At 43.8% G+C, this 144,179-nt stretch overlaps 2 protein-coding genes and 1 long non-coding RNA gene across 3 annotated transcripts; 2 read left to right on the top strand and 1 right to left on the bottom strand.

Moving 5' to 3' along the window:
- Positions 1 to 28,046: 28,046 nt before the first annotated feature.
- Positions 28,047 to 28,807, bottom strand: LOC105418906 (uncharacterized). Its single transcript, XR_965904.2, has 2 exons — positions 28,489 to 28,807; positions 28,047 to 28,395 (listed from the first exon to the last, which is right to left on the bottom strand). It is a non-coding gene; the product is annotated as an uncharacterized lncRNA (long non-coding RNA).
- Positions 28,808 to 35,247: 6,440 nt separating this feature from the next.
- Positions 35,248 to 62,907, top strand: LOC101068799 (dynein heavy chain 10, axonemal-like). The gene is given in 72 exon segments (XM_029849234.1): positions 35,248 to 35,565; positions 35,669 to 35,859; positions 35,946 to 36,141; positions 36,229 to 36,423; positions 36,545 to 36,715; positions 37,164 to 37,340; positions 37,437 to 37,595; positions 37,722 to 37,858; positions 37,935 to 38,086; positions 38,202 to 38,369; positions 38,473 to 38,680; positions 38,789 to 38,945; positions 39,018 to 39,497; positions 39,591 to 39,749; positions 39,842 to 39,958; positions 40,030 to 40,132; positions 40,224 to 40,402; positions 40,472 to 40,683; positions 40,835 to 40,991; positions 41,076 to 41,309; positions 41,391 to 41,513; positions 41,613 to 41,846; positions 41,940 to 42,163; positions 42,360 to 42,629; positions 42,706 to 42,889; positions 42,989 to 43,123; positions 43,279 to 43,431; positions 43,594 to 43,782; positions 44,343 to 44,489; positions 44,648 to 44,839; positions 44,912 to 45,030; positions 45,120 to 45,278; positions 45,359 to 45,494; positions 45,571 to 45,699; positions 45,774 to 45,902; positions 46,000 to 46,216; positions 46,495 to 46,614; positions 46,740 to 46,885; positions 47,589 to 47,741; positions 47,818 to 48,078; positions 48,152 to 48,324; positions 48,401 to 48,494; positions 48,652 to 48,819; positions 49,197 to 49,385; positions 49,522 to 49,693; positions 49,767 to 49,970; positions 50,048 to 50,128; positions 50,221 to 50,418; positions 50,521 to 50,682; positions 50,786 to 50,960; positions 51,188 to 51,369; positions 52,147 to 52,283; positions 52,370 to 52,587; positions 52,672 to 52,893; positions 52,977 to 53,124; positions 55,929 to 56,208; positions 56,306 to 56,535; positions 56,621 to 56,894; positions 56,978 to 57,082; positions 57,185 to 57,339; positions 57,420 to 57,574; positions 57,694 to 57,874; positions 57,972 to 58,172; positions 58,545 to 58,754; positions 58,855 to 58,947; positions 60,129 to 60,300; positions 60,380 to 60,511; positions 60,617 to 60,828; positions 60,912 to 61,079; positions 61,172 to 61,352; positions 61,417 to 61,562; positions 62,207 to 62,907. Coding segments are annotated over 72 exon segments (12,621 nt in total). The 5' UTR covers positions 35,248 to 35,481; the 3' UTR covers positions 62,354 to 62,907.
- A 13,659-nt stretch (positions 62,908 to 76,566) lies between these two features.
- Positions 76,567 to 95,942, top strand: LOC101069024 (interferon regulatory factor 2). The gene is made up of 9 exons (XM_011620054.2): positions 76,567 to 76,783; positions 77,461 to 77,553; positions 77,782 to 77,881; positions 82,446 to 82,622; positions 84,435 to 84,481; positions 86,029 to 86,128; positions 93,508 to 93,660; positions 94,087 to 94,124; positions 94,820 to 95,942. Exons 2-9 carry the CDS (start codon positions 77,467 to 77,469, stop codon positions 95,069 to 95,071), a joined length of 954 nt encoding a protein of 317 aa, XP_011618356.1. The 5' UTR covers positions 76,567 to 76,783; positions 77,461 to 77,466; the 3' UTR covers positions 95,072 to 95,942.
- Positions 95,943 to 144,179: the final 48,237 nt, after the last annotated feature.

Genomic DNA, 144,179 nt, shown 5'->3' on the forward strand with positions numbered 1-144,179 from the left:
GAGAGAACAGTCAGGCATCAATCGAACACTGCAGATTGTCCGAGGGAGGTTTCGTGGTGCTGATGGTGAAGATCTCCGAAGTGCTTTGTTCGGTAGACCCTTATATATGGTCAAGTAAACACATTCCTTTCTTGTGACCTCTGCACTCCTTCACAACACCAAATCACGAGTACAGGAAAAACATAGGTGACAGGACACAGATGGACACACACACAGATATTGATATGGTGCCAGGATGGCTGAAGAAGATAAGATCTCTAAAACTAAGATCCTCAGCAAAAATCAGTACAATACACATTCTTCAGACACTACACCATCTAGAATGATAATGTAATCTAATCTATCCCTGAGAGGTTCAGGACCAAACACCATGACCTCAGTTTTTCCTGAGTTAAGGAGGAGGAAATTTGAAGACATCCAAGACTTCTTTAAGAAAAGGTCTGAAGCTTCACGAACTGCTCTGTCTCCTCTGGTTTCATGGATAAATATAGCTGAGTGTCATCAGCATAACAATGCTGATCAGAGATCGAGACTCCCAGGCCTCTGGTTGAGGACCCGAGTCTAAAGGATGGCACATTTGGCACACAAAGCAGAATTATAATAAAGTATTAATAAAGAAAGGTGTGTAAATAAGGTTAGAAATGTATGTATATATTTATGAATATATGTAAAGCTGCAAGGAGAAACTTTAATATTTCTAGACTTTTCTTTGTTCACCACCACTCCAGCATGCATTCACGTGTGTGTATGTATATGCTTAAGAACCATATGAACCTGCTGGATCACACCTAGTTCTCTTTGTCTCAACACAGACTTGTATGATGTTTTTCACAACCAGGACCACCCTTAGGGCCCCTTTAAGCTTCAGGTAAATTCTCAAACATTCTATTTGAGGTGCAAAAGAGATTTTCTTCTTTTTCTTTTTTATTTTCACAACAAATTCTGGGAAGTTCCTCCAAAGATCAATCTCACAAGGATAGAGAGACTTTGACTTTTAAAATGTATTTTATTTACAGTGCTCTCTTCACATAAAACAGTGCTCTCTTCACATAAAACCAGTTAAAACCCTCATCTGTCCCTCAGAGCAGCCATGCTGCAGCCTCCATCTCCCCCTGCTCTGTTACCTTCACTAAAACCTCGTCATGTCCCCACTGCTGTTTAAAGGCTTCCAGGTTCTCAGTGGCTTTGTAGAAGCAGAACTCCAGATTCAGGCGCACCCTCACGTTCTGCTTCCACAAAGCCATCGCGTCACATGCCACTCCATTTTTAATTTTCTCCCTCCTGGACAAATGAATGGCAACTTTAGCCTCACTTATTAAAAAAATTAAAACCTGGCATTTCAAAAACAGCAGTGGAGAACACGACATTAAAAAGCCTAAAAACATCAGTTAAAGCCTTAAAAAGACCTACCAGCCTACTGCACCCAGTAAAAACATGGAAGAAATTCTCATTAAAATCACAGAAAGGACAGTTGTTTAAAGTGTTCAGATTTAAAATTGACACGAAGGCACTGGTGGCAATGGCTCCATGTAAAATCCTCCATTGGAGGTCACCAGTCCTCTTCTTGATGGGGGGCTTGTAGAGAGTCCTCCACTGAGGACTCTTTCCCCCCAGCCTGTCCTTCCATACTGTCACCTCTCTGTTTTTCAGTTTGTCTTTATTGAGTGCCTTCATGATGTTGCCATATAAAATCCTCCTGTCCATGCTGTAAAGGGCTCCTGAGCCACAGCCATCCAGGAGAGGTCCAGGAGGTCCGGGTGCAGGTGGACTTCAGGGAAAGCATCCGTGGGGTCGGTCTCAGCCTCTCCTCTCCCGTGAAGGAGGAGGAGACCCTTCTCTTTTGTAGACAGTCTGTTTCCAGAGGCCCAGGCTCCTCTGGATCAGTCGGACCAACCGGACCCCCAACGCCGAGCTCACAGCCTGGGCATCGGTGAGCTCTGGTCCCGCTGCCGCCACCAGCTGCTCCAATGTCACCATCCTCCTTCCGATCAGGGCCTCCTTCAGCCCAGGGGTGGCGCTGCTGCATAACCCTAACCCTAAAAGCCAGTGCATAGAGTCAGTCTGAACGAAGCTCCATTTAAAAAGAACACAGAATTTAAAAACACCCTGATAAAATAGAGGTAGCCCCTGTAATGATAAAAACTTTAACTTAGTTATAAACAGAGCAGCATCCAATCCGAGGTTGTTCACACTTCTGAGTAGATAGCTGGCCACACCCCTCCACACTAAATCAGGAGGCCCTCCGAGGAACCTCTGGACAAACTGGAGTCTAAAAGTGGCCACTCTGCTGGCCAGGTGAATGAAGCCCTGGTCCCCCTCCTCCCGAGGTAAAAACAATACTGACTGTGGCACCCAGTGTAGACGGTCCCAGAAGAAGTCCATTATCTTTGACTGGACCTGGGCCAGCAGGCCCGATGGTGGATCCAGGCAGGTCAGTCGGTGCCCCAGCATCGAAGCTACGAGTTTATTTAAAACCAAAACCCTCCCTCTAAAAGACATGTGGGGCTTGATCCAGCTCCATTTTTGCAATTTGCTGTCCACTTTCTCAACGATGTCGTCCCAGTTCTTTGCTTCCATCTACCGGCATTCCTCTTCCAGGTTGAGCCTCCTAGGAGAACTGGGAGACCTCCACCCCAGTTGCCGACAGCAAAGGCTTCACTCTTTCCCCAGTTTACCCTCGCTGCCGACACCATGGAACACCTGTCTGTAATACGATTTAAAATGTCCTGCTGAGCTTTGATAAAAACCAATGACATCATCAGCATAAGCGGATAAAGCAAAGTTTCCAGTAAAACCCAATAAAAAGAAACCCTTAACATTTTCACGTATTTTGATCAGGAGGGGTTCCAGGGAGAGCGCATAGAGCATCCCCAACATGGCGCAGCCCTGACGGACACCTCTATGCACCCTAAAAGGAGCACACAAGTCACCGTTGAACTTCAGGACACTCTCAATGTCACGGTACAAGACCTTGGTCATGGCTATCAGACCAGCGCTGAACCCAAACCTCTCCATGGTTCTCCACAGGAAGCTATGTTCAACACGGTCAAAGGTGTTTTCTTGGTCTAAAGAAAGAAGACCAACCTGTGTTCCCGATGAACCGGAGACTTCCAAAACGTCCAAATGAGGTGGATGTTATCCACCATCGACCTGCCAGGCACAGAGTACGTCTGGTCCCGGTGGACGACGTGTTCCATGGCCTCCCTCAGCCGGATGGCCAAGGCCTTGGACAGGATTTTGTAGTCCGAGCAGAGCAGGGAAACGGGGTGCCAGTTCCTGATATCCTGCAGGTTCCCCTTCTTTGGTAGAAGGGCAATTACTGCCCTCCTGCAGGAGAGCGGCAGGGAGCCAGAGCAAAGACTCTCATTAAGGACTTCCAGGAGGTCTTGCCCCACGATGCTCCAGAAGGCCTTGTAGAAGTCCACCCCCAGTCCGTCGATGCCCGGAAGCTTCAGGCTCTGCATGCTCTGAAGAGCAGCATACAGCTCTGGGACTGACAGGGGGTGCTCCAGCTGGCCGTTGGCCTCTTATGGCACCTGGGGCAGTCCAAAGCAGTACTCCTCAAAAAGTTCATTGTCCTCCTTGTACCCACTCCTGAACAGCGAGGAGTAGAAGTCCACCGCCCTCCTTCAGATCCGCTCCAGCTCTGTTAGTTCCAGTGGAATGACCCTGCTCTGCCCACGCTTCCTCTCCAGGCCAAAGAAGAATGTCGAGGGAGTGTCCATCTCGGCGATGTCCTGGATCATGCTGCTATAGGCCAAGGCTGCCGGGGTCCAGAAACATGATCACCTGACAGGCCTCCGTCACCACACTGGGTCATGGTTTCCTCTCCTCTCCTCTCCTCTCCTCTCCTCTCCTCTCCTCTCCTCTCCTCTCCTCTCCTCTCCTCTCCTCTCCTCTCCTCTCCTCATCAAGTAGACTCGTGATGCTATTTCTTGTGTAGTGAGCTGTGTGTGCCATGTGAGCTATGTGTGTCCTGTGAGCTGTGTGTGTCCTGTGAGCTATGTGTGTGAGGTTCTGCTTTGGACAGTTTCTTTACTTTATCATTTTTGACTTTTGTATCCGTACTTGTTACAATGCGTGGTTGTACCGGACCCGAACGCAGGCAAGACGCAGTGATGAAAGGTCCAAAGTAGGTTTTATTTAACAAACACAAAAGGACAGTCCTCCTGGACTGCCGGGAAGCAACAGTTCCATCTTCGGGTACGTACAAAGAGCTTCAGCGCGGCGTCACAAAATCACCAAAATCTTTTGAAACCAACAAAGTCACCAGAGACACCAAAAGCACACAGAAATCCCACGACACTGGTAGACTGGCGTTCTAGTCCTTAAATAGGCTGCTGATAGCTGATGGCCTGCAGTTGCGCCAACTGGTGGCCAGAACATGGCTCCACCACGCCCCCTGCAGGAAAAGACAGCCTGGAACCTAACAGTACTCTTCCTTTTGATTGACACATTGAGGCTGTTCTCTTCCACTCCAACATCCTCCATGTCCAGGACGGTCTCAGTCACTCTTGTGGTCGTCTGCTCCACCAGCTCTCTGGTGAGACACTCACTCTGAAGGTCCAGGTGGTCCCCCAGGTGGCCCCCTGATGCCCTGCTGGCTCTTCCACCTCCACGGTTGTGCCCGCATCGCTTTGCGCGTTTTGCGCAGACTCACTGTCTTCGTCGTGCATACACGGGCGTGTTGGCGGGCCGACGAGCCTCCGCGCCATTTCGGTTGCCATTCAGGCAGATCAATTCAACCGGATCACATGGCCCTCCTCCCCACAAGCAAAACATTTCAGGGAATCAGTGGTGACAAAAATGGTATAATCAAAGTCGTCCATCCTCAAGTGAAGAGCCATGTTGAGCCCTTCCTTATCGTTATTAAGGACCATCGACAACTGTCGTCTGAAGGACACAACATGGCTCAGCAGCGGAGACTTGGACCCGAGAGGAATTAACCGCATCTGGGACACCACGCGTCCGTGTCGGCTCAGCTCCCGCAACAACATGTTGTTCTTAAGGAACGGAGGGACATTCAACACCACCACCTTTTTGGCCGGGTTTGACAATGGAAACACCGGCGTCAGTGCACCATTGATAACCACCACAGCCATCACCAGCTAATCAGCCTTATCAGTGCTGTCCACAAAAACCACCACCATACTGTTCATCCTGGACGCGGACTTCACGCTTCTGTGACCCACAATCTTCCCCACAGCCAGGGCGCACTCCTCCATGGAAACACCGGTTGGTGGAGAGAGTTTGACGCCGTGTCTGCGGGTGAGTTTCTCAAAACCGGAGACTCCTGACGACGACGCCATGGCGGGCATGACAACCGTGGCCGCCAAACAATTCCAAAAAAGAGTAAAAAAGCAATCAAAATTACAGAAGACTGCTCCCCAATGTGATTAAACACCACCCAGTGTGACAATAAAGGTTAGGACTCAGAAAAGTTTGGAAAAAAACACTTATATCTTTCACTCACTCCCGCAGCCAACACACTCACCACGCTCATGCTCAGAGAGAGAGAGAGAAAGAGTGAAATGAGAAGGGGGGGGTTAAACAAACACACCACCAGAGCTCAGAATCAAATCACACATGCACTGACATCAACTGCATATGCAGATTTAGTCCTATTTAAGACATGTCCCGGCACCGGTGCCGTAAACTACAGTTTTTCCCGAATGCCCGCACTAAATTCACATCCTTGAAAAGTGGGTGCCTGATCGAAAAAATTTCTTCAAACGCACTCATCTGCCACGCCAGAGAGGACACCCATAACCAAGTATTAATCCCAGATTTCCAGCCACTCAAGAGAGGCCGGCCTGAGTACTCCCAAGGGGCACACAAGACATTGGGACAATTGTCCTGAACCTGCAGCTAGTAAAACTGTAACAACATTACCTGGCCAAAACACCGACACATTCCTAGTCCCCACATGCTCAGTTGCCAATCCTGTACATAACACAGTGTACAGGCCGAATAAGATAAATTCAGAATCAGTTGTCCCTTTTAGCTGAAGTGAGCAGTGCAATTAAATCTTATGGCCTGTCTCAATACTTCAGGCTTTAACAAAACAAAAAGGTCAAATTGAAAAAGTTTAGAAGAAGTGTTTCCCAACATAGCACAAAAATGTACACCCACATTAATGATCTTTACATTGTGTCTAAATTATTCCCCCAAAAGCTTAATTGAACTAACCACCACCCCAATATGTGAAAAAATGTTCACTTTACTTGCCGGCTTGGAGCGGGAGTTGGTCCGAGGAAGCAGATGGAGAAGACAGCCACAACCGATCCTGTCCGTGTCGCCAATTTTGTGGTATATTTTCTTCTGGTGTTAGTCGAGAGTTGCTGATGGGGAATCTTCGCGGACACCGACTTGGTTATAAGAAATGTTTATTGGAGAGAACAGTCAGTCATCTATCGGACACTGCAGTTTGCCTAAAGGAGGTTTTGTGGTCCGAATGGTGAAGATCTCCGAAGTGCTTACTTCGATAGCCCCTTCTTATACAGTCAAGTAAACATCCATCACGCATTTGGGATAAAAAACATTGGGATTTGTTGTGAGGGAGGTGATGCAGGGGTCTGTTTCCAACTAGGGAACCGACCTTGTTAAAATTTCCACAGGTGGTTCTTCCCCATATATAAGGATATGTGTATATATAAAAGTGTTATTTTTGTCACTCAAAAGTTGATTATTCATCAAATTGCATGGACGTGCCAATTATTCACATTTATTTATTTAAAAGGAATGCTTTAGGAAAATTGACTGTAGGATTTTTCCTGGGTGGTTATGTGACCCATGCAGCACACCACTCTATGGCTGTGAAGTTTTTCAAAGCTTTATTTAAATCTTGGGACCCATTAAATGCTGCGACATTATCATAATTGTTGCTTTGAGGATGTGCAGTTTTATATCATTGAGTATTCATACTCAATGAAAAACAAAAGAAAGGCAAAAGACAAAAAACAGATGCATGAAAGTCCTCATTCAAGCCAATCAACTGGAAGGATTCCGTTTGGTGACTCAGCATAAAATATAACACAACTTCTTCTCACATGGTGTCACAAGCCTGGAAGTATTTTGGTTATGACAAGACTGACACTGGCCAGAATAAAGTTAAACGCAAGATTTGCTTAAAAGTGGTTGCTGTGAAGAGCACTTCAACAACAAATCTGTTCCATCACTTTCAAACAAAAGAGGAGGTGATATGAGGAATATGTAAAGCTTTGTCAACCCACAGACATGACTGCAGGTTAAAAAAAAGATGATTATATATGTACAACACACCTGTCTGCTTGATCATCTGGCAAACATGTACCATGTGACAATACAAGTAAATGTTGGAAGGACATTATGAACATTGTCATTAATTTCATAGTAGAGAAAATTATAGGGATTCAAGTGGTGGACAGTAAAGACTTTAATTAGAGTACTTGATTGAAGATTGAAACTGCCAACATTTCACTCTCCAAAGTTCTAATGACAGTACTTAGTATTGGCTGTCTATTTCATTTAACATAATGAATCAAATTTACAATTTTAATATAATATTTCCTTATAATTTTTGATTGATTTTCGCATTAAAGCTTAAGAACCTACTATTCAGCAAACCTGATTTGGCATAATCTCCTGTGTTTTATCTACAGTCTGGAGATAACTTGAAATTGTTCATTGTTAAATTTGGCTATATTGTTTTTATTCTATTATTTGTTTTTTGTACAACTTGGCAGAAGGGCATAATATAAGTCAGTGTGCATGATTTGTAGAAGATACATCATGGGCTGAGAAGTGGAGGGTTCCTGGTTCAAGCTCCGCGCAGACAAAACATAGGAGGCACTTCTAAAAAAAAGAGCTATTGTTCTAAAATGATGCATAGATGTCCTGCTAAGCTTTTTTTTAAAAAAAAATAATAATAAGAAGATCACATTTTAGATGATACTGTCAGATTATATTTATCGGAAAAGTTAAAAAAATTAATGAGATTTTTCTTTTTTCCCATATTGCCCTCCCCTACCGCATAACAATCTGCCTCCCAATGGGCCTCATTCACGAATCGTTCTTACGAACAAATTTGTTCTTAAGTCCCACTTACAAATATTTTATGAAGATTGTGGCATTCACAATTTTCTTCTCATCCTGGATTTATGCGTAGGTAAGAACAAATCCTACGAACACTCAGGAGTACTCTTACGCACATTTCAGTGCCGACATGTTGACATGGTTGTGTTTTCTTCTCTTGTGCAGTTCAATAAAATTCAATATTACAATGATAATTCTGTCATATTTATTCATTCATTTATTTCCTATTTTTGGTGATTTACAGAGAATTTTAAAATTACGTAAATGTGCCAATGACTTAACATTAATCAACCAAATTGGAAACCATGCCAAAACTGTCTTTTTATTTGATTTTATCTTGATTTATTTTATTAGGGGATCGAGGATATGCCCTGGCTCCCTGGTTGTTGACACCACTGACCAACCCTCAGACTCCACAGGAAATTTTATTCAATCAGATGCATGCGCGCATTCGCTCCACCATTGAACGCACCATCGCATTTTAAAGAGGCACTGGATGTGTTTGGACACAGCAGGTGGCAAATTGCTATACAAACCGGAGAAGGTAATTATTTATTTTTGTTATAAAATCTGCTTAGATTACGTTTATTCATCTAATTTATGACTCTCCCTCACCATTACAGGTCTGTAGGATAATCATGGCCTGCTGTGTCCTGCACAACATCGCTATGAAGTGTGGTGTCCCTCTTCCACCTCAGCCACAACCCCGTGAGGATGTGTATCCTGACGCAATGATAAGGCCAGACTGCAGGCACACGGTTCACGATCGAGCGCAATTAATTGCCCATTTGTGAATAAAATGCATTATTGTCACAATTTCAGTCTAACAGTCTTGATTCACTTCAAAAAGAAAAAAATAAGAGAGACCGGTTTCAGAGCACAGCTTTTACACGTTTATTTTTTTTTACATTCTTATTTTTTTTACATTCTCGTTGATTTCTTTAAATGCATTGGCTATAGTCATCAGGGTTGAGGCAATTTTATCAAGCGTGTTAGCCATCCTTTCTTGATTGTTCAACACGGCGTCAGAAATCAGGCGTGGAGAGGCAAGCTTTCGGCATTTTGCTGCTTTTTGCTCTGTCTACAGGGCCCTGCTGCAGTTCCTTTTATGGGCATTAGTGGGCGGTGATTTATGCTAATTGTATGTTAATTGAACTCACCTGGCATGCGCTCTCAACTTACAAGTAGATGGCATTCATCAATCTAAGAACACAGTTGCGAACAATTCTGAGGCTTACGAACGCGTTGATGAATCTGACATAGGGTTTTCTTAAGGAACTTCTTAAGAACAACTTAAGAAAGAATCTAAGAAGATTCTTAAGAACATATTGGTGATTGAGGCCCAATGCTCTTATTGGGGTATAGTACCACAACAGGTTACAATGATTTGCTATTCCCCCACTGCAAAAATGGACTTCAGTCACCTCAAAACACACCATAAGAACAACAAGCCATGCGACACTCTGATCTACCATAAGCAAGTAAGTAAGATAGTATATTTGCATTTCCTCACCATTTTAAAAAAAGTTTCATAGTAAGGGTTGATGACGTATATCATCTTTCCCATCAAAGTAGGGTGCTTTCCTGCAGTTCAGTTCAGACATGATATGTCCTTTGTGGTTCACACGCAATAACACATTCAACAACACACACTCCATTACATACCGTATTTTCACGACTATAAGGCGCACCTAAAACACTGAGATTTTCTCAAAAATCGACAGTGTCGTTCACCGTGGTTCTCGGCTGCCACGGAAATGAACAGAGCACTGGATGATGGAAGGCGAACACTCCTTCACAAAGACTATGAGGCAGCGGCGGGCAAGTTATACCACCATATGCGGGTGGATTGTAGACACATGGGCTATGATACCGTCTTCATGTATTGTAAGAGCTTTCACAAAATCAACCCTGAACCGGAACCGGTCGGTGAGTCAGATTCAGATGATTAAGAAGAGGAATTCGGGATGTTGGACATTGAAATAGTGCAGCTGTTTAATTCAGATACAGAAGATGAAAACTTTGATGGTTTTGTGGCGGAAGAATGAATATTTTATTCAATAAATGTGTCGAAACTCACTGTTTTACTTCCGTTGTCCGTTTTTTACTGTATGTTTCAGCGTGTGCCTAATAATACAGTGCACCTTATGTATGTTTTAAATACAGAAATAGCACCCATAACTGAGACTGCGCCTTTTAATACAGTGCGCCTTATGGTCGTAAAAATACGGTACATTCACTAACGCACATACATTATACTCAAACATACATACGTACTTCCACACACACGCAGAGATCCTGCATATGGGCAGAGGCACTCAGTTAAGCATACTGTACATGGTTACTCTGCGTGAAAGCATCCCAGTCCATGCACCGGAGAGTTTGAACTTACCAGCTATTAGTCCCCAGGGACCATCCTCAGGAGCAGCCAGAGCAGAACCTGCCACTGATCCAGGGTAGACAGTATACCAAGTTTGCCTCACTTTCTCATCCTGTCAGGAACTGGCTTCTACCTTTCTGTGGTGGGCTTGGAGGCAGGACCACAGTCTGAATCCATCCCCTTTAAGCATGAATTTACAGTGTATCTGTCGCTTTAAGAAACCCCACACTGACTGCCCCCAAGGATTCTACCCTGCATAAAGTAGTTACTGAAGATGGGGGTCGGGGAGTAGATGCATCCCATAGGAAATTATCCCAGCAGAAACCAGACTCCAGACTGGTCTTATCTGTGTCACCGTTTTCCATGCCCCTCCAGTCTGGTTTTGTGCCAAAGCTGCTCCGCCGGAGAGAATACAGAAATGGAGTCGATTCAAAGCATCATTTCACATATGTTTTAACTTACTCGGCTACATGTATTTAAGAGAATTGTGCATGCTTTTTGTATATGTTTCTGTTAGAATTAGTTTAGAAATTAGGGATAATATAATCATTAGCAAATGTAAAAATGATCAGCAGTCAGTTGATCCTCCCTTGACATTAAGATTAAGATTGACTTTATTCATCCCCGTGGGGAAATTGAATTATAGTAGCAGCGAATGCAGAGTAAAGAGACAGAAAAAAATAAATACAGATAGATTAGAATGTTATAAGCATATATACAGCATATATTATAAGCATATATATAATATATACATAATATAATATATACATATTATAAGCATATATACATAAATATAGAATAAATTAGAAATAAAATTACAACATAAACATTACACAATTATTGTTGAGTTGGTTTGAGTGAATTGTACAGTTTAATGGCGGACGGCAGGAATGACTTCCTGTACCGTTCCTTGGAGCAGCGAGGCTGCAGGAGTCTGTTGCTGAAGCTGCTCCTCAGTTTGTCCACTGTGTTATGGAGGGGGTGGGAGGGACTGTCCATGATTGTCCGCAGTTTCAACACCATCCTGTCCCTCACCACCTCGTCCAAGTTATCAAGTCTACAGCCAACAACAGACCCTGCCTTTTTGATGAGTTTGTTGAGTCTGTTGGCATCCTTTGCTTTAATGCCTGCACCCCAGCACACTGCAGCAAAGAAGATGGTGCTAGCCATAACAGACTGGTAGAACATCTGGAGCATCCTGCTGCAAACACTGAAGGACCTGAGTCTCCTGAGGAAATAGAGTCTGCTCATGGCCTTCTTGTAGACAGCATCGGTGTTTGTGGACCACTCCAGTTTATTGTCCAGCTGAACACCCAGGAACCTGTAAGATGGGACTATTTCCACGTCCTTCCCACTGATGCAGACTGGGGAGGGTGGGGACTTGCTTTTTCTGAAATCCACCACCATCTCCTTCGTCTTGGTCACGTTGAGCTGCAGAAGGTTCTCCCTGCTCCACCTGACAAAACTCTCCACAAGGTCCCTGTATTCATCCTCCTGTCCATTCTCCACACACCCGACTATGACTGTGTCATCCGAGTACTTCTGGAGATGACATGTCTCAGAGTGGTACTGGAAGTCGGCTGTGTAGGTGGTGAACAGGAATGGGGAGAGCACAGTTCCTTGAGGAGCTCCTGTGTTGCTCATCAACATGACATGATTGTTGTTTAGATAATTGGAATCAGGGGAGACAGTCAGGCTGAAAGTGTTAAGCACCCATTGTAAAACTGGACAGTGTAGTTTAGTGGTGTTGATAAGTGTGTCTTGAAGAAGAATGTAAACTTTGACCTGGCTATCTGGGAAACAAAGGAGAACAAGCATCAATATTTGCCTATGTGTTTCTATAAAAGACTGGGTCAAGGGATAGTTATTTTGTCATACTTTATGTCCTGACAATTGACTTTGTCATAGCAGGGTTTTGAACTGGCCCAGAGCTCTGTAATATTTGTTTTCTATTTGCTAAATACATTTTGAAATTGGCATTTTTCTCCTTAAAGTCTTCATTCAGAGAACACGTAGATTGACAGTGACACACTTGAGAATATTGCGATTCAACAGTATTTAAGTGTTTTCTAATGTTTTGAAGCCAGATTTGGGAAAAAAAACGTATTTTTAAATCTTTGCGATGGTAGGATTATTTGATGTTAAAATGATGGCATCAAACCACTTTTATTAATTCTTTCAAATATGCAATGTAATTCTTTATTCCTTCAGAACCCACTACTGTCAGATCACTTTTACATTTATGATTAAGGGTTCTTCTATGCTCAGAACACAGTCTCACTATAGCAGATATCTTTCAGATAATGCTGTAGTTAAGTTTAAGGAAGCGATCCCTGTGCCAATCCCAGGACTACTGTGTGATTCCCCAGGGATCAATCATTATAATCTTAGCCCTGCCGAGGTCGACTCTACACTGTTAGAAAAAGACCGTCGTTTTTACAGGAAAACGCTGGCAGCTGGGGTTACCAGAGAATTCCTGTAAAAAAACCAACAGGACAGTAGATAAATTTACAAAGAAAATATGTAAATGGTTTTACAGTGAATGCCAAGGCTGAACTGTTAATTCTACAAAAAAAAAAATCAATTTCATGGATCATTGTTGTATATAAATAGATCATTTCCTGTACTTTTTACATGTAACTACTTATTATGTGTCAATAAATTGTAAAATTAACGTGGAACTACCAGGCAAAAAACGATTTAAACTGGTAGAACAGTAAAACTTTGCATGTTAAATGGAGCTGTTCTGTATATTATACATACAAGCTACTCATTATATGCAGTAGTTGTATGTTTTAATAATCAGTTTAAAATGATTAGAACTACACCAAAAAAATGCAAAAATACATCATGATAAAAGACAAGAGAATATCACTTTTAGGAAATTTATTGAACAGCCATTGTGATTAGTTGCAAACAATTAGATTCATTTTTTCAAAATATAGAGCATGCAAAGACGTTGAGGTCCACGGTTGTGTTGCTGGTTTCTTCCTGCAGTGGCGTGGAGGAGCCACTCAGCCACGGCTGGTGCCGCAGGCAGACGCACCTGCGGGCTCTCTTCAATCCACCGTGCTATTTAAGGACAGAACTCCTGTGTGTTGTGGCTTTGATGCTTTGTTCTGCCTGTTTCCCTTGCGTCTTCCCTGCTTGTTCGAGGTCTCCATGTCGTCTGCTGGACCTGCGAACGTTCACCAAGGACACAAAGGCAGTCCTCCTGGACTGCAGGAATCTCAGGAGTCCGATTCTGCACATTCACAGGTCCAGCAGACGACATGGAGACCTCGAACAAGCAGGGAAGATAGCATGGTAAATAGCACGGTAGATTGAAGAGAGCCCGCAGGTGCGTCTGCCTGCGGCGCCAGCCGTGGCTGATGAGTGGCTCCTCCAAGCAACTGCAGGAAGAAACCAGCAACACAACCCTGGACCCCAACACAAAGAACTTTCAAGCATTGGCTCTTTTTACCTGCTGAACAGACAGAGTTACAGGTCATACTTTATCTGTTATTTTTTGCTAAAACATATTCTATTTGAGTAATTGAAGATAGACAAGATTCTTACAATACTGTGGAACATTGTTGGATAACAAGGACAACAAGCAGGTGGCAGAACTTCTTCATAGAAAGTTACAAAATGCACCTTTAAAACAAAACTTGCATGTTGTACATTTAACAAAGTGAAAATTAACAGCACCTCTTCTCTAGCAGTCAACAGAGTCCTTGTTTAGCCTTCACGCCACTCATGATCAGCGAGATCCTGTATCAGGGTCAGAACTCGAGGGTTCACGTTGAGACGACGCTTTGAGTTTTTATTCTCTACTTTGGTTCCTTTTTCTGGGTTTATCAAGAAAAAACACCTGTAGAATAAAAGCATATAAAAACATATTAAGCATTTTAATGAGTTAAAAGAAGACTACAGGAATGAATGAATACACACATCCATATATAAACAAACAGTCTGAGTCTGGGTCCGAGCCAAGACTCAAAGTCATATCAAAACCAATGCTGCACCCAGAGCCAAGGCCGAGAATCAGACCCACACCAAGACCAGGTGTGATTACGGCTCTTAGTCTGGGTCTGACTCTTGGCCTTGGCTCTGGGTGCAGTCCGGACTCCAGGTCCCAGGAAATGTTTACTCACCTTTGAAGAAACTCCAGTGTAGAAGCCAGCTCAGATGGATAATGGATGTTGAAACAGTAGTAGCTCCCAAACATTAGCCACAATGCAGAAATGAAGGAAGAGATGTTTGTGTTGACAAGGTTCCGATCCAGACTCAGCATGTACCTTGTTGAGGAATAGCAGGACTGGCCTATAATTTAACAGGTTATATTAATAAGTGTGTGGTGGTCATAGCTCAGTCACTCACATAACAAATTCAGACACATATGCAAGAGACTTACCACAGACAATAGTGGGTGTCAGAGGCACCTGCCCTAGCTCAACCTCTTCTGCCAGACATGTATCATCTATATGGAAGAACATGGACTCCTTCTCATCAAAGTAGCTGAGCAGAAGCATCTCCTTCACATCTGAGCAGCCACTCTGCTGTCCCCGCATCCTCTGAAGCCTTGCATAAGTCTGATGGAATCTCTTGCTCTTGTGGACACAAACTGTGGTCAAGTAGTTGAGAAGCCTTTTTCCCTTCAAATCCATTCTTTATGATTCCTACACATGTGAGAAGTAAATGTGGATTTTTTTGTAAAAACGTGCTTACAACCACTTACTGGACATGACACAGACCTGCCTTCACCAATGTGATCCTTTAAGTGTGACACTAGCTCTTTCACTGTTTGAAAATGGCGGACACACAATGAAACCGAACATTTTAAATCCGCAACAACAGAAACAGCTTGCGGCTCAAGTATATTGTGCACACGGTAAAAATGGCCCTTGAAAGTAGAGGTAAGATCGGGCCTAAAAAATCCAGCCCGACCCGACCCAGGCCCGCGGGCATTAAAGCGCGACCCAGCCCAAGCCCGACCAATTTACTTGATTTGCAGGCCCGAGCCCGAAGCAAACCCGAAATTATAAATTAAATTAATTAAATTATAAATTAAAATAGATGTAAACTTGCGGATGCGGAGGGAAGATTACATTCACGACATACTAACGTTTTGGCAAAACGTATGCAAAGCGGCTTTGCGCATGTTTCCCAAAGCGTGCTCTGGCTCTACACTTCCTGTTTAGTAGTAGTTATATAGCAATTACCTTACAGCGCCTTCTGTTTTATCCAAATTATTTATTTATAATAAGTATTCCTTAGTTTAGTATCCACACATCGTTTTAGTGTATATTTTTATAAACGAATATTTATTAAAAAAAAGTCAGCGAGAGAGAAGCCCGGCCCGACCCAAACGTAATGATTGACATTTTACGCATTTTAAGCCCGACCCGAATTTCGGGTTGAGTCGGGCTCGGACTCGGTCTTAAGATCTTACCTCTACTTGAAAGCCGAGTAAGTAGTAAAGGTTTTATTACAGTTGGCGCCAACACATTTGAAAAGACAGCGGGACTCATTCCTATGCACTCTGCAATGTTGCACATAGCATCTTAACGTAACCAATTTCTTTTTACAAAAGACACAGGTGATCATTTTTAAAATTTCAAGTGTTTGTCTGTCTCTTTCTGCTTAATAATTACGAACTGATGTACTGAAATATGGAGAATTGCTAACTTAAGCCATTTGCTATTAGCACACATTTTTGCTAGGTCTCCCAAAGAAAGTAAGAACTTACCGTGCAAACTTTAGACTTTCCAAAAGAGTAGGAGTCACAACAGTACCCCCCCCCTTACGGGAGGCACCGGACGACCGCCCAGGAGCATCCGGGTGCTCTCGGTAGAAGTCTTCGAGGAGGGAGGGGTCAGCGAGATAGGATGGGGGCACCCAGCTCCGGTCTGTAACCCACCCAATCCACCAGGTACTGGAAGCCCCTTCCCCGTCGGCGGACCGCCAGCAGCTTGTTAACGCTCCACACCGGCTCTCCGTCCGACAGGACCTGTGGGGGAGGTGGAGTCGGAGCAGGAGGGGACAGGGGGCTGGTGGAGAAGGGTTTAATGAGCGAGACGTGGAAGACCGGGTGAACCTTGAGGGCGGCAGGGAGATCCAAACGGACTGCAGAGGGGTTGATGATGCTGCAGATGGTGTATGGACCGATGTAGCGGGGGTTCAGCTTTCTGGAGGAAGTCTGCGAGGTCTGGAGGGGCAGGTCTCAAGCAGGGGCCGGCCTCCTTCGCCAGTTGGCCGAACGCCGGGACTGCTCAGTGGCCCGCAAGATGGCTTTGCGGGCAGTCTTCCAGATGGGCCCTGGTAGACTGCACTGCGATCTCCAGCTCCTGCTGGGGGAACAGAGGGGGTTGGTAGCCCAGGAAACATTGAAAGGGGGACATACCAGTAGCAGAGCTCTCCATGGCGTTGAGGGAGTATTCCACCCACGGCAGGAACTTGGACCAGGAGGCAGGATTGCTGGTGGTCACGCAGCGCAGGGCCGCCTCCAAAGCCTGGTTGGCCCGTTCGGCTTGTCCGTTGGACTGGGGGTGGTACCCAGAGGACAGGCTGACCGTGGCCCCAATCCCCTTGCAGAAGGCCTGCCACACCCTAGAAGTGAATTGGGGGCCACGGTCAGAGACCACGTCAAGGGGGATCCCATGGAGACGTACAACGTGGGAGACCAGGAGTTCAGCTGTTTCTGCAGCAGAAGGGAGTTTGGGGAGGGCGACAAAGTGGACCCCCTTGGAGAAGCGGTCCACAATGGTCAGGATGGTGTCGTTCCCCTGCGAGACGGGGAGGCCCGTCACAAAATCCAGGGCTACGTGAGACCAGGGTCGACTGGGGACGGGAAGGGGGTGCAGAAGGCCTGCTGGCGAGCGATGGGAGGCCTTGCTGCGGGCACAGACCGTGCAGGCGCCCACAAACTCCCGAACATCCTCTTGGAGGTTGGGCCACCAGAAGCGCCGCTGCACAAACTCCGCCGTCCGACGCACGCCAGGATGGCAGGCGAAACAACTGGAGTGGCCCCACTCTAGCACCTGCGGCCGGACGGAGGAAGGCACGAACATTCGGCCCTGAGGCCCGTTCCCAGGATCTGGCTCGTCTCTCTGGGCTTGCTCGACGGCCGTCTCGATCGGCCAGGAGATGACCCCTATGACCCGGGCCGGGGGAACGATGGTGTCAGGGTCCCTGGGGGCGCCGGGGAATTCCTCCGGAAACTGGCGGGAGAGGGCATCAGCCCGGATATTCTTGGAACCAGGACGGAAAGTGAGGGTGAAATCAAACCGACTGAAGAAGAGAGCCCAGCGGCCCTGTCTGGGATTGAGTCTCTTGGCCGTTCTCACATAGGTCACGTTCTTATGGTCCGACCACACAAGGAACGGGTGCTTTGCTCCCTCCAGCCAGTGTCTCCACTCCACCAAGGCTCCATAGACCGCCAGAAGTTCCCTGTTGCCCACATCGTAATTTCGTTCAGCCGGATCAAAACGGCGGGAAAAGTAGGCACATGGGTGAATCTTCTGGTCTGCCTCGGACCGCTGGGAGAGGACTGCCCCGATGCCCGCGTCCGAAGCATCGACCTCGACGATGAACTGCCGAGCGGGGTCTGGATGGGCGAGCACCGGAGCCGTCGTGAACCTGTCCTTGAGGGCCGAGAAGGCGGTCTCAGCCTCCGGTGTCCAGGCGAAAGGGCGCGAGGTGGAGGTGAGAGCGGAGAGAGGGGCAGCCACTTGACTGAACCCTTTGATGAACCGCCGGATGAACCCGGCGAACCCAAGGAACCGGCGAAGCTGAGTGCGGTCGGTGGGGCGTGGCCACTCCACCACAGCCTGGATCTTGGCCGGATCTGCGCGCACCCGCCCCTCCACGATGTAGCCGAGGTACCCCACTGAGGCGGAGTGGAAGACGCACTTCTCGGCTTTGATGAATAGTCGGTTCTCCAAAAGCCGTTGTAGGACCAGGCGAACATGCTGGTGGTGCTCCTCCATGGTGCGGGAGAAGATCAAGATGTCGTCCAAGTAGACCACCACAAAGACGTTGATCATGTCCCGGAGCACATCGTTGACCAACTCCTGGAAGACGGCGGGGGCGTTGGAGAGGCCGAAGGGCATGACCAGGTATTCGAAGTGCCCGAGGTGAGTGTTGAAGGCGGTCTTCCATTCGTCCCCTTTCCTGATCCGCACCAAGTGGTAAGCGTTGCGGAGGTCTAACTTAGTGAACACCCGGGCATGAGTGAGAGGCTCGAACGTGGAACTCATAAGGGGAAGAGGGTACTTGTTCTTAACGGTGATGTTAAGTTTGCGGAAGTCGATGCAGGGCCTCAGGCCGCCATCCTTCTTGGCTACAAAGAAGAAACCTGCAGCTAAGGGGGATGACGATGGTCTTATGATCCCAGAGGCAAGGGATTCAGTGATGTAATTGCGCATCACCTCCTCTGGGATGGAGAGATTGTAAAGTCGACCCGTGGGGTAGGGAGCCCCGGGGAGGAGGTCGATGGGGCAATCATAGGGCCGGTGAGGGGGAAGGGACAGAGCATTGTCCTTACTGAACACTGGGGCTAAATCATTGTAGATAGGGGGAACACCAGTGAGATCCGGGGGAGTGAGCGCGGGCCTGGGATTACTGGATGGAGAAGGGGCGGAGCGAAGGCAGTTGGCGTGACAGGCCACGCTCCACCCCAGGATCCGACCCGAAGCCCATGAGATGTGGGGGTCGTGCCTTTCCAACCACGGTCTTCCTAACACGAGTGGAGCGGTGGGGGCGTGCAAAACCAGGAAAGGTGTACTCTATGTGATTACCCGAGAGTGTTAGGGTGAGTGGGATGGTGCGATGCGTGATGTTACCCAGAGAGCGGCCATCGATCGCCTGGGGGGACAGGGAGCGATCGAGAGGAACCAGGGGAATGCCAGCTTGACGCGCGAGAGAAAAGTCCATCAGGGACTCAGCCCCAGAGTCAATGAGAACACTCACCGGAATAGACTCCTTATCCCAGGAGAGGGTTGCGGGGAAGAGGCGGTTGTGTTGCTCGGTGGGTTGGGGAATCACAGCTCGGCTCACCAGTACTCCCCCTACTGGTGAGCAGGCCCTTTTGGTCGGACGGGGCAGGCTTGGATGAAGTGGCCGTTGTTTCCGCAGTACAGGCACAACTGGTCTCGGAGTCTTTGCTCCCGCTCCTGCCGTGAGAGACGGGACCGGCCGATCTGCATGGGTTCCTCTCCGACTCTGGGGGAGGAGTGAGCTGGGGATTGCAAGAGGATGTGAGGAGGCGGGGCGGCAGTGCTGGTAAGGGAGAAGTCAGGGGCAGAGGAAGTGCGGTGGGAGAGTTGGCGGGTAGAACCGCCCGCACGTTGGGCGCGCTCCTGGCGGCGCTCCCGTAGTCGTTCATCCATCTGGAGCGAGAGGGTGATCAGCTCGTTGAGTGACGAGGGGCGGTCCCTCACAATCAGGTCCTTGATTGCCTCACTCAGGCCCCGTCGATAGGCGCTACGGAGCGCGGTCTCGCCCCAGCGGCTCTCTGCAGCCAGGATGCGGAACTCAAGGGTGTACTCCGCAACTGACCGTGACCCCTGCTGGAGAGCGAGCAGACGACTCGCGGCGTCTTCACCGTAGGTGGGGTGCTCGAACACAGCCTTGAACTCCCGTCGAAAGGCGCTGTAGTCTGAGGAGAGGCGGGGGTCCAGGTCGACGGCAGCTATGGCCCAGCTCAATGCCTTGTCGGCCAGGAGGGAGGTTATAAATCCAACCTTGGCCTCGTCGGAAACAAATCTGGAGGGCTGATGGCGGAAGAGCAGCTCACATTGGTGGAGGAACCCCTTGCCCAGGTCAAAATCCCCGCCGAACACACGGGGGCTGGCAAGGTTGGGCTCGGCTCGGGGAGAAAGCGGGAGAGATGGTTCTGATGGAGCAGCCCCACCGGGGTCGCTGCCTAGCTTCTGAATAATGGAAGCCAAAACGGTTGCCATGGCGGACATCTGGTTGGAGAGGGCGGACAGGGTACTGGAGGTGGTCTGGGAGGAGCTCTGGAGCTCGGAAATCTCCCCCTGGATTGTGGGGAAGGCCTTGGTTAGAGAGCTGGGCAGAGTGGGCCTCCACTCTTCTTTCGAGGGGGGAGGGTAACGTGGGGGTCCTAGGGCCGCCCGGCTGCCCCGGGGTTCCACCTTGACTCATCTTGGCTTGATCTTTCTGTTAAGCTCGAGAGGACTGGCGGTCAAGTGTGGCGGAACCCCAAAGAAGGCAGACAGACACGGGAATTAAAAGTGAACTCAGACGGTTTAATGAAGCAAAAGAAACAAATGAGAGGCCGAGACAAACTATAGGTGCGTGATGCGGCAGACGAACCAAGTTCGAGATCCAGGGGCGAGAGTCCGTGGGGGAGTCCAAGTGTCCAGAGGCCAGGAGAAATCCGTCCGAGGAAGGGGAAGAGGTTGCAGAGGAGCCAGAGGAGCCGGGGGAGACGCTGGGAGACGCTGGAAGACGCAGGGAGTCGCTGGGGAGCCTGGAGAGATGCTGGGTCGACGGGAAGTGTTGCCAAAAACATCAGTAAGATCAAGCACTGGCCTGAGTGCATAGGGGCCTTTTATGGGTGCAGAGTCGTTTGGGCGGATTGGGTGCAGCTGAAGGAGAGGGCCCAGGTGGTGGTGGTTGAGCTGATTGCCCAGGAGGAGGTGGGGCCAGAGTAGGAGTCACAACAGATTAGCCAGTGATGACGATGCACTGCCCATTACGAGTATTATGAATATTGTACCAGTACTGGCTTTCTATTTGAATTATTATATATATAAATACAATAATATTAATAATTATTATTATATTATTAATAATAATAACAACAATAATAATAATGGGCTGTAATGCATTAAAATTTAAAGACAAAAAATATATAAAGCAAGGGTTAAGATTGAACAGTACAATAGGCTACTAAAAACAATGTCATTATACGTTTATATTTTAAAAAAAATATAAATAGATAGGCAGTAAACGGTTTCACGTTACAATGAAATTTTGTGTGAAATCACATTTGGTTGACCTCAACATAATTTCATCAATGTTAAAAGGAATAATTTTGGTAAAAGAACAAACTTGTGAAGGGAATAACATATAGTTTTTGTATTTTCTTTAAAAAAAAGACTAAAACAATAGTTTTTGCAATATTTGCACGTCAATTTATCAAAGTTGCTTTGTTATGAGTATTGCAGTATTTCCCGGTTTCTTTTACCAATATTTGTAATTTTAACAAATAAATTCCATTTAAATCACATATTGTTGTAGTAAATCTAACAAAAAAATTCTGTTTAATAGTTTACAAAATTTCACAGTGATTTAAACAAAAAATATATGTATTTGGGTTTACAAGATTTTTTTGTAGGGATTTTACAATGTTTTTATGTACATTTCACAGTCTTTTTTTAGAGTGTATTGCTGAAGGTGCAGCAGCCTCACTAAGAATCACGCTTGATTCTGTGGCCCCCTGAAAAAGAAAATAGTAAATCAGAGGTTGCCCCCTGGTATAATTCACACATTAGGACCTTCAAGGAGAAAGTGCAAAGAATAGAAAGGAAGTGGTATACTTGTAAAATATATAGCTACCATTTAGCCTGGAAAGACTTGTCTGGTAGTTTATAAAAAAGGCCCTCCTCCAGGCTAGAACATCTTATTTTTCTTCTTTAATTGAAGAAAATCAGAATAATCCCAGGTTTCTTTTCAGCACTGTGGCCAAATTGACCAAGAGTCACAGTGTTTTAGATCTACGCCTCCCTTCCTCCCTTAGTGGTGAAGACTTCATGAGCTTCTTCACTGATAAAGTTCTAGCTGTCAGAGGAAAAGCTAACCAAGCAATCCCAGCAGCTGCTGGACCATCACCAGATGTGCTGACTGTGGGAACATACAGGGTCTCTAAAGTCCTTCACCCCTAGATATTTTTATGAGGCGTCTTTGCTAATTCAGAAATCCAAGTCCACCACGTGTCTCTGAGATCCCATCCCAACACACCTGTTGAAGGATGTTTTACCAATGGTAGGCAGTTCTATCCTTGACCAAATCAATTGTATTGTTCTTTAGTGCAGGTTATGTACCCCGGTCCTACAAGGTGGCAGTGATTAAGCCGTTGCTTAAAAAAAAAAATCATTTTGTATGGGACCTGCTATCTTGTGTTTCCCTCTCCCTTTAGGCACATTTGAATTCTGTGTAACTAGGGACCTCCTAATCTCAATAAAAGAGGGATGGTGGAAGATGTGTCTCAGGACGTGTTGGAGATCTGTAACTGAGCACATCTCTCCGTCCTCCATGCTGCAAGTAAAACTTAAAGCTGTTGTCTTTGATTCTCTCATGTTTTAGGTCGTTCGAACCTAACATCTTGGTCCTTCGAGCCGGATTCCAACATACCTGAGGGGTCCAGTGGGTGAGGCTGAACCTCAGGAAAGACCGTGGCCACAGCAGGCCGCCTAGGTGTGACCTAAGATACCCTTTTCGGGACTGGGCTTCAGCTCCCTGCTTGGATCCTGACAGTTGACAGAAATCCAGGAGGAAAGGCAACAGTGGTGAGCATGTTTTGAATTCAAAAGAGTGTGTGATGATTGTTGGGGACTTAATGTAAAATTGCGTTAAACACTAAGGCAGTGTTTTGGGAGAGAGGAACCCCAAAATCCTCTGTAAAACGCAATAAGAAACAAACCCTGTGAATACTAGTCAAAGGCAGGTAAATAAAGAGTACTAAGGTCAGTACTAAGGCAGGGCGAGGGAGTCCTGGCTGCATGTAAAAGAAAACTAAAGTCATGACAAATCATATAAAAGAGTGATTGTGAGTGTGAAAGGATTGTTAAATACCACTAGGTATTTTCAATTATACCAAAGCAGTGGGACAGTAAGTGATAAGGCCCTTGTGGATGCACAGGCTGCATGCACAAGACTCTCCACTCGAAAGAGTTGAAGTGAGAAGTACCACAACAGTTAATTAATTATCACCCCACTGAGATCAACATCCCAGTTTTAGGACACCCTATGTGCAAGACTGGACCAAATTCTTAATTAAAAACAAAAGGGAAAACTGTAAATTGGGATAAGGTTAACTCATAAAATAATAAAAATAATAACAGAGAGAAAAGAAGAGCTGAAGTTAAAACCTAATCCTCCAAAAATGGGGACAAGTAACAGCAAACTAAGGCCCAGAGATGAATTGCGGTGTAAGGACTGGAAATTCATCGATGAACAAAATCCAAAGAAACTCGCTAATCTAGGTAAGTGGATAACTGATTATGGATTCAAAGGACAGCTAAACTCGCAACAAATAACAGTCCTACAAGATAAAATAAAACAGCGAACTAAAAATAATCCGAAAAAGATGAAAAAATGCAGTTATGAGGATACCGGGTTTTGGTTGCAAACAGCATTAAAAAGAGAAGAGGGACAACACAGTTAAAAAATACAGGTGGAGGACTAAGACATTAGAGAGTTGATTGAAGAACTCTGCTAGTCCTGTGTTTATCATTTTGCTCATAAGAAAACAAAGTACTGGTGATCAGGGGACAAAAGACGGGTTTCATCCCTTAAAACTAACACGGCTGTGCAGATATTGCACAGTAGAAGGCCGTGTTAGTGTCCTCCCTTTGACTGTGCCAGAGAACTTTTCTGTGAGACCACATAGTACAAAATGCTGCTATTCCAGAAAGAGGATATCGAACTTGAGGGGGATGAAAAGTTCATGGAAGGATATGCAGAAGGTTCGGGGAAAATAAGTCAGGAAAGGTGGAGAACAAAGTTCAATTTTTCAGGCAAACTCTGCTCTACAGATATTCTGGAGTTACAGACAAACCTGAAAATTGAGGCATTAAGTATAGACAAAAAGAAGAAGAAAGAGAAATATTGAGCCATGGTGTAACACATGTCTCAACAGGAGGGATGGTCGGACAGATACAGCAGCACTATACAGCCTATGGATTTAATTCTTATTCAAAAAAATTTTGTAGAACATGTCTGACATGTGCAAGACACAATTCACAAGGAAATCTGAGACCAAGGAGAGGAAAATTTCCTGCTCCCCAATATCCATTCCAAACTATACATATGGACTTCATAGAATTAAATAAAAGTGAAGGAAAAAATACCGTCTGGTCATAATAGTCCATTTTCAAAATGGATAGAACTATTTCCAACAAAAAAAACAGATGCTTTAACAGTTGCTAAAGTGCTCTGCGAAGACATCATACCCAGATATGGTTTCGTTTCATTTTGTTTTCTGCCGCTTATCCAGATCCGGGTCGCGGGGGCAGCAGCTTCAGGAGGGATGCCCAGACAGCCCTCTCCCCAGCCACTTCCATCAGCTCTTCCGGGGGAACCCCCAGCTGCTCCCAAGCCAGGCGAGAGATGTAATCTCTCTAATCACTCTGAGACATGTCATCTCCAGAAGTACTCGGATGACACAGTCATAGTCGGGTGGGTGGGGAATGGACAGGAGGATGAATACAGGGACCTTGTGGAGTTTTGTCAGGTGGAGCAGGGAGAACCTTCTGCAGCTCAACGTGACGAGATGGTGGTGGATTTCAGAAAAAGCAAGTCCCCTCCCTCCCCAGTCGGCATTAGTGGGAAGGATGTGGAAATAGTCTCATCCTACAGGTTCCTGGGTGTCCAGCTGGACAATAAACTGGAGTGGTCAACAAACACCGATGCTGTTTACAAGAAGGCCATGAGCAGACTCTATTTCCTCAGGAGACTCAGGTCCTTCAGTGTTTGCAGCAGGATGCTCCACATGTTCTACCAGTCTGTCAGTCTGGCTAGCACCATCTTCTTTGCTGCAGTGTGCTGGGGTGCAGGCATTAAAGCTAAGGATGCCAACAGACTTAACAAACTCATTAAAAAGGCAGGGTCTGTTGTTGGCTGTAGACTGGCAAACTTGGACAAGGTGGTGAGGGACAGGATGGTGTTGAAAATGCGGACAATCATGGACAATCCCTCCCACCCCCTCCATAACACAATGGACAAACTGAGAAGCAGCTTCAGCAACAGACTCCTGGAGCCTCGCTGCTCTAAGGAACGGTACAGAAAGTCATTCCTGCCGTCCGCCATCAGACTGTATAACTCATCCTAACCCAGCCAATAACAATAATTGTGTAATGTTTATGTTGTAATTTTATTTCTATTTTGTTCTATATTTATGTATATATGCTTTTAATGCTTATAATATGTATATATTAGATTATGTATATATATTATATATATATGCTTATAATATATGCTGTATATATGCTTATAACGTTCTAATCTTATCTGTATTTATTTATTCTGTTTCTATACTTTGTATAGGTTGCTACTACAATTCAATTTCCCCACGGGGATGAATAAAGTACATCTTAATCTTAATCTCTCCACCTAGTCCTGGGCCAGCCACGAGGCCGCCTCCCGGTGGGACATGTCCGGAACACCTCTAAAGGGAGGCGTCCGGAAGGCATCCTAGCCAGATGCCCGAGCCACCCCAACTGACTCCTCTCGATGTGGAGGAGCAGTGGTTCTACTCCGAGCCCCTCCCGGATGTCCGAGCTTCTCACCCTATCTCTGACAGAGGCCTGTCAGGTGATCATGTTTCTGGGCCCCGGCAGCCTTGGCCTATAGCAGCATAGCTAAGATGTTAACCTAATGATTAGATGACCCCTTACGTATGATAATTTGTCTGTCTATGATAATAACTGGAACTACAGAATTAGTAACATAAGATTTTTCAAAATCAGATTTTTGCTTTTGAAACCCAGACCAGAGGCATAAAACCTCTCCAAAACTATTATCCTGGGCTAGGCTGGAGTTAAAATGCCAGTATACCATCAGAAACACAGTCAGAGTATGAAATGTGGCAATCATCTAGGGTTCAGCTCATTTCTAGACAAAAAAGGATATTTCTCTTTCTCTTTGTATTTGTTTTGGCTGCCAACCTTGGTGATGTTGTCCCCAGTGATGCCAGATCACATTGAGCAGCCCAGCAGGAGAAGGAGTAGAAACCATGTTACGTCCCCTTTGGCTCCTTCCTGCCACCAGGGGCCAATCGGCACCGCATTGCGTGAATCCATTCTCCTTTGCTTTCAACCTTTACAGCCGTCCTGGTGACCAATAGCATGTGGCATGGACCTTTCCACCTCAGAGAAATAGATTGATTTTCCAAGGATTAAATTAGTGCATAATCACCACACTGAAACAGATGAATAGGCTTCTTAGATGGTTTTGAGAGCCTGTCAGAAACCTGTAAGTGGAACCTCATTAAATTCTCACTCAGATACTTCACATAATCAATCCTATAACCATCCAACCACATTATAGTGATTTTATGTGGGTCAAAAGTGGACTCACCTCTGCAAACATACTGTAGACCTCCTGATAAGTTAGCCCCGCCACAGCGTTTGGTATGCTGCAGATCAAGTATAGTGTGCTGTACTTAAAATGTATGGTCCTATTTACCTAACCTTATTTTTATTTTAAAATCTATATTTTCAATGTGTTATGTTAGCATCATACATGTTTGTGTGAGGTGGGCTCTTGATGACATAGGGCCCTTTCAGGAGGTTTTCCCCCATAATGTCATTGGAAATTGCCTCTCATTGTTGTTTAAGGGGGATGGACTACGGCCACTGCATCTCATACATCTTTGTAAATTTGGTAGAAATGGCCCACGGGTCCAAGAGCATAAGAGCCCCATAAGAGCATTGCCTGTTCACAAGCTGTCCCTTTGGCTGAAATGACTGTGCCCACTGGAGAAGACAACTTTGCCATTTCAGTGAATAATTCAACAGAAGTGCTGTCATGGTTTGATGATGAAGGTGCATAACCTCTCTATCTGGCTTTCATAAAAAGATTTATTTTTATAAATTTATGTTCTAGTTGTTCATTGGCTGTTGTGTATATAGCCTGTTGTAAAATTTTACTTGATGTTTTTTAGATAAGTTATATCTTTCTATTTTTCTATATTAACAGATTCTGTCTGTTTTTTTTAATATATACACTTTTATGTCTGCACTTTATTGTCTGTGTGCTGATTTAACAGTGATTTTTCCCTTCTGTGAGACAAGATCAAGGGCCATATTTCACTATTACCACTAGAGGGAGACGAACCACATTGGAATGAAACAGAACAGGGCTGTCCTGCCCCACCCACAGCTCAACTGTTCCGGGGCCACTCATGTTCATGAGGTAAAGAACACATTCAGCGTTTGTCGCCAGATATATGATAATTATGGACGTTTTAAGACCTACGTGATGAACATTGACATTCACTTTAAAAGGCCAAATATATGGAGCTAGTTTTGATATTTCCACTGCTCTCCACAAAACATAAAATGTTGAAGCTTCAGAGCCCAAAATTTCCAGTGAAGCAATGTAATGCTAAATAATATATGCTAGATAATAAAGCCCTATAGACACACAAACACAGGGAGAAACTCCAAGCATCACGAGCACAAACCATGACACAACTTTTAAAATTTCATTGCATTTATTGCTGAAAGTTAAAGAAATGCATGCACCGAAAGAACGAAAGAAAAGTTATTTATTTTTGTGTTGGACTTTTAACAGAAATGTAACCTATGTTCTGCAGCAATTGGAACTTTGTACATTACAGAAACCAAACAAATGCACGACCAACTTTTCAAGATTTTATTTAAAAAATGTCTGCAAAAACATTGCAATTTTTAACAGTTGTCTCTCGTGAAGTTTAACAGTTGTTATAATTTTAAACCTAAGGAATAAATTATTTCCTTTTCCTTGTTTTTCCTCTTGGAAAACAAACATTTGGACTTGGGCCTTCAATGAAATCAGTGAAAAGAAATTGCAACCAAACTTTCCAATCTTCAACTATTTTCAAGAGTAACATTTCCAAAGACAGCTTTGTGAACAAAGCAACCTCCAGGATCCAGGTGAGGATTCAAGAGGAGATGGGAAAAGCTGCTCTGCTCCACTTTTGTGCCCTCTGTGTTGGAGAAAAATCCTCTCTGTAAACAGGAGAAAAACAAATCATTCACACTTAATTTCTTTATTGAGCACAATTATTTTCAAACCTGGCAGAGAATAAATAACATCCTCACTGAAACAGGTTTGACATCAGCCTCTGTCTCAACGCATCAATTCCCCGATAATAGTCTGCTTAGACATTACAGGGAATAAATATCAGAGCTCCGCCATAGAAAGAGAGTCCACAGGAGGATGCTGGGGAGGAGATGGATGGAGCTCCAAATAGCAGCACAAAGTAGCATGGAGCAGCAGAGCAGCAAGAGGCAGTGTGCCCTTTTTTGTCTGTTTCCAGGCTGGGCGGGGCTGCTTCCTGGTTCACTCCCATCGTGCGATCTACACACCTGCAACTCATCTCCAGATAACCAGCTACACCACCCTCCTGTTTTAAAATGCTGGTCTATGCTTCTATCTCTGGCAATTCATTGTCCAACCTGTTGTGATTGCTCATTCAGATGTCTGTTTGTGCCACCCTGTCTGCTGAGATTAAGAGTTTTTCAACTTTTGTGGGATTCTGCTGCCACATTTTCAATAAAGTTTACTTTGGTCAAATCTACTCCTGTGTGTGTCTGCTGCTCCTAACAGGCAGCAATGCACCAAAGAGCAGTGTCAGAGCAGAGCCACTGAGATTGACCAGGTAACCTGGGGGGGTTTAAATAAGGAGGGGAGCACCTGATGGCTGAGCCAACCAGAAGTTGCTTCATTACTGACAAAAAGCTGCTGACTGATACTACTGGTGAGAGAACTAGATGTACTGCTACTTTCAGCAGCAAGCCGTGTTCTGGCCTTAATAGGCCTCAAAAACAAAACCAAATCACTTGCTTCCGGAAACTTGAAATTATCAGTTGTCTCGATGACAAGGTCTTCTCCAAAATGTCTTCTGATAACTCAGGAAGGTGTAGTGTCTGAAGCCTGTGTATCTATTCTCTGCAGGTCTTGACCACTGTAAGAACTTAAATTGTTTTCCAGCTGTGTATCTATTTTCTGCAAGCCTGGACTTCTGTAAGACCTCAATGTATTTTTCAGCTAGTTTAGCACCATCTCACACCTGTTCCATATGTTTCCTGCTCTTTTGTCTTGTCATTAGCTTTTGATAGATGTCTTTTTTTTCTTGTATAAGCAACTTCTATTGAGGATGTGCTCAGGCTCCCGATCAAAATGATCTGGATTTGTAAATCCCCCTATCCTGGTCTATGGATCATAATAATCTATCCCAGTTTTTCAAAACCTTGCAGGATAGGATCAAAATGATCCTGATCCACCTGGATAGGGATTTCCAAATCTGTCCCTCCCACTGGATCATTGCCAGGAAACAGGAAGTGATGTGTTTAAAAACAAAATAAAGCGCCATGTGTCAAACTAAAAGTCACATTTTAGAGATTTTACCACTATCTACTTAGATGTCAATGTTATAACTTTAAAATAGTAACTCATGTCACAATAAATCAATATAATTTTCAACAAATCAATCCTGAATATTTTATTAAAAAAACAAAATCAAACAATATAGGTATCATGACTTTTTACTCATGTCTTTTTCCAAAATGAAATCAAACTGTATTATGTTGAAATTGTACCATTCTTTATGAAAAATACAAATTAACCATGGCCCTTTTGACTGCTCTCCCAGCTGGTTCGTCAGTTTGATGTGGTTGTGGTGCCTCTATCAGACCTTCTGGAAGTGGAATGTCGTCCTCATCCATGGGCACTCTTCTTTTTTGTGCTATATTGTGCAACACAATACATGCACAAATAATATTGCAGGCTTCTTTGGGCTCCACACGGATATAATTAAGGCAGGCAAATCTCCATTTAAGTATACCATTGATGCGCTCAATTGTCCCCCTTGTAGATGTATGAGCATAGTTGAAATTTTGTTGTGAGTTGCTTGTGACTGTTGCAAAAGGTGTCATCAGCCAACGAAGAAGAGGGTAACCACTGTCACCAAGGATGATTCCATCTGGAGTGTTTTGTTGAAACCGGTGGTATATGTGGCTTTCTCTTAAAATCCGAGAATCGTGTACAGACCCTGGCCATCGTACAACACAATTTATTATCCGGAGGTCAGCATTCCCAATCAACTGCACATTTATACTATGGCGCCCCTTCCTGTTTACAAATTCCCACTCTCTTTCATGAGGGGCTTGAATGTGAAAATGTGTGCAGTCTATCACACCAATAGTGTTTGGCATTCCTGCTATGGAAAATAACTGTTTTTTGTTTTGTAAATTTTCTTCTTCATTTTCAGGAAATTTCACACACTCATTTAATAAACTTGAAAGAGCTCTTGCCACAGAATGCATCACACATCCCACTGTTGATTTTGTGACTCCAATGCTATCTGCAATAACTTCAAAAAACGATCCACTTGCAAAAAAATGAAGAGCAATCAACACCTGTTCCTCCACAGTCAAGGCATGGCTCCTCACTGTTGGTCTTTGAAGATGAGGGCGAAGAACATCACATAAATAAATAATACCCTGTGTTCCGAAACGATATATTGAATTAAGTTCTTCATCCGATTACTGCAGAAGTAAATTTGGTCGTTCAGTATATTTCCGAGGCTTGTATTGCCTCTGGGCGGTAACGTATTGTGTCACTTCCTGTCTTCTCAATCGTTCGTTGGTTGCACTGTGCACCGTGTGTTGTATTCACTTTACTTAAAATTTGAACACTTGGGACATTCTAGTCACCTGATAACAACAGTGAGAAACAACCCATATTAAACAAATACAGGGCTTCGCTGACTATTAGCATTAGCATGGCCTCACCATCTGTTTCACCCGGTGTCTTTGTCTGTTCAGCGTGTGAAATGTTTATTTACTCCTCTGCCTCCTTTAGTGAAGGGAATAGGTGCAGAAAGTGTCGTTTATTTACAGCTATGGAGGCGAGACTTAGCGAGCTTGAGACACAGTTCCGTAGCTTGGAGTTAGCTGGAGTTGCATCAGGTAGACAGGAGAAGCAAGCTGCTGCAGAGCCGCCTAGCGTAGCTTCAGCAGCAGCCGAGCAGTCGGCTAGCCAGGGCTGCTGGGTGATGGTTTGCAGGAAGCGTAGCCCAAAACAAAGGCCCACAGTGCACCACCAACTGCTTCCTGTGGCTAACCATTTTTCCCCACTCAGCGACACACCCGCTGAGAAACGGACCCTGGTAATTGGCGATTCTGTTTTGCGCTACGTGAAGCCGGCTCCAGCGACCATAGTTAGGTGCATTCCGGGGGCCAGAGCGGGCAACATAGAAGCACATTTATCCAACCTTCCTTTTATCTCTAAAATTCTTGAGAAGGTGGTGGTGACTCAGTTACTGGAGCACCTGCAGAGAAACAGCCTGTTTGAGATGTTTCAGTCAGGCTTTAGAGCTCACCACAGCACAGAAACAGTACTTATTAAAGTTACTAATGATCTTCTTATAGCTTCAGATCATGGACTGGTCTCTATGCTGGTTCTGCTGGACCTCAGTGCTACTTTTTATACAGTTGATCACAGCATCCTGTAACATAGACTGGAACATGTGATTGGGAATAAAGGGACAGCATTAGACTAGTTTAGTTCATATTTATCTGATAGATACCAGTTTGCTCATGTCCATGGTGTTCCCTCCTCATACAGTAGGGTTAGCCACGGAGTTCCTCAAGGTTCTGTACTTGGACCATTCCTCTTCACATTGTACATGCTTCCCTTAGGAAACATTATTCGGCAGCATGGGATAAATTTTCATTGTTATGCTGATGACACTCAGGTTTATTTATCCATGAAACCAGAGGAGACAGAGAAGTTAGTGAAGCTTCAGACCTGTCTTAAAGACAGAAAGTCCTGGATGTCTTCAAATTTCGTCCTCCTTAACTCAGGAAAAACTGAGGTCATGGTGTTTGGTCCTGAACCTCTCAGGGATAGATTAGATCACATGATCACTCTAGATACCATCTCATTAACATCTAGTCTCTCTGTGAGGAATCTAGGAGTAATTTTTGACCAAAATCTCTCCTTCAACTCACACATTAAAACAGTCTCTACAAGTGCCTTTTTCACTTGAGGAACATCACAAAGATCAGGAAGCTACTGACGCAGCATGATGCTGAAAAATTAGTCCATGCATTTGTTACTTCCAGGCTGGACTATTGTAATTCTTTATTATCAGGGTGTCCAAAGAACTCTTTAACAAGCCTCCAGTTGATCCAAAATGCTGCAGCCAGAATTCTGACAGGTATTGACAAGAGATCACATAACTCCTGTAATGGCGTCTCTTCATTGGCTGCCCGTTAAATTTAGAATAATTTTTAAAACCTTTATTTTGACCTACAAGGTCCTCAGAGGCCTTGCTCCATCCTACCTGGAGGAGCTAGTGATACCTTACCAGCTCAATAGACCGCTCCGCTCTCAGAATGCTGGTCTACTTGTGGTTCCCAGAGTTTCTAGGAGTAGAATGGGGGGCCGAGCATTTAGCTACCAGGCCCCCCCTGCTATGGAACCAGCTCCCTGTCCAGGTACGGGAGGCTGACTCCATCTTTACTTTTAAGATCAGACTTAAAACCTACCTCTATGAAAAAGCTTATTGTTACTAATTCTGTAGTTCCAGTTACTAACATAGATAGACAAATTGCCATACTTAGGGGGTCGTCTAATCGTTAGGTTAACATCTTAGCTATGCTGTTATAGGCCAAGGCTGCCGGGGTCCGGAAACATGATCACCTGACAGGCCTCTGTCACCCCACTGGGTCATGGTTCACACCTATTCAAGATAAATGAATCCACAAAAGATAAAAATGATATCCCTGCGCACAGTCAGCAATGGTCATTCACAGATGAAACTGGGTGGCCACAAAACGGCAGTACAAAGCAGCAGCAGGGTGCAAACACTGATGGGAGAAAATCCGCATGCATCTACACTCACCTACCAAGCCAAAAATAACAGAAGCACATATAGAATCTACACATCTGCACACAAGCAGTTACCCTGTCTGGGCAAAACAACCCCCAACCTGGAAATGGTACACTGGATTGCAAAAAAAAGAAGAATCTGTTGGGACGACTGCTGCTTGTATACACATCCCCTCCTTAACTACCACCTGTGGCACTCATTATGCAAGAATGTTGCTACATTTAAAAGTTGTACATCTGTGCAGATGTGTGTCTATGAAAAGGGGCTGCTGAGGCTATTAACAAAGAAAAGGTGGCTGACCAAGATGCCTGCTGGTGTAGGGTTCATTTGCTGCCTGAAGTGACATGCACCAGTGAAATGTCATCAGGAGCGTGCATATCATGAGGTGCCTATATATCAAATTTACAATATGGCAGAGCCAACTGAGCCAAAACCTGAGTACCAAAGTGATCACAGCAACTCACTACAACACAAATACAGCATCAGTCTGAAGGGCTTAGTTTAGCTAGGGGGACATTTGGGGTTCTGGCGCTTTACTTTGTCTTCAAGACAAAGCAAGGTAACTTGGTTATGTATGGTGGGCCTCCATTCCCCCTGTTCCACCCAATAACATACTTTAGCCATATCATTATTATCCATCAATTTTCATGCCACCAGTGGAAAGTGTATTCAGTCACAAAGACCTTATAATTCACCCTCACCGGGCCAGTCTTGGTGAAAAGACACTTCCGTTTTAATCTTTTTAAAATTTAACCATTCTGTTGCATAATACATTCCTGTTGTAGTTTCTGAAGCCTGTGTATCTATTCTGTGCATGACTTTACTTCTGTAAAGTTTCTCAGCCAGCCTGTCTTCCAGATTTTTTTTTATTTAATATATATATATATATATATATATATATATATATATATATATATATATATATATATATATATATATATATATATATATATAAAAAAAAAATCTGGGAAAAAATTATATATATAATTTTTTTTGTGATGCATACCTAGTGTATAAAGAGAATAAGTTATTAAATATGCCACATGAGTGATTCTAAAAAAATATATGTGTTGTTCATCAAGATAGCTAATAAAAACTCAAGTGATTTTCCATATTTTGTTTCTTGAGTTTTACTTTTATGGTCCCACTTAGCCTGGACAATAGTGGGCAACATACACTGTAACTCCGTTCATAGTTTATTGTTTTTCCCACATATTGCCTTACAATAGCCTGTGCGATCATATAACAAGTAATTGGTACTGATACTGTATGATAATAAAGTACAGATAATAGTCTAAATGCTTTGAATGCAGATATAGGCGTGCAGTGTTCTTAGCAAACTTGAATGCAGCAGAGGATAGAAGACAGATTACAACCAGAAGAGACTGGAGCCCTGACCTGGACTTGTACTCAGACCTGACATTTGATTGTTTAATAATCAGGTCAAATGTTATGGAAAGTCAAGGAGGCCTGGACCCAGATGCAGAGTAAAAGACACAGCTCTTTATTGAAAACAAAAAGGTGCAATACGAAAGAATCAAGAAAAGTAGCAACAGAAACAAATCTACGAACTAAAAATCACCATACAGGGAAAAAAACCATTGAGAAAAAGTACAAACGAAAACGCAGTGAAGAAGCACTGGAACAAACTCACACGCTGAAGTAACCACGGAAAACAGGAGGCGGAAAAACTGGAGATCACAGAGGGTGGGAGCTAGATGCTGGCGAAACAACAAACCGGCACCGGAGGCAAAGAGAGAGAAGTTTAAGTAGCCGCCGAATTACGGTAATGCGCTGCAGGTGCGCCAGAGGCTCAGCGCTCATCACAGTTCGGCCCGCCCCTGCCTGCCGATCCTGCAGGTGGGGGAGGAGGCGAGAAAACCCGAGCCACAACATCAAAGCAGCTTTGATACAAAGCAAACTAATATATCTATGTTGCACTGTTTTACAACTACGCTGTATCAATTTACTGATTAGTCACTATAGAAAGAGACACAAACTACATTAAGGTGATGTAATGAAAACAAAAGATGCTTGATTTTCTTTCACCTCAGCATCATATGCAAGAGGTTTCTGTGGATTGTCTCCTTGTCGTTTGACCTCCCATGAATCAGTGTTTAAAATAAGCTTCCTCTCTTGCTCTAGACATCTGGACCATTGGCTTAGATCATAGATTAAAACACATTCAGGCAACATGGAGACCCCGGAAGTCCCAATTCTTCATCTTAAGTCAGATGAGAATATATGCTTCCTCAACACACTCAAAAGGCAGTATATGGTAACACTTTTAGAGACTAATTTTTATGTGCAATGACTTGGATTTGCTTTTGGAAAGACATGAACAATAATATTGTAAAAACATCAATTAAAATGTTTTCCAGAATTTGGCCACTGGAGAAAGTTTTGCTGTGATTCTGGAAACTATTTCTCCTCTCATGGACAGCCTACAAATTGTGTGGACACTGTCTTGCCACTATAACAGCAATGAGCGCATGGTCCCTCTAATGGAGCAGATTGCTCAACAGCTGTGTGAACGAGTGGATCAAGCAATTGATGTCCATAAAATTTTCAAGTATGTTCGGCGAATATTTATTTTTGTCTGTGTGTGTTTGTTTGTTTTGTTTTTTTTAGACTAAATTTATTGTGTTTCCTATACAGAGATAAAGAAGCGGCCATATGTATGCTGCGTGATGCTAAGCAGGTTCTGAACCAGTGGAACATATCATACTTTAAAATGCGTGCTGAAATAGAAGAGTCTGGGAGTTATTCTTGCTGGGAATTTGATCTTGGAAGACTCTTTGAGAGGACAGATTACATGGCTTCAGTCTGTCAGGATCTGTGCAATGTTTTTCAGGTTTGTTTTATGTAATTGAATAATTGTACTTAAAAGATTCTGACAGTTTTGAAAAGAGGAAATGTAAACAAGCTCTGTTTTGTGTAGGCTTTGGAGGGGTTTGGTAAAATCTTGGGTCCAGATCTGAAGTATGTCACTGGTGACCCCAAACAAGTTGATGGAATCTTGTTTAGAGTGGGTAAACTGTCTCTGCCTATCGAGGAAGTTGATTTTCATCCTTTTGACATCTGTAACCTGAGCAGCTGGAGAAAGATAATGCATGACTTTAACACTGAAGTTAAGGTGGGGTTACAACATCTACACAGCCAAGAATGTAACAACTGGGGAATTGTGTGGAATCTCCTGTTCATTTTGTACCTTTCTTCCTAAAGCCAGAGCATTTAACATCTATGTGTCTGCTCAGGTTATTGAGGAAGAGGCCATTTCTATTATTGATCAGTCATTTAAGACACTGCATTCTTCAACTGCTGCATTCAATATGCTCCTGAAATTCAAGCACATCCAGTCAAGAGAAGCCATCAATAGCCTCTTGATGAGGAAGTTTGACGATGTCCTGGTTCAGTTTTGCAAAGAGGTACTTTACTGTGAAAGGACAAAACAGGGCAGATCTCTGCACACTGTCTGGTTTGACCAATCTGTCAATATGATATACTCGTCTACCAAATGACAGAAAAAAATCATAGTGTACAGACCGCCACCAAGCACCTCATTTGTCCACATATTGTGACTTACACCTGTGGTATATTCTATACGGTATATAAGCAGTAGTTATACAGGTTTCCATGACAGTAGGTTGCTTTATGATAAAAGCCCCAAAATGTACTCCTATTTTCCTTGACCATTATCAATTTTCCAAAAGTCAAAACCATGCCCATTTTTTTAGGTTATTTTTCTACGAATGATAGGTATCACATAACCTCATTGGGAGAAGGAATTAAATAAATTATGCAGAAGTGTAACTTCCAGATAAACCCTTATTATTAATATACACTTTAAGCAACTGTTCCTCTCCTTCCCTGCAGGTAGAACACACAAATAAAACCTTTGAAATAATGATGGACAAACCTCCACGAAATAAGTACGAACCTCCAGTAGCAGGAGCCATTAAATGGACACAGTTCCTTTTCTGTCGTCTCAAAAACACCATTACGTCCTTCCTTGAAGTTCCAGAGATGTGTGAGGCTGAACACATGAAAACAGTGAGTCAGTGTATTGCAAGTATAAACATTTAATTGACTTCAAAAAATTTCCAAAATGAGGCAACCCCTAATGTAATTTTGGTGCATTTTGCTCAGGCCATGGACAAATATGAGGAAATGGCACTGAAGTTGATAGATTATGAGTTGAAGAAGTACGACGACTGGAAAACTGAGACAGAACACAGTTTACCATTGCTGATGAAAAGACCCTTGTTGGCTTTGTTGACAAATGAAAGCCATAGCCAGGTACATTTGGTTGGTTTCACTCACTGTTTTGATACTTGTTGATGTTAACTCATACAATGTACACTGCAAACTATACTTCTTTTCTGAAAATACCTCCTCTTTAAGGATATCCCAAGAACTCCACACAGCTTGAAGAGCTATATGCGGTTTATTGTGAACTTTGCTCCAGAAATCAAGGAAATGATTTGCGAAGCCAAATTCCTTGGTTTACTAAACTACTCTGTACCTCCCGTGGCTATAAATGTTGCCTTAAAGGAACACAAATTGATTAGGTATTCAAAAGAAGTTAACTGATCTACAAAAGCACTGGGTCATGTAGCTTTTGAATGTTTCAATCTTTATTTTTAGGTATTCCGATGACCTGCACAGGCTTGTCAACCGTTACCACAATGCACTAAATAGCCTGAATAAGCTGAAGATGACTATGCTCGCTGAACAAATCTACACTGTCCAAAATGACATTTATATTGGATGTAAGAGACTTAATTGGAATTCATTGGGTATGTTGCTTGATTATTTTTTTTTTTTTTTAATCAGATTATGTGCTGGTGTAAAGTTTTTAGATACATTTTACATTGAATTCATATAGATATGCCAATATGTGTTTGGTTTTAGGTATTGGTGAATTCATTAGTCAAGGCTTTCAGAGTGTGTCTAAATTTGAATCTGTAGTGAAGCATATTCAGAAATATGAACAAGAAATTGAGACCATATTGCAGACCATCATCACAGCGAAGATCCTGATATTCCCTGTTAAACCTGATAAATCAGATGACTTACCAGGTACAACTATGTGATAGAACTGTAGAATATTATAAGTATATTATTTAACTCTCTACCATTTCAAATTACTTTTAATTTACTTGATTTTCTGATGGTTTTTAAGGTATCAAACAGTTTTGTCAGTATATTGAAAGGGAACAGTCCAAGACAATGCATTATCTAAGAAAAAAGTGCGCAGCAATTGGCCCCCTAATTATTATGATAGAGCGTTTGATCACAGGAACCAACAGTGGGAGAGCCAAATGTATGGCAGATTATTACTACCACTGGGAGCACAAGGTGCTTGATTCCCTTACAAAGATGTTGCTGAGGTAAAAATTGTATCTTAACAATAATAACGATAATAAGTAACAGTCACTACCAACGTCTCTTTGAAATGCAACTAACATCCTATTGTCATTGTTTACTGTCCCATCTAGGAATTTTCAGGCTTTTAACATGGCTTTGAAGGAAAGTAGTGCTCTTTTCCAAATTGATGTCATCCTATCTGCCCCTAAAATTGTATTACAGCCTTATAGGAATGACATTTACTGGCTGATCATGAATTGTGTCCGAGAATGTGTGGAGAAAACCAAGGTGAGATAATTAAAAGATTTGCTACCCAAACTGGAAAATGTGGATTATGTTATCAATCATTTTCCTTTTTAGCACTTTGTGCGTTGGATGCATGGGACTTGCATTGAATGCCCACCCCAACAAGTAGATGGTGAAGAAGAGTTGATTATCTTCAGCTACTTTTCTGACCTTTGGCAGAATCCTCAGATAAATGAAAGTGCCCACACTGTATCCCAGACCATCCAGGAGCTACTTTACTCTGTTGAGCAATACCTTCAAGACTGGAAATACTATCGGCTTCTTTGGGAAAGGAACAAGGACATTACTACCGCAAAGTTTGCAGCCAAAAATCCATCCTGTGTGATGTATGACAATAAGCTGCAGTTCTTTTATAATCTGTACCTGGAGGCAACACGTGAGCCCCTGTACAAACATATAAAGGTTATTCACCTAAACTTGGAGCCTCTGGTGCAAACAGTGATGGAGATTGCCCATTCCTGGGTCAGTTCTTTGGGTACCCTGTTCAACATGCCTGCAAAAGATGATCTCTTCAACTTGAGAGATTACTTCATGGTACCTCCATATTGTGTCACAGTTTAGCTATGAGTATTCATTGATTCAATTGTGTTTGAGTTACCCTCACAACCATTTTTTTAAATGCTGTAGCAAAGTTCAACAACTTTAAAACTGAAACCTACCACATTTGAAGAACTGAAGACTGTCCTCACTGCTATATCAGACATACGGAATGTGGCTGTAGATGTAGAGATAAATCTCTATGATATCCAGGAAAGATACAGGACGCTAGTAATGTACAAAGTAGAGGTAGTGGGACTTTAATTTTGAGAATATGTTCTCAACATCATACATTTACATTGTCACATATCTTAATTCATGCATACTATTTTCCATTCAAGGTTAGTCAGGATGAACTGGAGCTGAAGGCTAACATTAGCCAAATATGGGATGACCTATTTAAAGAAGCCCGACAGGTGGATCTAAGCCTGACAGATGTCAAGAGGTCATTTAGTGTGGTAAGATGGCACAGCAGTGAAAGATGCTCATAATTCTCTATTAAATTCCTTACATTACATTATACTAAAAGGTTACTCAGCAGAAGGTTACAGAGTTTGAAGAGGAGCTGACTTTATTCATCGAAAGCTTCAACATGCATGGTCCTGGAACTGTGGAAGATGATTTGGAGAAAGGTACTTGTGCACTTGTTGCTAATCCAGAATGTTATATGTCAATTAATATTGGAACCGACAGTCACCAGAGTTGTGTCTATCTTTTCTGCAGGTCTCAACATTTGGGGAAAATATGAGAAGGAGCTTGCAAAGGTAGTAGCAGCACAACAGGAGGTGGCAAATGCTCAGAAGTTGTTGGATCTACCCGTCAGTGTGTACCTTGATTTGATCAACGTTCAAAAAGACATGAAGGGATTGAGACAGATATATGATGTCTATGAAGTGCAGAAGGTTAATACTGTCAAATTCAATTTGTTAACTGAAAGTGATTTATTTTTGAGTTTTTTATGTTTTTTTCAGAATGCAAAATCAAAATGGTCTCAGACCTTGTGGGTGGATTTAAACATCCATCAACTACAGGAGGGTGTCGAGACTTTTATCAAAACCTTAAGGCAACTGCCTAAACATGTAAAGGCATTACCTGTGGCCTTCTTTTTTGAGGGCCGCATGAAGGAATTCAGAGATTCTCTACCTCTTTTACTTGACCTGAAGAATGAAGCTCTTCGAGACAGGTAAGAACGTGTTGTAACTGGAATAAGTATCTAATTAAGGCCAAATCCAAATGCTGCAATACTAAAATGTGATATGTCTATGTCATTACAATGAACTTGATTGGAATTATTCAAACACTGCAAATAAACTGTATCTCTATATGGACACCAGACACTGGAAAGAACTCATGGGAAAGACTGGTACAAAGTTTGAGATCAACACAGAGAGCTTTACTCTGGAGAACATGTTTGCCATGGAGTTGCAAAAGCATTCAGAAGTCATAGATGAGATTGTCACCTGTGCTGTTAAAGAGCTAGGAATTGAAAAGGTTAGGTTTATTTTTTTATTTTATTTTTTTTGGTGTACTCCATGGCTAGTGATATTTTGAATTGTGTTGTGTGTGGTCTTCCAGGGAGTGAAAGAAGTGGTGACTACATGGGAAAATATGCAATTCAATGTCATGCCATATTTTAAAGGCACCCAGGAACGAGGTTTTATTCTGGGTGCAGTGGACGAAATCTTGTTGGCTGTGGACAATGATGCTCTGAATTTGCAGAGCATGGCAGGAAGCCGTTTCGTTGGACCATTTCTTGGTCCCATACAACAATGGGAAAAAGACCTCTCCCTTATCAGTGAAACCATTGAGGTCTTTACTTCTGTTTGCATAGATCTAAATACTTGAGCCAATCCAAGCAAAACATTTATATTTTAAAATATTTTCACACAGGCATGGATGATTGTCCAGCGGAAATGGATGTACCTTGAAAGCATTTTCATTGGTGGTGATATTCGTGCTCAATTACCTAAAGAAGCCAAGAAATTTGATAAACTTGATCAACAATTTAAAGAGGTGAGTGCACCTGGCAGATGTAGAACCGATTATAAGAGCGGAGGGTTCTACTACTGGACATTTCAATATAATATTGCTATCTCCATCATTTTTGTGTAGCTAATGAATGAAACAGTCAAGCAGCCAAATATTAAGGTAGGCTGCCTGAGACCAAATCGGTTAACTGACCTGCAGGCACTCAGTGAAGGTCTAGAGAGTTGCCAGAAGAGTCTCAATGACTACCTGGACTGCAAGCGCAATGCATTCCCTCGCTTTTTCTTCATTTCTGATGATGAACTGCTCAGAATTCTTGGGAGTAGTGACCCTGCCTGTGTCCAGGAGCACATTATCAAGGTAACACTTGGAGCATGAGGAGTGTTACTTCTTGTATAACCTTAACTCCACTATGTATAACTTTATAATTAAAAATATGCTTTGTTTTACAAGATGTATGACAACATAGCATCACTTAGGTTTGACATTATAAGCAGTGGAGAGACAGTAGCTGGGGCCATGGTGTCTGCTGAAGGTGAGGTTATGGAGCTAAAGAAACCAATACCAGTGGAAGGCAAGGTGGAGGACTGGATGACTGGTGTACTCTTGGAAATGAGGAAGACTAACAGACTCATCACCAAGGAAGCAGTTTTCCATTATTGTGAGAACAAAAGCAGGTGTGTGTGTTTCTGTGTATCTATGTGTATAACATGAGGTGAGGTTAATGGCTGGTGAGGCACTAATGCTTTCAGAGGGATTTAAAAAATATCTGTATTCAGTTAAGGGGTCTACTCAGCATGCCATCACTGGTGTGCTGAGTGCACATCCATGGTTAAGTGTATAAACACGATGTAACATTATTTTGTTTGTCAGGGTGGATTGGATGTTTCTGTACCAGGGCATGGTGGTACTTGCAGCAAATCAGGTCTGGTGGACCTGGGAAGTAGAGAACGTCTTTAACAGATTACAGACAGGAGAGAAGCATGCACTCAGAGATTATGCTGCACAGATGCATCAACAGATCGATGAACTTGTAACACGAATAACACAACCTATGAAAAACAATGACAGACGAAAGCTGAACACTGCCCTTATTATTGATGTGCATGCAAGAGACATTGTGGACAAATTGGTGTTGAACAGGTACAATTATGATTGACTGGAGTGTTACTTACCTGTAAACTTGTAAACTTCAGTAAAGATACCATTTTCTTTCCAGTGTAATGGATGCACAAGAGTTTGAGTGGGAAAGCCAACTGAAGTTTCACTGGGAGCAGGACAGGGATGACTTATTTGTGCACCAGTGCAGTGCTTCATTCTCCTATGGCTATGAATACATGGGGCTGAATGGTCGATTGGTTATCACACCACTGACAGATCGTATTTACCTCACAATCACACAAGTTTGTACATATTTTTAGTTAAAATAAATAAAAACAAACACACATTTCACATGCAGATGCCCAAAAATAAATTAATCTCTAATATGCTTTGTAATTCAGGCCCTCTCTATGTACTTGGGTGGAGCTCCTGCTGGACCAGCTGGCACAGGAAAGACAGAATCAACCAAAGATCTGGCCAAGGCTTTAGGTCTCCTCTGCATCGTCACAAACTGTGGTGAAGGAATGGATTATCTGGTAAGCCTTTCTTTTAAAAAGGTACACTATACACTGTACATTATAGAGGTTTTTTTTCTGCAACCAAAGATACCATTTCTTTGTACAAAATGTCTGTCCCTTGAGTGCTGTTTAAATACTCAGTCAATTTCCAATCTTTTCATCTCAATGTGTAGGCTGTGGGTAAGATCTTTTCTGGTCTTGCCCAATGTGGAGCTTGGGGTTGCTTTGATGAGTTCAATCGAATTGATGCTTCAGTATTGTCAGTGATCTCATCCCAAATCCAAACTATCCGCAATGCTCTCATTCTCAACCTCAAAAGGTTTACTGTAAGTCAATCATGGGACTAGAGTATTCAACTTTTCATATGCATGTAATTTCTAATTTATCTAATTAATACATTTTTATTCATTAGTATTAATTAAAATGTAAATTGTTACAATGAGGTTTTTTCTTTATATTTCATTGTTTTTCTTTATAACCCACAACAGTTTGAAGGTAAAGAGATCAGTTTGGATGGCCGTATGGGCATTTTTATCACCATGAACCCAGGTTATGCCGGGCGTACAGAGCTGCCAGAATCAATCAAAGCCCTTTTCAGGCCCGTGGTTGTTATTGTGCCTGACCTGCAGCAGATTTGTGAGATAATGCTCTTCTCTGAGGGCTTTCTAATGGCCAAAGTAAGAAAACCAAGAAAAGAAAGAAAAAGCACATAAATACCTATCCATAAAGGTCTAGTGAGGAGTCAACTGGACTGTTGAAAGCAACTGGACAATGTCTCTCCTCTCAAAGCCTAACCCTAACCCTAGATCAACTAGATTTGAGGATGTTAAAACTATTGAACTAGTACAGTAGGAATGGGCTGAATGCCCAAAAATTGTCCTTTCCACATTTAATTTTTATATTTGTCAGTATCAAAACTCAGTGTGAGATACTCAACCACTAGATCACTTGTTGACCATATCTGTCTTCTTTACGCTTTATCCCTTTCAAGCTCATGGGGATGGTGGCATACACCCCAAATAGATAAACACCCATTCACACCTGTGGCTAAAAACTCCAACAGTTCAGTTTACTCTTTGACCTCTTTGGACTTTAAAGGGTTAATATGACCTATGTTAATGAAAACCTCAATGAACACAAACAATTGTCTTGTCCTCAATAATAATCTGTTCTTAAATAGTAGAGGGTTCTAAAATGTGGACAAATTCATTTCCCTTTTCATCTTTTCTTCATCCAGGCACTAGCAAAGAAGATGACAGTTTTGTATAAGCTGGCCCGTGAGCAGTTGTCGAAGCAGTCTCATTATGACTTTGGCCTGCGTGCTCTAAAGTCTGTTCTTGTGATGGCAGGCGAGTTGAAGAGAGGCTCACCGGATCTCAATGAGGTAGAGATCATAATACCTTCCTTATGCTTCATTTATCTGAAAGTTATGGTATTTGGGATTTTATATACACATGTACACAAACAAACACACACACACACACACACACACTATAGATATATATATTCCTCATTCTGCAATCAATGTTCCTTCATTGACAGGATGTGGTGCTGATGCGTGCACTCAGGGACATGAACCTGCCAAAGTTTGTTTTTGAGGATGTACCGTTGTTCCTTGGGCTAATATCAGACTTATTTCCTTGCCTGGATTGTCCTCGTGTTCGATATCCCAGCTTCAACGATGCCGTGGAACAAATCCTTCAAGAAGAAAACTGTATCATATTGCCCAACCAGGTCTGAAAAAGAAAATGGCCCATAGGTTTTAGACTTTTTTGTTCATATATTGCATTGTTCCTGTGGTCATAGTTGGATAAAGTGGTGCAGATGTATGAAACAATGATGACAAGACACACTACGATGGTTGTAGGCCCAACAGGTGGAGGAAAATCTGTTGTGATCAGCACATTGTGTCAAGCTCAGACCAAGTCAGTGTCCTTTAATCATTTTTATCAATGACTTTTCCCTATCATCTTTTTGATTGTGTGAGGAAAGTGGAATTTCTATTTTCTTTCAGACTGGGATTGCAGACCAATATGTTCCCACTCAACCCTAAAGCCATGAGTGTTATTGAGCTTTATGGAGTTTTGGACCCTGATACTCGAGATTGGACTGATGGTATCCTATCCAACATATTCCGGGACATCAACAAGCCTACTGACAAACAGGAGAGGAGGTAAGTAAGTAAAGGCATTTTGACCAACATGGGTATTGAAACTACACGCTGTGCTAAAATACATTAACTTTGACCGACAGATACATCCTGTTTGATGGGGATGTGGACGCTCTATGGGTGGAGAATATGAACTCAGTAATGGATGACAACAAGCTCCTCACTCTTGCAAATGGAGAACGGATTCGTTTACAGAGTCACTGTGCCCTGCTCTTTGAGGTTTGCCTGAAGCCTGCCTAAAGCTTGATTACAGTCAAGTTTATATGTAATTAATGGAACATTGTCGACATCACAGGTAGGAGATCTGCAATATGCTTCCCCTGCTACAGTTTCCCGGTGTGGGATGGTGTTTGTTGATCCCAAAAATCTTCGATACACTCCTTACTGGCAGAAATGGGTGACCACCAGACACAGCAAGGTATGAGTGGGAAGAAAAAAAATACATGTTTGCTGTAATAACTATGGTGTAACATCTCCAAATGATCCTTGTTTTAGAAGCAAATTATCCTCCAGAAGTTATTTGAAAAATATGTGCATAGCTCTATTGACATGATTGTGGATGGAGTCATTGATGGAAAACAGGGCAAAAAGTTGAAAACCATTGTTCCTCAGACAGATCTGAACATGGTAGGTTGTCAGTCATCTTAAATGAATTGCAACACCCTGAATGAAATTGCAATTCTTGGAAAGATGGTGTGTATAGACAGTGTTGATCATTACACAGGTGACTCAGCTGTGCTTGACACTAGATGCACTGCTAGAAAATGAAAACAGCAGTGCTGAAGTGGTGGAGTGTTATTTCCTTGAAGCACTGTACTGTTCACTGGGCGCCACATTACTGGAGAGTGACAGGGCCAGGTTTGATGAGTTCATTAAAACACTGTCAGACTTAAGCTTGGTCCGCGATGAGTCAGAATTGGCCGGACCGGGTGAGATCCCAGGTAAAAAGAGAAATAACTGCAAGCAGTACCTATGCCATTTTAATATTCCCCTTTTTCATCTGTCTGTTGTCTGGTGTTGGTTATGGTTTTAAGGAATGTGATTTTCAGAAATGGCAATGTGTATTAAACAATAGCCAGTAAAGCCGATATTAGTTAGGATTTTGCTGATTTTGTAAAATGTTGCACAAGTCAACACTGTATTTTGTATCAACATGAGTCAGTTTTGTTATGAAATTTCCTGCCTTACTCCTGATAATATAGTGTCCTCATCCATACAGGTTACCTTCCCACTCTGTATGATTTTCACTTTGATGGTACACGGGAGAAGTGGATTCCATGGATTTCACTGGTTTCTAAATACAATCATCACCCTGACACAAAATTCTCTGATATTCTTGGTAATGGTTAACTGTCAATGGTAAAGTGCAGGCACAGACACATGCGCTGCATTTAATATTATTAGTACTACTAGTAGTAGTATTATTAATGATTATTAAATCCTTTTTTACATATTCATCTTTAGTACCAACAACTGACACCACAAGAACCAGCTGGCTCCTTGAGCAGATGGTGAAGATAAAAAGGCCTGTTCTTCTGGTTGGAGATTCTGGCACGTCCAAAACTGCTACCATCCACAATTTTTTAAAACATCTTGATACTGATACGATGGTGAGATATATTTGCATCAATATGTGAACTTGTTACATCATCACATTATAAGCCACAGTGAACTCTATAGCTCTTGAATGTCTCAAGAAATTTTTCTTAAGCCTGTTTTGTCGGGTATATCTTAAAAGCTAATTGAGCCCCACATATAATCAATTTAATCAAAAGTCATAAAGAATTTCCAGTCTAGATGGAAACCCAGAAGTGTACTTACAGTTTAAGAGGGAAAGGATTTTAATTTGGAGTTTAAATATCTAATTCATTATATTATGTTTGCATCAATTTCTGCTTTTGCCGACTGAAATTTGAAATATGTATCATGACTTTAATCTCTCGTGTTTTGTTTTTTTAAATTATACTTCATTTCAGACTTTATTTTTATTTTCGAGAGACTTCATTATATTTTTGTAGGTCAAAGGTCATTGTCCGTGTGTGGTCCATTCTTATTAATAGAAAATAGAAGGCTCGGTGGATTTTCTTCAGTCTTCACAGGCCTGCCTATGAAATTTCTTTTTAAACTGTTGCAAACACCATTGTGATCTGGAGTACAAATCATTTAACCAGGTCTACCAGGGCGCCCTTTTGGATCAAATTCAACCTGGAGGAAAATAATTTATGTGAATCCCTCTACAAACGTTCTGTATCCAACCTTCTTTGTCTCACAGTGAGACACACAGTGATAATCCCGTTTGCTTTTGTTTTCTAGATGACTTTGATGATTAACTTCTCATCCAGGACAACCTCGATGGATGTGCAGAGGAATTTTGAGGCCAATGTAGAAAAAAGAACCAAAAAAACTTATGGGCCCCCAATGGGGAAGAGATTGCTGGTCTTTATTGATGACATGAATATGCCAAAGGTCTAATTATTCAGACTCAAGCTCCAACCTCTCTGTCATTCGCTATGTTATTGTAACTGACTATATGCTTGTTCAGGTGGATAGTTATGGCACACAACAGCCTATTGCCCTTCTGAAGCTGTTATTGGACCGAGGAGGCATGTATGACAGGGGGAAAGACCTCAACTACAAAATTCTTAAGGACCTTGGCTTTATTGCTGCCATGGGAAAAGCAGGAGGTGGAAGGAATGAGGTGGATCCACGATTTGTCTCACTTTTCAGTGTGTTCGGCATTCCCTTCCCTTCGGTGGAGTCACTCCATCTCATCTATTCTTCCATTATCAGAGGGCACACAAAGGTGATTATTCCCTCCCATCAGAATACCAGCCCTACATGTTAGGTCAATCTACTCAATATCAAAACACTCTTAGCCCTTTGAAGACAGCATACAGAAGGTTTGTGACAAAGTCACTTTCTGCACACTGGAATTGTACAAGAACATGGTTAAAGATATGCCTCCCACTCCCTCCAAGTTCCACTACATCTTCAACCTTAGGGATCTATCAAGAGTATACAATGGACTGATCCTTACCAACCCTGAAAGGTTTTATCCAGCATTACACTTTAAAAGACTTTTGAATATTTCTATGTGTGTTAACCTTATATTTTTTGCCCAGCAGATTTTTAACCGTCACCCAGTTTGTGCGTGTCTGGAGGAATGAGTGCCTCCGAATCTTCCACGACAGACTTATAGATGAAACTGACAAAGCTTTGGTAACTCTTTATGACACTTATTGTCATTCGTATCTGTTCCAAGACATTTACAGTATGGTTACTTCCTCAGTTCTCAAATCTCGCCTTTTGCTCGGTAGATTTTTATTGTTGCTGTTTTGTATTCAGTATTTGAGTTTTTCTCTTTTTTTCCATTCAGGTTCAAGACCTCATAAAAAATCTGGTTGGTGAGTATTTCAAGTCTGACACAGAGGCTGTCATGAAAGACCCAATTCTGTTTGGAGACTACAGCAATGCTCTCGATGAGACAGAACCAAGGGTCTATAAAGATATAATAGACTACGACGCTTCAAAAGCCCTGTTTCAGGTACTGTAGCTTTTTGACTGTGACACAGTAGTTGACCCACAGTTCTTCTCTTATGTGAGATGTCATTGTAAGATCATGACTCTAATCACTTTCCCTGAAGAACATGAGTTTTTTTTAAATGCAGCAAATAGATAACAATGGTACAGTCAAGTCTTCATGATATATTGTCTAATTATAATAAATAGTAAAAATATCAATACATAACTGTTTCTGAAAAAATGAGAGGCATTGCCGTATTTAAAAAGACGGTTCTGTCTGAAGTGTTTGGGCTGTTCCATCTCCCAGCCTCAGCAATTACGACCAGATATACAAAACATTGAAGTAACCCCAACTTAACCCCCTCACTGCACCAAGTAAAAGTATCTGTTTTAATACAGGAACTACTGGAGGAATATAATGAGAACAAGCCAAGAATGAACCTTGTGTTATTCGATGATGCTCTGGAACATCTGACCAGAGTGCATCGGATCCTCCGCATTGATCGTGCCCACGCTCTGCTCGTTGGTGTGGGTGGCTCTGGCAAGCAGTCCCTCACCAGGCTTGCTGCCTTCACTGCTGGATGTGAGGTGGTTGTTGTTGTTACTGTAATAAGTAGTAAAAGCAGCCATGTATTAAGTGATGTGGCAACGGTTTAGTGGTTCAAGTGATGTGAACTGAACACAGAACTATTGTATTTTCCTCATGTGTGGTGTTTTTTTCCAGGTATTTGAGATAACACTGAGCAGAGGTTACAATGAGTCAAACTTCCGTGATGACCTTAAAACACTGTACTTGAAGCTTGGCATTGAAAACAAGAAGACAGTGTTTCTCTTTACTGATGCACATGTTGCAGAGGAAGGGTTTTTGGAACTCATTAACAACATGCTCACCTCAGGTCTGTTGTCACAAAACCATCCTGTCATCCAGTACATTTATCACATCCTTTTCTAATCATGTTTTTATTGTAGGTATCGTTCCTGCATTGTTTCCAGATGATGAAAAAGAATCTGTTCTTAACCAAATACGCGATGAAGCCCTTCAGAAGGGAGCAGGACCATCTAAAGAAAGCTTGTGGCAGTACTTCGTTGACAAGAGTGCCAACAATCTGCACATCGTTTTAGGCATGTCTCCTGTAGGAGACACGTTGAGGATGCGCTGCCGGAACTTTCCAGGTGTCACCTTTAAAGTGACTTTAGGTCGATAGAAGTTGTGATTTTAGTTTTTTAATAGACTCAACTTTATTTCTCAGGACTGATGAACAACACTGTCATCGATTGGTTCCTACCTTGGCCTCCACAAGCTCTTCTTGCAGTAGCCCAGTCTTTCCTTGGTTTGTATTTGGACAATAATTTTAGGCATTTCATTTTTTAATTTAGACATGAAACAGATCTTAAATAAACAAGTATTTTTTTGTCGTTTTAGAAGAAAGTCCAATGATTCCTGCAGTACATTCAGAAGCAGTCATTTCTCACATATGCATGGTCCACAGCTCTGTAGCTGAATACAGCAAAACATTCCTCCAGAAACTCAGAAGGTACAACTATGTTACTCCCAAAAACTATCTGGACTTCATCAATACCTACTCTAACCTGTTGGAAGAAAAGGACAAGTACATCCTGGGTAAGAAAGGAAACACTCCCATCCTGTCTGTCTTTTTTGATAAGGTGCAAACATGATAAAATTTTGAAGATCCTTGTTTTGTGTGATTCTCTTCCTGTCCAGGCCAGTGCAAGCATCTAGAAGGAGGAGTGGATAAAATCAAAGAGGCCAGTGAACAACTGGATGTACTTAATGCCAAGCTAGCAGAACAAAAAATCGTCCTTGGTGAAAAGTCAATAGCCTGTGAGGCCTTACTAGAGGAAATTGCCACAAACACAACCATAGGTGAGTGAATCGCTGTTTTCCAAACTTGGGAAGTTATATAAAAGGCGTAATCTATGAGCTTCTCATAATGAGCACTAACCTAAGAAACACTTTCTCCCTAAAGCGGAGGAAAAAAAGGTTTTGGCAGAAGATAAAGCGAAAGAGATTGAGGAGCAGAACAAGGTTATTTCAGTTGAGAAGAAAGAAGCAGAAAGTTCCTTGGCTGAAGCTCTCCCAGTCTTAGAAGGTGCCCGCCATGCCCTGCAGGACCTAGACAAATCTGATGTAACAGAGATCCGGTAAAATGAGTAATTTTCATTTATTCAAGGGATGCAAGTCTTGAATATGGTTCTGACAGTGAATGAATGTACTAAGACTGTCCATATTTGAGACAAAGCATACTAAACTGTAGTAGAAATCTGTATGTGCAAGCAGTTGATCAATATTGTGTCTCATTTGAGCTAAAGATTCAACACATTTAAACAAATAGCCAGCTGATCAGTATCTCTTTTTCTGAAATCTGTAGATCCTTTGCCAAGCCACCCAAACAGGTGCAGGTGGTTTGTGAGGGTATACTGGTGTTGCGTGGCTACAAAGACATTAGCTGGCTTTCAGCAAAGGGGATGATGTCAGACTCCAACTTCCTGCGCTCACTGATGGAGATGGACTGTGATTCCATTACTAACAGTCAGGTCACCACTGTAAAAGGTAAGATCTCTACATGCGATGCAACTCCATCATTATGGGATTAACATCCTGATGACATCCTTGCGCGGTTGGAATCAATGAAGAGGAAATTAATTGATAGTTAACTGGTAATACCTTTGCTTCTGAAAAGTTGTTGTTTTTTTTTAAATTACCATATTTTTCCAAATAGTATCCCTGGCGTTTATCTCAAAACATGGGTTTGGTGTTTAAATGAGCGACCTCCAACAGGTGGTGACTCTTCTTATCGATAGGACATCAGGTTAACTTATCAATGCATAACCCATTGGTTGTGCAAACAGTACACATTTAGCCGTGGTGTCTTACCAGTAGTGCAGAATGAATGGTAAAGATAAAGATCAACATGTAGAGCAACTCTTGTCTTGTTTCCCCTAGTATTTTAATCATTTCCATTTCTCCATGTTTTCTAAATCAACCTGCAGTCCAACAGTACTCATTTCTCGTGCCAGTCATGTTCTATTGATTTTGTTGGCCTTTTACATGAAATGCAAACAATGACAAAATTCTCCTTATTCAGACTGGCGTTTAACATGCAAACTAGTTTCAACCCCGGGCAGCTATTTGCAGCCAGGCTGCCATTTCCAGCTCTTTGAATAAAGCTTTCTTTACAAACCCATACATTTCCCAGGGATGGAGTTCTTGATTTGATGGAGACAGTAGCTGTACAATTTGACCAAGTTACTTTTCTCTCATCAGTTGTAATTATGTGAAATAATAGTATGGTTTTACTGAGGTATTTTTACATTTTCCTCTGTCAAGGCTACCTGAGAAACCTGAAGACAAACATTGCGGAGATGCAGGGCATCAGTAAGGCTGGTGCTGGAATGTTCAAGTTTGTTGACGCGATCATAGGTTACTGTGATGTTGCCAGAGAGATCAAGCCCAAGAGAGATAAGGTAATGTCACCCTTTGTTTGCAATTTGGCACTACGCTATACATGATATTAACAAAAAAAAAACCTGAGTAACATAAATACTTTTAGGTGGCACGGCTAGAGAAGAACTTCTTCCAGAGTAAGCAAGAGTTGGAGCGTATTCAGAATGAGCTTAGCAGTATTCAGGTTGAGTTGAAAGCTCTTGGAGACAAGTACCAAACTGCAATCACAGAGAAACAGCAACTACAGGAGGAGGCTGAGCTTATGGAGAAACGGTTAATAGCTGCTGACAAACTCATCTCCGGCCTGAGCTCTGAAAATGAAAGGTGGGATTTGTTTCCTTTGAATCATCTTGTGTGTCTGCATGTGGTTGGCATTAATGCTCTGTCTACACATCAATCTCACTTCAGGTGGACACAAGATTTGGAGGAGTTGAAGCAGCAGCGTGTGCACCTTCTTGGTGACTGCCTCATCTCTGCAGCTTTCTTGAGCTATGCAGGGGCCTTCAGCTCAGACTTTAGGAAAGAAATGATCTATGAAGTTTGGTTAAATGATGTGCAAAGTAGGACCATCCCAATGAGCCAACCATTTATACTGGAAAATCTGCTGACTGATGAAGTAGAAATTTGCAGGTGCAGCAGGTGGAAGCGATACAAGTAGTTGATGTAGGCATCTCAATCACAACATCCACTACTGTATGTGTTGTCTGTAATAGATGGGGTTCAGAGGGCTTGCCTCCAGATGAGCTGTCAGTCCAGAACGGCATCCTCACCACCAGAGGGAGCCGATTCCCTCTCTGTATTGACCCACAACAGCAAGCGCTAAACTGGATTAAGAAAAAGGAAGAAAAAAATAAGCTCAAGGTAAAATCAGTCAAATTCTAGTATGATTTCCCAATGTATCTGTTATTAATGCTGATGGATGCCACCTTCGATGTAGTGTCAGATACTTTATATATATTTAATGATCATATATTTAAAGGTCATCTATACATACATATCAATATACACACACACATATAAATATATATTCGAACACTGAGCTAAGAGCTGCTTCTTAGTCAGTGAGGATGTGGGGTTTCAAAACACCCATTTCTCCCACATCCTCTGCATGTACCCTCTCTCGCTGGGGTTACTCCTGTAGTAGCACTCCATCAGTACCACGTTCTCTGCGATGCTCCATGAATGCCTTGTTCCGGTAGCCAATTTGACATCAGGTGGCCCTGGTTCCCTGACCCCTGACCCGGGCGACGTCCGCACCGGTATCATACCAAGGTGTAGGCATATATGTACAAGGAGCCTTGCCTAAGGATCCGCCTGGATTCGAATCGGTAACCTTCCGCACCAAAGCCAGTGGAGCTACTGAGCTATCCAGTCGCATATGTTCTCCACCAACCCGGCAAACGTCTACTCTCAATGGCAGGGCAACAAGATGACAACGGACCCCCCCCCCAGGGCTGAGACTGAACAATACTGGAAGAGTATCTGGGTGAAAGAGGCAACGCATAACACTACTGCCCAATGACTGCAAGACCTACAGACTGAGCACAGCCAACTTCCAGAACAAGACCCAGTAGTCATCACCTTAGCAGACATCCAAGCAAGTGTCCAAAATGAAGAGCTGGACAGCACCAGGGCCCAATAAGATCCACACCTACTGGCTTAAGAAGCTGACTGCAATCCATGAACGGCTCGCAGCACAGATGAACCAGCTGCTAACATCAGGGAACCACCCAGAGTGGCTAACCCAGAGATGGACAGTCCTCATAATGAAGGATCCCCAGCAGGTGGATCACTCACTTCCTGACGGATCGGAGGCAGTATGTGCGGCTGGGGAAGACTGTCTCGGACTCCGTCACCATCAGCACTGGATCACCCCAGGGCTGTGTACTTTTCCCCCTCCTCTTCTCCCTGTATACAAACTGCTGCACCTCAAGCCACCAGTCTGTCAAACTGATCAAGTTTGCGGATGACACCACCCTCATCGGGCTCATCTCCAATGGCGATGAGACTGCCTACAGGAGGGAGGTGGCTCGACTGGTGTCCTGGTGCGGACACAACAACCTGCAGCTGAACGCTCAGAAGACAGTGGAGATGATTGTGGACTTCAGGAAAGTCACAGCCCCTTTGCCCCCCCTTGCCCTCATGGACTCCCCCATCACCATCGTGGACTCCTTCCGCTTCCTGGGCACCACCATCACCCGGGACCTTAAGTGGGAGCCAACCATCAGCTCCCTCATCAAGAAGGCCCAGCAAAGGATGTTCTTCCTACGGAAGCTGAGGAAACTCAAACTGCCTCCCAGGATGTTGGCGCAGTTTTATACAGCCATCATTGAGTCCATCCTCACCTCCTCCATCACCGTGTGGTACGCTGGTGCCACCGCCAGGGACAGACTAAGGCTGCAGCGCGTCGTGCGCGCTGCCGAGAAGGTGATCGGCTGCAGGCTTCCATCCATCCAGGACCTGTATATCTCCAGGACCCGGAGGCGTGCAGGTCGGATCACGGCCGACCCTTCCCACCCTGGTCACGGACTGTTTTCCCCCCTCCCCTCAGGCAGGAGACTACGGTCCATTCGGACCAAAACCTCCTGCTACATGAACAGCTATTTCCCCTCTGCCATCAGGCTGCTGAACACCAAGTGACTTATCACTTAAGCACCATGTACAGCAGCCAGTCGGACCCATGAACATCACATTACTCCTGCATTGACCTGCACTATTTCTTACCATTTATGTATATACTGTATACTGTATATGTCTTATTTTATTTTATTTATCTTATTCTAGTGTTCTTTATGTTGAATGTCACAGCGTCACACCAAGACAAATTCCTAGCTTGTGTAATACTGTGTATTACATGAACAATGGCAATAAACCTGATTCAATTCAATTCAATTCAATTCAAGAGGAAAGGTGATCGCAACTGATGGGGTTGACCTACCTGAAGGGAACATCACAGATGTGCAGGACAGTTAAAAATACCTGGGGATCCCGCAGGCAAATGGTAACCATGAGGAGACAGCTAGGAGGTCAGCCACAGCTAAATACCTACAGAGGTTAAGGCAGGTCCTGAAAAGTCATCTGAATGGTAAGCATAAGATCCAGGCCATAAACACCTACGCCCTGCCAGTAATCAGATACCCTGCTGGCATAATACTCTGGCCACTGGAAGATACACAAGCCACTGACATCAAGACAAGGAAGCTTCTCACCATGCAGGGTTTCACCCTAAGTCCAGTGTCCTGAGGCGGTACACAAAGTGAAAGGAAGGAGGCCGAGGACTAGTAACTGTCCGAACTACTGTCCAGGAGGAAACAACAAGCCTCCGAGAGTACATCAAGAAGATGGCCCCCACTGATCAACTGCTGAGTGAATGCCTCAGGCAACAAAAGCCCACCAAGGAGGAGGAACCTGAGGGGCTATAATGGAAGGACAAGCCCCTGCATGGAATGTACCACCGACAAATTGAGAAAGTGGCTGATATCAAGAAAACATATCAGTGGCTGGCAAAGGCCGGACTGAAAGACAGCACAGAGGCACTACTCATGGCTGCACAAGAGCAGGCCCTGAGCACCCGAGTCTGAAGGAAGGAGGCACCGCCCAGGAGGGCGAGTTTTATTGTATATATATAATTTGTTTATATATAATTTGTTTATTTTTTGCCTTAGGTCTCATCATTTAATGATCCCGACTTCCTGAAGCAACTTGAGATGGCCATTAAATTTGGCATTCCTTTCATTTTCCAAGATGTGGATGAGTACATTGACCCTGTAATTGACAATGTCCTGGAAAAGAATGTCAACGGCGCAGAGGGCAGACAGGTCATCATGCTGGGTGATAAGGAAGTGGAATACGACCCAAACTTTAAACTCTACCTCAACACCAAACTGGCAAATCCTGAATATAACCCGTCCGTATTTGGAAAATCCATGGTCATTAATTATACTGGTAATATCTGTTTGCGATTCCGCTTTATTTTGCCACTACATGCCAACAGAAAATTTTAAATGTTTTACTTGTCTGTGTTTTTCTACTTGGCATAAAGTGACTCTTGATGGCCTGGAGGACCAGCTGCTCAGTGTTATCATGTGCTTTGAGAAAAAGGAGCTGGAGGAGAAGCGGGAACATCTAATCAAAGAAACAAGTGACAACAAAAAGCTCCTGAAGAACCTTTCGGACTCCCTTCTTCGAGAGTTGGCCACATCTTCAGGCAACATGTTAGATAATACTGAGCTGGTCGATACACTGGAGGAAACCAAGTCCAAAGCGGCTGAGGTATGTTTGGCTGAAATCACTAGAGGTGCCAGGGTTTCTTTGGAGTCACTTGTCCTAGTTTTGCCTCTGGTTTTTTGGACATCAGGTGTTTGAGAAGCTAAAGTTGGCTCAAAAGACAGCTGTGGATATCGATACACTCAGAAATCGCTACCGACCTGCAGCGAAACGTGGTGCCATCCTGTTTTTTGTCCTGACGGAGATGGCACTGGTAAACAGCATGTATCAGTTTTCACTCGCTTCTTATCTGGAGGTATTTGACTATTCACTGCGCAAATCCCTGCCTGATCCCAACCTGAGCCAAAGACTGAACAACATAATGAGCACTCTGACGTACAGTGTTTATAATTATGGCTGCACAGGTAGAGCCGGAATGTAGTTCACTTCAGATAAGCCAATGGGATGACTCAGTGTTTTACAATGGTTTTCTGATGCGTTCTCTTAGGTCTCTTTGAAAGGCATAAATTACTTTTTTCCTTTAACATGACCATCAAGATCGAGCAGGCAGTTAAAGGAGTACCTCAGGAAGAGTTAGAGTTTTTCATTAAGGGTAAAATAATTATTAAATTGAAACCCACTTTAAATACACGCGAAATGATAAAATAAATCTGGTATTAACCAGATGTTTTTGTTTTTACCTCATCTCATGCAGGTAATCTGTCCCTGGAGAAGAGCCAGCGTAAAAAGCCTTGTGACTGGCTTCCAGATCAGGGATGGGAGGACTTAGTTAAACTTGCAGAGCTATTCCCAGAAAGGTTCAGCTCTCTGCCAGATGCCATAGAAAGAAATCTCTCCGAATGGAAATCTGTAAGTCACAGCAGTGGAAATAACTTTAAAAATTCAAATTTATCCTTTAAAACTTTTACATGGATTCTTTCTCTCATCAGTGGTATGACCTGGATGGACCAGAACAAGTTCCATTCCCCATGAAAGATGCAGACACCCTGTCAGCCTTTCAGCAGCTGCTGCTCCTGCGCTGCTTCCGTGTCGATCGGGTCTACAGAGCTGTGACTGACTACATAACTTTTACCATGGATGAGAAGTGAGATTTTCTATTGAAATAGAGAAGTTGCAGATTTACTGTAATAGAGGAGCCATGAGAGCAGCATGAAGATGAGAAAACAATAGGATCACTGCTATTTTTATCTTCTCTCTGCTCAGGTATGTTCAGCCGCCTGTTATTGACTTCGATGCTATTTATGAGCAGAGCACACCTTTTTCCCCCATCATATTTATCCTGAGCCCTGGTTCTGATCCAGCCAATGACCTCATGAAATTAGCAGAGAGGTCTGGATTTGGAGAGAAATTCCAGTTTCTTGCTATGGGTCAAGGTCAGGAGAAGGTAGTACATGTCACAGCTACACAGGTTTAATTGTGCTAATGTGGATCAGTGGCAACATTCCTGTTAAAAGGCAACAACCTGTTTTTTCTTTGATAAGGTGGTTCTGCGCTTGTTGGAGAGGGCAGCCGCCCATGGCCACTGGTTGATGCTACAGAACTGCCATTTGTTGGTGAAGTGGCTCAAGGAGCTGGAGAAGTCCTTAGAGAGGATCAAGAAACCCAACCCCAATTTCCGTTTGTGGATCACAACTAATCCCATTGACAATTTCCCTATTGGAATTTTGCAAAAATCTCTAAAGGTAAAACAGGTTTTCTGGTTTTTGACTTTCGCCTTATTCTCACATACCACTGTGGAATACTTCCTAACTGAAGTCATCAGTAATGTCAATTTTTTCTTACTATTTTGTTTTTCATTATTTGGTATTTAGATTTTTTTTCTTCATTCATCTCTGCTTGAATTTTAGGAGTAATATCAGCAGATTACAGACAACACAAAATGGTTCCTTTTCATTTTGTTACTTATAATTAGTAAAATCAGAGAAACTATACACACACACGTGTGTGTGCGTGCGTGCATGTGCCCACATATTTTATTATTTTTACCAAAAACCTTCAGCGGTACCTATAACTCTGAGTCTGACTGTAGTCACATGCTATACTCCTGTGTGCAGGTGGTGACAGAGCCTCCCAATGGCCTCAAATTGAACATGAGGGCCACCTACTCAAAAATCTCTCAGGAGAACCTGACAACATGTCCTCACCCTGCCTTCCGCAGTCTGGTTTATGTCTTGTCTTTCTGTCATGCTGTGGTACAAGAGCGACGCAAGTATGGCAAAATTGGCTGGAATGTGCCATATGATTTCAATGAATCGGACTTCTTAGTGAGTGCTTCATTGCGCATATCCACAAAAGTGTTACTAGTCAAGTGATTTAACATTTCACTATTCAAAGGTTTAACCCATTAAATAATCTGTTGCTCAGGTGTGCATGAAGATCCTGGACACCTACCTGACTAGATCTTACAACCAAGGGGAAAATGTTCCTTGGGAAAGCCTAAAATACCTTATTGGAGAAGTAAGGAACATCCTGTGTCTTGTTCACACTACACAACTTATAGAGTTGTCGAGTCGCCATGCTGTTCACACCACACGACTGTTTGGCGACGGGAGTGTTCACGACAGGCCTTTCCATCAGCAGTCATGGCCCACTGTTCTACTTAGTCTCTAAGTAACAAGTTGGATCAACAACTTTTGAGTAAATTGACACGGGAGAGCAGAAATGCCCCCTCCATATCGTCCGTGCAATTGTACACAAAAAAACAAAAATGCTGCTGCTCTGCTCCACTGTTGCTCTGGATCACTTCCACATTTTGCAGCAGTCATAGTGACTTTTTGGAAATAAGGATATTGTTTCAATAATATTATTAATTTAATCATTTAGAACAAAAACATCGTGTCATATGGTAATGACACACTTTGGTTGACAGAAGAGCTTTGACAGCAGTGCTGCATAGCAACCCCCATCTCTGCTCTCATTGACCATTGCTCTTTTTATGTCATCCTGACCCAACCGGATACTTAGCATGCTAGATATCCAGTTGGAATCAGCGACACCTAGCTGGCATCTTTGATGTTTTCATGCCTAACAACCCAGGCTCTGGGGAGATGAGACAAATCTAGGCGGCGATTATGTCCTTCTTTCAGATTGGAAAGTACCGAAAACCCCCACAAAAAGGCATCTACAAAATATTCCAATAGAAGGCATATATTCCCTCAGAGCCCAATTAATCCAACAAATTATAAATAATTACAACTGGTTTTGTTAATTTGGTGATGAAAAGTAAGTTTAATTCAAGGAAAAAAAGTGTTAAATATTTCCACCAAATTGATTATGTTACACCAAGTGGAGAAAGCTTTCAAAAGAAGTGACAAATAAGATAGAAAATATTCCACACAGTCCAAAAGAAGCACTACAGACCAAGACAGATAAATCCAGAGATCCTTGATCCCTCTTCAAAGATTGCAAAATGGCTCGATTTGCCTGCAGAACAACTGATGCAATGAACAATAACGGTGGCCTTAAACGTCAATAAAACAAATGAGGGAACAACTCCTTCTCTTACATAGTTAAAATCACACAACAGTGGCGGGCTGATTGGGCTAAAATTGCATAACATAAACAAGGCATTAGTGTTTTCTAAAAGCCCAAATGCAGAAATTTCTTTGTACTCATTATGTTTGCATAATCTTTGGCAGGTAATGTATGGGGGGCGAGTCATAGACAGTTTTGATCGAAGGATCCTGACTTCCTACATGGACGAGTATTTTGGAGATTTCCTTTTCTACACGTACCGGCAGTTCCACTTCTTTAACAATAAAGATGTAGATTACAAGATTCCTCCACATGGAACCAAGAAAATATATGTTGGTCAGTTGCTATTTTCCTTGCTTTATAATCTTTCACAGTGTCTCCACCATGCACAGGTTCATTTTCTTGTCTGTTGTAGAGGAGATTGAGAGTCTGCCATTGGCAAACACACCGGAGGTGATGGGTCTTCATTCCAATGCAGAGATTGGATACTACACGCAGGCTGCTAAAGACATGTGGGGTCACCTGATAGACCTCCAACCTCAAACAGGTATGTATATATATGTATATATTCCAACAGAAGAGATTGTATTTGTTGTCATCATACTTTTATAGTTGTGCTGCCATATGAATTTGACACTTTATTGTGTCTTAGGTGACACTGGTGGAAACATCAGCAGGGATGACTACATCTGCCAGGTGGCACAGGACATTCAGGGCAAGCTGCCCACATTATTTGACTTGGATGTGCTTCGGAAAACATTGGGTCTTGACATATCTCCGACCACAGTGGTGCTGCTTCAGGAGCTAGAGCGCTTCAATAAACTGGTGGTCCGGATGCAGCGTTCACTGGCTGAGCTTCAGAGGGTATGAAGGAGGGATAAAAAGAAAAAGAGCATAGGGAAATAACAAATTAATGGGTCTTGTGAGTTGTATTTTCTCCTCCCCAGGCCTTGGCCGGTGAGGTGGGTATGAGCAGTGAGTTGGACGAGGTTGCTCGTGCACTTTTTAATGGTCAGATTCCTGCGATTTGGAAAAAGTTGGCCCCTGACACTCTTAAGTCTCTGGGTAACTGGATGAGCCATTTCAAAAGGCGATATGAACAATACAGTGACTGGGTGAGGCTGCACACCTACAGTCATCGATGAACTTTTGTATGTTTTATATTATTAGGAGTCTGTGAAATGTTAATAAAATGTGTCTCCTGTAGGTGGATAAGGGAGAGCCAAAGGTCATGTGGCTGTCAGGGCTACATATCCCAGAATCCTACCTAACTGCGATGGTCCAAGCTGCTTGCAGGAAAAATGGTTGGCCTCTGGATCTATCCACACTGTACACAGAGGTAACCCAGTACTGCAGTGAGGATGAAGTCACGGACACCCCAAGAAAAGGTATTGATGCACACTGATATGGTGATTGACCATGATGTTTAAAAGCTGATGTTGTTTCTCGCAGGTTGCTTCGTCTCTGGCCTGTATCTGGAGGGAGCAGATTGGGACATGGAGAATAGTTGTCTAGTAAAGAGTCAACCAAAGGTTCTGGTTGTTCAACTTCCCATCCTGGAAGTCATCCCCATCGAATCTTCCAACTTGAGTTTTCAGGTGTGGTCATCAAATAATACTGGTTCTAATGAGAGAGAAAGGTTGGACGGGTTATAGTAGGAGAGAGGCATTTACTGCACTAACAACAGATATTATCCAGTGACATGCTTTTGTGTGTGTGTGTGTGTGTGTGTTTGTGTGTGTGTGGTGTGTGTATGTGCGTGCCATCCCCCACCCCCTCGACAACCAGTGGTTCAAACTTGTCCTCCGTGAACGACATTTGTAAACCTGAATGTCTCCCACCCACAGCAGACTGCAGCATTATCTCCTTTAGTTCTCTTCAGAGGACTTCTGGGGCTTTTCAGTGATACCAAATGTAAACCGGTGGTTCCTGTAACTTCCTCATTCAGCAGGAAGTTACACTAATTCTTATGTTATGTTATTATGATATTGATATATCTGGAGTTCTGCGGTCTACTGCAGTGGATACCTGATATCTTAAAAATAAAAACTTTTTTTCCCAAAAAAATGTATTCTAATATACCTTACAGAGTGGTTTTTTTTTTTTTTGTAAATGTGACCATTTTTCTCATGTATGTTTGTGTGTGTGTGTGTGTGTGTGTAAAATTTTTTTAGTTATAGAATTTTTAATTTTTTCACAGCTTTCAACTCTCCAACATTTTCCCTTGTGTTTTGTGTTGCAGAACACGCTACGGACTCCGGTTTACACCACATCACTGAGAAGAAATGCAATGGGCGTGGGCTTGGTGTTTGAGGCAGACCTGTTCACCACCAAACACATCTCCCACTGGGTGATCCAAGGAGTCTGTTTATGTCTCAATGCTGAGTAAAAAGAAGGGGGCAGTGTCATAAATGATGAGTCTCATTGCTTATGATACTTATATAAAATAGATGCACTCATACTGATGCATGATGCAAAAATAAAAATAAGTAAAAGAAAAGAATCAGGAAATTGGTTCCTGCCTGCTGTTATCATTTGCACCGAGAGTTTGTGCAGTCGGACCAGGTGTCCTGTGTCAATTGTTGGCCCCATTTAAATTTCAAGTATCCATTATTAATCAGAAGTTTCAGCCTGTTTCTTGACATACAGTAGAACTGCCAATGATAAGTGCTGAATGCTCACTTGGCTGAAGTCTGGACAGAGGGCAGCCTCTCAAACAGACCGTAACATATTTACGGGGCATTGTTCTGGCTACAATTAGACTACAATGCCTCATTTGACAAGGCTTTAATAACATCTGACTTCAATGTTACCTTAACTACAGGCCTTTAAATTTATTTATTAGCTATTTGTTTCTGATCCAATGTGTATTTTTTATTGTGGAAACTGTGGTATACATTGTTTGGATGCCAAAGTCCCTACGGTTCTCAAAAATGTTGCTGTTAATTTTAAATGCTGGGGCTCATTAAAGTAAATGTAGGTAATCTCTCATTAAAATGTCACTAGATGGCACTAAAGAGCAGCCCTGTTTTTCATGAGTAATAATTGATCCAATCACACTGTCCTGAAGATCAGCTACAGGTGTGTAGACCTAAAAGATGGCTAAAGTAAGCATGGGAAAAAAGCAGGCCAATCTTAGTGTAAAAGTTAGGATCTGGCTGCTTGGCCTGATTGTGGAATTGAATTTGAAACTGCCAGTTTGAAGTCAACACATCCCATTTTCATAATTTATCCTGAAGAGGGAGCCTGGAGCACTGGAACAGCTCTATACCCTCCAGAGGGTGCTTGACGGTTCATTTGAATTTGCGCTATCAGTCAGTCATCATATGTGTTTTGTAATCAAATCAAATCAAATCAATCTTTATTTATATAGCGTCTTATACAATCAAAATTGTTTCAAGGCGCTTTCCAGAATCCCAGGGCCTAACCCCAGACAAGCAACAGTGGCAAGGAAAAACTCCTTGAAACCTTGAGCAAGACCAGGCTCATGTAGGGGGACCCTCCTGCTGATGGCCGGCTGGGTAAAGAGAGAGGAGAGGAGAAGGAGAGGGAGAAGGAGAGGAGAGGCACAGAGCACAGAAACACACACAAAAATACACTATACAATGGGTCAGCGGGGCCGGAGGTCATCATGCAGCTCCGAAGGCGGCGATACCTGTAAATAAATAGAGAGGCGGGGGGGGGAGCAGAAAAACTACACAGGAATCATCATAACTAGTCTGCTTGATGAGGAGGAGGAGAGGAGAGGAAATCATGACCCAGTGGGGTGACAGAGGCCTGTCAGGTGATCATGTTTCCGGACCCCGGCAGCCTTGGCCTATAACAGCATAGCTAAGATGTGACCTAACGATTAGACGACCCCCTAAGTATGATAATTTGTCTATCTATGATAGTAACTGGAACTACAGAATTAACAACAATAAGCTTTTTCAAAGAGGTAGGTTTTAAGTCTGATCTTAAAAGTAGCGATGGAGTCAGCCTCCCGTACCTGGACAGGGAGCTGGTTCCATTGCAGGGGGGCCTGGTAGCTAAATGCTCGCCCCCCCATTCTACTCCTAGAAACTCTGGGAACCACAAGTAAACCAGCATTCTGAGAGCGGAGCGGTCTATTGGGCTGATAAGGTATCACTAGCTCCTCCAGGTAGGATGGAGCTAGGCCTCTGAGGACTTTGTAGGTCAAAAGAAGGGTTTTAAAAATTATTCTAAATTTAACGGGCAGCCAATGAAGAGACGCCATTACAGGAGTTATGTGATCTCTTTTGTCAATACATGTCAGAACTCTGGCTGTAGCATTTTGGATCACCTGGAGGCTTCTTAAATAGATGTTTGGACACCCTGATAATAAAGAATGAAAATAGTCCAGCCTGGAAGTAACAAATGCATGGACTAACTTTTCAGCATCATGCCACGTCAGTAGTTTCCTGATCTTTGTGATGTTCCTCAAGTGAAAAAGGCACTTGTAGAGACTGTTTTAATGTGTGAAGGACAGATTTTGGTCAAAGTTACTCCAAGATTCTTCACAGAGAGACTAGATGTTAATGAGATACCATCTAGACCAAACACCATGACATCAGTTTTTCCCCGAGTTAAGGAGGAGGAAATTTGAAGACATCCAGGACTTTGTCTTTAAGACAGGTCTGGAGCTTCACTAACTTCTGTCTCCTCTGGTTTCATGGATAAATAAAGCTGAGTGTCATCAGCATAATAATGAAAATTTATCCCATGCTGCCAAATAATGTTCCCTAAGGGAAGCATGTACAAGGTGCAGAGGATTGGTCCAAGTACAGAACCTTGAGGAACTCCATGGTTTTCAACTGTCAAGTTATCTCCCTTATTTCAGCACCTGCCCAATTGAAAATGGCCTGGTTCCATAAACCCCCAAAGGACGCTAGATGAACTCTTCCAGCACTCTTCTCTTTGTGGTTCTTGTTGAGCCATATTTTCTCTCATATTTTCTTTTGGGATGGTCTGACACTTTTTCCACAATCCTTAGCTGTTCAAGCCTCTCCAGTACTTCTTCCTGATTTTTTTTAAATTTCAGCAGCATGTCGAAGTGGTTGTCTGAAGTGACCCTATTCTTCGGATCGACCATGAACATTAACCAGTCTCTTTTTACATAGTCAGGTAACTTGCTTTGCAAAGATTTAACAACAAGTGGGTTTCTTATGGCTCCAGAGTTCCCTCAGTGAGATCTGCTAAGGCCTTCTCCACAGACTGTATAAGGTCAATGACTTTCCTCGGCTGGTTTCCCCTTACATGTGGTATCTTTTCCAGTTCCTCAAGGATTTCAAGGGCGATGGTTAATTTGTTTCCATATCTGTTTTCTATGACTCTGAAAATATCTTCAGCAGTGGTATAGGTTGAAAGCCTGAGGTCCTTTGCTATCCTGTCCTCCACACTATCCAGGAGCTGAATTTTCTTGACTTCAGGTGATCCAGATGGCTCCCCTTGCTTCTGCAGGTTTTCCCAGTCCTTTCTCCATCTGTGATATTCCCTCTTGCAGCCACTGAAAACTGGTAGGGTGGTTGCCTTAATCTTCACAGTTGGTATCGCTGGTGTGGGAAATGTTTTCCAGACTCCTGAAGCTTCTGTGGCAAGCCCTTGCTCTGCAACCGTCCGTGCAGTGACAAATTCAGCTTTCCTCAGTTGAAGCCTGTTATTGGCTGCCTTCAGCTCTTTAACTCTGTTATTCAGTTCTTCTTTTAATGACACAGGATCTATCGCTCCCAGGCTGACATGACTGTTGTGGCCTCATTCATCCTCTTCTTCAAGATGGTCATATTCACGTCAAATCCCTCCAAGTTGGTGCTTTCGACTGGTACATTATATGCTTAATCAAAGGCTTTTCCGGCTTTAGAGAGTGTGAATTCAAGCTTGCTTTGGCCATACCTTTCCCACAGGTTTGTTTGGACAGCGTTTCTCACTTCTTCAAATTTTGTTTCAGTTTCTTTGGCAGTCCTCTCAATGTCACCCACTTGCTTTTCTTCAAGGGCTGCCCTCTCCTCCATGTCAGCCAGCAGTCCCGCCTTGTAGTCTTGAGAGCTTGGTGAACTCCTCATTCAACTCCGCTTCAAGCATGCTGCTTGCCCTTCTGGTGATGAAGTTGGCTTGTCTGGTGAAGCTGCTTTTTGCAGCGATCCTCTCCTTTTTGAGCTGCTTTATATCCCCAGAACTTCTTCCACCATGTTGAATCCTTTCTGCGTCGACAGCTTTTCTTGCGGTGTCTGAGGCCCCTTGTCCTCAGGTCCGTGATGCTCCAACCGGTTTTCAACTGTCAAGTTATCTCCCTTATTTCAGCACCTGCCCAACTTGAAAATGGCCTGGTTCCATAAACCCCCAAAGGACGCTAGATCTTCTGTTTCACCTCAATCTTTATTATATTTTCAAGATTGTTTGGCTTGCATTGCCATTAGCATTAGTATCAGGATTACGATTAGGTTGAAAACCTTTAACACAAAGAGACAATTTAGCAAACAATTCAAACAAACACAAATATCTCCATCAAATCAAAGTTTCTTTTATATCGGTGACGTCTTTGGGAGGAACCCTGTGTTGAAATCGTCTTCTCTTTGTCAATTGTCTTCTCTTTCGTTCCTCAGTGCTCTTCTTTCCCAGAGTGAGTACCTTTTAGTGCGGAGTGAGACCCTCTTAAGTGCTGCCTCCAGTGCAGCTTCCAGGTGTCCCCATTTCGTGATTCTACTCAATGCATTCTGGGATTTGTAGTGGGGGTGTGAAGAACTCCAGGATAAATGTCTGTGTCAGGAACCAGATAAAAACCCAAATGTGACACACAAGTCTGGCTGAACACCGCTTTATTGTCGGACACAGACAACAGACAGGATTCTCCGGGGAGCGAGCAGAACAGAATAGTCGGGGACAGGCAAGGTCGAGATCGGGCAGAAGGCAGACAGAGTTTACAGGGGAGCAGGCTAAACAGAATGGTCAGGAACAGGCAAGGTCAGAACCGGGCAGGCAGGCAAACAGGAATACGCTGGAAAGTCATCGGGAACAAATAAAGATCTGGCAGAGAGCAGGTGTGCCTCCGGGTTTTAAGAAGAGTGCTCATTAGAGTCCTGATGCACAACAGGTGTGCGGGACGAGGCGGCACACGGGCATGGTTGCCTGCAGCTGTGACAGTCTGAGATTTATGTCAACAATGGCTGACCCTACTGTATGAAGAGGGAACGCCATGGACATGAGCAAACTGGTATCTATCAGATAAATATCATCTAAACCAGTCTAGTGCTGTCCCTTTAATCCCAGTCACATGTTCCAGTCTCTGTAACAGGATGCTGTGATCAACTGTATCAAAAGCAGCACTGAGGTCCAGCAGAACCAGCATAGAGACCAGTCCATGATCTGAAGCTAGAGGAAGATCATTAGCTTTAAGAAGTGCTGTTTCTGTACTGTGATGAGCTCTAAAGCCTGACTGAAACATCTCAAACAGGCTGTTTCTCTGCAGGTGCTCCAGTAACTGAGTCACCACTACTTTCTCAAGAATTTTAGAGATAAAAAGAAGGTTGGATATAGGCCTACAATTGGCTAAGACATCAGGATCCAGTGATGTTTTTTTAAGCAACGGCTTAGTCACTGCCACCTTGTAGGACCGGGGTACATAACCTGTCACTAAAGAACAATTGATCTGGTCCAGGACAGAGCTGCCCATCAATGGTAAAACATCCTTCAACAGGTATGTTGGGATGGGATTTAAAAGACACGTGGTGGACTTGGATTTCTGAATTAGCGATGACGCCTCAGAAAAATATATAGGGCTGAAGGAGTTTAAGGGCTTGTTGGAAAACCTGTATGTTCCCACAGTCAGCACATCTGGTGATGGTCCAGTTGTTGGGATGGCCTGGTTAGCTTTTTCTCTGATAACTAGAACTTTATCAGTGAAGAAGCTCATGAAGTTTTCACCACTAAGGGAAGAAAGGATACGTGGATCTAAAACACTGTGACTCTTGGTTAATTTGGCCACAGTGCTGTAAAGAAACCTGGGATTGTTCTTATTTTCCTCAATTAAAGAAGAAAAATAAGCTGTTCTTCCTTTACGGAGGGCCTTTTTGTAAACTAATAGACAGTCTTTCCAGGCTACATAATAGCTATCTATTTTACAAGAATGCCACTTCTTTTCTAGTCTGTGCGCTTTCTGCTTGAGGGTCCTGATATATGAATTATACCAGGGGGCACACCTCCTTTGATTCACTATTTTCTTTTTCAGGGGGGCAACAGAATCAAGCATGATTCTCGGTGAGGTTGCTGCACCTTCAGCAATAGAGTCAACCTCAGCAGGGATAAGATTATAATGATTGATCCCTGGGGAAACACACGGTGTTCCTGGGATTAGCACAGGGATTGCTTCCTTAAATTTAGCTACAGCATTATCTGAGAGACATCTGCTATAGTAAGACTGTGTTCTGAGGATAGAAGAATCCTTAATCATAAATGTAAAAGTGATCAATGAATGATCTGACAGGAGTGGGTTCTGAGGGAACACTGACACATGTTCTACCTCAATACCATAAATCAGAACTAGATCTATTGGTTGGTTTATCTGCTGGAGGAAACCAACTCACTCAAGTAATGAGATGAAGCCATTTCTAAAGCTGTCATTTAAAATGTCTACATGGATATTAAAGTCTCCGATGATAATGACTTTGTCTGTTCTAAGGACCAAGTCAGATACGAAATTAGAGAACTCAGAAAGGAACTCTGAATGTGGCCCAGCAGGGGGCTGATATACAACTACAAACAAAAGTGGCTTTTCTGTCTTCCAGTTCAGATGGGTGATGCCAAGAGTCAGGTTTCAAATGAACTGGAGCGTTGTTTTGGTCTAGGATTAATTAATAACTTGGAGCGATGGATTGCTTCCACTCCCCCTCCTTGACCAGTAGCACGAGGAATATGATAATTAAGATGAGTAGGAGGAGTAGATTAATTTAAGCTAACATACTCCTCCTCCTGAAGCCAGGTCTCAGTAAGACAAAATAAATCAATGTGATGATCCGCTATCAGGTCGTGCACTAACAGGGATTTACACAAAAGAGATCTAATGTTTAACAGTCCACACTTAATTGTGATATTAGTTTTTTCAACTTGTGCTTTGGTATTAATTTTAATAAGATTATGGTGATTGACCGCTACCCTGCTCTGTGCTTGGTGAACTTTTAACCGTAGAACAGAGACTACCTTTATCATGTTAAATATGTTATTGTTGGTGGATGAGGGTTCTATGGAAGCAGCAGCGAGGTGTGTAAGAGTACAACTCTGCATCCTGGTCTGGACCCTTGTATGTCAGGTCACTTTGGGTCTAATAAAATTAGCCAAATTACTAGAAATGAGAGAGGCACCATCCCGTGTGGGATGGACAAGTCTCTCCTTATCAGACCAGGTTTTCTCCAAAAAGTGCTCCAATTGTCTATAAAGGCCACCTGGTTTTCGGGGCACCACCGCGACAACCAGCGACGAAGCGATGACATGCGGCTAAACATTTCATCGCTGGCCAGATTGGGAAGGGGACCAGAGAATGCTACGGAGTCTGACATCGTTTTTGCATAATTGCACACCGACTCTATGTTAATTTTTGTCACCTCCGACTAAGCCGGGTGTCATTTGCTCCGAAGTGAATAATAACTTTACCAAATTTCCGTTTACTTCTCGCCAGGACCTTTAGATTGGCTTCTATGTCGCCCGCTCTGGCCCCCGGAATGCACTTAACTATGGTTGCTGGAGTCGGCTTCACGTAGCGCAAAACAGAGTTGCCAATTACCAGGATCGGTTTCTCAGCGGGTGTGTCGCCAAGTGTGGAAAAACGATTAGCCACGGGAAGCGGTTGGTGGTGCACCTTGGGCCTTTGTTTTGAGCTACGCTTCCTGCGAACCGTCACCCAGCCGCCCTGGCTAGCCAGCTGCTCGGCTGCTGCCGGGGGACTGCTAGCTGTAGCTACGCTAGGCCGCTCTGGCCCCCGGAATGCACTTAACTATGGTCGCTGGAGTCGGCTTCACGTAGCGCAATTACCAGGTAGTCGCCAATTACCAGGGTCAGTTTCTCCGCTAGCTGTAGCTATGCTAGGCAGCTCCACAGCAGCTACGTTCTCCTGGCTACCTGATGCAACTCCAGCTAACTCCAAGCTGCGGAACTGCGTCTCAAGCTCACTAAGTCTCGCCTCCAGAGCCATTAATAGACTACACTATCTGCACCTATTCCCTTCACTCAAGGAGGCAGAGGAGTAGCTAAAGGTTTCACACGCTGAACAGACAAAGACACCGGGTGAAACAGATAGTGAGGCCATGCTAACGCTGATAATCGGCGGAGCCCTGTATTTGTTTAATATGGATTATTTCTCCCTGTTGTTATCGAGTGACTAGAATTTTCCCGAGTATTCAATTTTAAGTAAAGTGAATCCAACAAACACCGTACACAGTGCACCAACGAACTATTGAGAAGACAGGAAGTGACGCAAAACGTTACCCAACGGAAGTCTCAGGAGGAGACTAAGGAGACCAGCATGGCGCTGAGGGACTGCTTCGACACCACAGACTGGGATGTGTTTTGTGAACCTCACGGGGAGGACATTGATGGCCTGACAACCTGCATCACAGACTACATTAACTTCTGTGTGGAAAATACTGTTCCTACCTGTAAGGTTCGGTGTTTCCCCAACAATAAACCCTGGGCGACCCCTGAACTAAAAGCCTTGCTGAATGAGAAGAAGAGGGTTTTTAAATCTGGGGACAAGGAGGAGCTGAGGAGAGTCCAGAAGGTGCTGAGAAGGGGGATAAGGAGAGGCAAGGACAGCTACAGGAGGAAGCTGGAGGAGCGCCTCAAGAAGAGCAATGCCAGGGAAGTCTGGAGAGGCCTAAAAACCATCTCAGGACACACAAAGGACAGTGGGAGGGGCCCTGAATCTGGGGGCCTGGACTGGGCGAATGAGTTGAATTTCTTCTTCAACAGATTCGACTGTGCCGCCCCTCCCCCCTCCTCTCCCACTCACCAAAGCCCAGACCTGACTGTGCTGTCACATCACCATCCCCCCTCTCCCCCCATAACACCTCCGACACCAGCAGCTCTCTTCTCACACCACGTCACCTCCACATCTGACTTCAGCTACAACTCAGACAGCTGCCACCTCCAGAAGTTCTCCGACGATACAGCCATCGTTGGACATGTGTCTGAAGGGAACGAACTGGAGTACAGGGAGGTCATCACCAACTTTGTCGCCTGGTGTGAACTGAACCATCTGTGCATCAACGCCAGCAAGACAAAGGAGGTGGTGATCGACTTCAGTAGGAAGGCTTCTCACATTGCACCCGTGAACATCCAGGGTTTGGACATTGAGATCGTGGAGGAGTACAAATAACTGGGTGTTCATCTCAACAATAAACTGGACTGGACTCACAACACAGACGTCCTGTACAAGAAAGGCCAAAGCCGTCTCTGTCACAGCTGTGGGCAATCATGCCCGTGAGCCGCCTCGCCCCACACACCTGTTGTGCATCAGGACTCTAATGAGCACTCTTCTTAAATCCCGGAGGCACACCTGCTCTCTGCCAGATCGTTATTTGTTCCTGATGACTTTCCAGCGTATTCCTGTTTGCCTGCCTGCCCGGTTCTGACCTTGCCTGTTCCTGACCATTCTGTTTAGCCTGCTCCCCTGTAAACTCTGTCTGCCTTCTGCCCGATCTCGACCTTGCCTGTCCCCGACTATTCTGTTCTGCTCGCTCCCCGGAGAATCCTGTCTGTTGTCTGTGTCCGACAATAAAGCGGTGTTCAGCCAGACCTGTGTGTCACATTTGGGTTTTTATCTGGTTCCTGACACAGACATTTATCCTGGAGTTCTTCACCCCCCCACTTCAAATCCCAGAATGCATTGAGCAGACTCACGAAATGGGGACACCTGGAAGCTGCACTGGAGGCAGCACTTAAGAGGGTCTCACTCCGCACTAAAAGGTACTCACTCTGGGAAAGAAGAGCACTGAAGAGCACTGAGGCATTTGGGTTCTTATCTGGTTCCTGACAGTCTCCATCTGCTGAGGAGACTGAGGTCCTTTGGAGTGTGCAGGACACTGCTTAGGACTTTTTATGACTTTTGGTGGCATCAGTGATCTTTTACGCTGTGGTCTGCTGGAGCTGTGGAAGCTCAAAGAGGCACAGGAAGAGACTTAACAAACTGGTCAGAAGGGCTGGCTCATTCCTGGACTGCTCTCTGGACTCCATTGAGGAGGTGGGTGAAAGGAGGATGTTTGCCAAGCTGACATCAATTTTGGTCACCCCCTCCCCCCTCACCCCCTACACGAGACTGTGGGGGCCTTAAGCAGCTTCTTCAGCAGCAGACTGTTACACCCACGGTGTAAAATGGAACGGTACCACAGTTCATTCATCCCAACTAATGTAATGTCACATTGCACAATATTCACAACTCTTGCAGCACCAATAACCCATGGTTTGGCATATTTTCTCCGCACTACTTAATCATTCTACATCCGGAATGTCTTATTTCTGCATTTATTTTTCTTCATATAGTCTGACATTCCTTTCTGTATATAATTTTTAATTTGTGTATATATTGTATAATGTACATAGTAATGTACATAAGAGGGTTTTTTTTTTCTTTTAGTACTGTACTGTATTGTACACCACGGGCTACTTCTTTAACACATGAATTTCCCCGATGTGGGATCAATAAAGTTTTATCTTATCTTATCTATCTTTTAAGATTAGACTTAAAACCTTCCTCTTTGAAAAAGTTTATTGTCACTAATTCTGTAGTTGCTGTTACTATCCTAGATAGACAAATTATCATACTTAGGGGTTTGTCTAATTATTAGGTTTACATCTTAGTTATGCTGCTATAGGCCGAAGCTGCCAGGGTCAAGAAACATGATCACCTGACAGGCCTCTGTCACCCCACTGGGTCATGGCCTCCTCTCCTCTCCTCTCCTCTCCTCTCCTCTCCTCTCCTCTCCTCTCCTCTCCTCTCCTCATCAAGTAGACTAGTTATACTGATTCTTGTGTAGTTTTTCTGCTTCTCTCCAAAAACATATCACTTTCTTATAGGCCAGTGCAAACATCTACTTTCTACATGAAGATTATTAAGTCCATGAAGATTATTAAGTACAAATACAGTTCCACCATGACTGATGAACATTTGGAAGTGTGCTTGAGGCTGGCTGTCAGCAGCTACTGTCTGGACTATGCATCCCTGACTGATTCAATTCAGTGCAAGTCATCATAGTAAACCTAGGTAATTACAAAAAAATGTTAATAGTTAATTATTATGTGTGTTTTGCAATATTGGCTCATTAGGTTATGCAAGGTACATCAACATACATTGTACATACAAAGAATCCTCAATACATTTGAAAATAATTAGATGTTTTGCATTTTTGTGGTGGGTAGATCATTTTGACTTGGTCATTTTGTAAGTAGTTTGCATGCTGAAAAAATGTGAGCACCCCTGTATTAATGTATCTCTATGATCTCTGCCTATTCTCTCCTCTCTCTACCCAGGCGGCCATCAGCAGGAGGGTCCCCCTACATGAGCCGGGTCCTGCTTGTTGGATCGCAATACCTCACATGTGTCACTGCTAATCTGCGTGTTCTTTGAATGAAGACTTCAAGAAGAAAAATGCCAATTTCAAAATGTTTTTAGGAAATAGAACCAATTCAAGATAAAAATATTAAAGAGCTCCGGGCCAGTTCATAACCCTACAATAACAGAGTCAATTGCCAGGGAATGAAGTCTGACAACCTGACTATCCCTTGACCCAGTCTTTTATAGAAACACATATGTAAATTATTGATGCTAACCTAGTCCAATCCAGTCCTTATTCTTGGATGACCTCATCTTCTTCCTCCAGTCCCATTGTTGCTGGTACAGTCCTTGTTCTCCGTTGTTTCCCAAATGGCCAGGACAAAGTTCACCTTCTTCCTGCAGATGAACTTATCAACACCACTCTGCTGTCCAGTTTTACAATGGGTGTTTGAGCCTGACTGGCTCCTGCGATTACAAATGTCTAAACAACAATCCTGTCAAGGAAAGGTCACTGATCTTTATTACACTTGCGAATGATTCTACCATCCCTAACTTCTAAAGTACTTCTAACAGAAAACAGAAACATATGGTAGAACACATGGTAACAAGGTGAACACAATTCTCTTCATGCTCAAGGTTTCTTCCTGTTAAAGGGGAGTTTTTCCTTGCCACTGTTGCTTGTTGGGGGTCAGGCACTGGGATTCTGTAAAGTGCCTAGAAACAATCTTGATTGTAACAGACCCTATATAAATATTGATTGATTGATTGACTGAAAAACTCCCTTGGCCTGTTCAATATGGCATTGAAAGAAGACCTGGAAGGTCTACATCTGCCAGAAGATGTTTTGATACTGCACCATGTTGGCAATGTGCTAAGTGCTGCGGCCCCAAAAGGAGACTGCCTCACAGCCACTAGAACGCCTCTACACAGACTGGCTGAATGTGACTACAAAGTTAAACAGACCAAAACTGCAACTATTTCAACCAACGGTCACATTTTTGGGAAGAAAAATCTTAGTACAAGGCATGGGTCTTACGGGACCCCAGCCAAAGATAGTGAGAGACACGTGCAGCTTCCATGGATTGTCCAAGTACTGCCGAGCCCATGTACCAGACTATGTGAACCTCACCCAAGCTCTGAGAAACACAATGGCTACGGAAGGAAGGAGGAACATGTCGGCACAGCTGCACTGACCATCAGGAGCTGACAATGTCTAGGAATAGCTCAAAAAAAGCAATGAATGCTGCCACCGGCCTGGCAACATCGGACTATACTTAGGATTTCTACCCTGATGTGGTGGGACAAGAGGGAGTGGTGAATGCAATTTTATATCAGAAAAGTCACGGAGAAAGACGAGTGTTGAAGTATCATAGAGCAAAGCTAGATACAGTAAGCCAAGGACACCCAGGACACAGGAAACACCTGCTGACCATCCAAAAATGAATTGGATGGTCTTCACCATGGAGTTTTGAATGACATATGTGCATTTTGCAAATATAAGTTTTGTGCTAAGCCTCCGGTAGGTCATGTCCTTGGAAGATGTTGGAACAGGTAGAGATTGTTCCAAACACAAGATATGAACCTGGTTGTATAAGTGTCCAGTGCATCCCATAGTGAATATAAAAACTGGCTATTAGCGTTCAGGAGCAACATGAGGCCTCATCCCAGGTATCAGCTTTGTTTGCCTGCGCATTGCCCATATATTGCAGCTTCACTTTTTTCTTTTCTTTTTTGTCTGTGTCTGCATTTTGGATCCAGTTTCTGGCTTCACCTGGCTAAACAGGAACCAACTCCCACTTTGGGTCAGACGGGCAGACACAATGTCATTATTTGAAACCTTCCTTTCAATAAGACTCATAATTAGGGTGAACACACAAATGCTCTGTTCTGCTGTTTTAGGCTCAGACTGCTGGTGCTTCTATAATACACCCACACTTCACCCTCTTTCTCTGCTTTCCCTACCCTACCCAAAATTATCTATTCATATCACATAAATGCTCATATTTCTGCCGGAGCCTGTCTTTTTTTTCTTATTCTAGTTTTGCTGATCCTGGTTACAGTCCATCAAGACCCGAAGGAATCTCTCTATGAGGACATGTGAAGACGCACCTGGGTCGATGGACTTCTATTCTATATAGGTATATATTACTGATGTTGATGTTCTCTAAAGATGTGCGGTCTACTGCATGTCTATCTGTCCCAGGGAGAGGGATCCCTCATCTGTGGCTTTTCTGGTTTCAGGTATTTTCTGACACCTTTTGAGGGTCTAAGGACATCATAACTTTGCAAAGGAAAAAGGGGCAGTGTGGTATACCTATGTAGTATTTACTGAAAATGCTTGTTTTGGGTGTAGTCAGGTAGGAATACGGGTGCACGCAGATTTTAAAGGCCGGGGTGCTTTTGGTGGTGGTGGAGTCATTTCTATGGTTGCTTAAGATGTAGAATGCGTTTGAAATTAGATCAACAATATAACTACGTGTAAAATGATGCAAATTAGAGGTTAATTTGAAGTTTACCGTTGACACGCATGTAAAAAAAATCGCGCAAACTACGTATTGGGAAGGAGGAGGTGTTCAGAGGAAAAGAGGAAGTGAAAATGACATCAAGACAAAGATCGTATGTGATTCTGAAAGAGACGATCCCTCCCTACAAAGTAGACACCGAAGTATATCACTCGTAGTGTCGTCAAAAATGTAATATCTTCTATTTAAGACTTTAATTCACAATCGGTGCTGTAGGTGCTTACTCTCTCCATTGGGGAGAGAGTAAACGGTAAAAAACAACAACTGCTATTTCATATCTTTCATTATTATTTTTTCCACACATTTCACATTCTTCATTAAAGTCAATGGGACTCAAGCTGTAGTACAAAATGGAGCCGTTACAACCCTATATTCCACTAACAGCATTCCTAAGACCTCAAAAGGCGTCTCGCCGAATAACGGACCATGCTCTTAAAACTTTTACCCGGTGAATGAAAGCGGCTGTGGCGACCTTTGACTGAGCGTGAAATTTGGTCAAATAAAAAAACAACCGAGTGAGACCTCAGTACTTCGGGTAGATCAGTGCACAGACTTATTACTTCCGTACTTTGAGCTGAGGCGAAAGTGGGGCCATGAGAGCGACCGGGGGGGTTTCCACTTTGCTTGTTTTGCTTTCGTTCTGAACTGTCAAAAGGCAAATAAACTTGTTTTTTCACCATAAAGACGCGAGTTGGGATTAATCTTTCGACTGGAGTTCTGAGTGTCGGGTTCTCGGAACCACCGTGGAACTCGAGGTTAAAAGGTAAAGCTGATTTCCGCATGTTAATATTGTCGCTTCTGTCCTGCGACCTGACGCCTCCGTCGTTCCCTCTCAAATAAAAGCGAACCGCCGTTTCGAAGCTGCTGCCAGGTTTATTTTCACTTTTGTGCTTTTCGTGTATTCAGCGGGAAACAAAAGGTTAACTCAACTTTGAACTGTTGCTAGTGTCGTCACTAACGTGCCAATGTATCTTCACGACAACGTGTTAACGTTTTCAAGTGAAAAAGCTCTTTTTCACTTCCAATTAGATCATTACGACTTTCAAGTTTGTGATTAAGATTTTAGACAACTTACACAAGATCTGAAGGGCGCATGCTCTGGATCCACTGCGCGCACACACACACACACGCAAACACGATATTTTCCTTTAAGACTAATTGGGCGTTTTGCATTATCAGGGACATGATTTTATGATGTAGTGTCGTTCTGATAATTCCATCTCATGATGGATATTTGATCATTGCATTTCTACCATTTGTGTTTTTGTCTGTCTGTTCTTTTATATAACAGGTAAAAGTGTACCTGGACTAGAGTATCAGGGATTTCCTGTATCTTTTCTCGGCAGTTGTTTAATTTAATTGTGCATGTACACATCGTAAAAGTGGTACATTTTAGCTGGAAACACACATTGAAAAAAACGTTACAACGTTTGCCCACAGGACAAGATGCCCGCAGAAAGAATGAGGATGCGTCCGTGGTTGGAGGAGCAGATCGACTCCTGTCAGATACCTGGACTCAAGTGGGTTAACAAGGTAAGTTACAATACACACGTAATGATTCACTGCTGTTGTTGTTAATGTTGTAATAGCTTGTCTTTCAAGCATTATATATATATATATATACACACACAATAAGCAATATATATAATTATTTATTTCCCCCTCTTTTATTTAATGGCAATAGCCACCTTTTGGCATCACTTTCACATACATCCAGCCGCTGTATCGATCATATTCACACTCATTTTGTCATATGCCCAGGAGAAGAGGATCTTCCAGATTCCCTGGATGCATGCTGCTCGTCATGGCTGGGACTTGGAGAAAGATGCTCCACTCTTCATGAGATGGGCCATACATACAGGTACACAGCTGTAAATTCTCAAGTTCTTTTAATTACACCTTTTTAAAAGTTAATTTACAAATTAAGTTTTTTTCATTGATGCCTGGGTAGTTGTTTTTAAGATAGAAATTTCATTAAACAGGAAACTGTCACAAAACAGACAGCTGATTGCCACAGAAATAGGAAATTCCCTTGTTTCTCATTTCATATTTTGACTGAAACTACAACATGTTGCACTATGTCTAAATATGGCCCTTCGTAATGGGGTTATAATGGATCTGTTGTCATACCTAATGCAAAAACCAATTTAGAAATAAAAAATATTTTTTTGAGAGTACATGGCTGCTGCTGAGGATGAGGATGATAAAAATTCTTTATTCAGCCAGTCATTACATAATGCAAGAAACTATCAACATTACAATAATTGTCACCAAAGTAGTAACTGAAAAGGCACAGGCAGAAGCATAATGCTTATATTTATGCCTGTTCTAAATTAAGATATCCAGCATTCATACAATATAATAAAGGATGGTAACCAAACCAGAAAAAATACAACCAATACTCCTACAAGTACTGTAAAATTTAGGAGTATTTAAAAAAAGTTTAAATAACAGAGAAAAGATTATTTATATATCATAAACACTTGTAAATATGTATTATATATGTACATTCATAAATCTATACATTCCTAAATCCCTGTTAATGTTATAACAGGAGAATGCACATTGATCAGTATATCAGCAAAAAGCATCAAATTAAATATTAGACTAAGCACAGTTGTTATATCTTATCCAAAACTCTCGAGCAGACATTTATTATTTTGCCTGTGATAGACCCACTTGATGCCATCTCCAAGCTAGGGAAAAGACGTTCATGCTGAGACTGCACTGTTCCGATATCTTTTCCTCTAACTGTCCGTCCTGTTGGGCAAAGGGTTCTGAGTGATGTTTGTGGTCCTTCTTAACTTATTGCTATAGAAATAGAAATTCCCAGATTGTTTGCTTAATACCCCTAGGACCCTCTAAAGGCATCATTTATCAAGGGACTGACTACATGCAGACTGTGTAAACAAGTAACGTGTGTAATGTGCTCCAAAAATTCCCAAACAATGGCAGTGGTTGCTGTTTCTTGTGCTACAGAATATCTGCCTGACATATTTCTAGTGCCATAATGTCTGGGCTTTTCATGCAGACATGGGAATATTGATCTTCAAAAGGATATCCTGAACCATATTTGCAATCTTAAGTGGTACCAGGGAGCTCATAAAAACTCATAAAATCATCCTGTGGTACCAGGTCCACATTTATGAAACAAATGGACACTTGCGCTGTTCCTGAGCCATCTTGGGTACCATCACTAATGAGTGAGTACTGCAAAACTAGTAGCAACTGGATGGACTGTGCAATACTCCTGACAATACTGTTACCTGAGGAGCGATGTGGTCACGACAGCAAGCTAGCAAAGTACAAATGCGTACGTCATCCTTGGCTTTGAATTTCAAAAGCTGAAGTACGTTGCCATCTTATGTCTCATATTTTGCAGGCAGTGACGACATGATTGCTGTTTTTAAGACACTGAAAACTGGCAAGCGCATTGTTCTAGTTATTGAATGCCTTTGAAGAAAAGGCAGGCCTTGGCTTTTTGGTTTATGTTTTCTCACAGCGAATCAGAGAGAGTCCTCATGGAAGAACAATATCCAGCCATGGATACTGCGTGAACCATCTCTGGAAAAAATGAGTTTCCTGTTCGGTAGCTGTTTATCTAGAATATAGGTTAAAACATTTCCCAGTTGGGGTTCAGTACATTGAAAAAAACAAACAAAAAAATGTTATCATATCATGCTAAGTTGTAAATACATACACATAGTAAAGCTTAAGAGAACAGCTGTCCTACGCGGTTAGGCTGCATGAAGTGTAGGCAGAGGCCAGCTAATCATATTATATATAGGTCATGTTTCAGCAATTGAGTTATCAAGCCGTTGTGTGTAAGTTGGTGAGTTGAACATTTCAACATAGACACTGTGTTGTTGTGGGCAACTTGGAGGCTGACAAAAAAAATGTTAGCCTCCAATGCATGAACCTCTTCCCTTTGAATTTGAAGGTTGTAATTGGGATGGATGGATGGATGGTGCAAAATGGCAGTGTGTAACATACAGTAGTGCAACAGGCAGTTTGTGTGTGAATGGTGTGATTGTGTTATTTTATCACCCTCCCTGAGTTGTGTTGAAGAATCTCATAGTGTAGGGAAGGAACAGTCTGCTCACCCTCTGTGGAGCAGAACACTGACCGCACTCTGTTGCAGATGTCAGGTTGTCCACCTCTGTGCCATCAACAAAGCCCGCCTTCCTCACCAGTTTGTCCAGGCATGCAGAATCCCTTTTCTTGAGGTTGCCTTTGTGACAAACACTCTTCCTCTACATCATTTAAAAGCTCTGCCAGATAAAAACCAGTATGGCTCGTAAAAACTGCCCTTGTTTGCAGCACAGGCCCTGCAGTTTCTAACAAATCAAATGTGACTCCTACAAAGCTAGCTTCCCAAGTTGAATCCATCACCAGGGCTTTCCTTTCTCTGTATAACTGTGGCGCAACTGTGTCATCATTGTTTACAAAGACGCAATCTTGTATTGCAGTTCAAAGGTCTGTAGCAGGTAGTAAAATCTTGTTTGGCTTCTGGACGATGCTGTAAGACCATAAAACCTTGGCTATGAAAACTCCATTACGTCAGGCTATTCTCTGGACTCTCAGATGTGGATCAATCAATCAATCTTTATTTATATAGCGTCTTATACAATCAAAATTGTTTCAAGGCGCTTTCCAGAATTCCAGGGCCTAACCCCATACAAGCAACAGTGGCAAGGAAAAACTCCCCTTTAACAGGAAGAAACCTTGAGCAGGACCAGGCTCATGTAGGGGGACCCTCCTGCTGATGGCCGGCTGGGTAAAGAGAGAGGAGAGGAGAGGGAGAAGGAGGGGGAGAGGAGAGGGAGAGGAGAGGAGAGAGAGAATGGAGAGAGGAGAGGCACAGAGCACAGAAACACACACAAAAATACACTATACACTATACAGAAGCAGAAAATCTACATAGGAATCTACATAGGAATCAGCATAACTAGTCTGCTTGATGGAGAGGAGAGGAGAGGAGAGGAGAGGAGACGAGACGAGAGGAGACGAGAGGAGAGGAGAGGAGACGAGAGGAGACGAGAGGAGAGGAGACGAGACGAGACAGGAGACGATGACCCAGTGGGGTGACAGAGGCCTGTCAGGACCCCGGCAGCCTTGGCCTATAACAGCATAGCTAAGATGTGACCTAACGATTAGACGACCCCCTAAATATGGTAATTTGTCTATCTATGATAGTAACTGGAACTACAGAATTAGTAACAATAAGCTTTTTCAAAGAGGTAGGTTTTAAGTCTGATCTTAAAAGTAGCGATAGAGTCAGCCTCCCGTACCTGGACAGGGAGCTGGTTCCAGAGCAGGGGGGCCTGGTAGCTAAATGCTCGGCCCCCCATTCTACTCCTAGAAACTCTGGGAACCACAACAAGACCAGCATTCTGAGAGCGGAGCGGTCTATTGGGCTGATAAGTTATCACTAGCTCCTCCAGGTAGGATGGAGCTAGGCCTCTGAGGACCTTGTAGGTCAAAAGAAGGGTTTTAAAAATTATTCTTAAAGAGTTGTTTGGACACCCTGATAATAAAGAATTACAATAGTCCAGCCTGGAAGTAACAAAAGCATGAATTAACTTTTCAGCATCGTGCCGCGTCAGTAGCTTCCTAATCGTTGTTATGGTCCTCAGGTGAAAAAAGGCACTTCTAGAGACTAATTTAATGTGTGAGTTGAAGGAGAGATTTTGATCAAAAGTGGATGGCAACTTACTTATCATAGCACCTATTGACAATTTTGATTAGAACAGATATATAAATATCTATGATATATAAATAGATGATAATCATAGACCTGACCTTTGATGGGCTGGGTCACTATTTTTTTCTAAGTTGCTGTGAGCCAAGGTTAACATTAGCTCAGAGTGCCACCGTTTAATGTAGTGCCGTATATTACATTTCTTTTTACATGACAAGCTTTACAGATGTGTGGGTTTTGATACTACTGTTTTTAAAAAAAAAAAATGATGACGTGACCCAACTGCATCAATTTAATAATTTTCTGCCCCCCACCCTCTTGTGGCTTTGTCTTCCCCTGGTGTGTTATCTTAAAGTGCCGCCACTATACTATTGCCTTTGACTTTGATGACTGTAATTATCTTCTCATTTGATGTGCAAAGCAAATAAAACGTCATCCTTCCACAAAGTCTTTGATAGTATTATCTAACAGTTTACTTGATTGTGCATGCCTGTGTGAACAAAAACTGACAACATGTGGCATTTTTCTGTTTTTAACGTTCAGTTAACGTACAGCACGGGTGCCAGGTATGTCAAGGTTTAGTTTGAGTTTCTCAGTGATGCACTGAGCTTGAACTGTTGTTTTTACCCTAAAAAATACACAGGCATTTTTTTGTAATCTTAACACAATTCGATATTGTTATTGTGTTATATACCACAGTGAGTTTCTGTTTGTATGTATTCAGGGAAATACCAGCCTGGTATTGACCATCCAGATCCAAAGACATGGAAAGCTAATTTCCGATGTGCTATGAACAGCCTGCCAGACATTGAGGAGGTGAAGGACAAAAGCATTAAAAAGGGAAGCAATGCCTTCAGAGTGTACAAGATGCTGTCATCCTTTGAAAGGAGCCTGAAGAGAGGTAGGTGCACATAGTTAACAGCAGCTTTTCTGGATTTTGATTAGACCATTGTCACATATGATTTGGTTTAAACCAGGGCTCTTAAACTTTGATATCAAGAGGTGCCAATTTGAAATGGGGGTTTGTGGATCACATAAAATGTTTTTGACAAATAACCTTTTGAACTCTGGCAAGCACTTTTCTTTCACTTCAATTTAGCTTAATGTATCATAAATAATCATTCCAGACAATAGTAGCGCCTCAACCAGCTCCATCTGGAAGACTCTCATCAATAAATAACATAACTTCTTTTGCTTTCACATATACGTAGGTCCGGCCCAGGTTTGATAGAAAAGGGGTCTTTTTTCAGTATCTCGATGGGAATACTGAATGTTCTCAGTGAATTTCACCATGAAATGTATCATCATGTCTTTTTTCAGTATCTCGATGGGAATACTGAATGTTCTCAGTGAATTTCACCATGAAATGTATCATCATGTGTGTAATTTGCACCCCATACACTCGATTCATGAAAGTATGAAGAAGTGGAGCATTTGTACTGAGAGATCATTTGTGAAAATCCTTAAATCTGTCTTGAATGTACAAGGCCTCCCAACTAGGTCAGCATTAGACTTCTCCTGCTCCTGCACATCAAGATTCAGAGTGTTTAAATGTCACAGAAAGAACACTTGTGCCATAAACATGCAAAATCCAGCAGGCGCTCCAAGAAGGTTGCTGCTCATTTGTTGTTATATGTGCAAGGAAAAATATAATCTCCTGGCCCCTCACACACACTTTTTGTAAATCAAGGTAATGCTCATTAAAGATGGACATGATCGTTTCAAGAATCGGTGCATCTGCTGTTTGTCTTTCCAACGGTCCATCTATCAAGCACCTGCTGACAGTGTGGGTATAGGCAGAGTAGGCAAGGCTTCGAATTCTGGCAGATGGCCCACTATGGGTGCTTTAACAACAGTCTTAATGTTACAAAAACAGGAGGTCAATCCTCATAATGATGCTGAATCATGCGAAAACAGAGTCAGACTTGGGCATCACCTAGATCAACAAAGGTCCACATCAGTTGGCACATCAGTAGCCCATTTCAACAAGAAATGGGCTTTTTCTCAGTGCAAAAGGAGAATTTTAGTTTGAAATTTCAGTTCCTGTTTTTATCTGAAATGTAATATTTAATATGACAAACATGGAGCAGTTCCAGACATATGAATATTGATGCAAGGCAGTGTATATGGAAATGATGTGTGGTATAAGATCACATATTTATAGCAAAATATACCAACAAAGACTAGCATTTATTCATCCTATCCTCGAAGCGTTTTTCATTTGCAGGGTCGTGTGAGACCAGGATTCATTTTTGTGTCACACTAAATTGTATGTTTCATATTATACACACAAATTATGTGACAACATATTAAAATGGTCGAACATGGCACTCTTGGGTGGCACCGTTCAAGCATTTCAAACTCAGTCCTCGAGGGCCATGATCCTGCCGGGTTTTCTATCCCACTGAATGCATTTTCAGCTTGGTAGGACAGAAAACCCGGCAGGATCGTGGCCCTCGAGGACTGAGTTTGACACATGTGTTCTAGATGCTGACGTGTATTGTGCACATCATGACAAAGGCCATTGTGAATTAGCCGCTTTCTAAAAACAATGCCGGTGGCTGAAGTGATCTGCAAGGTGGAAATGTCTGAAATCACCTGCATCCTCAAGGGGAAAGTTGTGCAGCTCCTGCACCTCCTTTATCCCACACAAGATTCAGTATTTAAACATTGAATTAGTATTTAATATCTTTGAGTTTTTTGTGTTATTTAGGAAAGAAGAAGCCAGACAAAGATGGGAAGCCCAAAAGAAACAAGGAGGTAGGTCTGTCTGTCTCTGTCTCTGTCTGTCTCTCTCTCTCTATCACTTTCTCTGTCTCTGTCTCTCCACATTGATTGTGTTTCATTTTGCGTGAGCAAACACATTCAACAGAAAAGCGAGGGGGGATTTTCGCAAGCTAGGTGACACATTAGCGTTAGCACTAGCAGAATCCTCGACTAAAGTACCGTAATTTCTATAGACTATAGAGCGCACCTGATTATAAGACGCATAATCTAATTTTAGAAAGAAAATCAATTTTGTACTTATACAAGCCGCACTGGATTTTAAGCCGCAGGTATCCCACGTAGTAATATGAAAAATTAGATTCAGTACCGGTATCATTCAGTACCGGTATATGTTTTTATTACCGTAAGAGACGAGTCACTGACGAGTGACAAACAGACAGGAAGAAACAACAGCCACTCTTTTCACTTGTATGTTTATACAGAGACCTTGAATCCAATTTTTATCACGTCAGGATTTTTTAACTTCTCTTTTAATTTAATCCGCTTAGCAACATAAATATATTGTACCGGTAAATGCTTTTTTTTCTAACAGTGTCTGTAATGCAGCTACCTTGAAATATACGTTTGTATCAACTACACACAAATTACGTTGTTTATGCTTTTTTACTCAAACAATGAACAATCTAAAAAACCCCGATGGCTGACCTCTAAAATCTTCTATTTTCATCGCGGTGGCGATTGCTTTTGCCTTCCGTCTGATTTGTAAAGCGGAAACACCGCGGCCGCCTGCTCTCTGTGTGTTGACCCAGTCTTCCAGAACGTTTTCAAGCTCGGGCCACCTGCTCTGTTTACGTCTAAAAGCTTTTGTCGTCTTTTTGCTTTGGATCAGTTCTTCAGGCTGGCGTCTCCACCTTCTCGCCATTGATTACCGTAATATATGCCAAGATTATGTGCGTCAGCTCGATTTCCTTCTTCAACCGCCAGAGTGATCGCTTTTAACTTAAAAGTCGCATCATATGCTTTTCTTCTAGTGTTTTCTTCTAGTAGCCACGTTGATGAGAGTTAGTAAAAATGACTGATTCACAATAGTTGTGAGAGTGCGCCTCGAAAAAAAAAAAAAAATAAGCCACAGTGTTTAAAGTGTAGGAAAAAAGTAGCGGTTTATAGTCCGGAAATTACGCTATGCTACACATTAATGTGGTATTTTAAGCTGTAAGTGATTCAATGAGAAGAGAACTCCTTCCTGCAAAGTCTGCATAGTACTTGATGTCGGTCAACTGTTCCATCTTGGTTTTTTAATTGCATTTTACTTTGAAAGGTCCAATATGCTGTTTAGCAATTGTCTCTATTTTTTATAGTTGTTTGTTGATTATAATAATAGACAGAATGCCAGTTAAAACTCCATTAAAACACACAATATAAAAGTTAGAAACATGTTCTTCATTGTAATAAGTGAAATAAGTATTTAAAATAAAGTTTCATCAAGCCTTTTGCTGTTGGTGTTGTAGCCTTTTTGCGCAGTCACGTTTAAACCCATGTACAATATATACACATATGTTCTCTCTCTCCCTCCACATCAGGTAGTTTGTCCTGAGAGGACTAACATCGATTATCTTGCTGAACCGAATATAACAGATAAGGAAGTAAGCAAACAGGAACCAGTGATTGGCTGCACTTCAGGTATTGTACCATTTTTTTTAAAATCAAGACATCAATGACTAATGAGACTATGCACATGTTGAATTAAGCACACAGATAAATGCACATTAAAAACAAAGACATTTTCTTTAAAAAAAAAGGTCATTAGACGTCAATCGATATCTGGGCCATTAAAAAATCTCTTTGTCTCAGTGGGTCACACAATCATGAAGAACACTGACTTCAATCAATCAATCAATCAATCAATCAGTCTTTATTTATATAGCATCTGTTACAATCAAAATTGTTTCTAGGCGCTTTACAGAATCCCAGGGCCTGGACCCCCAACAAGCAACAGTGTCAAGGAAAAACTCCCCTTTAACAGGAAGAAACCTTGAGCAGGACCAGGCTCATATAGGGGGACCCTCCTGCTGATGGGGGGGGGGTGGATAGAGAGAGAGGAGAGAATAGGCAGAGATCATAGAAATACATTAATTATATTAATTATAATAAACTGCCGGTAGAGTTGAGTGGGTCTTGACACCCCAAAGACAGCGTCGGCCCTCTCAATGGCATAATCAGCAAAAGGTTATCGTTAAAGTTGGATTTTTAAAGGGTGCTGTGTTCAAGTGCATTTATGTAAATGGGAATGAAATATAAAAGTATAGTCTAAAAATGTCTTCAAGAAACAGAAATGACTTGAGGCTGTGAAGCAAACACCAGTTTGAGAATTTGGCTTTCTTTACAAGGAGTTGATTGAGGCTGGAGTCATACAGACATATCTTGGACAGGGCTCACAGTCAAGTCATGCCTGAACCTCATGTTACAAGTGTGGATTGTTGCCCAATGGTCCTCATTTTAGGTGAAAGAACATTTTTGCATTTCATTTGGAAATCCCAAAATTCTGGAAAAGAACAGAATACAAGTAGCTCAAGTTCAGTATAAAAGTTCCATATTCGGCTATCATTTCAGAAGCCGTGTCATCTGAACGTTTATTAAAAACCACAAATCACAAAACTGTTTGCCTTGAAGGGCTTTACAATGAGAACTGTTGTGAAACCTCTTTGAACATGGAGAAGAGAAACTTAAAAAAGAACCTTGTCTGGGAAAAGGAAGAAACCTGCAGGAGAGCCACAGATGACCCCTCTCTCTGAGATGGACAGACATGCAATAGATGCCATACATACTGACAACATTAGCATTAGCCATGTTCATTATAACCAGAGATATAATGAATTGGTGTATTTTGTCAATGGAAGACAGTGTCGTTGGTGATGGAATAGAAGTCTTGGAACTAAAGGTCCTCATTTGGAGCTCTGGGCTACTTGAAATTAGGATCTTCATGGACCATGTCCAAATTCAGTAAGACTAGAGGAAAACAAGACATGCTATATGGGTAGATTAACTGTATATCAATCAATCAATGAATTTTTGTTTATATAGCGTCTTTTACAATCAATGTTGTATATACTTTTGTACTGCTCAAATCAAATATCAAAAAAAATTCTTAAGCCTTTTTGCCAAGAACAATTTTGGCCACAAATTGACCAAGGTGAAAAGGTAAAACATCACTGACCTCTCATTCAAAACTGGACACATATTTCAAAATGTAGAATTTTATTTTTACATCATTGTGGCATCTACCTCTTCAACCTGTCACTATGTGACGGACAATGCAGTTTGTTGAAACTTATATATCATCACTAGCAAGCAAACATGTTTGTGCAGTGAAACTTCCGTGAAGTAAATGAGCCAGATAAAACAGAAGCCATCTGCAATCCATGCAAGGGTAGCATCTGCATAAAGTTTCAAAATGACAGTGACGTCATCGGGCGGATCATTGAATTAAGACATCATAGCCGATCGTGGAAAAAAAGCAAAATATTGGCCGGCCATGTACAGCTGATCAGAATGGCGGAAAGCCCAATACAAATTACACTTCATACCACCTGTTGCACCTATCATTTTGCAGAGTTTGCATTATGAAATGGTGTGTTTGTTTTGACTTTATAGGATTCCCAAACCATTTTGACAGGAGCAGCCCTGTTTTTGTCAGCAGTGTCCTATGTTTGTCAGAACACAGAATGCAAAATGTTGCATTGAGTATAGGTAGCTGGTATTGACAGCCATTATAAGCACCAATACTTTGAGGCAATACTTGTTGAAATATGGTATCTCTTTGTCATGCCACAAAAGTTGGAGGCCATCAAGAGCGTCAAAATAAAAGTTTCATTCAACTTTTAATGTCCTGTGCTTGCTACTCTATTCCAAAGAGCAGTCTTCAGGAGACACTGACGGTATGAATTCTGTACATGACAATAAAATGAATCCACGTGGACTCCAAAAGGCTATGGTGTTTTTGATCAAACTTTTGATCAGCAAACAAAATCATGTTTGAATTTACACGTACTTTTCAATTAAATTAAATTCAATCCTTTATTGAAGACACTGATTCGGTCTCAACCAAATGAACAAAAGTAAAGGAAAACAAAAAATAATTGGCCTGCTCTTTTTTTTTTTCAATCTCATTTCCATTTCATCTTTGTTTTTGCATTTTGAAGCTCTGCTTAGAATCTAAGAATTCAATAGTGCAAAATGTAAATTCCTGAAATATTTCAACTGGTTTTAAGATTTTGATTAGGCATGTGAAAACAATCCTTAATGGTATGGCTTAACCCATACTCATTTTTGGAGAAAACATTTCACTATTTTACATATTTTAACAATCTAAGAACTGCCATGTATACCCCACATGTACAATAGGTAAATGTGAAAACAAAGCAATACAATAATAACACAATCCCAGACAAGTCTAACCAGGGAAAGCAACCCTTGCCCAATGAACCTACATCACCCCTGGAAGGCCTTTGTTAAGGTTTGACTGTAGTCATGCACACCGGTAGGTTCTAAGGGTAAGTGTATGTGTAATGATTATAAGTCTGACTGTGACAGCGCCCTGTCGCACTCTCCTTTTTCCCCTTTTATTTGACTATACTGAGAAGGTGATAGGCTAAACATGGACTGTTTGAGCCTATGTGTTTCTGAGCCATTGCTCACATTTTGGGTGTGCACATTTTCATTAAATACAGGCCAGCTCACAGGCCAGCTGAGAGACATAGTATGTCCAGCGTGTCCTGGTTCTGCCTCAGGGCCTCCTCCTGGTGGGGAAATGGCTGGAACACCTCTCTAGGGAGGTGTCCAGGGGGCATCCAAAACAGATGCCCGAGCCACTGCAGCTGACTCCTCTCAATGAGAAGAAGCAGCGTCTCACCCTATCTCTAGGGAGCCCCCAGCAACTCTGTGGAGGAAACTCATTTTGGCCGCTTGTATCCACGATCTTCTTCTTTCGGTCATTATCCATAGTTCATGACCATAGGTGAGAGTAGGAGCGTAGACTGACCAGTAAACCAAGAGCTTTGCCTTGCAGCTCAGCTCTCTCACCACCATGACAGTCCGGTACACTGACTGCATAACTGACATCTGTAGTGTAACATACTTCATAGGGATCAGGGCTGTTGGCACGTTGTGCGTTGTTTCATCTTCTAGGAACTTCTTAACTTCCGGTGTTCACCACCAGGCTCATGGCTTGCCACCACGGCTGGCACCAGAGACCTTGCGTCCACAGCTCAGACTTGTCCAGCCTTCTCCTCCGCCAGCGAATTCAACTCGCCACCAGGTGGTGATCGGTTGACAGCCCCCTTCTTCACACAAGTGTCCAAAACACACAGCCAGAGATCAGATGAACTGACAACAAAGTTGATCATCGACCTCCGGTCCAGGTTGTTCTGGTACCATGTGCACTGATAGACAGCCTTATGCATGAACATGGTGTTTGTTATGGATAAACTGAGATGAACACCACTCGGGTTGAGGTCGGGGAGGCTGTTCCTCCCAATAGCACCCCTCCAGTTTTCACTGTCATTGCCCACATGGGCATTGAACGAAGCTGTCGGAAGTCAGAGCACTATCAAGCAACCCCCCAGGAAGGCCGGGTAGTCTGTGCTGCTGTTAGGCTCGTAGACACAAACGACAGCAAGAGACCTGTCCCCGGCCTAAAGGCCCAGGAAACAATGCTCTCGTTCACTGGGGTGAATTCCAACACATGGTGGCTGGGTTGAGGAGCTATGAGTAAGCCTGTACCGGCCCGTCGGTGCTCCCCCTTGGCAACTCCAGAGTAGTGGAGAGTTCAGCTCCTCTCAAGTAGCTGGGTTCCAGAGCCCATACTGTGTGGTCAGGTGAGCCCGACTATCTCTAGCCGGTACTGCTCATTTTCCTTGCCCCCCAGCGAGGTGACATTCCATGTCCATATAGCCAGAGGTTTATCCTGAGGATTGGGTCATCAGGGCCTCCTACCACGACTGCCACCCAAACCACTTTGTGTCTTGCCGTCATGGATCTTCCTGTGGGTAGTAAGCCTGCAGTTTGACATAGATGGATTCTTTCACTCCTCTCTCCAAGCATCAGTCTTCCCTGGCCAAAACCTGTACATCACTGTCCTCAAACGAATGTCCTTTTTCCTTCAGATGCAGGGGGACTGCTGAGTCCTGAGTAGTTGGCTCTTCTATGTTGTGCCATGCTCTTGTGAAGTGGTTGTTTTGTCTCCTCAATTTACCTGTCTGGGCTTTCCTTGCTGTCCTGGACTTCATACACTATTTTACTCTGTTTGTGTCTCTGTGTTTTGTCGTTTGGGTGGATTAGCTTCTGCCTCAGGGTGTTGGAGGGCTTGAAGTGCATTGGGATGTTGTTTTTATTGAAAATCCCCCTGAGCTTCTCAGAAAGCCTTGCAACATATGGAATGACAATGTTGTTCTGTTTTTTTGGCTGATTCTTCTTTCGGTCTTCTCTGGGTTTTCTAGAGAATTTGACGGACCAGCCAGGGTAGCCACAGGTTTTGAGAGCTATCTTGATGTGCTTCTGTTCTCCTTTCTTTCATTCTGTTTTGGTGGGTACATTCTGGGCCCGGTGTCACCTAGCTCTTGTTCTAGTGGGTAGTGGGAGTCAATAAGAAGGTGTTGGTCTGTGTGGGTGCTTTTTCCGTAGATCTTGATGTTCAGGCTCCCGTCTCCTTCGATGTGCACAGCACAGTCCAAGAAGGCCAGACGGGTAATCATCACTGGTGAATTTGGTGTTTTTGTCTACAGTGTTCCATGAAGGCTTCTACTTACAATGTTTTGATCTTGACCGATGTGTCATCCGCATATTTATGCCAGTGGCTCCCTAACAGTCAGTCAGAACTGATGAAGCCTCTTGGATGAGAGATGAAATGTCTTCATAGAACTCAAACAGTCCAGTTGCTGTGATTCAACTACCAGAATTTTCTGATTACCGGTAGCTGTTTTTCCTTTGCCATGGTTGTTTTCTTGCAAAGCAGATTAGAGGCATAAGACAAAACCAGAGAGGGCTAATTTTTGCACAGATCATTTTACTCATGCTCTTCTATCAAAGACTGATGGTACAACTGAAAACAATCTCTTTCTCTCATAAATATTAACTCGTAGCAGGGTAGAGGTTTTCTTACTGGTAGAATGAGATCCGGGAAATTCCATGGCCAAGTTAACACTCAAGTCATTGTGGTCATTAGACCATTCCTGAACCACTTTTGTTTTGTGACATGGAGTGTTATTATGCTGAAAGAGGCCACAGCCATCAGGTAATATTATTTGAGTCAAAATCAGAAATAATGTTATTGTTAAATGACCCTTGTGCGTATGTCTCCAAAGGGTTGCCCATTTTTTAGAGTAGCGCCTCAGGTGTGCTGTTAATTGAAATAAATTGGGGGGCAATATGTGTTGTTATATAAATATTGCCTGATCTATTTGTCACCAACTTACAAATAAAAATACATAAGCTACTGACTTTGTAGGAATTTATTCCATCTCACAAACAAAAAAGTATTGGATTTTGGGTGGGTTTGGCAATGTCAGGTGTGGGCTACCAGGAAAGGGCAAACATAGGAAAGGACACCATGTAGGACAGTGAGAGTAAGCTGAAATTAAGCTCCCTTGGGTGATGTGGTGAGTTCTTACTGTAGCCCACAACCACCTCCACAGTCTTTGGGTGTGGAGCTCCATGTGTTCTGGCTACATGACATCACCAGATAGTTGATTTCCCACTTGTGGCAGACTTTTCACTGTCAGAGATGAATTTAAATATTTGTAAAAGTCTATGAGAGATCATTTGTGATGACCTTATAATTTGAGAGAGTAAATTAAGTGATACCACTTAGCCAGTGTATAGGAGGAGGAGGCTGAGGTTGACTTCCATTTAAGTAAAATAATCACCTGGCCAGAATAGTCACAAAGGCTAAAGAGACTTTGTGGGAAGGGGACAAAGATGATGATCCGGAGAGCAGCCCAAACAGAGCTTTCAGGGGATTTGGGTTAGTTTTCCTACCAATCACATCTGAAACAAACACCTCAGTCCAATAGCTGTAAAGCCACAACCAGAACATGAGCAGGCAACTGGTGGCACCTATCACAAGCTGCAGAAATGAAGCTGTAAATTTTACATTGACGGACCTTGGAGTAGTAAACAAAATGGCCAAGCTTACACTGTATTAGAGAGTGCCTTGCACATATGGAGGAATTATGTGAGATATAGGCTCCCTGTATCTTCTTCAAAGAGGGTCCTTGTTGCACTTTGAAGAACAGAAATGCCCTTTATTGTTTAGGAATGGGCAAAAGCAAAGCGTTGAGGTCAGATTCCTCAATCCTAAACTAGGAAAAGTAGAAAGTTACTTTGAACAAAGCCGTGGACTTGTAAATTTCTGGGGGAAAAAAAAGTGTTGGGAAGAAAGAGCAAATTTGAAAGTTGTTGTATTTGAAAACATATCATCAATAAACAAGTATTAAAAATTAGTTTCTTCACATTGTTGGAACATCTTGACTTGACTGGCAAAGGCTTGTGTTGCATGCTAACGGCATCATGACACTTTGGGACCGCACTGATATGGAGACCCCACCTAAATTGAAGAGGTACCCTGGTGTAATGGAAAACCACCACAACTGTATCATGCCGTGCCTCCACAGGCTAATGCTAGTCTCACCCTAACCTTGTACCAGATCAATGCATTTACCTCTCTACCTCCGGCGACTTGGTTTGATGCTGACCACTGCAGTCCCAGAACACCACCCTGCCATTTTTGGATTAATTCGCTTTCAAAACGCACATTCTTTGAAAAGCAAATATTAATTGCTTTTTTGAGATTTGTCAGGTTTAATAATGAAGAGTCAGTCAGTTATTCATGTCACCTATTGGTGGTTATAAAGTAAAGCTTAATTGGTGTGAATAAATTTCTATATAATTGAATTAAACACAACGAAGATGTTACATTTTTTTCACAAATAATAATATTATTAGTAACTCCTGAAATATAACTGTTTTATTCATTAAGATCAGAGATAGTGTATTCCCTTTTACAGTTGCTAACAGCCCAGTGGATGACCATGTGATCACCAGTGATCAGCTGCCATTTGTCTGTCAGACCATTGAAGTGACCACTGAGAATGAAGAGCAGGTTGTGAGCTCCTCCCATTCATACCCACTCCAGATCTCACCTGTGTCTTCCTGTTGTGGTGAGACATATGACCCACTTTGCACCCCAAATGCATTTTTTTAATCAGATTGATGTTTGTTGAAAGGTTAGAACATTAATTTGCACATTATATGGGCCATTTGTTAAACACTTGGTACCTTATCACAATAAATATGTAGGCCCTCCCACAAAAATAAACATTAACACATTTTAATCCCAAAAAAATGGTGGAGCTTCATGTTGGGGTGTGCTTTGTACACATGTTGACATCCAAATATCAATTTACATTCTAAATGTTAAAGCTGTCACAGCTTGAATATAATCATTGTTACTGTAATTCTGTTTATGTTCTGAAAGCTTTAAAAATGTTAAAACTTTTTTAGTGATATTGTTTTTGTTTTTTCTGTCATTTAAAAATGGCATCTGTAGATAGTTTTTGCAGTAAATACGTATTTCTACTGTTTAGACAGTGACACAGACAGCGACGTGGAGGACAGCAAAAAGGTAAAATTGTTCAATTATTAAATCCTCCATTCATCAGTTAAACATCTTTTTCCCATCTTGCTCTTCACTGTGTGTGGGCATGCACAATGTGTGCATTTGTGTTTGTGTGTTTATATTTGAGGATTGATTAAAGCATCAGATGAGCTATCACATTATGTTCCAAATGTGAATTATTAAGGCAAAAACAAAAAGGGTGTTAGTTAAACTAATTTGAGCACCGGACACAGATGGATTCTGATTCAAATTGCCCCAAGTTCCTCAGTGGGAAAAGACATATTTTGACCTTTGTGAATTTATGATTCGCGCTGGACCTAATTATGCAACTGTAATTTTACCCATCAGGAATAAATCTGCAAAAACATTTGTTCAAACAGCCATTGTGTCCAGTATGAAAGAAGCATTTTGATTATCCGCCATCCACACATATCCCAACTGGGTCAAAGGGTCATAAAGTATGGAATAGGAATAGAGTTGAAGACTATGCACACCCACCTTTCATGCTGACACTTATCTTCATGACTTGTCAATGATCCAAATGTGTGTCTTTAGGTAGTGGGAGGGATCTGTAGTCACTGGAGAAAACCACATAAAGCAACCACATACTTTAGAAAGACACCATCTCCACAGCCAAACTGATTGCTTTGCAGCTGTAATTACACTGTAGATCTGACTGTTTTTGTTTTTCTTTTGAAAAGGATGTCAGTGATGTCTGGAAGCAGGACCACGGCACATCTCTGGTCACGGTTGCTACTTGCTCTCTTCCTGGCATGGCCACCTTCATCAGCTCAGGAAAGTCTCATTTCAGAGTGACGAGCATGCAGGACCCAACCCCCCTCATTAGTTATCATGCTGATACTTGGATGCCTACCTACAAAAACTTGTCCAGTCACACCCATGAGGTGCGTGCAAGTGTCATTATGAAGACCTCTGATGTCACTTCCTCCTGACATTTCGGCTCAAATGACTCATTTGCTGCTTCCAGGAATTATGGAAATATAAGTTAAGTTTTGATTCTGCCTCCTGTCTCTGTTCTGATGGCCTATGTTTTCCTCTTTAGATGACCCTCTGCCCTCAATCTGCTACGCTGATTAGATTATTTTGCCACAGTTGCTATGTGTGTGACCACCTCAGCAAATATATAACCAATAACCTGTTTGACTGGAACTCAGTTTTTATGATCATTTGTGATTTTAAACGTAGCTCATATCTGTGTCTGCAAACTGCTTGTGAACTGCAACCTTATGAATTCCACTCAGTGTGTGCATGTGAAACCTGTCATTTTATTTTAGCACATTATTTCTTAAGATGTTTGAAACCGCAAGTCTTGCAATCTGAAAGTTGATTATTCCTTCAAAAGTGGTGTCATATTCCTTTATTTGGACAATTGCATGATTTTTATGTTTATACCATCAGCTCATCCATGAATAATTTATTTTTATAATGTACCAGATAGTTTTCTGTCATAATTTCACCTATTTGTTTTTTCAAAACAAATCTTTCAGGTTCAGTATTCTATTTATGGAAGCTAAATGTGAAAGTACCAAGCAGTCTACAGCATGATTATTCTTTAGAAACACCAAAAGAAACAGCTGGAAAATGCATAGGAAGTTCTGTCTAAGCAAATAGTGATTTTTCGCTCGGAACAAGTTGGAGAATTTCCATATCAGCCAAACAATGACAAATGAATGTACCGTAGAGAAAGTAGAAATAAAAGTGCCTTTTATTTTCGGATACATTACGTTTAATAACTTTTAAACCAGGAACCTGGTGTGATTGTAAAAGATGGATCATTAAAATTGGTTTCAAGATGATAACAGACGAGAGGCGAAGTGCAGTTATTCACCAGCTCATGCCATGGCCAACACACCAAAAGGAACAACCAATCTGCAAGAGTCACCTTAATCTTAGTCTTTGCACTAATAGGAAGAAGCTGAAGAGAAGAATATGTTCTGTACAGAAAGGCATTTAACACCCAGGGGATTCGAACCTGAAAATTGTTGCTTTGAGCACCTCAAAACAAAACCCCAACATATTCCTTCATTGAATGATATAAAGCCTGCTTTGCCTTAAAGTTGTTGGGGTATACTGTGTAATATATATATATATATATATATATATTACACAGTATACCCCAACAACTTTAATACAGTATACCCCAACAACTGTGTAATATATATATATATATATATATTACACAGTATACCCCAACAACTTTAAGGCAAAACAGCTATATATATATACAGTATCAAACCTGCACCGTTATAGGCTTACCTAGCAACCTACACAGACTTCCTCCTGAAATTTGCAGGCAATAAATGTTTCCACAAGAAAATATGCAGTGATGATGAACTAGCTACAATTCCTGGTAAAAGTGGATGTTTGAGTCTGAGCAAATTAATTGTGTGTGTGTGTGTGTGTGTGTGTGTGTATATATATATATATATATATATATATATAATTTTTTTTTTTTTTTTTTTTAAATAAATGCTGACAAATGCTGAGCTTACAGTTAAACAGATTCCAATATGATCTTTCAACTTGTATATAATAAAGGTGTTAAAGACTTGCAGGAAGCCTTTTTGGTTTGTCTAGCAAACACAAAGACCAAGTCTCAGTTGTGTATGTAGGACAGAAAAACATCTGTTTTTATGCATGTCATTTATTTCTTATCCTTTCATGAGCGTGGACAGATCCTGCATTGCTTGGTCCAAGATGATGTTTGCCACCTGGATAAGATAACCTCTCATCACCACCCATCTTGTAGGCCTTCCAGGCCCTCAAGCCTGCCACTTTTCTCTCTGTACTGGGACCCCGCCTGAAGATAAGATATATAAACTGCTGGATTGCAAGTCATTTCAGACTTGGAAAGAGAGAGAAAGAGGGGGAAAAGATGAGCCTCTTATCGACCACCACCTAAGACCGAAAAGTCTGCCTCTACCCTCTGAGACCGCCGATGAGTTGAAGCCATTAGAAGGGATGAGGAGGAGGAGAAGGAAAACATTTCTCTGAATTGTGAGCCTGAAAAGTCAACTGGTCCAAAAGAAGGTACCCTGAAGAAGGAGGAAGAGGATTCAAGATTCAAGATTCAAGATAACTTTATTGATCCCTTTAGGGGGTGTCCACCAGGGAAATTAGCATCTCCAAAGATCTACAGCATCTACAAAATTTCCCACCACCATTCCCCCCATCAAACCTATTAAAGATAATAGAATATAAGAAAATAAGAAATAAAATAAAATAGAATAAATTAAAAATAGAATATGAATATAACAATATAAATATAAAACTATAAAAATGTTCCGGTTCTCCTGTTGGCCCTCCTCCCCCCCAGTGATGAGTTGAACAGCCTGATGGCTCGGGGGATGAATGAGTTCCCCAGTCTTTTGGTCCTGAACTTGGGGAGGCGTAGCCTCTGGCTGATCAGGCTTCTCTGGCTGTGGATGACAGTGTGCAGAGGGTGGCGGACATTGTCCATGATGCTCCGCAGTTTGTCGATAGTTCTCCTCTCTGCCACTGTCGCCAGAGGTTCCAGCTTCATCCCCACCACCGAGCCGGCCCGCCTGATCAGCTTCTCCAGCCTGGAGAGGTCTGCTTTTGTTGCACTCCCCCCCCAGCAGACCACAGCGTAGGACAGGACGCTGGCGACCACAGACTGATAGAACATCCAGAGGAGTTTCCTGCAGATGTTGAACGATCTGAGTCTCCTCAGGAAGTACATCCTGCTCTGGGTCTTCTTATACAGCTGCCTCGTGTTGCTTGTCCAGTCCAGCCTGTTGTCCAGCCACAGCCCAAGATATTTATAGGTCTGCACGCCCTCCACCTCCTCCGTTCCTATCTGAACTGGTCTAGGTCTCGGTCGGTCCCTCCCAAAGTCAATGACCAGTTCTTTAGTTTTGGAGGTGTTGAGCTGCAGGCCGTTGTTGTGGCACCAGGCAACAAAGTCCCTCACCAGGCACCGGTACTCCTCCTCTTGGTCGTCTCTGATACACCCAACGATGGCTGTGTCATCAGCGAACTTCTGAATGTGACACATTTCAGAGTTAGGATGTGATGAAGGTCATGGATGAGGAGGAGGGGATGTTGGAATGCGACTGTGCAGGATGAGGTTTCATTGGAAAAAGTAGAGGGAAAAGATTTCGAGAAGTTTCCACCTGCAGCATCAGCAACAAGATCAATGGTAGAAGAAGGGTTCCCATCGATGCCCCCCCATCAGCCCCGACGGTAATGTCTGCATCTGTTCCTGGGGGCTCGGGTGAGGATGAAAAGACCAACACCTCCTTCTGTCCCGAACCCTGCCGATTATTAAGCGAGTCTGATGATGTCCCAAGGTTTTTGAAGCTATAAAAACCCTCATCTGTTAACTGCTTTATATGGTTCTGTGTCAGTTCAATGTGTCAGAATCGATCTTCCCAGTCAGAGGGAGCACAGGTGCCTGCAACAAGAGCTGCAGGACAACTTTTTCAAAGAGAACTTTGGCCAGATCGTCAAGTGTCTGTTCACTTCAGTGGGTGCTGCAAGGGTGTAACATCCTCCTCTTCCACAATCTCAATTCTGTTGCAGAACCTGAGAGTTGAGAACAGTCACACAGCCCATCGACAACATGTACGACGACATGGTAGGCAGGAACGGTGTGAAAATTGAAGAGCTGCTGAAGGCTTAGGAGGGATGGATCTAGTTTTGAATATTTTTCAAATTGGTGGTTTCTTCTTCTTCCTTTTTTCTTTGTCCTCATCACTTGTCAAACTTGCAGAACCCTGGAGCAGCAAGGCTTTGAATACTGTGATTTTTAAAAACTTGGTATTCGTTTAGTAATATACAGTATATATACATTTCGTTTCGTTTTCTCCCGCTTATCCGGATCCGGGTCGCGGGGGCAGCAGCTTCAGGAGGGATGCTGTCATGACCACTTGGCTCCGAATGACCACAACATAAACGGGGAGACCAAGCCCTTTTAACAAAAAGGGATTTATTGAAAAGTAAAGTGAACAGTCAATGGTAACGGTGAAAGCAGTAGGGTGCAACAGGGTATAATCAGAATCCAACAAGGGTAATCCCAACGAGGCTTTAACAACGGGACTGGCACTCTCCAGTGGACGCGTTCGGCAAGGTTTCCAATTTCGTTCGGCAGCAACTGACCCTCGGCCCGATCAGCCCCATCTCCGTCCTGAACACGGGTTTTTAAGCCATCACTGGTTCATCAGGTTAATGAGCCCCACCTGGAGTGGTGGCCTCCCAAACAGGTCCAGACAGCTCCATCTGCAGGCCAAGCACAACACCAGACCAGACCAAAGACAACACCAGACCAAAGACACCATATCCCAAATATTAAACCCAGACGTGAGGCCACCTAGTGGGCCGTCACACCTCCCCCCAAAAGATAAAAGGCCCATAGCAGGAGGGGGAGTTAATTACCAAAACCCATTAAACGAAAAAGAAAATATTTTAACCAAAAGAAACCAAGGTAGTTTTCTCTGTCAACTGGACTGGGTTTCTTCTCTTGAAGACGTTTCGCCTTCTATCCAGAAGGCTTCTTCAGTTCTGAAATCGCTGGGGAGAGAGCTTGAAAATATATAGCCCCTGTGGACCATTTGCATGCTAATGATCTGGGTGGTCACCTGAGAGTCGTTAGCAGGGTCGTTGGTCGGGTCGTTCACCTAGTTTCTGTTGAGATGTCTCGCCTTTGTCTGCTGGGTCACATGGTGATGAGTCACTGGGTCTCTTGGAATGGTGTGAATGTTTGTTTTGCTGTTGGAAGGAGTGGAGGACTGCATTGTATGTGGGTGATAGGAAGTGCCTCAGGCCACCACCTCTGTTTAAGGATGGTTTCTCCAATTTAACATGGATAGCTTCCTTGACCCCCCTTTCGAACCAGCGGTCTTCTCTGGCCAGTATCCGTACTTGGCTGTCCTCGAAAACTACCTTAAACTACCTTGGATACAATGACCTGGATGACTGAGAATTTACACAGACAACCAAAAGAAACCTTCATACACACATGCTCATGCACACTCTCAAACATTACAGCCTCACACTTGCAACTCACGTGACCCCAAGCATTCGGTCTGTCTCTCACCCAAGCGTACTTGTCGGCCGTCCAGCTATCCGGCGCCTGGAAAGCACATTTAAGGGCGACAAACAAAGACATAGGCGGACAGACAGACACAGAACAACCGAGGCTCACTTGGACGGAGCTCGGGAGAGAGCGTCCGCCATAACATTCTCCACCCCACGAATGTGTTTAATCACTAAAGTGTAAGGCTGTAAGAATAAAGACCACCGCATCAACCTTTGATTGGAGTTTTGCAATGAGTTTAGGAACGTCAGGGGATTATGGTCCGAGTAGACCACTACTTGGGAACCCCCGCCCACATAAACATCAAAGTGCATCAACGCTCAAACCAATGCTAATGCTTCTTTTTCAATAACCGACTAGTTCAGCTGATGGTTCTTGAACTTTCGGGAAAAATAGCATACTGGACGATCGATTCCATTTCCATCTGCCTGTAAAAGCACCGCACTGGCCCCGACATGACTCGCGTCCACCTGCAGCTGAAATGGGTCATTCAATCGCGGCGCAGCCAAAACCGGTGCTGAACTCAACAGTAATTTTGCATTCTCAAATGCACGCTGACATTCCGGAGACCAGACAAACACGGATTTAGCTTTTAACAAATCTGTTAATGGTGGAACCACTGTCGAGAAATTTACGCAAAACCCCCGGTAATACCCAACCATTCCCCAAAACCTCATTAACTCCTTTTTGGTGGTGGGGAGGAGGAAAGGAATGGATAGCCTCAACCTTGGCACTGACAGGCCGAACTGCCCCCTGCCCCACGATTTTGCCTAGGTAGGTTACCGTAGCTTTTGCGAATTCGCACTTAGCCAAGTTGAGAGTGAGGTTCGCCGATGCCAATCTCTCAAAGAGCGCGCGCGTGCGCGCAATGTGATCGTCCCACGTCTCACTATGGACAATTACATCATCCAAATAAACAGCACATCCCTCCAACCCAGCGACCACTCGGTTCATGAGCCGTTGGAATGTGCTAGGGGCATTCCGAAGACCGAACCCCATAACCCGATATGAATAGAGCCCAGATGGTGTAATGAATGCGGAGATTTCTTGTGCGTGCGGAGTAAGCCTTACCTGATAATAACCCTTTAAAAGATTGAATTTACTCACGAATTGTGCAGCACCAACCCGATCAACACAGTCATCGATCCTAGGCAAAGGGAATGAGTCTGGCTTAGTCACTGCGTTTACCTTCTGGTAATCGGTGCAAAACCGATAGGTGTTATCAGCCTTCCGTACGAGCAAACACGGTGACGCCCAGCTAGAAAATGAAGGCTGAGCCAGATTATTCTTTACTAAATACTCCACACAATCATCTAAAGCTTTGCTTTTCTCAGGTGCCACGCGGTAAAAACGCTGTTTTATTGGGCTTGTTTCACCCACATCAATATCGTGTGTAATTAAATGGGTGCAAGAAGGTGTGTCAGAAAATAAAGATTTAAACTCCAGAATCAAATCTTTTAATTCTTCAGTGCGATCTTCACCCAGATGTCCCACAAGTTTGTCTAACTCCGCCAATTTAACAGAATTATCCAACCTCCCCAGCAGCACCGCATCATCAGGACCGACCCCGTCATCTCCACCTGCCACCTGAAGAGACGGCGCCCCGCCCCCAGCCAGAGCTACTGCTTTCGCTCCCCCCGAAGCATTGGAAGAGGTGTAATAAGGTTTTAGGAGATTAACGTGACAAACCTGCGTAGCCCGCTTGCGATCAGGAGTAGACACCACGTAATTCATCTCAGAGATTTTCCTCTTGATCACATAAGGACCCGAAAACTTTGCAGCGAACGGAGACCCAGGGAGAGATAGTAACGCGAGCACTTGGTCTCCTGGACTAAACACACGGAGTTTTGATTTTTCGTCAAATCGTTTTTTTACTTGTTTTTGTGCTTCAGTTAAATTGTCACTGGCCATCTTCCATGCCAAAAATAGCTTCCGCCGAAAACCATTTACATAATCAACCAAGTTATCCGGTGAATCAGATATTTTGGTATCACCTCGTAAAACATCCAAGGGACAGCGAACTTGGTGCGCAAACACTAATTGGTTAAGGCTAAACCCAGTGCTCTCCTGCACTACACTCCTGGCTGCGAGTAACAACCAGGGTAGGCCCTCTTCCCAATCCCGGTTAAGCTCAATACAGTAAACTCTCAGTAGAGACTTCAGTGACGCGTGAAAACGCTCAAGAGCACCCTGGCTCTGAGGATGGTACGCACTACTAATATTGTGCTGAATACGTAACTGCCGGAGTGCATCCGCAAAAGCAGCCGACGTAAAATTTGACCCCGTCACTCTGGACGACCCGGGGAATACCAAATACGGCCATAAATTGTGTCAATGCCTTTAGAACGTTTTTGGTGGTAATTGTTCTTCATGGATAGGCCGCAGGATAGCGAGTTGCTTGACACATAATAGTCAAAAGGTAAGCGCTACCCGACTTTGACGGCGGCAACGGCCCCACACAATCAATAATTAAATGCCGAAATGGTTTGACCCCCGGGGAGACCAAGGACACGTTGGAGAGACTATGTCTCTCGGCTGGCCTGGGAACGCCTGGGGATCCCTCCGGATGAGCTGGAGGAGGTAGCTGGGGAGAGGGAAGTCTGGGCTTCTCTCCTTAGGCTGCTGCCCCCGCGACCCGACCCCGGATAAGCGGTAGAGAATGGATGGATGGATGGATGGTTTGACCACCGACGGAATAGGCTGTAATGGTGCAGGCTCTATTTTTTCATTTTGCTTTCCAGCCATTTGACACACATGGCAACACTTCACAAATTTAGCCACGTCTCGTTTTATCCGAGGCCAATAAAAATGTTCAAGTATTCACCGATATGTTTTATTGACTCCAAAATGCCCAGACGCCTCTCCGTGCGCAGTTTCCAACACTACGTCGCGATACCCTATAGGGATCACCACTTGGGTCACCGGACCTGCCACATCCGACTTCCCTGGGGGCGAATATGTGCGTAGCAGGAGACCTTGATCGATAGCGTACTCTGCACTAGAGACTGAGGACACTCGCTCAAACAGAAAGGACAAAGATTTGTCTTCTTTTTGCGCCAGGCTCACTTTCTCACGCGACAGTGATGGAGGAAGAACTGGAACATATTTCCCATTAGAGGAGCTAGATCGTGTCGACAGATTTTTAGACATAGCCCTCGTCATTGCGCACGCTGTAAAGACCTCAGGAAACGCTGTAGAACAATCGTTCTGCTGTGTGTTTGGTACTGGATTAGTTTTAACTATAGGAGGCACAGGCTCGGGCCACACTCGACCGCCTGCTAGATTGTTGCCCAAAAGGACATCCACGGCATCAATTGGCAATGTAGGACGGACACCTACATTTACAACTCCATCAACCAACCCCGAGCTTAAGTGAATTTTATGTATTGGGACTGAAAATGAATTTAGACCAATTCCACGAATTAGCACACTCGTTCCCGTGTCTGACACATCATCAAAAGGCAAAACCTTTTCACTAATGAAACTAACGCAAGCTCCAGTGTCCCTCAAAATACGGACACGGACTTTCTTCGCATCGCCCACAATTGACACGAACCCCTCCGTAATAAATGGACTGTAGTCGATATGTTGAGTTCTTTGCCATTTATGTTTAGGATCGGGCGCACCGACTCACGCTCAGTTTGGGGGGCATTAATTTTAGCTGGAGCCGCACATCCCACTGGTTTAGTGCTCCCAGAACGAATTTTATTTCGAGCTGCGAGTAAAGGACATTCCTTTTTCCAATGGCCTGGCTCAAAACAATAGCGACACTTTTCACCCGAATCGTCCTGATAGCGGGCTGCATTACCATGCATGTTTGAAGGCCCTCATTGCCCGAAAAGAAACGGCGACCGAAACGGCTATACTCTGGTTGAGAACGATCTGGACGGCTATACTCCAATTGTGACCGATCACGGGAGGGTTTGTGAGTTAACACAAATTCGTCCGCAAGGACGGCGGCTTGAGCAGCGGATGTTACTTTATTCTCCTGCACATAGGTTGCAATCCTCTCAGGCAATATGTTCCTAAACTGCTCCAGGATTAATAAATCAGTCAATGTCTCGTAAGTATTTGCGCCCACAGACACACATCACCGATTGAAAAGGCTCACAAGTTCCCTGGCCACGTCCATATAAGTTTGTTTGTCCGTTTTTCGCCAATTCCTAAATTTCTGTCGATAGTGTTCAGGAATTCTTTCATATGCTTTTAATACAGCATTTTTCACCGTTTCATACTCCCTTCTCTCCGCAGGTGACAACGCAATGAACGCCTCCTGGCCCTTGCCCGTTAAGACAGTTTGGAGCAGTATTACCTGATCCGAAACGCCCCAGCCACGTTCAGTCACGACATGCTCAAATAAAGAGAAAAAAAATCTCTGGATCGAGCTCATTAAAGTTAGGCAGTAACTTAACCATATTATTCACATTGCCCTGCTCACTGCGATGATTACGCATCCGTTCCATTTCCAACAAGCGCTCCTCTTCTTTAGTTCTCAACTCTAGTCTCTTTTGTTCCAAATTGAGCATAGCCAGCTCCTTTTGCGATTCATGTTGTAACTGTAATAATTCTTTGCGCTGCTCGAACGTCAAATGATGGTCTCCCATCTCACTGACAACTGACACACCTGCATGGGTAGCTTTTTCTATGTGTGTCCCCTCCGACAACACCTGGAGCTCCATTAATGAAGTTAACAAGATATCAAATACTTCCCGTTTCTTTCTCCCCTTTAACTCGGTTACTTCCAAGTGGTAGTAGTCAGCTACCTCCAATAACTGGGCCTTACTGAAGGTCCCCAGTGCGGCTATAGTCGGAGCTGAAAAAAACAAATCAAGGTCAGACATGGCACAGCGAGCAATCAATTAACAATAAGTGGCATAAACCCTGCCGACGCGTGCTGGGCGAGAATAATGAATCAATGAATCAATGAATCAATGAAGCGATTCCCGTATCGAACGCCTCCCACCAAACTCCACCTGTCTCTTCATGCTCTGCCCCAGAGCCAAAATTTTTAAACTCGATACCGCTGAGTTTCAGCTGTTCTGACTGAACAACTGTCCCTCACGGCTGAGTCTTCAGCCCAGGCAGCAGCGCAAAAACAACAAGCTAAAATAACAAAAAACACAAAAAACAGCGCAAATTGCCCTACAGCCTACCACGGGAAAAGCTCCAAAACCAAAAGGTCTCCCCAACAAACTCAGCTGGCGCACCAACAAGCAAGAATCAGCTGATCGATAGATTGGACTGCGGCAGTTACTCACCACTCCGCAGACAAGTTCAGTATCCCGGACAGGCCCCCATATGTCATGACCACTTGGCTCCGAATGACCACAACATAAACGGGGAGACCAAGCACTTTTAACAAAAAGGGATTTATTGAAAAGTAAAGTGAACAGTCAATGGTAACGGTGAAAGCAGTAGGGTGCAACAGGGTATAATCAGAATCCAACGAGGGTAATCCCAACGAGGCTTTAACAACAGGACTGGCACTCTCCAGTGGACGCGTTCGGCAAGGTTTCCAATTTCGTTCGGCAGCAGCTGACCCTCGGCCCGATCAGCCCCATCTCCGTCCTGAACACGGGTTTTTAAGCCATCACTGGTTCATCAGGTTAATGAGCCCCACCTGGAGTGGTGGCCTCCCAAACAGGTCCAGACAGCTCCATCTGCAGGCCAAGCACAACACCAGACCAGGTGCAGCCAAAGACACCATATCCCAAATATTAAACCCAGATGTGAGGCCACCTAGTGGGCCGTCACAATGCCCAGACAGCCCTCTCCCCGGCCACTTCCATCAGCTCTTCCGGGGGAACCCCCAGCCGCTCCCAAGCCAGGCGAGAGATGTAATCTCTCCACCTAGTCCTGGGCTGGCCACGAGGCCGCCTCCCGGTGGGACATGTCCGGAACACCTCTAAAGGGAGGCGTCCGGAAGGCATCCTAGACAGATTCCCGAGCCACCCCAACTGACTCCTCTCGATGTGGAGGAGCAGCGGTTCTACTCCGAGCCCCTCCCGGATGTCCGAGCTTCTCACCCTATCTGAGGCTGAGCCCGGCCACCCTGCAGAGGAAACTCATTTCAGCTGCTTGTATCCGCGATCTCGTTCTTTCGGTCATCACCCAGCGTTGATGGTCATAGGTGAGGATTGGGACGTAGATCGACCGGTAAATCGAGAGCTTTGCTTTCCGGTTCAGCTCCTTCTTCACCACGACGGCTCGGTTAAGCGCCCGCATCACTGCTGACGCCGCTCCGATCCGCCTGTCAATCTCCCCCTTCCATCCTGCCCTCACTCGTGAACAAGATCCCGAGATACTTGAACTCCTCCACCTGGGGCAGGACCTCCTCCCCAACCCGGGGAAGGCACTCTACCTTTTTCCGAGCGAGGACCATGGACTCTGACTTGGAGGTCATGCGTGTGGATCCGCGTGTTCTTTAAATGAAGACTTCAAGTAAACAAATGCCAATTTCAAAATGTATTTAGCAAATAGAATCAATTCAAGATACAAATATTACAGAGCTCCGGGCCAGTTCATAACCCTAGCAACAACAGAGTCAATTGTCAGGGCATGAAGTCTGACAACCTAACTATCCCTTGACCCAGTCTTTTATAGAAAGACATGTGTAAATTATTGATGCTAATTCAGTCCAATCCAGTCCTTCTTCTTGGGTGACCTCATCTTCTTCTTCCAGCCTCATTTGGTGTTGGTGCAGTCCTTCTTCTCCATTGTCTTCTCAGATGGCCAGATCAGAGGTCTTATTCCTGTCCAGGAACTTATCAATCACCAGTAAATTATGCTGTCATTTTTTACGATGGGGGTCTACCATTTCCTGTCTGCCTGGCTCCAACTGTCTAAGCAGTATTCATGTCAAGGAAGGGTCAACTGACTTGCTTATGTGTATTCCTACTAAAGATTATATACTATCCCTAACTTCTAAACTAACTAACATAAAACAAAAACATATAGTATAACACATGCTAATAAGATAAAAGTTAAAATAATTCTCTTCAGGATATGTGTAACCCGCTTAGCCAACCTGTACCGGTCAGCTGCTTCCGGAGACCCACAGACCAGCCATGACCTGTAGGCCTCTTTCTTCAGCTTGACGGCTCCCCTCACCTCTGGTGTCCACCATCGGGTACGGGGATTACCGCCACGACCAGCACCAGCGGCCTTGCAGCCACAGCTCGCGACAGCCGCCTCGACGATGGCAGAGCGGAACATGGCCGCGGTTCCATGTTCGGTAGGGGACTCAATGTTCCCTACCGCCCTCGGAACATGATCAAAGCTCTGTCGGAGGTGGGAGTTGAAGACCAGCCTGACGGGTTCCTCCACCAAGCGTTCCCATCAGACCCTCACTAAGCGTTTGGGCCTGCCAGGTCCACGCGGTGGCTTCCCCCCCCCACCTGATCCAACTCACCACCAGGTAGTGATCAATTGACAGCTCTGCTCCTCTCTTCACCCGAGTGTCCAAAACATATGGCCGCAGATCAGCTGACACGACTATAAAGTCAATCATTGACCTACGGCCCAGGCTGTCATGGTGCCAAGAGCACCGATGAACAACCTTATGTTCGAACATAGTGTTAGTTATGGCCAAACTGCGACGAGCACAGAAGTCCAATAACTGAACACCACTCTGGTTCTGATCGGGCAGACCGTTCCTCCCAATCACGCCTTTCCAGGTCACGCTGTCATTGCCCACGTGAGCGTTGAAGTCTCCCAGCAGCACGATGCAGCTGGGACACTATCCAGCGTCCGTCCTAGATCCTCCAAAAAGGGCGGGTACTCTGAACTATTGTTTGGTGCATACGCACAAACAACTGTCAGAACCCGTTCCCCGACCCAAAGGCGCAGGGAAGCAACCCTTTCACTCGACCGCGAGAACCCCAACGTCGAACTAGAGAGTCTGGGGGCAAGCAAAAAGCCCACCCCCGCTCTCCGTCTCTCACCCTGAGCAACTCCAGCGTAGAAGAGTGTCCAACCCCCCTCAAGGACTTGAGCCGACGCTATGTGTGGAGGTGAGGCCGACCATATCTAGTCGGTGACGCTCAACCGCCCCCACAAGCTCCAGCTCTTTCCCCGCCAGTGAGGTGACGTTCCATGTTCCAAAAGCCAATTTCCATAACCGAGGATCGGACCGCCAAGGCACCAGACCCTTCATGCTCCTCCTGCAGGTGGTGGGTCCACTGGAGACGGGAGTGTCCACATAGCTGGTTCGGGCTGGGCCCGGCCGGGCCCCATGGACGTAGGCCCGGCCACCAGGCGCTCGCCATCGAGCCCCAGCCCCAGGCCTGGCTGGGCCGGGTACGCGGCTTCCCTTTTAGTTGTTTCATGGTGGGTCCTCCATGCTCTTGAGACACAGCAAAGCTTCTTGCAACGGCACGTATTGATGTGCCATCCTAGAGGAGTTGGACGACTTGTGCAACCTCTGTAGTGTCCAGGTACCACGCCATGCTATCAACAGAGATGTTAATCCAAGCCAAATGAATAACTACAGCAGTAGAAAGTCAGGAAAAAAAGTATCAGTGACCTCAACCTGGAAAGCCATTCCTGTTTTGGGGGCCGTCTCATTATTGCCCCTCTGATACACCTGCTGTTGATTTCATTAACAACAAAGCAGGAGAAACTGATTAACAACCCCCTCTGCTACTTAACTAAGCAGATCAATATCCCAGAAGTTTGAATGATAGGTTGCTATTCTCTGATTAAAAAGTGTTCCTCTAATTTTTTGGAGCAGTGTATATCATATTACTATATATATATACAGTATATATATATATATATATAAATTGTTTCTAGGTGCTTTGCAGAATCCCAGGGCCTAACCCAAAACAAGCAACAGTGGCAAGGAAAAACTCCCCTTTAACAGGAAGAAACCTTGAGCAGGACCAGGCTTTTGCAGAATCGGGGGGGATCCTCCTGCTGATGGCCGGCTGGGTAGAGAAAGAGGAGAAGGGGGGAGGACAGGTAGATGATAGAATAGGTAGGAGAGGAGAGGTAGGGGAGAGGTGAGGTAGAGGAGAGAATAGACATAGATCATAGATCATAGAGAATACATACAGAAATACATTATATTAAGTTAATTGTGTTGCCGGTGGAGTCAAGTTGAGTGGGTCAGCGGGGTCGGAGGTCAGTATGCAGCTCTGAAGGCAGCGATACCTGTAAAACATCAACAGGACACTAAGAGAGTTCATCCAGAACTTCATGAAGCTGTGGAACACGACTCTGGACTCTGCTGTTCTGCATAGGCTTAAACCCCCTCAGCCAGATCATCACCAAGAGTAAGGTAATCGCCAATGATGGGGTTGACCTACCTGAAGGGACCATCACAGATGTGCAGGACATTTACAAATACCTGGGGATCCCGCAGGCAAATGGTAACCATGAGGAGGCAACTAGGAGGTCAGCCACAGCTAAATACCTACAGAGGTTAAGACAGGTCCTGAAAAGTCAGCTGAACGGTAAGCATAAGATCCAGGCCATAAACACCTACGCCTGCCAGTAATCAGATACCCTGCTGGCATAATACCCTGTTCACTGGAAGAGATAAAAGCCACTGACATCAAGACAAGGAAGCTCCTCACCATGCAGGGTTTCACCCTAGGTCCAGTGTCCCAAGGCTGTACACAAAGCGAAAGGAAGGGGGCCAAGTGTCCGAACTACTGTCCAGGAGGAAACAACAAGCCTCTGAGAGTACAAGAAGAAGATGGCCCCCACTGACCCACTGCTGAGTGAATGCCTCAGGCAACAAGGAGCCCACCAAGGAGGAGGAACCATGTTTTGGTCTAGGATTAATTAATAAGGGGGCTATCATGGAAGGACAAGCCCATGCATGGAATGTACCACCGACAAATTGAGGAAGTGACTGATATCGAGAAAACATACCAGTGGCTGACAAAGGCCGGACTGAAAGACAACACAGAGGCACTACTCATGGCTGCACAAGAACAGGCCCTGAGCACCAGAGCAATAGAGGCCAGGGTCTACCATACCAGACAAGACCCCAGGTGCAGACTGTGTGGAAATGCCCCTGAGACAGTCCAGCACATCACAGCAGGGTGCAAGATGTTAGCAGGCAAGGCATACATGGAGCGGCATAACCAGGTGGCTGGCATAGTGTACAAGAACATCTGCACTGAGTATGGACTGGAGGTCCCAGGGTCCAGGTGGGAGACACCCCTGAAAGTGCTGGAGAACAAGCAGGCCAAGATCCTGTGGGACTTCCAGATCCAGATTGACAAGATGGAGGTGGCCAACCTACCTAGAAGCCTGACATAGTGGTGGTGGATAAACACCAGATGACAGTGGTGGTGATAGATTTAGCAATCCCGAGTGATAGTAACATCAGGAAGAAGGAACACGAGAAGCAGGAGTACCAAGCGCTGAAGGAGGAGATGGAGAGAATGTGAGGCATGACAGTGGTCCTAATAGTGATTGGGACACTAGGGGCAGTAAAACCCAACCTGAGTAGATGGCTCCAACAGATACCATAAACCACATCAGAGATCTCTGTCTAGAAGAGCGCAGTCCTAGGAAGCTTCCGTTGGGTAACATATTGCATCACTTCCTGTCTTCTCAATAGTTAATTGGTGCACTGTGCACGGTGTGTGTTGGATTCACTTTACTTAAAATTGAATACTCAGGAAAATTCTAGTCACTTGATAACAACAATCACTCGATAACAACAGGGAGAAATAATCCATATTAAACAAATACAGGACTCCGCCAATTATTAGCACTAGCATGGCCTCACCGTCTGTTTCACCCGGTGTCTTTGTCTGTTCAGAGTGTGAAACCTTTAGCTACTCCTCTGCCTCCTTGAGTGAAGGGAATAGGTGCAGATAGTGTAGTTTATTAATGGCTCTGGAGGCGAGACTTAGTGAGCTTGAGACGCAGTTCCGCAGCTTGGAGTTAGCTGGAGTTGCATCAGGTAGCCAGGAGAATGTAGCTGCTGTGGAGCTGCCTAGCATAGCTACAGCTAGCGGAGAAACCGACCCTGGTAATTGGCGACTACCTGGTAATTGCGCTACGTGAAGCCGACTCCAGCGACCATAGTTAAGTGCATTCCGGGGGCCAGAGCGGGCAACATACTGTAGAAGCCAATCTAAAGCTGCTGGCAAGAAGTAAACGTAAATTCAGTAAAGTTATTATTTACGTCGGAGCAAATGACACCTGGCTTTATCAGTCGGAGGTCACCAAAATTAACATAGAGTCGGTGTGCAATTACGCAAAAACGATGTCGGACTCCGTAGCATTCTTTGGTCCCCTCCCCAATCTGGCCAGCGATGAAATGTTTCATCGCATGTCGTCGCTTCATCGCTGGCTGTCACGGTGGTGCCCCAAAAACCAGGTGTCCTTTGTCGACAATTGGAAGAGTTTTTGGGGAAAACCTGGTCTGATTAGGTGAGACGGTGTCCATCCCACACGGGATGGTGCCTCTCTCATTTCTAGTAACTTGGCTAATTTTATTAGACCCAAAGTGACCTGACAAACAAGGGTCCAGACCAGGATGCAGATATGTAGTCTTACACACCTCTCTGCTGCTTCCATAGAACCCTCCAACAATAGCCAACAATAATATATTTAACGCTATAATGGTAGTCTCTGTTCCACGGTTAAAAGTTCACCAAGCACAGAGCACGGGAGCAGTCAATCACCATAATCTTATTAAAATTAATATCAAAGCACAAATTGGAGACATCACAATTAAATGTGGACCTGATAGTGGATCATCACATTAATTTATTTTGTGTTACTGAGACCTGGCTTCAGGAGGAGGAGTATGTTAGCTTAAATGAATCTACTCCTCCTACCAATCTTAATCACATTCCTTGTGTTACTACTTGAGGAGGGGTTGACTCGACTCTGCAACATCGCATGGACATCGGGGGCAGTGCCGCTGGATTAACAGACCAGGGTGGTAGTCCCTCTTTTTAAGAAGGGGGACCGGAGGGTGTGTTCCAACTATAGGGGGATCACACTCCTCAGCCTCCCTGGTAAGGTCTATTTAGGGGTACTGGAGAGGAGGGTCTGCCGGATAGTCGAACCTCGGATTCAGGAGGAGCAATGTGGTTTTCGTCCTGGGCGTGGAACAGTGGACCAGCTCTACACCCTCAGCAGGGTCTTCGAGGGTGCATGGGAGTTTGCCCAACCAGTCCACATGTGTTTTGTGGACTTGGAGAAGGCATTCGACCGTGTCCCTCGGGGGGTCTTGTGGGGGGTTCTCCGAGAGTATGGGGTGCCAGGCCCGCTGATACGGGCCGTCCGCTCCCTGTACGATCGGTGCCAGAGTTTGGTCCGAATTGCTGGCAGTAAGTCGAACTCGTTTCCGGTGAGGGTTGGTCTCCGCCAGGGCTGCCCTTTGTCAGAGATTCTGTTCATAATTTTTATGGTGAATTTCTAGGTGCAGTCATGGTGTTGAGGGGGTCCGGTGTGGTGACCTCAGGATCGGGTCTCTGCTTTTTGCAGATGATGTGGTCCTGTTGGCGTCATCGGTCCGTGACCTCCAACTATCACTGGATCGGTTCACCGCCGCATGTGAAGCGGCTGGGATGAAAATCAGCACCTCCAAATCCGAGGCCATGGTTCTCAACCGGAAAATGGTGGAGTGCCTTCTCTGGGTCAAGGAGGAGATCCGGCCCCAGGTGGAGGAGTTCAAGTACCTCGGGGTCTTGTTCACGAGTGAGGGAAGAATGGAACGGGAGATCGACAGGCGGATTGGTGCAGCATCCGCAGTAATGCGGACTCTGCACCGGTCCGTAGTGGTGAAGAGAGAGCTGAGCCGAAAGGCGAAGCTCTCTATTTGCCGGTCGATCTTCGTTCCTACCCTCACCTATGGTCATGAGCTTTTGGGTAATGACCGAAAGAACAAGATCACGGGTACAAGCGGCCGAAATGAGCTTCCTCCGTAGGGTGGCTGGGCTCTCCCTTAGAGAAAGGGTGAGAAGCTCTGCCATCTGGGAGGAGCTCGGAGTAGAGTCGCTGCTCCTCCGCGTTGAGAGGAGCCAGATGAGGTGGCTTGGGCATCTAGTTAGGATGCCCCCTGGACGCCTCCCTGGTGAGGTTTCAGGGCATGTCCCTCCGGTAGGAGACCCCCGGGAAGACCCAGGACACGTTGGAGAGACTATGTCTCTCGACTGGTCTGGGAACGCCTGGGGATCCCTCCGGATGAGCTGGAAGAAGTAGCTGGGAGAGGGAAGTCTGGGCTTCTCTCCTTAGGCTGCTGCCCCCGCGACCCGACCCCAGATAAGCAGTAGAGGATGGATGGATGGATGGACTTTAATATACATATACAATAGACGTTATAAATGACAGCTTTTGAAATGGCTTAATTTCATTACTTGAGTCAGTTGGTTTCCTCCAGCAGATAAAACAACCAACTCATAGCTTCAACCACACCCTAGATCTAGTTCTGACTTATGGTTTTACAGTAGAAAATGTGTCAGTGTTCCCTCAGAACCCCCTCCTGTCAGATTAGATTAGATTAGATTAGATTCAACTTTATTGTTATTGCACATGTACAGGTACAGAGCAACAAAATGCAGTTTAGCATCTAACCAGAAGTGCAAAAGAAGCAGCAAGTGAGGATAATAACTTAATAAATACAGTATGGCGGTTATTTTACAGTTGTTTACCGGGTTGTGCTATAAACATATTTTACAGATGGTGTTTACATTAAATGCCTTGGACTATAAGTGCAGGAGCTATTTAGCTATTTACATAAGATAGAGGAGATGTGCAAATTATAAATTACGTGTATACAGATACAGATGATAAAGTGCATGAGTGCGCAGGACAGGTTTAAACAGTAGCTACATTGGTTACTAAGCTAGTGAGTTGTTGTGTAAACTGCTGTAGTGTAGTGAGGTGTGGAGTGTGTAAGGGTCAGCAGGAGTTCAACAGGGACACCGCTCTGGGGAAGAAGCTGTTCCTCAGTCTACTGGTCCGAGTCCTGAGGGTTCTGTAGCGCCTCCCAGAGGGCAGGAGGGAAAATAGTCTGTGGGCAGGGTGGGAGGAGTCCTTGAGTATGCTGCGTGCTCGATGCAGGCAGCGCTTCCTCTGGACATCTCCGATGGCAGGGAGTGTAGTCCTTGTGATGCGTTGGGCAGTTTTCACCACCCTCTGCAAGGCCTTGTGCTCAGCGATAGTGCAGCTTCCATACCAGACTGACACGCAGTTGGTCAGGATGCTTTCTATCGCACAGCGATAGAAGTTCACCAGGACAGCCGAGGATAGCTGGTTCTTCCTCAGTGTCCTCAGGAAGAAGAGGCGCTGGTGAGCCTTCTTGATGATGCTGGAGGTGTTTGTGGTCCAGGACAGGTCCGGACAGATCATTCTTTGATCACTTTTACATTTATGATTAAGGATTCTTCTATGCTCAGAACTCAATCTTACTACAGCAGATGTCTTCCAGATAATGCTGTAGCTAAGTTTATGGAAGCAATCCCTGTGCTGATCCCAGGACCACCGTGTGCTTCTCCAGGGATCAGTCATTATAATCTTAGCCCTGCAGAGGTTGACTCTATTTCTGAAGGTGCAGCAGCCTCACTGAGAATCACACTTGATTCTGTTGCCCCCCGGAAACAGAAAATAGTCAATCAGAGGAGGTATGCCCCCTGGTATAATTCACATATCAGGACCCTCAAGCAGAAAGCGAGCAGACTAGAAAGGAAGTGGCATTCTTGTAAAATAGATAGCTATCATGTAGCCTGGAAAGACTGTCTATTAGTTTACAAAAAGGCCCCCCGTAAGGCGAGAACATCTTATTTTTCTTCTTTAATTGAGGAAAATAAGAATGTGGTAAATCTCTTCTGATGATAGTTCAGATGTGCTGATGAAAAAGGAATCTTCGTAGACACCGACTTGGTTATGATAGATGTTTATTGGAGAGAAAAGTCAGGCATCAATCGAACACTGCAGATTGTCCGAGGGAGGTTTCCTGGTCCTGATGGTGAAGATCTCCGAAGTGCTTTGTTCGGTAGACCCTTATATTTGGTCAAGTAAACACATTCATTTCTTGTGACCTCGTGACACAATATAACCAACCATATGGTATAGAGTCCAGTCATTTGTTGAAAGTCGTCACCTGGTAACAAGGGGTGTGTCTATCGGGTAGAGTTGCGAAGTTAATAGGAAGTACCCGTATGTATTCACGGAGCGGAAATAAAAGTTAAGCCAGCACGTCGTCCTGCTTTTTATTTTATTGTACATATTGTGCAATACAAGACAATCCCCAACTACTGTCCTGGAAACAGAGAAGAGAGGTGCCAGTATTCTTGCAGCAAAACATCGATTTCATTCAAAAGGAGTACAATACAGACTTGGGCCTTTGCCACTTGTGCACCAACATGGAGTTGGCATTCGTCTGCCTATCGCTAATTCATGCGGTGTCAAATGCAAATCGCCAAGTTCACTCGAGCGGCAAGCCATCAGGGCGAGTGGGAGAGCTGTCACCCAGTTCAAGCCTGTATGTTGACAGATTTTAGCAATGCAATTTTTCAGAATGCCATTCATTTTCTCACAAATGCCTTGACTTTGTGGATGATAAACAGCTCCGAGTCACTGTTTAATCCCCAATTTTTGGAGGATCAGCTTTACAGTCTTGTCCACAAATTCTCTACCATTGTCTGAAGATATTCGATCTGGAAGTCCCCACCTGCTGATGACTTCGCGACACAAAAACTTTGCAACCGATTGGGCGTCTTTTCGTTTCGTTGGACATGCTTCGACCCACCGGGAGAACCTGTCCACAACAACCAACATGTATCTTTTACCTTCCACTGGTCTAATCATGTCAACAAAGTCAATGACTAGTTCACGCATGGGACCTGTTGGCGTTGGAACATAGCCTGGAGGAACTGTCACTCCACGGCGAACATTGTTTTTCAGGCAGATAGCACATCTGCCAATGACATAATTGATTTGCTCAAGCAGATAAGGAGCCCAAAAACCATATTCTTTGGTGATTTTTCTTTTCACCTCCCCCTTGCAACATGGGCCAACCCATGTGCCTCCAGCATCAACAGACCCAAAAGATCTGGGGTGCCATGATCAGGCCCTCATGATTTCTCCAGAGGCCAGAAGAATCTTGAATGCCCCCCCCCCATCCTGCCGAAGTTGTTTATCCAAGGGAGAAGCACCATTTTGCATGACAACAACGTCCTGTAATGTGACTTTTTCCTCTAAATCTACTTCTTGAGTGACCTTGCCAGGCTTGTTTGCTCCCGTTACTGCTTTTGCTGCATCATCGGCAGCTTTATTTCCTCGTGTAATCCTAGACTGGTCGGTCTTGTGTGCTGCACATTTAGCAATAGCTATTTCTTTTGGTTTCATCATAACTTGTAGAAGTTTCATGATCTGAGCATGATGCTGAATGGAATAGTCACCTGTCTTCTTGAAACCTCTACTCTTCCACACTGCCCCAAACAAATGACACACATTGTGTGCATATGCAGAGTCGGTGTAGATGGTCACTTTCTTTCCCTCTGCCAAAAGACAAGCTTCTGTTAGCCCCACAAGTTCTGCTAGCTGTGCAGAGGCTGGTTGAGATATAATTTCGGCCTTTACAACAACAAAATCAGATCCTTGAGTTTCCACAATTGCGTAACCAGCACTCAAACTTTCGCCAAGCCGATAACGAGAGCCATCGGTCCAATATTCAACCTCTGAGTTTTGCAGTGGCAACGCCTGCAGATCAGATCTAAGTTTTGAATATTTCTCTGCCTCCTGAACACAGTCATGTGGTTCTCCATCCTCAGGGGTTGGCAGATTTTCAGCCGGATTAGCAGTCGCACACCTAACCAAGGTGACATCTTCCTGCTCCAACAGTCTGTGATAGTCTCTGAGTCTGGTGTATTTACCATAATTCAACAGGTTTCGCAAACTATGATGACAAAAAATAGTCACAGGGTAACCCATCGTGACAGATGACGCCTTTTCATACATCAGATAGGTCCTCACCAGTGCTCAATAACACGGTGGAAGTCCCTTCTCGACCTCTGAATAGGCAGTGGAATAGTATGCAATCGGCTGAGGGCTCGTCCCTGTTCCCGTGAGCTGACAAAGCACCGCACACGCATGCTTGCCTCCTGTAGAAGTTGACACGTATAGTAAGAAATCTTTAGAATAGTCAGGAAGCGCCAGAGCTGGAGCCTCTTGAAGGCGTTGCTTGACTGTCTCAAATGCCAACAAACCATCTGTTGTCCAAGTCAGATTACCGTGTAACTGAGCATTCCCAGTATCTTTGATCAGTATCAGTATCTCTCAGAGGCCCTGTTAAACTGGCATAGTCCTCTATCAATGCAGAGGATGGAGACAGTTAGAGAGATGATGACATTCAAAAAAGCCATAATTTTAATATCATCTGTGGATGTGATTTCTGTGTCAACACGAATTCCATATTTTCACAGCATGTGAACAAAAACATCTGTGTGAAGAGTATTTGATTATGGCTTTTTTGAACCATATATGACCTCTTTGCTATGGGTCAGTGTGACTGGATAGGTCAGTCCTTTATGCCACTGACTTTGTTGCGGAGGGTTGTTGGTTCGAATCCAGGTGAGACTTTGGTTTGAAGAATCAATCTTCTGAAGACAGACGTTTTTGGTTTTACCGTGGTGACTGTCATGCATTGCATCACCATTTTTAGTACCAAGTATCCTAATTAGAAATTACTGTATGGTGGGAAAGAGGATCGTGTGACAGCTTATAAATCAGCACCCCTCTAACTATTCCAGCAATGAATCACAAACTCAAAAGGAAAAAAGTTATTTAATTGATGTATGAAAAAACAAAAACTTGTGTGTGAAGAACATTGACTCTTCAAACCAAAGTCTCGCCTGAATTCGAACCAACAACCTTCCGCAACAAAGTCGATGGCTTAAACCACTGACCATCTCAACCAGCCTCTGCACAGCTAGCATCACATTAACCTAACGCAAAGAGGTCATATACGGTTCAAAAAAGCCATAATTTGAATATCATCTGTGGATGTGATTTCTGTGTCCACACGAATTCCATATTTTCACAGCATGTGAACAAAAACATCTGTGTGAAGAATATTTAATTATGGCTTTTTTGAACCATATATGACCTCTTTGCACACAAGTGATCGCACCAGGATGATCTGAAAACTAATGTTGCACTCATATTCTGCCTTTGTAGTATCTGACCCATTCTATGCAGGCTTTACGTCTGTAAGGCCGCAATGTGTTTAGCAGCCAGCCTAAGCACACTATTAGGACATGCTCCACATGTGTGTCCTGTGTCTTCTTCCTTTATGTAAAAGGAGCTGCTAAAAGATGACACTGGAGCATGTGGGCCCCTGGTTGTTCTCCATATGAGGATGTATAGCATGAAGCATCTTCACTATTCCCTTTTTTGGTAATAACTGAACGCTATACCATTGGGTTGGCCATATTGTATATCGTGAGGTCATCAGAAAAGAATGTGTTTACTTGACTGTATAAGAAGGAGGTATCGATGTAGACACCTCGGAGTTCTTCACCATCGGGACCGCGAAACCTCCCTCGGGCATGCTGCAGTGTCCGATTGATACCTGACTGTTCTCTCCAATAAACATCTTTGATAACCAAGACGGTGTCAGCGAAGATTCCTTCCTCATCAACAAATCTCGGCTACCACCAGGAGAAGATTAACAACAGAAACCATCACTTTTGGTCAGGAGACACATTTTTCTCAAAACAGAGGTGAATGCAACATGATCATCTTAAAACTTATGCTGCAGTCACATTATGACTTTTTTGACGTTTGCTCGTGGGGAAACCATCACTTTTGGTCAGGAGACACATTTTTCTCAAAACAGAGGTGAATGCAACATGATCGTCTGAAAACTCATGCTGCGGTCACATTATGACGTTTTTGACGTCTGCTCGTGGGGAAACCATCACTTTTGGTCAGGAGACACATTTTTCTCAAAACAGAGGTGAATGCAACATGATCATCTGAAAACTCATGCTGCGGTCACATCATGACATTTTTGACGTCTGCTCATGGAGGAAAAATCACTTTTGGTCAGGAGACACATTTTTATCAAAACAGATGTGAATGACACATGATCATCTCAAAACTTATGCTGCAGTCACATTATGACGATTTTGACGTCTGCTCGTGGGGAAACCATCACTTTTGGTCAGGAGACACATTTTTCTCAAAACAGAGGTGAATGCAACATGATCATCTGAAAACTCATGCTGCGGTCACATTATGACGTTTTTGACGTCTGCTCAAGGGGAAACCATCACTTTTGGTCAGGAGACACATTTTTCTCAAAACAGAGGTGAATGCAACATCATCTGAAAACTCATGCTGCGGTCACATTATGACGTTTTTGACGTCTGCTCGTGGGGAAACCATCACTTTTGGTCAGGAGACACATTTTTCTCAAGACAGAGGTGAATGCAACATGATCATCTGAAAACTCATGCTGCGGTCACATTATGACGTTTTTGACGTCTGCTCGTGGGGAAACCATCACTTTTGGTCAGGAGACACATTTTTCTCAAAACAGAGGTGAATGCAACATGATCATCTGAAAACTCATGCTGCGGTCACATTATGACGTTTTTGACGTCTGCTCGTGGGGAAACCATCACTTTTGGTCAGGAGACACATTTTTCTCAAGACAGAGGTGAATGCAACATGATCATCTGAAAACTCATGCTGCGGTCACATCATGACGTTTTTGACGTCTGCTCGTGGGGAAACCATCACTTTTGGTCAGGAGACACATTTTTCTCAAAACAGAGGTGAATGCAACATGATAATCTGAAAACTCATGCTGCGGTCACATTATGACGTTTTTGACGTCTGCTTGTGGGGAAACCATCACTTTCGGTCAGGAGACACATTTTTCTCAAAACAGAGGTGAATGCAACATGATCATCTGAAAACTCATGCTGCGGTCACATTATGACATTTTTGACGTCTGCTCGTGGGGAAACCATCACTTTTGGTCAGGAGACACATTTTTCTCAAAACAGAGGTGAATGCAACATGATCATCTGAAAACTCATGCTGCGGTCACATTATGACGTTTTTGACATCTGCTCGTGGGGAAACCATCACTTTTGGTCAGGAGACACATTTTTCTCAAAACAGGTGAATGCAACATGATCATCTGAAAACTCATGCTGCGGTCACATTATGGCGTTTTTGACGTCTGCTCGTGGGGAAACCATCACTTTTGGTCAGGAGACACATTTTTCTCAAAACAGGTGAATGCAACATAATCATCTGAAAACTCATGCTTCGGTCACATTATGACGTTTTTGACGTCTTCTCGTGGGGAAACCATCACTTATGGTCAGGAGACACATTTTTATCAAAACAGATGTGAATGACACATGATCATCTCAAAACTTATGCTGCAGTCACTTTATGACTTTTTTGACGTTTGCTCGTGGAGGAAACATCACTTTTGGTCAGGAGACACGTTAGAGAGAGAAATGGGGTACTTCTTGTCAAAGTGACAGGTTGACCTTTCCCTGAACCCGCCCACATCTGTTCCCCCCCCCCCCCCCCCCACCTCCCTTTCCCGCCTTTCCCGCCTTTCTCCCTTTCCCGCCTTTTTTTAATAAGGGCAACAGTTACAAAACAGTTACAAAACAGTTTTGCCATAGTCCTGGCATAGCCATCTGTGGACAACATGAGTAGTTCTACATCCGTGATTGGTGAGACGGCTGTGACCGTTATAAGAGAATTGTGTGGAAAAGTAGTTGAAAAATCCACGGTGTTTGTACAGCGTTCTCAGGCGTCACCTTCTGAGCCTTTGCAGCAAGAATGGTCTTTGGAGCCTTATAGTCAAACAGGGAGTTTTGGGTATGTGTTCCGTTACAAGACGGGGGAGCTGATTCTCTATCAGCGGGAAGAATCTTCCAGTGAGGGGCCTATGTTGTCGGCTACGATGTCTTCCAATGACTGGGGTGTGTTGAAACTGATCAAACCGAGAATGGTGTGTGTGACTGAAGAAGGCTGTGAAGAAAGAAACAACACAGAACAGAAACCTTCCACAGAACAAACATTTTGTGAAACATTTGTGAAAACTAGAGAAGAGAAAACTATTGGAGAAAGTTAGACTGTTAGAACCCTAACACTGTGGTTCAGAAGAAAAGAGAAAAGAGTTGGTGGCCTCAAGTAAGAAATTTAGGGGCCTACGTTGTCTTCCGGTGTCCGAGGTGTGTAACTGAAGAAGCTTAAATCCCGTGGAGACCTGGAGGCCCTCCTGGAGAAAAACATTCTTAACATGAGTTATATCGCCTGAGCCTGTTGTTTGGTAGAGTTCCCGCCTCCTGAACAGGATGAGAGGCCAGGAGAAGGGGGGTCAGAGAGCAGCCCCTCACCCCTTACACACATGGCCCCTCCTAAACTTTCTCCTCAGCAAGGGGGAGGAGGGCTAGGAGAAAATCCATCCGATCTCTCTCCTGAGCGGGGTGAGAGGTTTTTTAATGATTTTAACACATGGAGAACAAGACGCTCCTTTAACATTCCCACTCGGGGAAATGTGCCTGACATTGCAACATTCTATCGAGATGTAACAGGGGTTATCAGCGAATTGGTGGATGTTGCCAGACGACATAGTAGTCGCAATGATTTAATACAGTTGGAGGTGGTGGGTGAAAACGTACACAATCATGTTACAGTTGCTGTGGATGAACAAGGTGAAAATATTCTACCGGCTTTTAATGGAATGCTAGATCGGATTGTGCAGTCAAACGGTATCATTTTATCGGATGAGAATATAGAATTCATCCTTCACGTGGTGCAGAACCCAGGAGGAGGTGCCAAACGTAAGATGGAGAAAACTCTAGACTGTGAAATCATTGACAAAAAAAGACGTCACTTATTTATCGTAGACAACAGAGACAACCAGCTTTGCTTCGCCATCAGTCTAGCTCACGTTATCTACCCGAAACTTACTGAAAGAGAATGCCTTGATATTGCGAGGAAGTTGCAGCATCAGGCTGGTTTAAATGATGAGACCCCCGTCACTTTCAGTGACATTGGTAAATTTGAAAATATTCTGGGGCGTAAAATTGTTGTGTTTTACAGAACATGCCACAGTAAACCCCTCTCACATTATGAGACAAAATTCTCTGATCGTTCCAATCAGTTGTTTCTCTTTTTACTACAAAATCACTATTATGGGATAAAAAATCTCAAAGCCTTCCTGGGGTCGTCAGTCTGTAATTATTGTTACAAGACTTTTAAGCACCCCTATACCCACTTTTGTAAAGGTTACTGCGCAGTGTGCAACGATCCTGCCTGCCCCACAGAAGGGTTCAACACAGTGGTTTGCTCTGACTGTAACAGAACGTGTCGCTCACCCTCTTGTTTCACCAGACACAAATTGGTCGGTTCAAGCAGAAAGTCCAGCCTCTGCGACCGAATCAAAAAATGCGCACGATGCGAACTATACTACAGTGTCAATTTGTCGTTAGACGATGCAAAGCATCGCTGTGCGGTGAAAAAATGTAAAATCTGTGGTGAAAAACTGCAGAGCGACTCTAAAGTCGATCATAGTTGTTACATTCCTACCCTCCAACCAGACATCTCACATCCTGATTTGGTTTTTTATGATTTTGAAACATTTGTGGGTCAAAATGGAGAGCATGTTCCTTTTTTAGTGCATACAAAAACATCCAAAGGTGAAGAGAAGGCGTTTTATGGTCTTGACTGTGCTAAAATGTTTATTTTGCATTTCAGGAAGCCACGATACAAACAGAACATCTTTATAGCCCATAATGCCAAGGGGTTTGACAGTTATCTGGTGTTAAAAGGTATGTTGGAACTGGATGTGACGCCACAACAGATTCTGATGAACGGGAGTAAAATCCTCAGTTTTGAGGAATCCCATTATGGTCTCAAATTCATAGATTCCCTGTCATTTCTCCCCATGCGTCTCAGCGCTATGCCCAAAGCCTTAGGATTCACTGACAAGACCAAGGGGTATTTCCCACACAAATTTAGCTCAGAAATTCACCTCAATTACGTGGGGCCCTATCCCGTTCCGTCCGACTACGGCGTAGATCGCATGACGGTGCGCGAACGGGAAGAATTTGACCCGTGGTACAACGAGGTCAGCCGAGGTACCTTTGACTTCAAAAAGGAGGCCTCGCTGTACTGCAAAAATGATGTTGACATTCTCACCCAGGGCAGTCTTAAATTTAGAGATCAGTTCCTAGGTGAGACGGGGGTAGACCCTTTTGGTTCTATCACCATAGCCGGAGCCTGTATGAAGGTGTTTCGCACCAATTATCTGACTCCTAACACTCTGGCTATCCCCTGCCCTCACAACTATTTGAATCAGAGCAAAAGATTCTCTAGCGCATCGGTTCAATGGTTAGAATGGTTGATGCACAAAGAAAAAATCTTTATACAGCATGCTCTAAACATGGGTGAAAAACAGATTGGTGCATTTTTCGTAGACGGATATGCTGAGATTGACGGTGTAAAACATGTCTGGGAATTTCATGGATGTTTTTACCACGGCTGTCCCAGTTGCTTTGATCCCACAGTACAGTGCGATATGAGAGGCGTCACCTTTGGTGAACTGCACTACAAAAGTGAGAAGAGGGTGAGTGAGCTACAGACCACACATGGGGTTCGTGTTGTAGTCATGAGAGAACACACGTGGAACCAGATGAAAACAACATGCACGGAGGTTAAAGAATTTCTCCGTTGCTTTAACGCTCCTGAGCCTCTCAACCCCCGAAAAGCACTTTTCGGAGGTAGAACGAGCGCTTTAAAACTGCGACACACGGCAGCGCCCGATGAAACCATCCACTATGTTGATGTCACCTCACTGTACCCGTTTGTCAACAGTACTTGCTCTTACCCCTTTGGTCACCCCGTGATCATCTACAAAGATTTCGAGGACCCACGCAGCTACTACGGCTTCATCAGAGCCACTGTGTATCCTCCTCGAGGTCTTTTATTCCCCGTGTTACCGCACAAAAGTGAGGGAGGTAAATTACTCTTTACACTGTGTCGCACCTGTGCCGAAACTAACAATGAGGGTGGCCCCTGCGAACACGACGATGAGGGCAGAGCTCTGACGGGGGTCTGGGTCACCGTTGAATTCATCAAAGCTCTGGAGGTGGGGTACAGGGTGGGTAAAATTACAGAAGTCTGGCACTTTGACAAGAGCAGCGACACTGTGTTTACCGACTACATACACACCTTTTTGAAAGGAAAGCAGGAAGCCTCGGGTTACCCCGCTGAGGCGACGGACCGAGAGAGCAGGGAAAAATACATCAGGGACTATCAGGAGCATCAGGGCATTCTTTTAGATGCTGGCAAAATCGAGACCAATCCTGTGAAAAGACAGGTTGCTAAATTGTGTCTCAACAGTTTGTGGGGAAAGTTTGCACAGAGAGATACTTTGTTTAAAACCACCATTGTCTCAGATCCTAAAGAATTCTTTAGTTACATGTTTTCAGGTAAATACAAAGTCGAATACTTTTCCGTTCTCCACAGCAACAGAGCTCTCATCAGGTGGAAATACACCGACAGGTACGTTCAACCCCCAGGTAAACAGAGTAATGTTTTTATTGCAGCATTCACCACAGCACACGCACGACTGAAGCTGTACAGTTATCTGGAAAAACTACAAGACAGAGTGTTTTACATCGACACAGATAGTTTAATCTATCTGGTCAAAGAGGGTGAGAAACCTCTAGAGCTGGGTAACTATTTAGGTGACCTGACGGATGAACTGGATGGTGACAGCATTCAAGAGTTTGCAGCGGCGGGTCCCAAGAGTTACGCGTACCAAACACGAAATAAAAAGAAAGTCGTCATGCGTGTGAAAGGTATCACTCAGACCCGGGAATGTTGTGAGCGTGTGAGCTTTGACAGTGTCAGAGAGCTGGTGGAGGGTTACCTGAGTAATAAACAAGAGGGAAACACGATCGAGATCCGTCAACACAGCATCAGACGTGATAAAAAGGGTTTTGCATTGAGAAATGTGTCATTTGATAAAAAATTTAGGGTGGTGTATGACAAAAGACGACTCTTTGCTGACGGAACAACTCTGCCTTTCGGGTATTAGAAATGCAGGAAATTGAATTTGATCCTAGGTTTATCTTTCCTTTTTCTTGTTTAATCGTGGGTCCGAGCGGGTGTGGAAAGACCTATTTTGTAAAAAATGTATTGGAAAACTGTGACCGTGTAATAAATGTTGTACCTGACAATATCGTGTGGATTTATACCTCTTTTCAACCTATGTACACTGAACTGCAAAAGATGATTAAAAACATTAAATTTGTCAAAGGTCTGCCTGATTCTTTTGAAGATGAAACACTGTTTCCTCCTGATCAAAAGCATTTGATTATTTTGGACGATGTTATTTTTCAAGCCTCTGACCATCCTGAAGTGGTAAAGATTTTTACACAGTATCGCCACCACAGAAACATGAGTGTTATGATGTTGACTCAACGTGTTTCACCAGGGTAAACACAGTCGCACCATCAGTTTGAACAGCAATTATTTGGTCATGTTTAAAAACCCACGGGATAAACTACAAATGAATATATTGGCTCATCAGATTTTTCCATCACAAAAGACATTTTTCTTGGAGAGTTTTGAAGACGCCACAAAAGACCCTCACGGGTATTTAATAGTGGATCTCACCCCCGTCTGCCCAGATCCGTACAGACTGAGGACGGGTGTACTTCCTCACCAGCAAGCGGCCGTTTACATCCCCAGAGCGTCGACGTAGATCATCATGTCAGCGCGTATAAAAAGAAACGCACCCCTGTTGAAGGCCCTGTACCGTGCCACACCCAAGAAACGTAGAGACATTCTTATTCACAGCTCCCCGGATTTTATCCAGACACTGTGTGAGATTTCTTTAAATCTTCTAAAAGGAAACGTCCCCCTGACTCCTTCTCAATTTAAAAAACTGAAGAGACAGAAAAAAATTATCAAACTGTTGGCTGATAAAAGAACCAGTTTAAAGAGGAAGCAACAGGTTCTAAAGAAGCAGACGGGCGGATTTCTTTTACCTCTCCTCTCAGCGGTGGTACCTTTGATCGGGAACCTCGTCGGAGGATTGATACGAAAATGACTTTGAAAAAGGCCCAAAAAATGTTTCTCGTCACCCCTCATCAACTCAACCGCCTGACGCGACCCTCCCAGTCCATCAGAGATGTCGCGGAGGACGATTTGGATGCTAGGATGAGAGCCATCTTAAACGAGCAGGGGCTGAGCTCTCATGAAAAAATTAAAAAATATAACGCGTTACTGCAAAGATATCTGACCTTTGTGAAGCAGGATCAGACAGAGAATCTGACAGAGAATCTGACAAAGACGGAGGCAGAGGCAGATTCTGGGACGGACGTACGGACGTCCGATAGCATCATCGACGACGTGTTGCAGAGCCTCCCACCGCGAGATCGCAAGAACGCCGAATACGTCTTAAAGAAATTATCCGACCGTCACGATGTTTGGAATACAAAAGGGGAATTTGTGTACCGGGGCAACGTTGTAAAAGGGTCTCACATGATCGATCTATTCAAACTCTTGTTTCCTTTTAAAAAGAAAAAATCAGAGGGTTCTGAACCTCCCGGATGGACACATTTTTTAAATACTCTCTCAGAATTAAACATCCCTTTGTCTTCTATAAGTAACCCACAAGCGCGTAATCAATACCGACTCCTCAAGATGGATGCGATCGGATCTCAAGACTCTGAAACACCTGCGGATCTACCGTCAAAAACTAGAAGACGAACAAATGACCCCCCGCGTTGGATTAACATTTCATCGTGAATAAATGTAATACACAAAGTTTTGTCTTTTACCAATAAAGCGTTTATTAAACATTTTTTCGAGCGTACAGTCATTCATTCAAAAACTTTAAAACTTTAAAAATCTTTAAAACATTGCAAAAAACAACACCCCTGCTTGGAGGGACCATTGATTTTATTTCTAATACAGCGCTGATATTTCCTCACATAGTCGTACACCATGAAGTCATTCTTTATTACATCATCATTGTACAAAGACAGTACTTGATCAAAAGATAGCCCGCACGCGCGGTGACAGAGGTAATAGATGCAATGTTGTCCGCAGACCGTCGACATGTGGTGCTGCAACTGAACGTCGTGGTACTCAATGTTTTTAGAACGTTTTTCCAGAAACTGTAAGATGCTCGGAGGGTAGTGATCAAAGTCCGGCGGAAATCCATAAGAATCAAAAAAGGTGGCTATGCCACCATTTTCCAGCGTCAAAGCTAACCAGTGCTCCCCCGGCATGTGAGCCGGATGTGTGTTGACGATAAAGTAGGCCGGGGTTCTAAAAGAGGGATTCAGCATGGGCAGTTGATCGGACGCCCACACCCCGCAAAACACATCTCCCAGCAGGCTATGCAGAAGGTTCTCTAGTTGAACGTTCCATCTTTTAATAATAGTCCACCAGCACCTGCCTCTTGGCGTTGATCTCCAGAATAGAATCGTAACAGGCGTAGACGATAAGGGTCGCGGTGTGCTGCAGGGGTGTTCTAAATCTCAACTCCAGCCTGAGGTTTCCGTTTGAGACGGTAGACAGTGCGTCGTTGTCATCGCTCGGATTGAGATTAAACACAAACAGAGAGTAGCCGTCATTAAAGTCATCACGGCTGATACTCAGGGGTAAATCTTTGAGATGTCTCCCGGTAGCCAGGAACATGTTGTAGAATTCTCTGACGGACACCCCGTTGTTAAAATCGGGTTGGAAAGCTTTAGCCGGAACTTGCCGGCCGTCCTGACAGAGAGCCAGGTATTCGATGTCATAGTGTCTGAAATTAAAAGGCGACAGGTCTCGTCTTCCTGTGAAAGCCTCGTGGTGTACCATACCCAGAACCACGTACTTTGGTATGCTACCCAGAAACAGATTCTCCTGGTTGCAAACCCTAGAGTTTGCCGGAATAGAGTAAGTTTTCACATTAACGCGTGAAAGGGGGTAGAGAGCGTTGCCCTTCATTAAGGCGGCGGCGTGACCTAACCTGACTGCAGGGGACACGGCTACTTTTTTAACAAATAGGGAAGCCCCCAGTACTTTTAGGCTAAAAGCAGAGTCACGCGCCCCCATGAGGCAGAAAGCATCGTTGGCTCGCATCAGTTTAATTCTCAAATCGACAGAGTTGAGCAATAGTCTCTCGCAGAAAAAGATGTCCCCGTGGAGAGGACCGAGCAGGTGTACTTCTCTGGAACGGGCTGTGGACGCGGCTCTCCTCGTTAACCCTTTATTTGGACCGTTCACGAGCACGATAGAGTCCACTGACCCGGCGGTATCTTTGTAAAAAAGACCCCCGGTAAACTGACTGGAGAGCGTGTCCGGTGAAAAGTTGAGCAGGGTCTCAATCATGCAGCGATAGGGGTGGGTAGCGCTCGACTGAGAGATGAGTCGATCCCCCAGGGTCACGTCGCATTGACTGAAAATTGTATTTAGAGGATAATTGATAAGACCCACCGCTGCGTCATTAGCTAGGTTCGATCCGTTAGTGTGAGGGTGATGTTTGGTCACCCGCGCTGTTCGTTTACTAGACTCAGATCAACCACACAGACAACAGGTGGCCTTGCAAGGGAGAGCTGACGAGCAGTTCAAGCTTCCTCTCTCAACTCCGTCAGTCTGCTGCTCGCTCTCCTCTTTTATTTGGTTCACACAACATTGGTATCAAAACAACTTCATGATTCCTTCTCCTCCTATCTCTACGACTTCCTCGTGTCCTTGAACATGATACCTCCCAGTGCTGGGAACATAACAGCTACAATACTTGAGTCAAACACTCATACATTCTTTTTGATTAAACATTCTAAATCTACTTACTATACTTACTATACTTACTATAGCATTGAAACGATAATAGTAATAACAACAATAATTCTTCTCACATTTCCCTCCTGTTTATCGTTAAATGCGTCTAGATTCTCATTGTCAGTATTACATCATTTCATTTCATGAAATTTAAATGCATTACGTCATTTTCCTAGAAACACATTTCTTACACTCAGAGTTCAACATGGGTACAGCTTAAGACATCTCAAACATTTCATTTACATCTTGCATCACATTTGTCCATTCTTCTTCTGATTCCTCTTCATCGTTGTCCAGTAGAGATTGTTCTTCCACCTGCAGCAAAGTACTAGTAACAGCTGATCCCACGAGCCGGCCAATGCAACCCCGAACAAGAGGTACTACACAGCAAGCTAGTATGGCTAATACTAGCAGCACTATCCCTATCATCATTCCTATCTTGAACAACAGTTCCCTCCACCTTGACAACATTCCTGTAAGCCAGTCTGGTGGGGGACTACCATCATCAATCATAGCTCTCTGTAGTTTAGTTAAATTTTTCAATGCACTATCTATCAGGTGACCGTCCGCATCATTCTCTGGGATGAACGTACAACAGTAATCTCCTACCATTGCACACACTCCTCCCTGGGGGGCCGTTATGAGATCTAAGGCCATCCTATTCTGCATGGTCATCAGTCTTAGCGCTGTCATTTCTTCCTTGACTCCTGTGAGAGCAACTTTTGTCAAATTAGTAAATACTTTCAACCTGTAATCAACTGTTTCCAATCTCAATATGTTCTTTCCTATTCCTAGCCACGGAAAGAGAGTCATGATCACTTTATTTCCGGTTGACCAATGCTTAAACTCTCGTGGTACATCTGTGCCCCACACTGAGTCATGTGATTTGAACTCGTCATTCAAATCTCTCCTGGAACGCAACTGTGGTGCAGATCTAGCATTAGCAGCATAAATTATGACTGTGTGATCCTTGAGATGTACTGGAGCACACACTCCTGACCAGTTTGCTGGTAGGTCTGCATACGCATTGTGTCCACATAACCACCATCCCTTATCCACTAATTGCGTGCCTTTGTCTCCTGGCGCGAAAGCGGGATAGTTACATGTACAGTTATAACCTTCTGGACACCTCTGTGTTGAATGATTCTGTGTCCAAGCTGTGAAAGTAGCATAGCGCCACCATGTATTCAAACTGTAAGTGTGTGAGGACTCTGGATTTTGTTCTAACCATGAATGTTCTAAGTGGCTAACTACGGTGCGTTTAGCGCGCGCGTAGCTCTCATCCTGTCTCAGAGCATCTTTCTGTCCCTGATTACCTCCCTCCTGTCGGAAGTTCCAAAGACCAAAACTCACGAGTCCTGCCGTCACAGCACTCACCACAATTAGGAAGAACAACTTCATTTCCTTTTAGATCCTCTTCACAGGTTCCGACGGGGTTCAGCCGTTGCTGGACCTATACAGGCCGTCAGCCGTTTACGGAGAGTCCGCCACTGCTCCCTCGCCTTCACCTGGAAGAATTTTCTGTTTCTTACAATGTGAAAGGTGTATCCACGACAGTTTCCCATCCACTCGAACTGCAGTCTTTGTGGTCAGCTGTACTTGATAAGGACCTTCCCATCTAGGCGTGTTCCACCTCTTCCGCACAAACTTCTTCACCCACACGTAGTCGCCCGGTTGAATGGGTTCCTGGGGGGTGGAATCTGTGGAAGACACAGGACTAGGCAGAACATTTACTGTATTCACACATCGGTTAAGTAACACTTTTTTCAGATAATCTGCTATTGTTTCTTCAACATGTTTTAGCTCATTTGTTGTTGCAAAGTATGGCAGGCAATAAGGCCGCCCATATAATGCTTCAAAGGGTGTGATGCCTGTTTTCTTGTGTGGTGTTATGTGCATCCATAATTTCACCAGGTCGAGACAAAACATCCAGTTCTTTCCTGTCTCGTCCATACATTTCTTCAGTCTGTTCTTAATAGTACCGTTGACTCTTTCAACTAATCCTGCACTCTGAGGGTGGTATGCGCAGTGATTCTTCAAATCAATGCCCAAAGTTACTCCTACAGTTTTCACTATCTCATTTACAAAATGGCTTCCATTGTCGCTCCAGATGACCTTCGGAATGCCAAACCTGGGAATGATTTCTCTACATAAAACTTTTGCTACTGTCAGTGCATCTGCTTTTGCTGTGGGGAAAATTTCTACCCACCTAGTAAATCCATCTAACACTACTAGACAATATTGTTTACCTTCACATGGTGTTAGCTGAATAAAATCTAGAAAAACTGTGTGAAATGGATGATTTGGTAATGGTGTAGTGCCTGCAGGGGCCTTAAGGGCTCCCTATGGGCTGTGTTTTACACAAATAGCACATTGTGAACAAAAATTTTTTGAGTATGTATGAAATCCTATAGTATAATAATGTTCATTAACCATCTGTACCATCCCTCCTGTTGAGACATGGCATGGCCCATGGCTCACTAATGCTGCCCATTTATGTATATTCCGGGGAAGGATTGGCTTGTTTCCTATGGTTAATAGTCCTTTATCATCCAGTTTGGCTCCTCGCTTCTTCCACGTGGCCTTTTCTTTTTCTGGAGCACTTTGTTGCATTTCTTTTAGAATATCATTATCTGCAGGTTCTAAGGTAAATGATTCTTCATTATCAAGAAGTGTGTTGTTATTTGCTGCAGCCTTTGCGGCTCTGTCAGCAAAGGCATTGCCTTGTGAGACTGCGTCTGTGTTGTTAGTATGTGCAGCGCATTTACATACAGCTATTTTGCATGGCTGCTGTACTGCTGCCAATAACTTTTTTAACAGTTCTGCATGCATGACCGGTTTGCCGGTCGACGTTTTCATCCCTCTTAAATTCCATTGTTGAGCAAACACAAACAGCGTGGAAAAAGCATATTGACTATCTGTATAAATGGTAACATCTTGTCCTTTGCTTAGTTCACAAGCACGTGTGAGTGCGACGAGTTCTGCTGCTTGAGCAGAATAGGAGGAGGGAAGTGATTTCGCCTCCACCACCTCGGTTGCTGTGACTACTGCATAGGCAGTTCTAGTGCGTCCACAGTCATCCTTTCTCGATGATCCATCCACAAAGAGTGTCTGTCCTGTAGTCAACGCGACATCACTGAGATCTGGTCGCGGCAGGACCGTAATGGAGACCTCATCCAGGCAGTTGTGCTGGTGTCCCTCTTCTGCGGTGGGTAGCAGCGTCGCTGGGTTTAAGGTCCTGCAGCGACGAATCGTCAGATTCGGCTGAGACAGCAACACTGCCATGCAGGAAAGATGACGTGCGGGCGACAGGAATGCTATCTTACTTTGTAGCAGCAGTATTGACACTGCATGTGGAACTAGCAAAGTTAGCTCATGATATAGCACCACTCCTGCGGAGGCTTTTACTGCCTCAGATGCTGCCACCACTGCTTTAACGCATGGCGGGAGTGCACAAGCTACGGGATCTAGCTTGTGGGAGTAGTAGGCCACTGGCTGCCTCTTATCTCCGTGTTTTTGCAACAAAACTGAAGTCATAAAATTACCTTTGCAATCTACGACCTGCTCAAAAGGCTTCTGATAGTCTGGCAGCTTTAACACTCCAGCACCTACAAGGGCCTGCTTTGTGTGTGTAAATGCTTCTTCAGCTTCAGGGGTCCAAGTTAACACATCAGTCATTGCTAAGGGATTATCATACATCAATGCTTGTAAAGGGGCAGTTATTTTCGCATAATCTAAGATCCATGATCTGCAAAAATTCACTAGTCCTAAGAATGACATCATCTGCTTCTCTTACCCACAGATTAACCATTCTATCTACAGACCACATCCCTTCGGCTGTGGTACGAATCATCAACTGAAGCTGAGAGATAAGATCTCTTCCTAACAGATTTACGGGACATGTGGTGGAGATCACGAAAGGGGCTTTAAGTGTGATTCCACTTACAGGGTCACAAACATCTACAGGAACTGACATTCTTTCTTTAGTTATGAGACCATTTGCTGATCTCACAAAAATCTGTGTAGAAGTTGGTGCCAGGGCTATTGGATCTCTAATTACTGATTTACCTGCACCCGTGTCTACTAAGAATGTTAAAGAATTACCTAACACGGTCAGTTGTACTTCTGGTTTGCCTTCAGCAAACAGGAAGATGGTTGCTAAGTCTAAAACATCTTCTAAGTCATCTTTTTCAAATTGGTCAAATTTTGTGCCCTGATTTGTTTTAATTTTTGTGACATCTTTTTCCGGTTCTAGTCATTGTTGAGGTGGATTAGAACCTTGCTGCTGTCCTCTATTGTATCTCTGGTCACGTTGTTTTTTTTTTTTGCAATCACGTTCCCAGTGTCCATAATTTTTACAATAATGACACCGATCATTTTCACGGGAATTGCCTCCTCCTCCCCTTCCGCCTCGGCCTCGCTCACGTCCGCGGCCTCGGCTTGGGAGAGGGTTGGTATTGAAAAACATGCCTGTTGATTGGTTCTTACTTTTTTGGCATTGTCTTTCAGCATGCATAGCATGTTGTTCATAGCGGTTTAGGTTACTAGTTCCGAAATCAACTAATTGTCTCTCTACCCATGATTTTATCTCTGATTTTGATCCCCCATGTATAGCTTGCTTTAACTGCTGTTGGTAGGGACCTTCTGGTTCTTCCGCATACGGAATTCCACTATTTTTTCGGAACACATCTTTCATTCTCATGCTATAGTCTTCAAAACTTTCGTCAGTCTTTTGTCTCGTGGCCGTAATGGCGCTGTAGTCAGCTCGTCTGGTAAAAGTAGTTCGCATGCGCTCGTACAGTCTGTCAAGTCTGTCATTTAGTTCTTGGCTGTTAGGCTGCCATGGTTGTTGAGTGGCTGGATCCACTGGGACCCAATCTCCTCTAACAGTGCCCCATTTCTTGCCATTAACGCACATGAGGACTTGCTGGGTTTCAGTATGGTAACTTCTTTTAATTTTATAATATTGCCTGGCCTGTCTAAGTTACCATCCCAATCGAACTTAGTCATCCACAGCTGAACATATGAGCATGAACCTGGATATTTGTCTTCCATGTGTTTACATGATGCTGGGATTTCGAATTCAGCACCTTTTGTGGAATGTTGGTTGCCCATGTTTGCACTTTATTTATCAGTTTTTATGTATTTGAGTGGAGACGCCTGATCTCCCGACTGAACAACCCTCAATCCATACAGGATATCTAGTTCAGTCCCTCCGCCGTGGCCTTATAACCCCTCTTTTTTAATCAGGAGAGTATACACCAAGCTTCTACCTCCGAGGAGGCGGGTGTATCTTGCCTCTGCTTCTCTCCTGATGGCCAGGCAGGTAATACCGCGGTATATTCCGTGTAGCGCTTTTTGTGTCTTATACTCACTCCGTTGTCGCTATGGTTTCTCTCTGAGTTGTTTTAATGCCTTCCTCCCGTCACTGGAGATGGTCGCCCTGGGAGGGACGAAGACCGGCCTTCCGTCAACTCGTGATGAAAGGTCTTTCACTTCGGACGTCCTTTTGACTCCGGCTGTGCACAGACTTCGGCGTTCGGTCGTCCCACGGCTCTCCTCTCCAGGTCTTGGGATCCGGCTCGAAGGACCAATTTTTGTGAGGGTGATGTTTGGTCACCCGCGCTGTTCGTTTACTAGACTCAGATCAACCACACAGACAACAGGTGGCCTTGCAAGGGAGAGCTGACGAGCAGTTCAAGCTTCCTCTCTCAACTCCGTCAGTCTGCTGCTCGCTCTCCTCTTTTATTTGGTTCACACAACATTGGTATCAAAACAACTTCATGATTCCTTCTCCTCCTATCTCTACGACTTCCTCGTGTCCTTGAACATGATACCTCCCAGTGCTGGGAACATAACAGCTACAATACTTGAGTCAAACACTCATACATTCTTTTTGATTAAACATTCTAAATCTACTTACTATACTTACTATAGCATTGAAACGATAATAGTAATAACAACAATAATTCTTCTCACATTAGCGTTGGTGATTTTTACACGGAGATGCAACAGAGTGTCGTTCAGATCCAGATACCGGTCCCCGTCTCCGGGGATGAAAAACTCAATGGGTCCCCCGTCGGTGATGGCTGACAGGGGAGAAATTTCCGTGTAGGTTTTTTCATCGATAGACAGCTGTGTCATAGGTGCTGAAAATAAATCCAATTCGGCCAGAGTACACTCTGGAGATTTCTGATGTACTAGAGCCATTTTCTTTTTTCTCAAAGAAAAGATATTCTTAAAAAATATCAGAGCTCCGGACGGACTTCTTCTTCACACGACGGCCTTTTGCAACTGATTTCTTCCTTTTACCGAACGGCTGTTTATTAAAGCTCGAGGGGATGCGTTCTCCGGGGGGTCGTCTTCTCTTCCTACGCGACAACACCATAATGCCCCCGGATCCTTCTTGCTTCATCTCTTGATCATCTTCTTGATCACCGGCGAACCGTTCCATCACGTGTTTGACGGCGTTGGAGGCGATGTTACTCGCAGCGGCTTTAAGATGAGGTTTAGCTATTTCGAAACCTTTCTTGGCCAAAGGGCTGACGAAACGAAATAATTTAGAAAACAAAGATACTATCCCCCGACCGTACATGACCGGTGCACCGTAAAACCCCGGCAAATTCCCCCCTACTTGACTCTCATAATATTGTACAAATCGGTGAGGATCTTCTCTCAAACCTACCCGAGCCATTTTCTTTTTCTCTATTTTTCTCTTAGCCTTGAACACTTTGTGTGTGGATAGCTGATCAGCCTCCTGAAAATGAATGATGAGGACGCGGGCGATTGGAATATATATAACCCTGGGGTTCAAGTTCTAGGTCTAAAGTGGAGAGTCGCGATAGTCTTGCCGTATGAAAATTTTACCGGTTTGTTTTGATCCGTTTTTATCTCCACCTGAATGTTTTCAATGTGGTTTTTGGACACCGGTAAATAGTAAGCAGGATTGAAATACTGTGTGACGATTTCACCGAACGTTCCTTTTACATCAATCGTTCTCAAAAGTGGCGCATAAACGTCGCCGACCATCTGCGGTGCAACTACGTCGCTGTAACAATACATGTGATAAAACCCAGCTCGTAAATCGCAGGGATAGTACGCATACCTTTGGTCAAACGTAAACCATTCCCCTGATTTCATACCCATCAAATATGCCAGGGGTCCTTCGAAGAGTACGTGGGTTTTACCTCCCGATTGGAAATCAAATCTTTTCAGAAGACTGTCATAGACGAGGTAAATATCAGACTTTATTCTTCTAAATTGTCCGTCCATCTCGAATCTAAAGGCTGAGATGCCGTTGAAATATGATTCTCTCATCTCTTGACGATGCACCTCGCTCTCCGTGGCCGGTTCTTGAGGTTTTTCCCTCCAGTAAAAGTAGGCATCCTCCTGATAAAGGTGATAAAAGGTGTGCGGGTATGAAATCTGCGTTAAAGCTACTTCCCAGCTTCCCTCTAAATCGATATGTTGAGGCAAATCCACGCGGTAACTGGAACTCGTGTTTTCTTTAAAAACATCGACGCTGGCGTTGGAGGGTAGGGTAATAAAAAAACCCTCGTCCTTCGGACCGTACATGATGAAATGATATCCGTTGCGATCGCGAGTTGATTTTTATACGTTCTTTAAATCTGCGGCTTTGATCCAGCTGTTGAATTTCTCCGGCCAGTTTTTCCAACTTACAAAGACTTGCTTTTCACCCCTGACGACGCGATGCTTCAGAATCTTTTCTACGTGGAAAAGTCTGTCTTCCCCCATCGTTACCTTTTGTAGCTCTGGCTCATAAAATGACCCTTGGATGGGTTCTCCATCGTAATCTTTTAGCTTGTACACTGGAGGGTCGCGAGGGATGCGTTCAGATACCGTAAACACCTCGTTCGTAAAACTCTGTTCATATTTTTTATCAAACACTCCTCTCAGTTTTGAAATTCTAACTAGGTCCCCCTTCTTGAAATTCATCTTGGTTTCAACCTTCCGTCGGTTTTCAGATTTACCGTACAAGTTTTGAAACACTTTAAAAGTGTTCTCCGAGGTTACCTCAGCGGGTTTCATCTTGATACTGCTGTGATAACTGTGATTATAGCTTTTCACCAAGTCTTGTAAGACGTCGGTGTATCGCAGAGTGTTGTTTGCTGTAAAATATCTCCACATTCTACCTTTTAATGTACGATTAAATCTTTCAATCACAGAGGCCTTAAGGTGGCTGGCGGTGGAAAAATGAACGATATTGTGTTTTCTCATCAAAGCTTCAAAACTCTTGTTAAAAAATTCTTTCCCCGCATCAGTTTGTATTTTTTCAGGCATCTGACTTGACTCAAAAATGGATTCAAACGCCTTTACCACCTCAGCCGCTGATTTTCTCTTCAGAGCCCTGACGTAAGCTTTTTTGGAAAATATGTCTATGATAATAAATAATTATATCCGTCATTATGCTCCGACAGGGCTTGCATATCGCACAGGTCCGCTTGAAATTGGTTTAAAGGGCGGGGGGCGAAAACCCTGTTTCTTGGAAAATGTATCCTGGCCGGTTTGTGTAGAGTGTAAGCGTCCTGTCCCTGTAGAAATGTTTTAACATTTTCTCGAGGAACCGTCTTTCCCATTTCTTCTTGCACCCCCTTATGGAGCCGCTCTACACCACCGAGGCTACCGGGATGCGCGGGATCATAGTACACTTTTTCCATGAAGCGTGTCTCAGACATGTTGAAAACAGAATGAGAAGGGATGCTCGTTTGAGAGGTATTTATTTTTTTATTAGGTGTTAAGAAATCTTTAGCATACACATTTTGTGAGTAACATGAGCAAATACATTTGTAACATTTGTAATGTGAAAGTACAGATAGTCAAAAACTAGTCTAAGACCAATGCGTTATCATCAATAGAGTTAAGACTTTATGATCTAGACTGAGGCAGATATCATCGTGTAATTTTCCAAGTTCTTCCAAGATGCTTACAGAATGGTTGTTTTGCACAAGTCTGCTGGTCACATCAATGAGCAAAGCATAAAAGGCTATCATATGACATGGTTTTACAACATCGTTGGACAGTTCTTTAAAAATTACTTTAAAACAATCCGACAATCCAGATTTGCTCATAAGCATCGTGTCATTTACCATCTCTTCCCAAAGTGCGGGTCCTGCACACGTTCTGGTTTTTTCCAGCAAGATGTTTTTGTTTGAAGCCGTTTTGTTCTCAATAGCCTGGTACAAGATGTTTATTATCTGACCCTTGATCAATTGGATCTTGACACCTTCTACATCGTTTACAACTTTTCCCCAGAAGCTCCCCATTTTATATCTGAAAATGGTGTTTTCAGATATAAGTGTTTTCAGTCCAGTACTGAGTCACCGTGTCCAGATGTTCCTGTTTAATCTCGCTGTCGTTGTCGGCGATACTCTCGTACATTTGTTGGATGGGAGTGTAGATTAATTCGCTGGATTTCAGCTCGAGCAAAAGGGTCTCTGCGGCGATCTTGACTTTCACGTAGTCAGCGTTGACACCGCACGCTTTCAGGAAATTTTGAATAGCAGGAATGAACTTGGGTGTGTAGAGTCTTTTCATCAACATGTAAAAGTTGTTGCGGTAGAAACCCGGTTCGATCACATCCAAACACTGGTGTTGGCGCTGGCTGGGGTGGTCGATCCGACATCCGTTGCAAACCTCACCCTTGTACAGGTCCAGGACGACGCTAAGTAGATGAAGAACGCCTTTTTTTACCAGACCAAAGAATTCAGATGCCCAGCCGTCAAGCTGGTCAGCACCGTTACATACAGCCCCGGGGAGATCCGATGCGTCGTCGGGCAAAGGCAGATCAGGGGTTGTTGAGCGTGAAAGACTCTCCACACCGCTCACAGAGATTGGAGAACCTGGACATGAAGAAGCCGGAGACGGCGCAGGATCTCTGCCTTGGAGAAGAGACTCGGACAGCTCTGGAAGTGATGCTGAGTCTCTGACGGGTGGTGTCAGTGAGGGTGAGTGAGGACTGGACACCCCAGGATCCGATGCCGAGCGTCCGAGGGGTGGGGTTGGTGGAGGGCTTAGCCAAGGAGTGAGAGACTCGTTAGAATCCGTGGGATCCGAGCGTTGGATGAGTGAGTCAAAGTCCAGCCTGCGAGGCCGAAGCCGACGTTGAGGGCATTCCGCTTGTGTCTCATCCTCATCCCACAGATAGGAATTGCTCGGATTGTCAGATCCGCTCTTGACGCTTCTGTTGGTAGACATGCTCTCCTTAGTGTTTCACTCCGGTAGTGGGTAACGTATGGTTCAGACGAACGTCTTTTATACATTTGAGATATGGGTGTGGGCTTACACGAGGGAGGACTCTTTTTTTCGTCACCACAGTGTTGTTCCAAAGACGACAATGGTGAAAAAATTTTGTGATTTTATCATCCATTTCATGCATCTTTTCGATCCATGCTGCAAGAGGTAGAGTCAACACGTTGCTGAAAACCCCACAGTCTGAGTTAAAAAGATCCAAGACAAAATACTGTCTCGGTTTCCCTGACATCTCTTCCATCTGCATCTTGTAGCTAGCACGATAGAACCATCTTCCCGTACCCGAGGTTTTCGTCAACCAAATGCTCACAAATGTTTGTTCTGTGGAAGGTTTCTGTTCTGTGTTGTTTCTTTCTTCACAGCCTTCTTCAGTCACACACACCATTCTCGGTTTGATCAGTTTCAACACACCCCAGTCATTGGAAGACATCGTAGCCGACAACATAGGCCCCTCACTGGAAGATTCTTCCCGCTGATAGAGAATCAGCTCCCCCGTCTTGTAACGGAACACATACCCAAAACTCCCTGTTTGACTATAAGGCTCCAAAGACCATTCTTGCTGCAAAGGCTCAGAAGGTGACGCCTGAGAACGCTGTACAAACACCGTGGATTTTTCAACTACTTTTCCACACAATTCTCTTATAACGGTCACAGCCGTCTCACCAATCACGGATGTAGAACTACTCATGTTGTCCACAGATGGCTATGCCAGGACTATGGCAAACTGTTTTGTAACTGTTTTGTAACTGTTGCCCTTATTAAAAAAAGGCGGGAAAGGGAGAAAGGCGGGAAAGGCGGGAAAGGGAGGTGGGGGGGGGGGGGGGGAACAGATGTGGGCGGGTTCAGGGAAAGGTCAACCTGTCACTTTGACAAGAAGTACCCCATTTCTCTCTCTCACGTTTTTATCAAAACAGATGTGAATGACACATGATCATCTCAAAACTTATGCTGCAGTCATATTATGACGTTTTTGACGTCTGCTCGTGGGGAAACCATCACTTTTGGTCAGGAGACACATTTTTCTCAAAACAGGTGAATGCAACATGATCATCTGAAAACTCATGCTTCGGTCACATTATGACGTTTTTGACGTCTTCTCGTGGGGAAACCATCACTTTTGGTCAGGAGACACATTTTTATCAAAACAGATGTGAATGACACATGATCATCTCAAAACTTATGCTGCAGTCACATTATGACGTTTTTGACGTCTGCTCGTGGGGAAACCATCACTTTTGGTCAGGAGACACATTTTTCTCAAAACAGAGGTGAATGCAACATGATCATCTGAAAACTCATGCTGCGGTCACATTATGACGTTTTTGATGTCTGCTCGTGGGGAAACCATCACTTTTGGTCAGGAGACACATTTTTCTCAAAACAGAGGTGAATGCAACATGATCATCTGAAAACTCATGCTGCGGTCACATTATGACGTTTTTGACGTCTGCTCGTGGGGAAACCATCACTTTTGGTCAGGAGACACATTTTTCTCAAAACAGAGGTGAATGCAACATGATCATCTGAAAACTCATGCTGCGGTCACATTATGACGTTTTTGACGTCTGCTCGTGGGGAAACCATCACTTTTGGTCAGGAGACACATTTTTCTCAAAACAGAGGTGAATGCAACATGATCATCTGAAAACTCATGCTGCGGTCACATTATGACGTTTTTGACGTCTGCTCGTGGGGAAACCATCACTTTTGGTCAGGAGACACATTTTTCTCAAAACAGAGGTGAATGCAACATGATCATCTGAAAACTCATGCTGCGGTCACATTATGACGTTTTTGACGTCTGCTCGTGGGGAAACCATCACTTTTGGTCAGGAGACACATTTTTCTCAAAACAGAGGTGAATGCAACATGATCATCTGAAAACTCATGCTGCGGTCACATTATGACGTTTTTGACGTCTGCTCGTGGGGAAACCATCACTTTTGGTCAGGAGACACATTTTTCTCAAAACAGAGGTGAATGCAACATGATCATCTGAAAACTCATGCTGCGGTCACATTATGACGTTTTTGACGTCTGCTCGTGGGGAAACCATCACTTTTGGTCAGGAGACACATTTTTCTCAAAACAGAGGTGAATGCAACATGATCATCTGAAAACTCATGCTGCGGTCACATTATGACGTTTTTGACGTCTGCTCGTGGGGAAACCATCACTTTTGGTCAGGAGACACATTTTTCTCAAAACAGAGGTGAATGCAACATGATCATCTGAAAACTCATGCTGCGGTCACATTATGACGTTTTTGACGTCTGCTCGTGGGGAAACCATCACTTTTGGTCAGGAGACACATTTTTCTCAAAACAGAGGTGAATGCAACATGATCATCTGAAAACTCATGCTGCGGTCACATTATGACGTTTTTGACGTCTGCTCGTGGGGAAACCATCACTTTTGGTCAGGAGACACATTTTTCTCAAAACAGAGGTGAATGCAACATGATCATCTGAAAACTCATGCTGCGGTCACATTATGACGTTTTTGACGTCTGCTCGTGGGGAAACCATCACTTTTGGTCAGGAGACACATTTTTCTCAAAACAGAGGTGAATGCAACATGATCATCTGAAAACTCATGCTGCGGTCACATTATGACGTTTTTGACGTCTGCTCGTGGGGAAACCATCACTTTTGGTCAGGAGACACATTTTTCTCAAAACAGAGGTGAATGCAACATGATCATCTGAAAACTCATGCTGCGGTCACATTATGACGTTTTTGACGTCTGCTCGTGGGGAAACCATCACTTTTGGTCAGGAGACACATTTTTCTCAAAACAGAGGTGAATGCAACATGATCATCTGAAAACTCATGCTGCGGTCACATTATGACGTTTTTGACGTCTGCTCGTGGGGAAACCATCACTTTTGGTCAGGAGACACATTTTTCTCAAAACAGAGGTGAATGCAACATGATCATCTGAAAACTCATGCTGCGGTCACATTATGACGTTTTTGACGTCTGCTCGTGGGGAAACCATCACTTTTGGTCAGGAGACACATTTTTCTCAAAACAGAGGTGAATGCAACATGATCATCTGAAAACTCATGCTGCGGTCACATTATGACGTTTTTGACGTCTGCTCGTGGGGAAACCATCACTTTTGGTCAGGAGACACATTTTTCTCAAAACAGAGGTGAATGCAACATGATCATCTGAAAACTCATGCTGCGGTCACATTATGACGTTTTTGACGTCTGCTCGTGGGGAAACCATCACTTTTGGTCAGGAGACACATTTTTCTCAAAACAGAGGTGAATGCAACATGATCATCTGAAAACTCATGCTGCGGTCACATTATGACGTTTTTGACGTCTGCTCGTGGGGAAACCATCACTTTTGGTCAGGAGACACATTTTTCTCAAAACAGAGGTGAATGCAACATGATCATCTGAAAACTCATGCTGCGGTCACATTATGACGTTTTTGACGTCTGCTCGTGGGGAAACCATCACTTTTGGTCAGGAGACACATTTTTCTCAAAACAGAGGTGAATGCAACATGATCATCTGAAAACTCATGCTGCGGTCACATTATGACGTTTTTGACGTCTGCTCGTGGGGAAACCATCACTTTTGGTCAGGAGACACATTTTTCTCAAAACAGAGGTGAATGCAACATGATCATCTGAAAACTCATGCTTCGGTCACATTATGACGTTTTTGACGTCTTCTCGTGGGGAAACCATCACTTTTGGTCAGGAGACACATTTTTATCAAAACAGATGTGAATGACACATGATCATCTCAAAACTTATGCTGCAGTCACATTATGACTTTTTTGACGTTTGCTCGTGGAGGAAACATCACTTTTGGTCAGGAGACACGTTTTTATCAAAACAGATGTGAATGACACATGATCATCTCAAAACTTATGCTGCAGTCACATTATGACGTTTTTGACGTCTGCTCGTGGGGAAACCATCACTTTTGGTCAGGAGACACATTTTTCTCAAAACAGAGGTGAATGCAACATGATCATCTGAAAACTCATGCTGCGGTCACATTATGACGTTTTTGACGTCTGCTCGTGGGGAAACCATCACTTTTGGTCAGGAGACACATTTTTCTCAAAACAGAGGTGAATGCAACATGATCATCTGAAAACTCATGCTGCGGTCACATTATGACGTTTTTGACGTCTGCTCGTGGGGAAACCATCACTTTTGGTCAGGAGACACATTTTTCTCAAAACAGAGGTGAATGCAACATGATCATCTGAAAACTCATGCTGCGGTCACATTATGACGTTTTTGACGTCTGCTCGTGGGGAAACCATCACTTTTGGTCAGGAGACACATTTTTCTCAAAACAGAGGTGAATGCAACATGATCATCTGAAAACTCATGCTGCGGTCACATTATGACGTTTTTGACGTCTGCTCGTGGGGAAACCATCACTTTTGGTCAGGAGACACATTTTTCTCAAAACAGAGGTGAATGCAACATGATCATCTGAAAACTCATGCTGCGGTCACATTATGACGTTTTTGACGTCTGCTCGTGGGGAAACCATCACTTTTGGTCAGGAGACACATTTTTCTCAAAACAGAGGTGAATGCAACATGATCATCTGAAAACTCATGCTGCGGTCACATTATGACGTTTTTGACGTCTGCTCGTGGGGAAACCATCACTTTTGGTCAGGAGACACATTTTTCTCAAAACAGAGGTGAATGCAACATGATCATCTGAAAACTCATGCTGCGGTCACATTATGACGTTTTTGACGTCTGCTCGTGGGGAAACCATCACTTTTGGTCAGGAGACACATTTTTCTCAAAACAGAGGTGAATGCAACATGATCATCTGAAAACTCATGCTGCGGTCACATTATGACGTTTTTGACGTCTGCTCGTGGGGAAACCATCACTTTTGGTCAGGAGACA

The sequence above is a fragment of the Takifugu rubripes genome, chromosome 16, assembly GCF_901000725.2.
Source record: "Takifugu rubripes chromosome 16, fTakRub1.2, whole genome shotgun sequence".
Taxonomy (NCBI): Eukaryota; Metazoa; Chordata; class Actinopteri; order Tetraodontiformes; family Tetraodontidae; genus Takifugu; species Takifugu rubripes.

What these genes read in the sequence shown, in the direction of transcription:
- LOC101069024 (XM_011620054.2), top strand. Translation starts at nt 77,467, where the DNA reads ATGCCCGCAGAAAGAATGAGGATGCGTCCGTGGTTGGAGGAGCAGATC. An exon ending in GACTCAAGTGGGTTAACAAG is followed by an intron (nt 77,554 to 77,781) that starts GTAAGTTACAAT and finishes TCATATGCCCAG; the next exon opens with GAGAAGAGGATCTTCCAGAT. An exon ending in TGAAAGGAGCCTGAAGAGAG is followed by an intron (nt 82,623 to 84,434) that starts GTAGGTGCACAT and finishes TGTGTTATTTAG; the next exon opens with GAAAGAAGAAGCCAGACAAA.